Below are 128,641 nucleotides of genomic sequence, written 5' to 3' on the forward strand. Positions count from 1 at the left end.
GTCTCAGGAAGTTCAGCAGGGTGAGCTGAATAAACATCAACCATCTGTAACAAAAAGGAATACAATAGCGAAATTAGAGCAAAGAACTTCGGGCAGGATTTAAATTTCACGTAACTGTTAATGTCGTTAATTTACGAACCACAGGGCCTTTGAATTTTTAAAATACTCGTATGTTTGGGGGAAGCAGATTTTCAAGGACCTTGAAATTAGAGATATGAATTGGCGTCGCATAGAGATTGTATCTAAATTATACCGACAAAACATTGAGGGATGTTCTTCGTGTTATATAAAGAACAATGGCACAATCAGACTGGCGAAGAAAGTTTTCTTTTCGAGAAAAACGAGGTTACTTCCGGGTGCACGATTCAAATCGACGAACTCGCCGTATTTGCTGTGCCAGGGCGCAAGCCGCGGCCGACTGCTGTGCTTAAGGGAAGAGAAGTTGGGAAAAGAGGGAGTGACATGTACGATAGACGGAGGCAGAAATAATTCTTCGCGTGAATGCACAAGTTTCTTCTTGGCCTTGTCTTTCTTTGACCGATACCTTCATTTTCCGAAGTGTGTGATCCATGCAATTTCTTGTCTCTGATTAGTGTTAGTAGGGGATGATTGCACAATTGCACTTCCCTTTAAAATGATAATCATCACCACTACCACAACCGCATCAGTGAGCAAGGCGAGAGAAACAAAGAAAATTATGTTCAAAAGCAAAATGCAGCATTTCATTAGAGCATTTCAGACCAATCTCTGTGTTTTAAGCAACATCTTGTGAAATTCAAACATAAGTTGAAAATGAAAATCCACAGCCTGTTTCCAATCATTCGACCGGGTCAGGAATGCAATGAATGAAGCCCCATCTAGCGGCGAGGATAGGAATTGTGCCGGCTGCCGAAGCTTGTCGCACTCCATATTGGCAATTTTTAATGACTGACAGATGAAATGAAATGATATTGGAGAGCGTTTCTGGAATAAAAGATGACAGGGAAAACCAGAGTATCCGGAGAAAAACCTGCCCCGTCTCCGCTTTGTCCAGTACAAATCTCACCTGGAATGACTAGGGTTTGAACCACGGATCCCAGTGCTAAGAGGCCGGTGCACTGCCGCCTGAGCCACGGAGGCTCTTCAAAAATAGATTATTCGGTTGGTAATTCAGGTATGTAGGTAAGGAAAACAGAAAGGACATAGTATTTGTGAACATCTTTAAGTACTGATTGAACGTCGTATTATTCTGTTTAGTACGCTAGTATACTGGTTATAGGGTTCATACGAAATGCGTGGAAATAAACGATCCCTTCAAAGATTTCTCTGACTGACAGTTGTTATTCTGGGAATGGGGTACAGATAAGAAGATAACCTGGTAAACTTCCAATGGGTCGTCTGTAATGGAAGCTTATCATGGAGGTGTGAATATAATTAATGAACAGTGACCATCTACAGTATTCGTTCATCGCTATGTACGAAGAATGTGTACCTTATATGATGTGAGTGTCATCGATGAGAAGTACTATATGCACAGGCGTGTATAATACGATTGAGCGCCCTCTCCATAGTAACTCCAACAATAATGGCGCCTCTCAACGTTACTGATAATGGCGAACAATGGGACGGCGAATCACATTATTCTGCTACAAAATTGATTAATGAAATAGATGACTCGACATGTTTCTTTAATAATGGTGGAGCTGATTATTGTTTTAAGAGGAAGTACAACTGGACAACTACCCTCTGTTATCACTAATCAGAGGGGGAAAAATTCGATGGGGTCCGACAGTGATGTAATGGTGGTGGTGATTATTGTTTTAAGAGGAAGTACTACTGGGCAACCATCCTTATTATAACACTAATCAGAGAGAAAAAATGAAAGCGGTCCGATACTTCGAAAAATGAAGGTACAGGCAAGGCCACGAAGGGCGTGAAAATGAAAGACTCCCTAGCCCTCGCAAAGCTAATAGCGTCGGGGTTGGAAAAGAACAAGAGTTAACCAAGGGAGGTCAGATAAGATAGATGAAAGTGATGAGCCTGGGATGTGGTTGCGGCTAGCAGGAGTTTGAATAGCCAAATGATTGGTACGAGGTTGTAAGGAGGGGCTCTTGAACATACACTAGGAAGGAACCTGCCGTGCGTACTGGGCCGCTTATTAGGGGCTTGATGTGATGCCGTGATGGAGGGTTTGGGGGGGAGGGGAAGGAGGATGAAGCGTCGGGATGCTTGGTTTTCAAGGTGTTGGCTACTCGTTACACCGAGCGGACAGGATTGTTTGGAAATGGCCGAAGCACAGTGAATATTGTATGGAAGAAGATGCATAAACAACGTTACAAATTAATCAGTTGTTTTGTACCGGTATTAACTGTTCATGTCCGCCTCTGTGGTGTAGTGGTTAGCGTGATTAGCTGCCACCCCCGGAGGTCCGGGTTCGATTCCCGGCTCTGCCACGAAATTTGAAAAGTGGTATGAGGGCTGGAACGGGGTCCACTCAGCCTCGGGAGGTCAACTGAGTAGAGGTGGGTTCGATTCCCACCTCAGCCATCCTGGAAGTGGTTTTCCGTGATTTCCCAATTCTCCTCCAGGCAAATGCCGGGATGGTACATAACTTAAGGCCACGGCCGCTTCCTTCCCTCTTCCTTGTCTATCCCTTCCAATCTTCCCCATCCCCCGCAAGGCCCCTGTTCAGCATAGCAGGTGAGGCCGCCTGGGCGAGGTACTGGTCATTCTCCCTAGTTGTATCCCCGACCAAGAGTCTGAAGCTCCAGGACACTGCCCTTGAGGCGGTAGAGGTGGGATCCCTCGCTAAGTCCGAGGGAAAAACCGAACCTGGAGGGTAAACAGATGATGATGATGATGATGATTATTAACTGTTCATAAAACTGTCGAAAAGGGCAGGCAAATCAATATGACTACGGCAGGAATATCAAGACGAGTTATCTGACCTATTTATAACGAATGCTGCGGACCAGCACGGGTACAATAATAATAATAATAATAATAATAATAATAATAATAATAATAATAATAATAATAAATGCAGCAGATCTCGTGCTTTTTTCTGGAGACTTCTGGCACTATCCTTCAAAGGCGTTTTTGTGACCCTTCTTCCACACAAACATTTGTATCATCCTTTATAGTTTTTTTTAGGGATAGGTCACGTTTTCCCAAATATGAATACACTGACCAGAAAGATCTGTTAGTTGCTTCCTGTTATACATCACGGGAATTGCGGAGGAATTAAGTTTCATGGCTTCTAACACTTAAATGTTACCTACTTGCAATAGTTTAATATTAAAATGTAAAGTATGTATAATAATACAAAAATAATGTGGGGCCTAATAGAAGCTTAGGTTTCATAAACTGCATTTGGTTGTACACCATTAGACTGGGGTTTGCTTTTACTTCGCATTAATTTTGGTGAGAAAAGGCAGCGCGTTCTGAACTTTACCTAACCCAGAAGGAACACAATCGCAAGCTTCACGTGGTTAGTGATCATTTATGTCATTTTTATGCTTCTTCTGTATCAACAATAAAACAAATTACTATACATCTGTTTAACAAGAGGAATGTCAAAAGCAGAACTCGCCATCAGCTTGGGAAAATGAGCGAAACATACACTTGTATTGTTCGTACTTGATACATTTTCGGTTAGGATTTTTTCTCCCACAAAAGCATCCTGTCCTCATTCGAAGGAAATGAAAATATTTGTGTATAGCTACTTGTATATCTGTATTTTGAACGTGGTACAAACTTCTTATCATTGTGGCAAATTTCACACGCTGTATTTAAACTCGGAACACATTCAATTTCCACAGAAACGTGTTGTACGGTAAAAATTCAGTTAATAAATTCCATGACAAGTATTACGTCCCTTGAAATTACAATACACATCACTTGAAGATAGCATACCTAACCTAAACTATGAGTTTTCATTATCTTAACAACAGCAGTTTACGTAAATGCTGATGTCAGTCAAACACTACTGATCTGCATTTAGGACAGTCGCCCAGGTGGCAGATTCCCTATCTGTTGTTTTCCTAGCCTAATTCATTATTAATTATTATTTATGAGAACAAGCATGCAATATATTTACAAATAAATGTCCGTCTTTCAATAGACACAATTATACAAAGTATGCTTCCAATCCTTATCATTACATTCACAAGTAGGCTACAACTCATAACATTCGCTTAGCTCACCTTAATCGATCAGCTGATGGGCCTGGCGAGCTTCCTTCAGTACAGCGTGTATGTTACGACGGCAGTGATTTTGTTTAAGAAATGAAAAAGGAAAGGGGATTATAAACTAGCACGTACCGCAAGTATTGGCATTTTCTTTGTTGGAACGGTGAACTGTGAAGGTATCTACTTTTCATAGGACATGAATGCAATATAAAACAGAAATGAAAAACACACGTATGGTAAACAAATGGTCAAGTATATAGCAATAAAGTTAAGAAACATAATAACCTTCAACAAACAGAATGACACCTATAGAACAATGCTTTTGCTCACTTTCATGCAGCTTATATGCCGTTTATTCTTTGATAAACAGGCTTATATTTATAGACCTGTGGTAAGTGGCCATGATTATGTCTGTCAAAACATGTCCAATGAAAGAAACTCTGGAATCTGAAGCATAAAGTCTTATGGAGTATGGAAGTTAGAGACGATATGGAAGAACTAGAAATAACTGTAGACGATTTGCAAAACCAAACTGAAAATTTAAAGAAACTGAAAAAACAGAAAAATAAATAATACTAGATAAACGACATACAATGAATGAAAAGGGTATTTACAAAACTGAAATTGCATATGGCTTTTAGTCCTGGGAGTGTCCTAGGACATATTCGACTCGCCATGTGCAGGTCTTTGGATTTGACAGCCGTAGGCGACCTGCGCGTCGTGATTAGGATGAAACGATAATGAAGACGACACTTACACCCAGCCTCCGTGCCTGCGGAATTTACCAATGATGGTTAAAATTCACGACCCTGCCGGGAATCGAACCCGGGACCCCTGTGACCAAAGGCCACCACGCTAACTATTTAGCCATGGAGCCAAACAGGATATTTACAGATGAGGAACGTCAGAAAAGATCCGAAGGAATGAAAGACTACTGGGCAATTCGGAAAGAAGATGACCAGAAAATGATTGAATTAAGTGGTCCAATGAGGCCTTAAAAGCAGCATTAGCAAAAGAAGAAGACTAAAAAGAAAATAAGAAAGAAAGAAAGAAAGAAAGAAGGAAGGAAATAAACGGCTCGTGGCATCACAGGTACGTTACGGTAGGCTATTCTGACAACACAACACTTAACATTCTCGACTGCTTCAAAAATAAAGCACTAACTGGATTGCACTACATTAAATACAATTTCTCAACTTCTTATAAAAGTTACCTTTGTAGATGAGTTGAACTTCACACCTCCACAGAGGAGTCATTTTACTCGTGATCAGTTATATGACTGATACCAGGTTAATCATTGTATTAAACGGGGCAGATCGCTAATCGAATTCTGCAAAATTTAACTCAACATGTAACGTTATGTAGCTCCATATTGAGTATGATTATAATGTTTCGTGCCTGTCAGTTAACTGGCCATTACCATAGTAATTAATATACATATTGTTGGTTTGTGATTGTTCTGTACAACACATGTTGATCGTCAGTAGGCTATGCAGATTGTAACAGCATAACTTACATACGCACTGATTCACATTACAGTACGTATTGGAGTAGATTCCAAAATTTGGAAGTCGTAAGAACTATAAAAACTGTAAAGACGAGGATGGAAAAGCAAAGGTAGCAGATCAGCAAACGTATGAAGGAGTGCTGAAGTCAGAGGAAACTCCAGTAAAAGAACACCAAATAAAGTTGTAGCGAGATTCTAAGTGACCAGTACGCAAATAGACATTTATGCGATATGATATTTATGTAAATAGTATTCTTCATAATTCGTATTTTCTTTCAAGTTCAATATCCCTTAGGCGAAACCACGAGTTTCACTTACTATGAAAATGGGAAACAGGCAGTTACAATAACTCACCACTTCACAGAATACCGAGCGTGTTGGCCGTGCGGTTAAGGTAGCGCAGCTGTGAACTTGAATTCGAACGCCACTCTCGGCGTCCTTGGAGATGGTTTTACGTGGTTTCCTATTTTCACATCAGGCAAATGCTGCGGCCGTACCTTAATTAAAGCCACGGTCGCTTCCTTCCCACTCATGTAACTTCTCCTATCCCATTGTCGCCATAAGACCCATTTGTGTCGGTGCGACGTAAAACAAAGTCAACAAAAATCACTGAATATGCACTAAGTCTAATAGCATTGTCGTGAGCAGTATGAAAGACAATTTAAGCTGCAACAAGCAACATTTTGTCCATCAGCTCACTCTCATGATTTCGGCAATTAAAAAAAGCCTAAAGTGTGATCAGTGAACTAGTAGTGAAGTTGACAGTAATTACTGCATGAAGTTGTTGCTATCCTTGCCATCAAATTGTTCATTTCTACGTGTTAACCGATATTTTATTATCACGACTAAGGCCTTAATCCTTATGCAATTGCATATTTCATTAATTTGCTTGTAGACAACTGAATAGATAGGCTAAATGTCGGCGACTTCTTTCTTTCTTCCTTTCTTTCTTAATCTGTTTGGTTTTTCCCTCGGATTCAGCGAGGAATCCCATGTTTACAACCTCAGGGGCACTGTCCTGGAGCGTGAGACTTTGGGTCGTGGATACAACAGGGAGGGAGGACCAGTACCTCGCCCAGCCGGCCTTAGCTGCTATGCTGAACAGGGGCCTTGTTTGGGGATGTGAAGATTGGAAAAGATAGACAAGGAAACGGGCGTGGTCTTAGGTACCATCCCGGCATTTGCCTGGATGAGAAGTGGGAAACCACGGAAAACAATTTCTAGGATGGCTGAAGAGGTAATCAACCCATCCCCCCTCTACTTTTAATCAATTGACCTCCTGAGGCTGAGTGGAACCGTCGTACTACTTTTTAAATTTTGTGGCAGAGCCGGGAATCGAACCTTGGCCTCCGGGGGTTGCAGCTAATCACATTAACCACTACAACACTGAGGCGGTAATGTCGGCGATTTGTGGTTCTAATATTTATTTATTTATTTATTTATTTATTTATTTATTTATTTATTTATTTATTTATTTATTTCTTCTTTCGAATAACCCATTTGGAGGGTACGATGAATCAACTTTTGTTACTTTTCATTGTGTTCGATTTCCTTTGCTTCCAAATTTCCTTCGTCCTTCGAGAGTATCGTTCCAACTCTTCTTGAGTCCACTTCTTCTAGTTGTTGGTTTTTTCCGCTCCTGAAACGCTGCTTTTAGAACTGATTTTCTAAAAAGTGTTCTGTTTTTTATTGTATCTGTTTTCATTCCATCATTTTTCATGTCTTTCTCAATTTCAGTGAACCATGTGGGTTTAGATTTGTAACTATTCAGAAGGTCGCACCGACACTGATAGGTCTTATGGCGACGATGGGACGGGAAAGGGCTAGGAATGGGAAGGAAGCGGTCGTGGCCTTAATTAAGGTACAGCCCCAGCTTTTGCCTGGTGTGAAAATGGGAAACAATGGAAAACCATCTTCAGGCCTACCGACAGTGGGATTCGAACCCACTGTCTCCCGAATACCGCATACTGGCCACACTTAAGCGACTGCAGCTATCGAGCTCGGTATAGGCTATATAACATACTAAGTAAAGCTATGGGTCGATAACTTTCTGGCTTGCTGGCAAGATGTAGTGTTTACAGTGCACTATATCTTCTGGTATGGGCTAGAATAGTTACTTTCATTGACCCGTCTCAGTCTTATACTTGGCTTTGACAATATGAAAGTGGCTGAGGTATGAGTGACTCTAGTAATGCCATTCCTTATGCAGCCAGTCCCTGCTATGAATGGTTTGAAAATGTCGCTCATAGGTTCGGTTGGTGCACGCATTTCAGTGGGCTTTGCAGGCTGATGTGCAATTGCAACTTCTGGCTCAGCGATGAAAGCAACGGGAAACTACCTCACTCCTCATTTCCCTAGTACGCCTCTTCAGTGACACCTATGCCATCTATGACAGCTAATGGTGAACCTGTTGAGGATCCAACCAGCCTACGGGCTGAATACCCAACATACATACATACATACATACATACATACATACATACATACATACATACATACATACATACACAGTTTTGTTTACCTGGTTTCAGTAAGGCTATGACTTTTGCTCGTTTCATTTCATGTGGTATGTTGCCCGTTTGCAGAATGTTTGTGAAGAACTCGGCCAGCCACTTTTTTCACATACTTGCCACAGTAGAAAGGAATTCTACGTGAATGCCATCAAAGCCCGCGGCTTTCCCTGGTTTCAAATACTTCATGACAGTTCTTACTTCTTCAATGCTGATTATTGAGAATGTTGAGTTTCAGCTTTGCAAGCTGAGTTGAGTGCCATCAATTTCTTCTTAGCCGCAATAGTGTGTGCTCGGACTTGTGGAGTTCTGGAAGTGGTCACGATGTTGGATGCAATTTGGTTGAGGGTAACAGCATCATATGTGCGACCTCGTGGTGTGCCACCGCCTAGTTTTCTAAGCAAAAACCAAGCTTTCCTACTTGATGTTAAGAACTCGACAGATTCAACTGTCCCAGTCCACTTTATACGTCTAACTGTGTCGATGTTACTCAGCAACTCATCTGTTATTACATGATCGTTACTTTAAAAAACATCCCTGTATAGGTTTTCACACTCTTCTGTCCAGTCAGGAATATACATTTTACGGAATCTTCTGGGAATACACGTCTTTGTTGTACTAATTACAGCTTCGACAAACCGCTTTTAGTTTGAACTTGCTGGTGGGAACCATCCTACACATTTATCCCAATTTCTGAGAAGGTAGAATATCTTAATCGGCCTTTTGGAAATTCTATCTGAGACTAATAAATGCTCTTATTAAAGGGGTACTAGTCCCAAATTAAAAAAAAAAAAATGGGCAGTGTTGACTGTGTGGGAAGTCTCCAAGGACTTGCTTTGATATTGGAAGTTGCTGACTTCTACTATCAGACGACGCAAAGCAAAGATCAGGATTGTGATCCGTTTTCCAGCCGTCAGATCTGGAAGCGCCCCTATCCTTAGCATCAAGGATAAGATAAATATAATGTTCTTCGGACCAGTCCACCAAAGCGGAGCCATTTTCATTTTGTGTCTGTATTTCTAAGAGTTCAAGATGGCTTATCCCAGATATGCAGTAAAGTGATTGTGAGTGTTAAGCACATTAGGAGGCCAATTGATACCTGGAGGCTTATAAATATTAACTACAGTCATTTTGCCTACTCTTGTGATAAATTCATGAAAACCATTAGCATAGCTTATAGAAATAAGGTATGCGTTTCCTATATTTTGTCTGACACATGTAGCCACACCATAAACATTATCATAGGTAGCACCCAGTAAGTCATATCCGGGGAATTTTCCTCTTGAACTAAGTCGAGTTTCTTTTGCTGCGTGAATTTCCTGGATTGCAACTAAATCAATTTTTTTTTGTCAACTAATATCTTATGTAGCATTTGGCATTTTGCTCTACTAATTCCTTCAATATTCAACTGACAAACTCTTATTAAACATATTGTCCTAGCTTTCTAGAGGGATAGTTGCCAGAAGGACCACTTGTCGACTCATTCATGTTCTATGATGTGATATTTACCAGGATATTTCGAGGATTGTCTGGTTGCCAGTATTTTTTGCTCGCTTAGCACTACGTGTAAGATAATTAGAAGTTTAAACCTGCGGACGTCAGACAATGCTACCCAGCAAGCATGCAGGCTTTTTTTAATAGTAAACCATTTGAAGACGGCACAGACTCTCTAGGTTAAATTCAATCGTTTTAGTTAGTAAATAATTACTTTCATAATAGTTTGATTTAATAGATTCAATTTTCGAAAATAGGTATGTGTTGTTTAAATTTGCCAAGTTCCTTTTTATTTCTCCTGGGTATGGCCGTGCAGGCTATGTTTTATGGCTCGTTGCCATCTGAAATTAGCAGTCTTAATGGATGGCCATGACCGGGAGACATATTTATAACGTTTAATTTTCACAAAAGGAAAAGTGATTTCTCTTTGATTACGTTGTAATAAAGGTGTTTCAATCTCACGCTCCTTTTTAGCTGTTCTTCAGCCGAGATGTTCCGTTTTTAGCAGGTTCTTTCTCAGGATCATCCCTCAGCCCCATAACTTTCCTCCTAAAGATGGTCCTCTCTATTTAAAAAATGCAGCCATTTTTTGTGATCGGTATAATCTTGATTATTTGTAAATCTTGTTGTGAAAATATGTACAACTTTTTCGTCAGAATGTCAGTTTGAAGACGTAAGACCTTTGTTCTCAAAGAGAATCGATGTTTCCAATTTTTCCGTATTTAGCTGTAGTTCTTTCTTTCTTCTATACAACTGCAGGAGGGATTGAGCTGACCTCCGTGTCGTACGCTTTCAGTTACAGAGCGTTCCATGGTTTTCTATAAAGATGGCGTTGGGAAGGGCATCTAGCCGTAAAACTAGGTTAGGTGCCCTCCAGTCGCCATGGCTAAGTCCCTGTCAAGATAACAGTTGTGAGGTTAGAGTCGTTTACTTTTTCAAAATTCCAAGCACGCTGCTAAGTCCCGTTAAGATAAGTGAGGTTAGGGTTCGTTCAAAATTCCGCGTCTGTACATGGTTAAGTCCCACCAGGATAACAGCAGTGAGGTTAGATTCAAATTACACGCCACACACCTGTCAAAAGCACGTGGTTAGCACCTGTTAAGATAGTAGCAGTAAGGTTAGCCTGCTCGTGGCTAAGTCCCGTTAAGATGACAGCAGTGAGGTTAGGGTAACACACTTGTAAAAAAGCACGTAACTATGCCCCGTCAAGATAACAGCTATGAGGTTACGGTTCGTTCAAAATTCCGCGCCAAAACACGAGGTTAAGACCTGTCAAGGTGGCAGCAGTGAGGTTAGCCACGTTCACTTGTTCAAAATTCCGTGCCGACCTGTCAAGATAACAGCAGTGAGGTAAGTCATGCACACGTTTACTTGTTCAAAATTCCGCGCCGACCTGACAAGGTAACAGCAACAAGGTTAGCCATGCACACGTTTTCAAAATCTGCGCCACAACAAGTGCACGAGGTTAGGACATGTCAAGATGATGGCTGTCAGGTTAGCCACGTCCACTTGTTCAAATTCCGAGCCCACATGACTAAAAATAGGACCTGTCAAGATGGCAGCAGTGAGGTTAGCCACGTTCACTTGTTCAAAAATTCCGCGTCAAAACAACTGCACGATGTTAAGACCTGTCAAGATAGCAGCTGTCATCTTAACAGCTGTTACTTATTCAAATTCCGCGACCACGTGGTTTAGATGGCAACAGTGAGGCTAGAACCTGTCAAGATAGCAGCAGTGAGGTTAGCTATGTTCACTTCCGCGCCACGTGGTCCGAAAAAGTAAGGTTAGGACCTGTCAAGATGGCAGCTGTCATCTTGACAGGATGACAGCTGTCACTTTTTAAAATTCCGCACTCCACGTGGTTAATATGGCAGCAGTGAGGTTAGCCACGTTCACTTGTTCACAAAAATTTAAGTTAGGACCGGTCAAGATGGAAGCAGAGAGGTTAGCGACGTTCTCTTGTCCAAAAAAGTGAGGTTAGGGTCTGTCAAGGTGACAGTTGTAATTTTGACAGCTGTCAAAACACGTGCTTTTGTTTACAAACAAGGCCATGTGCTCATGACGTCACGGTCACGTGGTCATGACGTCATGGGTCAATGACCTCGGGTGCTGACTCAGCACAAAATGCTGACGAGGTGGTTTAGAATCACCCTAGCTCATACTACTTCCCTTCCTAGTATCATATCATGTAATTCATTTCATCCCGTTAACTCCTCTGATAAGGTTGACGTCAGGAAGGGCATCCGGTCATAAAAACCCGTCACGACAGATTCATCTCACCTCACCCGACCCCGTAGAGAAACGGGACAAGGGTTGGACAAACAAACATTGTGTTGGTCAGCACATAAACTTGACATCTAGCAGCGTATCTATATTACACCGTGACCCCATCCGCTGGCCAGCATTTCCAAGCCCTGTATATTACCTTCGCCCTCTGTTAACATCGCCTATAGAGAAGATCTAGCAATACAAATACGTTTCTCGTGTGACGTCATGCTGCTACGTCCTATCTGAACTGTAAACAGCTGGCAGCGTGTTTTGGATGTTATTTTTATTGGATGTGTGAAAAAGTGTAGTTTTTGACTAGTGCTTGTGACCTTATGTTCTTTACTTGCTGGTAGGCCTACCTATCCCAGCAAAAGGTGCCTCATAAGTGCAACGTGCCAAATTGTAAAGGCAATTATTTAAACGGACCAAAAGTGAGTGTGTTGTCTTTTCTGCCGATGAAGAACTGAGGTAAAAATAGATAAGAGCTATTCATCGGGAAGATCTTATTCGTACGAAACACTCTAGGGTATGTAGAGTCTTGGTTTACTAAATCCATTTGATTTGGAAATCACATTAAGAAATTGCGAACAGTATAGTTAACGAACATGTACATTCACTTTTCAATGTCATTCTCTTTTAGGTACCGTATGCGAACTTTATTTTAAAGATGATGAGATTGAAAGATTCACGAGTATATTCGATGAATAGAACGGGAGGTTACTCACTGCTCCTTTGTCAAACCCCAAATTGGTGAAAGCTTAGTTCATAATTCCTAGAGAGCACAATGATGTTTGGACGGTTAGATCGGCAGTGTAACACTGTCCGTTAAAAATGAGAAAATGTGCGGTTTTTCATTTGATTAAGTATTTGTATGGTAGCATTGCTTTTAATCATGACCTTCCTACTGACGCCATTGTAATGACCTTTGTTGACTTCAGTTGGGAAAACCACAAAGACAGTCTTTCTGAGGATGTAAAAAGACAAGTGGAGAGTGAGCGTCTGCCATTATAATTAAAAAACTGGCAGTAGACAAGTGGGCCTATCATCATAATGAAAACTCCCCAACTTGATTGTGACTGATAGTAGGCAATAGTCTTCACACAAGAAAAGACGTATGGTGACTCCCCGTCCCGTTTCTGGGGTAACGTTAAGAGATATGCGATTTAATGCAATCTTACAAACAACGTGTATACTAACTTACTTACGAGAATTCTGTATACAGTGTAGAATTCCATAGCGAAAAAGGGTACGGTACATCAGCTAGTTTTGTTAATAATTACAGAAAATAAAGGAAAGAATTAACTAATAGGACAACAGGGCCTGTACAAATTGCTTGGTTTTTAAAATAATTCCCATAATTCTTAGTTTCAGGCGGCTAAAATGGAATAAAATTGTAATGTTTTCTCCATAAAGTGAGGATGGGGGCTAATCACCGATACTGAAAAGTAGGATGTTAATCTAGAAATCTCACGGAGGTCTTTTTCTCCCTTGGTTTCCACTGGTGTTCTGTGGTTTCCATTGCTCCTGTCGTATATTTACCATCCATTACAATGAAAACCTCGGGCTGGTTAAATGGAAACCGAAACCTGCAATCACCATATTAGAATGAAATAGCCTAATGATGTACAAGGACCGAGCTCGATAGCTGCAGTCGCTGAAGTGCGGCCAGTATCCAGTATCGGGAGATAGTGGGTTCGAGCCCCACTGTCAGCAGCCCTGAAGATGGTTTTCCGTGGTTTCCCATTTTCACACCAGGCAAATGCCGGGGCTGTACCTTAATTAAGACCACAGCCGCTTCCTTCCAATTCCTAGGCCTTTCCTATCCCCTCGTTGCCATAGGACATATGGTACCGGTATCTGTGTCCGTGCGACGTACCGCAAACAAGAAACAAGATAAAACCATATTTAAAAGTTATTTACGGAAACGTCTAGTCGTCTACCACATCCAATCTTTTTGCTCATTGTTACAATTCACTGCACTAACAATGGGGCATTATTGCATTCAAATCATATTACTGCAGATATGCAGTGCTACCAATCATGTAGCAAGTTCAACACACTACAATGTATGATACAAATTGCGTGGCAAGGGAAGGATAAGATCATTAAGATGGTGTCAGACAGCTTATTTTTGTCTTGTCAGAAGTCACTCGAGTCCCCGCCAGTGCTCTATATAGCAATGCATCATACAATTGCCAATGTTGACAACACTGATCTTTAATTCTCTATAGTCGTCGTTTGTCAATATGGCAGCCTTTAATACTTTTGGGGAGGGTAGGTTGTGACAGATTTGAAATTTTGAACTTGTTTATTGTGGTTCATTGTTGACACAGTTGTTACTTGGGTATGAATAATGTCGTGTAAAGAAAAGGGCTGTTCTGGTAGGATATATTTCTTTGATATTACTGTGCTGTCATTCTTAACTTAATGTTGTAGGTCCGAAAATAGAAAATGTACCGGCATCTTCGTAACTCCGTAGACTGATAAATAATTTCAAGTAGTAATATTTTAAACTTAAACGTTGTAAGTTCTCATTTAACATGCAGCTTATTCATTTTAGTTATGAGTCTCAAACTACATTTCTGTTCTCCAAATCTAATGTTTGTACTAGGCCTAATTGCCCATTTTCCTTTCAGCATGTTTCGAAAGTGTGATGTTTTTTGGTGGGATGGATAACGCTGCTCTGGTTTCGAACTTTTGGTGCATGAAATTTTAAAAATGATAGAGAATGACTCCTTGAACACATTTTGCGAGATGTGTAAAGTCTTTTTGTGTTATCCAAGGTAGCAAGGGGAAAGGAATTAAAGTACTGACCTACAGCACATTTAGTTTTCGTTGAAAATTTATTCTACTTTGCTACAGAATGTCCAACCAGAATGAAATGTGCAACAGATATTTACAGACCTGCATCATAGGCAGGTGACGACACAGTCGAGCAGAAAGAGGCAACACGTAATGATGCACTCCCCAGCATAAATCACATTATTTGCAAAGGTAAATCGTATAAATGTTACCTTGTAAGACTTCTGATGATGATGATGATGATGATGATGATGATGATGATGATGATGATGCTTGTTGTTTTAAGGGGCCTAACATCGAAGGTCATCGGCCCCGTAAGACTTCTATGAGAGTGATCTGTTCCTTATGAAGGTCAAAGGCCCACCACCCTGCCCCCGGGAATATATTATTTACGTTTATAACCTTATATCACATCTCATAGGACGTTTTCCATATGACTAGTATAGTTACTGTAGTTGGCTGAAATTTATACAGTATATGAATTCAACACAGATAGATGTCATGAACAACTGTTACAATAAATATTCTTAAACCACTGGTGGTAAATTGAGACACACGCTCATACACCTTCTCTCAACAAGCTTGAGCTTAATGCAGTTGTGGTAAATTTTTTAACCACTTTTGCTCGGCGTATATGCTGAAAATAAAAGAAATGTTGATAATTTGTTATACACAGACACCGAAACGAAGTCTAGCCCTTATGCCTTGTATCGCTTGGTATATATGCAGAAAATAATCCTATACCGGTACTATAAAGAAAATAATGGTAAAAATTTAACCTAACTTATTGCCCTTGGTAAGTAGCAGTTCCAGCAAACTAAGTACATCTATGATAACAAACAAGCATCACTCAGCGATATCTGTATAGCGGTGCGAGTTGGGGAGGGCATCGTTAAGTTTCACCCAGAAGAATATCAAACTATTTTTTTTCTTTCTCTCTTTCTTATTTGTCTTGTTAGTCATAGCGATGCAGAAATTGTACTTTGGCCGGTCCTTTTGAGTATGAAAAGCAGGGATTTATCATAGTTGCTGAATAGTGCTGCTGTAATAATTGTATTTGGATTCACAAAGGTTTCGTAAAACTCGAGGCGGGTAGATGACACTGAGGCAGCATATTGATTATGCACTGTACTGCCATTGACCAGAAGCTAACCAATTCTGATCATGATGAAAATTAAGTATACATAGCCACTTTTGAACAGAGACTAGCCCTCATGTTCAATGAACAGATCAATAATCTTATCACTCATTAGAACTTATTGTAGATCAGTGACAGTAATTGAGATAGAGAGTCTCGTGACACATTGATGTTCGTCAAACAAAATGATTTAGTATTTCAACCATAGATTGCCCAGAAGATGTCTGGTTTCCTCTGCCATCTGGTAGATTAAAACAACATTTGAATTGATATGCTAGCAGTCTGGATGGTGTCAAATTAAAATGGCTGCACGGTGTAGTTGAGGTCATATTATTATTAATATTGTTTATTATTATTACCACCTTGAAAACAGTAAAATTTAGGTAGGGCCTAAACGCACTTAGGCCTACTTGATCTAAGTCTAACTGATAGATGCTGTAAGGGGAGATAGTGGGTTCGAACCCCACTGTCGGCAGCCCTGAAGATGATTTTCCATGGTTTCCCATTTTCGCACCAGGCTGAGGCTGAACATTAATTAAGGCCACAGACGCATTCTTCCCACTCCTAGCCCTTTCCTATCCCATCATAAGACCTATCTGTGTTGGTGTGATGCAAAGCAAATTATAAAAAAAAAAAAAAAAAAAACCCACATGACTGTGAAACATTGGATGGCACTACCTCATAATAGGTAAAAGCTTTACAGACTTATAGTACAACTCTGCATTTGATCTCAGGCGATATTCGCCATCAGAATTTTGAGGTTTTCCGAGGATCTTCCATAGGAATTTTCTCTCTATCATTTGGATCCTCTTTATCTCACTATGGTGTTAGTGATCGTATTTGGCCTGTCGGGTTTGCAGAGGTGAAAAGCTGTTTGCATGCATTTAATCTGATATGTTGATGGATTAAAGGGGATAATCTCTCCAAGATACTTAAAATGAATGCAACATTTAATTTTTCCATATTCAGTAGTAGTGGTATTATGATGGTCAGACATCAGTACTTTAGTTTTTTCGAGAGATATCTGGAGACCTACAGCCTCAGCTATTTCTTGTAATGTTTCAACCTGGAGGCAGGCAACGTTGTGGTCATGTGCCATTAGGACTACATCATTTGTAGAAGGAAGGCAGTCGATGTTCACTGCTTTGGATCCAGTGCCCAGCCTAATACCATTATTGGGTAGTCTGTTTATATTATTAATGTATTATCATCATCATCGTTCAAAAATAAAGAAAATTTGGAATTTATCTTTTCAGAGTGCAAATCATTCAGACCAAAGGTTCTTGAACGTTCTGATAGTTCGTGTCTTTTGGATGACGATGCTACGTACAGTTTTGTCTTATGTGGTGCATCAGTAAGTATTATTTATAATTTCCTGTTAACCCTGTAAAACTAAACTTTTAAAATTCATTATTCTTCAAGTTGAGTTTGTTGCAAGTGGCTGATTTATGCTTTCTCTACTTAGTGGGTCAAAAGTCACAGCTTTGTTGATAATTGTAGTAGTTTTCTGCAAGCCGTAGATTATAAATATTCATCTTTCGTTATTATAGCTTTTTATTTCCTTTAGTAAATCTGTGATGAGCGGTAATAACATTACAAGTCAGTATTTGGCAAAATCAGGATATTTGTACATATTTGATATCATAAGCTCAATATCTGTGAGTGGACAGATGGGTACAAGTCAAAGCCTGCTGTAAACACACTGCATTCCATAGGACATTCCATGGCAGTACAAAATGAAACTCTGAAATGACTGACAATCAGAACAGTACAAGTTGACTTGCACTCTTGTACCTTATACATATGAGGGGATGTGTAAGGGTGACGGCCACAATAAGTGAAGCATGAGGATCAGGAGTGTTGAAAAGTGGGGACATTGCAGAATTTTGAGGAATAGAGCCCAGTATAAAATTGTAAGTCTTAATTCAGTTCTGTTTCTTCTCTTACAAGTATAGTCAAATTAAGTTATACAGACTTAATTTTACATTTTCAATTAGAAACCACTAAAGAGAAAATTTTTATTATGACAAGTCTCAAGACAAAAGTCAGCATTTTATGTGTAGACTTACTAACATCACATAGGCTAATATATTTTATTTATAATTCCTAATACTTCCTGATTTTGCCTCGCTCTTATTAGCCTCATTTCCATAGGAACTTTCTGTGTCATTCACATACTTACATTTTTGACTGGAGTGTTAACACTGCTGTGCTAAGCAATGCTGCCTTCACTAATTTTTTGGCATATCATTTATGCTCGTGGTAAATTTCCTAATCTAGATTGATCAGTAGCAATGTATTATTATCAATTATTGAGACCATTGAATACCTTCTTAAGAAATAGGTCAAGACGATGACAATAAATTATAATTAACTAAAAACACATTTGCAGGACTGCATCAGAATGTTTGATTGTCTCGCAGAATTCAGGATCGTAAGTTATAAATCTCATGATGATCCATATTGACAAGAATCACAATAAATCACATTGTTAATTGATATAAGTTATATTAACATTAAAACATCACGGGACTGGTATCAACCTGCTAAAGGTCACCTTCAGCCATTATAGCCAGAAATTGACAAGTCATACGATAAGTAGGCCTACACACAAAACAAATGTGTATTGAATAGGTGGTTCTTTGTTTATTTTGATAAATGAAATTCATGATGTGTGGTCACCCTAGGGATGTTGATAGTTAAGTGGTATCATCGGCTCCATGGCTAAATGGTTAGCGTGCTGGCCTTTGGTCACAGGGGTCCCGGGTTCAATTCCCGGCAGGGTCGGGAATTTTAACCTTAATTGGTTAATTTCGCTGGCACGGTGGCTGGGTGTATGTCGTCTTCATCCTCATAGCGATGCACAGGTCGCCTACGGGGGTCACATCAAAAGACCTGCATCTGGCGAGCCGAACTTGTCCTTGGACACTCCCTGCACTAAAAGCCATATGCCATTTCATTTCATCGCTGGCGGACTATTAAGAAGGCTGTGGTTTACATCCTGTCTTATGCATAAGAGAGTTTTGAAATGAAAAATCACGTCCTTTTGGTCCTTATTCACTTTGCCCCATGGCTGAGGTATCATAACTATCATAATTCAACAATCCAGCTGATGAACCATACTCCGACATTCGTTTCTATCCAAACCCTTCAGTGTGATTACTTGGCGAGAACTCTGTAAGGGGCCATTTGCTACATTGATCCATTGTATTAATGCTTTTCCTCCTGGTCTGATTCCTTGGACTTTGTCCTCAACAATCAACTTTTGAAGACTGTCTTCTCGATGTTTTATATGACCAAAATAGCGAATGATCTGTTGAGAGACCTTCCACGACTGACAAACTTTTGTCGGAAGTTGATTCACCGGGCGAGTTGGCTGTGCGTGTAGAGGCGCGCGGCTATGAGCTTGCATCCGGGAGATAGTGGGTTCGAATCCCACTGTTGGCAGCCCTGAAGATGGTTTTTCATGGTTTCCTATTTTCACACCATGCAAATGCTGGGGCTGTACCTTAATTAAGGCCACAGACGCTTCCTTCCAACTCCTAGGCCTTTCCTATCCCATCGTTGCCATAAGACCTATCTGTGTCGGTGCGACATAAAGCCCCTACATATGTGTGCGATGAGCTGTCCATGATTGGTTCTGATTTCATCTAAAGCTGTTCTGTAGCTATGATCATAATATCAACTTGTCACATAAAACTACAACTTACCTGATTGACACTGTAGCATATTTTATGGTGATAGTGGTAGCATAAAAGGTTTCTACTCCACTGAAGCAATGATCAAAAGGAGTTGGACCGGACCAAATGACGACTTAAGGAGCCCAATAAACAGACTGACAATTCACGGCTTTCATCATAATTTATGCATGCGAAAAGGTTTCCATGAGCGCTCTATAGACTGTATGTGTGTCTTGTGCGGTAAATAGTGTGAAAGATATCATTTCAGCAATTGCGCAAAAAGAGTAAAGTCACTGGTAGACTAGAGCAAGGAATAAACTTTGCACATTTATGCGCTATTCTGTTTAATAATAATAATAATAAAAGGTTTCTACCAGTCACTAACTGTGGCTGCTATTATTTTTAAGTCACACTTCAAATGTTACATGCTAATTTCTTTTTTATAATTTTTAGTGATCCTTTCCTATTATTTCTTCTTACAGGGTGACTTGGCTAGGAAAAAGATATATCCTGCTTTATGGCGACTGTTTAGAGACAACTTGATACACAAGGAAACTTTCTTCTTCGGTTTTGCTAGAACACCTTCCTCTGTTCGTGAAGTTCGGGATAACTGTAAAGACTACTTTCAGGTACGGTATGGTGTTTTGTTACGGGAGTGTATAACTTTCAGTAATATTGTGTTACTCGAGTGCTTGACTTTCCTTAAAGTCAAAAGTAGATGCCTGGATGAAAGAAGGGATCTTTTAAACTGGCCATGATGGAGAATAATTGTTATGCTCACTTTCACTGCTTACATTCTCACTACAGTGGATTGAACTATGTGGATCACATAAGCAATTCTCTCATTTGCCAAAGGAGTTTTGTTTTTTATTTAAACTCGTACTTTAATTCTGTTGTATCCTCAGTATCCTACAGCATGGATCACCCTCTTAGCGAATCACAACTTGTTATTAATAAGTGTTTAATGTGTACATAGCTCAGAATTTAAAAAGAATGGTATTTCTGTATTGGTCACGTCCACAAGAAGAAGGAAATGCACTTCTTAATTTTCCGTCATTTCTGTCTGTATATAGAAAATGGCTGAAGAGAACTTAATGGAAATCGATATGTAAAATCGGGAAATGATGCACTAGAATCTGGGCTATAAATAATTTTATTCACGCTGAGTGAAATAGTGGTTTAGGGGAAGGCCTAAAATTTACATACATACATACATACATACATCATTATAGACCGTTATGCCTTTCAGCGTTCAGTTTGCAAGCCTCTGTGAATTTACTAAACATCGCCACAATCCTCTATTTGTGGCCTCATTTAGTTCTATACCTCTTATTTTTAAATCGTTAGAAATTGAGTCTAACCATCGCCGTCTTGGTCTCCCTCTACTTCTCTTATCCTCCATAACTGAGTCCATTATTCTCCTAGGTAACCTATCCTCCATTCGCCTCACATGACCCCACCACCGAAGCCAGTTTAGCCTAAAATTTAATTCTCAAATATTTATCATTAATGGTCCTATTGATAAATACTACATACCAGTAACTAAAGATATATAGAATTAAATTTACGATCATTTATGTCTTATATATTTTACTGTACCGGCTATGATAAGAGATATTCGTGAATTTCGATTTTTGTTGCTAGGTCCATATCAACGTCAAACTACGAGAAAATGGGTGAACAGAATTTAATGAAAATCGGCATGTCTGGGAACAAGGTGCTATAGGGAGCGTGCATGGTACTAATAACAGAACGCTCTGGCGGAGTTCCGAGAATTAATATGGTGAGAGTGTGTTCTGCTGGAAGACTTGCTTCATAGTTACGGCAAAAAATATCGTTGCACCTTGTCAAGATAAATATGAAGTAATGCTATGGAAGTTGTAATGCTGTACATATAAAAATACATTTAAACCTGATATTGTTGTCATAGGGTGAAATTAATAACAATATTGTAACTACTTCATATCTATGAATCTGTGAAAACTCAAATTTCACGAGTGAGATTTCCGGTTAAATTGGCTGTGCTTTTGACAAGATATTGACAGGCAGCATCCGGTAAGCAAATAAATAACACGTCATGTTGCTAAGCAAAGTTCTGATAAGATAGATTTATACGGGTGGATTATGTGCAGGGGTTACAGTTCTACGTTCTTTATTATTGGTGGCAAGTAATTTGCTAGCACACAAGCTACGTAAACAATGTCGCTGATATACGGAAACAGATCTTAGGAATATTTTTCAAGATTTTGAAAATTTTCACCCTCTGTATGCATCTTTCAATATGAATTCGCACACTTGCTACACTCTGAGTTTGTAACCCTTCATCTTCTGCAAATTTCCCATTGTGAAGAAAAGGCGGCATAACAAGTAAAGAATGAGGTGACTGTGTTTTAAAACCTGGGAATCCCTTGTCGGCTAATATAACGTCCCCTTCGCTCAAATGATTTAGGAAGTCTGAATTGTTAACAATAAAAGTATGACTAGTTCTTCCACCATAACAAGGGGAAACAAAGCAATAGTTCCATTTGGGGTCACAGCTAATAAAAATTTAAATGTATAACATGACTTGTAGGAAGAATACATATAACATCTCTCATCTATTCTTGCTGGCATTTCTGATTTCATTTCTGTGCAATCTATTATAACTCTTGCAGCAGATAATATGTTTTAAAAGCGCGAGGCAGAGTATTTTGCACGGATAGTTTGCTAGGCCAGAAAATAAAATTAGAAGTGTGTTTCTTGACTACTCCGAGAGCAGCAAAAGATATTCGCGCAGCAGTAGTCCGATATACACCAAATACGACTGCCAAGGCAGCAAAGGTTATACAGAATTTCATTTTCATTAAAAAGAGTAAACAAACATCGTTATTACTTATATTTATAGACACTTTAGAAAAAAAGAAAGAAAGTAAAAACTGAATGATTCAAATGAAACACTTGTTAAATCCTTCAACTGTGCCTCACTTTTTATGCTCTGGTATCCACAACTTTTATCCACCTTTTCCGAAATACTTGAAGGTATTGTGCTCAAGTAGCACTGTGTGCCTACATCATTCCCACTAAAAACACAAGTGAATTCGAAAATCGTTGCTTCAATCTCAAATGCTGCTTGCATCAACTTAAGTAGTTTTTCACACACTCATTTTTCACAATAAATTCATGAGTTTCCTGGTTAGAAGACGTATGTATATTTGAGCATTTCATTCGTTTACTCGGTCTTAAAACCGGGATACATCACATTCTCTTTTCGGTTTCTTCTTATAGCTCTCATGAAGCACAGATGGTATATATGATGGATAATTTTCAATATTATTTGGCTTTCCTCCAACAAAATGTTCACTGCAAATGACGGAGCATTTGGTGGGTTCCGATGGAGTTCCGTCTGCACTGAAATGCAGGAAAACATTTATTATTATTATTATTATTATTATTATTATTATTATTATTATTATTATTATTATTATTATCATCAATATTCAGCGTAGTCAAGACATGTGCACATGGAAGGACATGAATGTAAACATATGAACCTGCTGCAATGCATAATTGAAATGAAATGTACTATTTCAAAGTGTACTTAAATGAACATGCTCTTGACTTGGCATACCTGGTATGTTTGAAATGTGTGATTTTCGTCACAAATGAAATAAGGTAGCCTACTGTACTTACTTTATCCTTCCCACAGCCGAAATCCACTTCCTGCATCTGCCCGATTCCTATGGACGACCAGGAAATGTGTGAAATGTAATTCCTTTTCCATGCGTGTTTCTTTGTGTGTTGTGGCAGTTCACTGCACAACAGTTTTTATTTGATTTATGCATTTTGATACACTACTACTACTACCACAATTTCACACCCACAGTTACACAGCCTGGTCTGACCGCTCAAGATAAGATCACCAAAATGTTACCGATTTCTTCCGTTAGAGGCACTAAGAGTGGCCGTGCACGCTCCCTATAGTCTAGGAATAAATAATTTTTTATTCACGCTGGATGAAATGGTAGTTTAGGGGCAGGTGCCTAAAATTTAATTTTTAAAATATCTGTATTAATGGTCCTATCGAAAAGCATTACATATCATAACAAAAGGTCTTATCATTTATATCTTATACCTACAATTTTACTATACCAACTATGATAATAGAATAGTAAATTTAGACTTTTGTTAGTTTGTCCTTATCAATGTCAAGCATTATTAACATGGAAATATTGTTTAATCATGTTAACTGGCGATGGTTTTTGTCATGATTGTCTTAAGGTGTAAAACTGCGTAGTCATTGGTTCGTATTGACAAAGAACAATGTGAAGATGATTATAAAAAATGAGAAATCATAAAGGAACGGTCACTTGAAGAATAAAACAAGAGGGAGTTGTGCCTTTACATGAGATGCTTTAATATGCCCGAGTTTGAAGGACACTAAAAGTGAAGGCCTACAATATCAAAAGCTCATTATACTGAACAACAATAATTATATTAACCATTGTTGTGATGTGATTTGTCTCTTCTGCTGCCACTCATCTCCGATAGATGGGATTACTGCTGCATCCCGAGTAAAACAGCATGGCTGAATATTGGCGGAAAGTAGCTAGGGAGTTGGATAACTGTGCATATTCTATATGATTGTCCTATCAACGACGGGTACCGCAGGTAATAATATTAATAATAACAGACGTGCCAAATCCCCCAATTTAAGCGGAAAACTCCCCATCTTTGGTCCTTCCTCCCTCCCTCCTGATTGCAGAGACTTATCTCCTGATAATGAGAACAGATTTAGTATTCCTGTGTTTTTTGAAAATCCTATGTCTGAAGGATAAATGTTTATAAACCTATGGTTGAACTGACTATACCTGAAAGAAAGTAGTTAAAAATGCTATTGTGAGGTAATTTGGTTAAATATGATCATTAATTAATTATTTATATATTTCTCCATCATGTATTCTTAGAACAAAGACATTTTCTAGTTATCAAGTTTTAACCAAAATAGACATAGGTAAGTTCTTAACTAGTTCTAAGACGAATTTGGTGCCAGCTGCTACAGTTGTTTCTTGACCTCTTCAGTCTTCTCCTAAAACTGGATGATGTACTATATTCTTCTTCGTCTTCTAGTCATCTCCACGCAGAATGTTGGTGACCATCATGAAGCAATTTTTCCTATTTTGTGTTTCCCGTATAAGAGATACCATATTGTAGATATCGAACCATTGTCGGAGATTCTGTGTCTAGGATAAACTTCACTGTCCATTTCCACATTTCCTTTCTACAGTAGCATGCAAATTAATCTGAACAAGATACAGAAAAGTTTTCTCATAACTAAAGTCATAAAAGCTACTAGAAATCAGTTCAACAATTACAAAAAGTCATGTCTTAATATTTTACGTGACCTCCTTTGTGCTTCAAAACAGCATCAATGCATTTTGGCACAGATTCCATCAATTTCTGAAAATATTATTCATTTCTTCATCATCATGAAACCACACCTTGATAAGCAAACATAACTTATCATGCTTACTTTTGCTAATCTATTAAGTTTTGCAATTCACTGGTCACTCTTCTTTCAAATGGCCTATAAATTTTCAAAGGGGTTGATACTGTAAACCATCCACTTCATAGCTTCTATTGTGCTATATAGCTTATATATAATATATGAAATTTATTAACTTAACTAATATACCCAGGTTGTATCGCAAATCAACTAACCATTCGATGCACAAATAAGTGTTGCACAAACTTTTGAATTCTTGTAATAACATTAAATTTCACCACAAATATCATTAGCCTTAACATACAACTAGCAATTTCCAGTTCAAATACGGTGCTATAAGAAGACAGTTCACATTCTACGCTCCAAGTTATGGGAACAGGAAAAAGATGTGTAAGGTAATAGGAATCATTTGCTGGACTTCTATGCTAGTATGAGATTAGTAGTTATGAATACATTCTTCAAGTACAAGGCTGTTCATTGCTACACATGGGAAGGTAGGGGCACCAGATCCGTAACAGACTAGGTACGTATAGCATAACCGACTTTGAATTCAGGAAATGTGTTAAGAATGTGTGGGGTATTTTAGGGATTTTTTGATGGTATAGACTACTATCTGATCTCCAGTGAACTAAGTATCTCTAGGCCTAGGATAGAGAAAATGAAATCTGTCTGCAGATGAATAAGGGTAGACATTTTTCAGGACGAGGAAATTAGATGGAAATACATGGGTATGATTAGTAAGAAGTTCCAAAGAGTGGACACTAAGCAGGTTCAGGGTATAGAAAGAGAATGGGTGGCATAAGGGATGCTGTAGTAGAAAAAGCAAGGGAATGCCTAGGAACAACTGTGTGTAAAGATGGGAAAAAGCAAACATCTTGGTGGAATGATCACGAACAGCTTGTAAACATAAAAAGGAGATGTATCAGGAACGGCCCCAAACAAGGACTGATGCAGACAGGGAATTGTACGTAGATGAAATAAACAGAGCGAAACAAATAGTTGTTGAATCCAAGAAGAAGTCGTGGGAAGATTTTGGTAATAACCTGGAAAGTCTAGGTCAAGCAGAAGGGAAACCTTTCTGGACAGTAACAAAGAATCTTAGAAAGGGAGAGAAAAAGGAAATGAATAGTGTTTTGATTAAATCAGGTGAACTTATAACAGATTGTCCCCCATAAGTCCAACCCCTCGTCCACGTCGTGGGGGACGGGCAACGGTACGAAGTAGGGGATAGCCTGTAAGGGTGAAGTACAGCGGGGACCTTGTGTGCCCCAGGACCGCTACGGTAGCTATGAAGGCCTTACAGGAACCCTGAAAAGTAAAGGCTAACGGGGCTCTGGTGAAGTCCTTAACGGCAACTGAGGCGGAGAAGGAGACCTTTGGTACGTCGTATAGGTGGTCACACTTTGAATCCCAGTTAATATGCATGGGATTTAAAACAATGAAAAGTCTCATCTCTGAGGTTTGGATTTCATTTAAAACTGGAAGTCCAGTGGCTATGATCACAATATCAGCAGTAAGATAAAATTACAGGCTTTCTTACTTTTTTAAATTCTAGGACTTGTACTAACAGTCCTTTCCACTATTAGTAGAGTAAGGTGACCTAAGCATGATACAAAATCACAAAATTTGATATTATTCTGGAGCCAAAATGAATGATCTTATTAAGAGAAAGCTTTAGTTAGGTAATATAAGCTACTTACCCATTAGATCATATTTAATTATTCTAGGGCTTTTAGTGCCTGGAGTGTTCGAGGACTTGTTCAGCTCTCCTGGTGCAGGTATATTTGACTCCCATGGGCGACTTGCGGTTCTGGATGTAAGATTATTATAATGAGATAGGACCTGGTGAGACCCGGTGTTGGCACGTAGCCTACTCCTGTCGAATAACACCAAGGGGTCTGCTCAAAGCTTTACGGCCCCAACCGACGGACGAATCACCATCAACAGCATCATATGCCCTCGCTCCACATGAACACTGCGGAGAGGTTTGGAATTGAACCCAGGCTTTTGGCACGCTGTCTAGTGAGTAGATATTGTATACCACCTCTCCTACACCACTGGCCAGCATTCTGATGGTGAATTTTTTCGAAAACTGGGCTTAAACCAGCTAATCACTGTGTTCAGACCATATAGACTTGATGCCAGACCACCAGGTGCGCTGCTATTATTATTCACAGCAATCATTTAGCACAGAAAAGTAAAAATGGTGTGTGCTAAAAATAATGCTTTTCTTAAAGATGATGCATATGGGATTTCCATATAAATATTATAGGCAGAAAAATGGTGCCAAGAATGAGACAGGTTCCAAGAAATGATACACTTTTGTAACATAAATTTTTATGTGGCTTTATTTTCAGGACATTTATGTACCTTAAAATTATGGAAGAAAAATTCCTCCTTTCTCTTCTCTTTTTTAACATAAAATAATTTGGATAAACCTTATTTTGTAGTGAAAACCAGGCATATATTTGTTGGTAAGTTTTGGCTGACCCATTTTTAGAGCTCCTTACCCTATTGAATGTATTGCTCTGGTTTTTTCTTCATTTGGGGTCAGTAAGTTGATCAACAAATTCACTTCCTTCTTGTAGAATACTGTCTTTCAGGTAACGAATATTTAAGAATAAACTTAAATATTGTATTTGAGCGGTCCTCCTATTCAATACCGGGCACATTATCAGCTAGAATAATTCACACAGAAATTGAGAGATGATATGCAGGGCAGCAAGAAATTATTATATGGTATCTTAAGAAACAAAAAGAGAGATCAAGTAAACACCAGATTTGTGAAGGATGAAGGTGGCATAATATTAACAAAGCCAGAAGAAATAAGAAATAAGGTGGAGAGAGTATTTTTAGAAGTTGCTGAACAGGAGAACTAATGACAGTCATTCAGTGGACCACCAGGAAAGCATTTAGTTGATGAAGAAATGGATAAAGAAATTACACTGAATGAAATTGAAATGGCAGCAAGAAAGACGAATAATGGAAAAATTACTGGAATAGATGAAATTTCAGTGGAGATAATAAAGGCAGCTGTAGGTGTAGGCCTGCAGTGGACGTATCGAGTTGTCAGGATTGTCTGGGAGAATAAGGAGGTCCCTGAAGATTGGTAAAAAAAGGATAATCATCCCAATTTTTAAGAAGGGCGATAAGAAAGTATTGAAGAAGTATAGGGGAATTACTCTGATATCCCATGTTGCTAAGATAATGGAGAGGATACTGGAAAGTAGGATAAGGTTGAGGGTTGAAAATCAGATACAGGAAAATCAGTTTGGTTTCCGAAGTGGAAGGTCAACAATATAGCCCATTTTCGTTATGAGACAACTAATGGAGTATGGAAATGATACGGTGATGGCATTCATTGACATTGAAAAGGCATATGACAGTGTCCCCAGGACTGAAGTTTGGGACAGTCCGGGGCAAAAAGGAATTGGACAGAAATTAATAAAAATGATCATGGCAGTGTACAAAAATGTTGTAGTTGCATGCAAACACAAGTTGGCAGGACAAGTTGGTTCAAAATCACTAGTGGGCTGAGACAGGGAAGTGTTCAATCGCCAATCCTGTTTACAATAGTAACAGATAACATCATGAGAACAGCAAAAGCAGTATTTGGAGGAAGAGAAATGAACATGTTGTTATTTGCAGATGATATTGTGATTTGGAGAGAAGAGGACATGAATGTTTCAGGACAGTTGGATGTAGTGAATGGGAAGATCGAAGAAAGTGGATTGAAAATAAGTGTAGAAAAGAGTAAAACTCTTGTTATGACTAGAGGGGAGAAAGAAGGGAAAGGTCAGATTAGACTTGCAGACAAGCTCCTAGAAGTAGTGGAGACGTTCAAATACCTGGGGAGTGAATTAATGGAATGCTTGACTGGATGCTGAAATTAGTAGGAGGATTCAAGCTGGAAGTGATTTCTATCATAGTGTAGGGGACAAAGTTATGGGACAAAGATGTGCCAGTGGAAGCAAAGGAAACTATGTGCAAGGTGTATTACGTACCCATAACAACTTACGGAGCAGGAACTTGGACAGTGACAAAGAAGGATGAGAGTTGAATACAGGCAGCCAAAATGAAGTTCTTGAGGAGTGTGATACAGAAGAGTAGAAGAGACAAAATAAGGAATGAGAAAATCCGGGAAGAAATTTGAGTAGAAAAAATGAATGATAGAATAGAGAAGAGCCGATTAAGATGGTTTGGGCACGTAAAGTGAATGAGTGATGAAAGAATGCCAAAAAAGGTGATGGAAATGCAAATGCAAGGAAGGAGAGGCCATGGACGACCACGATTGAGATGGGAGGACACAATCCAGTGCAGTATTAGAGAAAGAAACCTGGAGAGGAACCATATTTGCACCTACCTGGCTACAGCTGGATAATGGGAAATGATGATGATGACTAGGATACATATTTTAAATATAAAATGCGTGTATTGTGTGATTGGAATTTATCTGTAAATTTTTAGTAGCGTTACAGAATTTGATAGAGTTCTTTATACCGAGCTCGATAGCTGCAGTCGCTTAAGTGCGGCCAGTATCCAGTATTCGGGAGATAGTAGGTTCGAACCCCACTGTCGGCAGCCCTGAAAATGGTTTTCCGTGGTTTCCCATTTTCACACCAGGCAAATGCTGGGGCTGTACCCTAATTAAGGCCACGGCCGCTTCCTTCCCACTCCTAGCCCTTTCCTGTCCCATCGTCGCCATAAGACCTATCTGTGTCGGTGCGATGTAAAACAATTAGAAAAAAAAAAAAAAAAAAGAGTTCTTTATAGATTTATTGTTGTCAAATTTGAAATGTGTTCTAAGAAATTTGTGAACATATTGTGACACTTTATAAGTTGGACTAGTCTTGTAATTCATTATAGGTCTGATGGGTATCCCTGGTTTATGTATTTTTGGCATCATTCTAGCAGTAGGAAGTCTTGGGTTCATATTGAACAGCCTTTTAGTTTCCTGTTCATTCATTCAAAATATGTTGTTTTTCAAAATTAGTTTCAATTTTTTGTGGAGTCCATTAGTGGGATCTTTGTTAACTATTGAAAACTGCTTTCTGAGAAGAATTATTCTGTTCTGGATAGGCAGACCGCTTAAATACAGTATTTAAGTTTATTCTTTGCTTTACGGAAGGGAAAGCTGGGTGGACTCAGGATATCTTATGAATAAGTTAGAAGCAACAGACTTGAAAGTAGTGAATATGATTGCTGGTACAAACAGGTGGGAACAATGGCAGGAGGGTACTCAGAATGAGGAGATAAAGGCTAAGTTAGGAATGAACTCGATGGATGAAGCTGTGTGCTTAAACTGGCTTCAGTGGTGGGATCATGTAAGGCGAATGGAGGAGGATAGGTTACCTAGGAGAATAATGGACTCAGTTATGGAGGGTAAGAGAAGTAGAGGGATACCAAGACAACGATGGTTAGACTCAGTTTCTAACGATTTAAAGATAAGAGGTATAGAACTAAATGAGGCCACAGCACTAGTTGCAAATAGAGGATTGTGTCAATGTTAAGTAAATTCACAGAGGCTTGCAGACTAAATGCTGAAAGGCATAACAGTCTGTAATGTTAATGTATGTATGTATGTAAAAATATTCAGTACTTGATTTTATAGTCAGTATGGGTTTTTATAAAAAATGAACCTGTTAAAGCTTGTTGCATGTAGTATACTATCATTACTGATGATCAGCTTTGTTTTCTCACTGTATTGTCATCCTGGAGAAATCACTTCCACGTGGACATGTAAGATGAGATCTTATTACGGGGTTGGGGCGTAAGTCACAGCAACTGTTTTCTTTTGCATGAATGCAGGATCTACCAGATACATGGAGATATACAATGGGAGTAGGGAGCATGAGGTGTTCTGGAATGTATGAATAATGCCGAGTAGGTTTACTGGCTGGAGGACATAATGCGAGGTTTATTCTCAGAGAGTACAGTAATGCCTATTGCTCACGGTAAAATGTTTAATAAAATTTGTTGTACAATTAATTTTATAAAAATTTGGTGAAAACAAGTTGTGTTGCTTACAGTAAAATTATTTTATAAAATCCATGGAAGCATCAGGATGGCCATCCATGAACTCACTTCTGAACTAAGATGTGTATGTTCTGCCATCTATCGATAAACTTTTTAATCAAGAATCAGCTGTTCAACTTACAGTGTGTTTGAGAGTATGGTTCCAACAAACAAAGCAAAATTTGCTGCTTTAGCTGCAATCATATGTTGTACAATGGTAAAAAGGAAGGAAAGAAATGCCAGGAAAAGCTAGACTCGGGATTGGATCAAAAGAAAAGAAGAAGGTAGAGGATTGTTGTCCTTAGTCGAAAATTCGTTGACGTTAGAAGACCAGCATTCATATAGGAATTCGGCGATTGTGTTTTCTGCCTGTCTTCTTGCATTTCTGTTATGGTAAAGTGGCGTTTTAACTTAGTACAAATAAGGATATTTCTAGTATTCGTCCAGTAAAACACTAACAGCTTCCTTAGTCCACCCGGATCCTGCCATTTTAGAAAGAAGTGCTTTTTTACAATCCGAGCTTCACAATCTTCTCATGACATAGTGCCAGCATCATTGTGATGTCAGCTTCGCTGATTGGTTCGTTTCATAAAATTAATTTTAAGGAATAGAACATGTCCTATTTTACGAAAAGTTTTATCAAAGGTTTCATAAAACTTGAATTCGACTGTGAGCAACAGAAATTTTATAAAATCAAGTTATTGTACAAGAAATTTGACAGAAAATGTTACCGTGAGCAACAGGCATAACCTTTAAGTAAACCCTCAAAGTAGTCCTCTAGATTGTCCACAACGCATTGCCGATGAGGTCTTCCGGGCTGTTTCATGTTGCCACTTGCTTCACGTCTGTGCTGAAATGCTGCTGCCCATCTTGTAGCAGTTTGGTATGGAAGGGCATTATTCTCCATAGGTTCCATAAGCTCTCTATGATATTCTTTGGCATTGCGAGTCTGGCGAATAGCTAGTTTGATGTATGACCGCTGTTCTTGCCTTGCCTCATCCATTCTGCACAGAGCCTAACTCACTGCTGCAGTCCCATCACCCTTGTGTGTGTTACCTATTCAGTGCACTGCCACCTTATGCTGTGTCCATGTACTATGGGTGTCATGCTTTGCAGGACATGACCATTGTATGGTAGCATATTGCAAATGTGAGAGAAAAAAATAGTTGCATGACTTACACCCCAACCCTCGTACGTTACAGAACTAAGCAATTACAACCATGAGTTTTATTCACATAGTATAAATATCTTAGAACATGATCTTAGTGTAATTGTAAAAGTCGATGTTTTACTTTCTCAGTTCTGATGCACATGTTGTAAACTATTGAAGGTACAACCAGGTGAAGAAAAACAGTTTGAGATTTTCTGGACACGTAACTACTATATCTCTGGAAACTATGACAATCTGTCAGACTTTGAGCTCTTGAATAAGAAGATTTGTGAACTTGAAACTAACTCACTTGCCAATCGTCTGTTCTATCTTGCTCTGCCTGAAGTCGTTTATAAGGATGCAGCGACAAACATTCATGAGGCCTGCATGTCTAAGAAGTAAGTTAATTCAAATATTATTTCAAATTTTAATGAATTCTAATCAATTTTTATGTCATTTGTTTTGGTAGCAGCTATAGGAGTGCTTAAATATTTTAAAATTACATTTATTATTTAATTTTACAAAAATTCATGGTTTCTTATATGTGAGGCTGTCTTATATTTAGGCCAATATGGTATGCATGGTTTAAATATTAGGTTAGTCGAAGCCAGTTTGCTAACTTGCTGTTTTGTTCGAGCTTGGCGATCTGTGCTCCACGTGACTGGTATTAACAGGCACAATAGTCACAAAGTAAGTTGACAGCGCTTTGTTTGCCTTTAACAGTGATATTAAGTGCTAGTCTTCTGATTCCATTATATCTGGTTCCTGTTCCTATTATGATAGATGAGTCTTCCTGTCTTGCATCTCTGTGATCTTCATTTTAAAGTTCAGTATAGTATTCCTTCCATCATCCCATTTTTAACTCTATTTCACAAACTGTAATAATAATAATAATAATAATAATAATAATAATAATAATAATAATAATAATAATAATAATAATAATAATAATAATAATAATGTTATTTGTTTTATGTCCCACTAACTTCTCTTTTACGGTTTACGGAGACGCCGAGGTGCCGGAATTTAGTCCCGCGGGAGTTCTTTTACTTGCCAGTAAATCTACCGACACGAGGCTGACGTATTTGAGCACCTTCAAATACCACCGGACTGAGCCAGGATCAAACCTGCCAAGTTGGGGTCAGAAGGCCAGCGCCTTAACCGTCTGAGCCACTCAGCCCGGCACAAACTATATTACCGTGTTTGTCCTCAATTGGCATGCTCTTTGGTTTGAATTTTCATGTAATAGTTTAAATTTTCTTAGAGGTCATGCATTTCATTATTGTTGTGATGTACTTCTATTTCCCCACAGATCTCCTTAATACTATTATTCTTATCTTGATGACATTTTGGTTACTTTGGTTTCTTCTGTATGCAGTCTGTTATGTTTCTTAGTTCTCTCCTTTTTTTTTCACAAATTTTACAGGGTTATCCAATGTTTGTGTGTACTGGCATTAGTACAAACATCAGTTGCCATTCCATCAGTTGCTCCTTTTATGACCTGTCTTAGTTTTTCCCATTCTTATGAGTCTCGGCATTGCTTCCACTTACTTGTGCCAGGTTCCTCACTTTCATCTATCCTATCCGACCTCCCTTGGTGGTCAACTCTTGTTCTTTTCTGAGCCCAACGCTATTAGAGCATTTGAGGGCAGGGAGTCTTTCATTTTCATGCCTTTCGTGGCCCTTGTCTTTCTTTGCCGATATCTTCATTTTTTGAAGTGTCGGATGCCTTCCTCTTTTCCTCTCTGATTAGTGTTCCTCCTAAAACAATTATTACCAAGCTCGATAGCTGCAGTCGCTTAAGTGCGGCCAGTATCCATCATTCGGGACATAGTGGGTTTCAGTCTTACTGTCGGCAGCCCTGAAGATCGTTTTCTGTGGTTTCCCCATTTTCACACCAGGCAAATGCTGGGAATGTACCTTAAACAAGGCCACGGCCACTTCCTCCCCACTCCTAGCCCCTTCCTGTCCTATCATATCCATAAGACTTATCTGTATCAGTGTGACATAAAGCAAAATTGTAAAAATAAAAAATAAAAAATAAATCACCACCATGGAAAAGTTAAATGATTGTGACATTTGCTAAACATACCTCTATGATCTTTTAAAAACTATTTAAAATAGTTTGTGTTGGGTCCACCTTGCCAATACACTTTATTATAATTCAAAATTATTTATTCATTCATAAATGTTTCAGGAACATTATGCATTCCCTTCATCAGTGAAGTCCAATAGATTTAGACAAGTCAATACAGGATCAAATCAAATACCTATTATGGTTAAGTTTATGTACCTCTATGACGCGAAGAAAAATGTTTCTCAATGTGGTGGTCTTGTGGCTATGGTAAATTCAATTTTGAAAGGATACTGAGAAACCAGGTCCTTTTTATTGATGAAGGAAGAAAATTGTGGTTAGAAACATAATGCCCGTTGCTCACGGTAATATTTCCCTCTCAAATTTATTGTGTTATTATTAACTTTATTGGTCACATTGGAGTACTTGAGTCTTCCATGTACACTTTTTCTTTGAAGGTTGTACTGTTTGATTCTTCTTATCTGCCCACTTCTTCTTCTTTCATTCTGATTGCACTGTTCTTAATTTGTCTGAAATCTCTACAGGCCTTCTGTGCATCATTTCAGTTGAAAATTTGTGATTCTTAAGAAGGGTGGTAATTTTATTCTTGTTCTCTGCATCTGTAATTTCGAGTCCAACTGTTTTGAGATCCTCTTGAATTTCTGTGATCCAATGCTCTCCTGTCTTCTTTCCCAGATTTATCATCACTAGTTATTTGTTTATTGTACAATAATTTAGTTTTTAAAAATTTCTGTTGCTCACGGTCAAATTCAAGTTTTATAAAACCTTTGATAAAACTTGTCATAAAATAGGTCATGTTCTATTCCGTAAAATTAATTTTTCAAAACGAACCAGTTAGTGAAAGCTGACATGACGACGATGCTGGTGCTATGACGTGAGAAGATTGTGAACCTCATTTGTAAACATAAACAAAGACTTCTAAAATGGCAGGATCCGGGTGGACTAAGGAAGCTGTTAGTGTTTGTATGAGGTTAAAACGCCAACGTATCACAACGGAAATGCAAGAAGGGAGGCAGAAAACTCAATCGCCAAATTTGTGTAACAAGTTTGGCCGAACACAAGCCAGGCTGATGTGAAGGCGAAGATAAACGGGCTTCAAAGTCAATTCTTGGCAGCGCATTCAGAATTTGGTTCATAAATTGCCACTCTAATGCTTCCATGGATTTTATAAAATAATTTTACCATGAACAACACAACTTGTTTTCGTCATATTTTTATAAAATTAGCTGTACAACAAATTTTACAAAACATTTTACCATTAGCAACGGGCATTAGACTATACGAAAAGAAGACTGTTTACTGATTAGGAAGAGTAAAACAAACCCCAGGCTCTCAGTTATTGGTCTAAATTGAGATTTATGTCAGGGTAGACAAAATGTTCACATTACATCAGTTTACCACAGACTGTTGGAAGCACGAAGAAGAGTGTGCGGACTTGCAAAGCAGCAGCTTCTGGTAGACTGTGCAAAAAGCAGTTGATATTGGCTAAACTACGTAAAGATTGGACTTTGGAATGGAAGAGTCGTATTTTCAGATAAAAACTATTTCAAAGTTTATGGACAGCGTGTTCCTTATGTGCATAGACAAACATCATATCACAGGAAACATCACTGGCCAATATTCCACAAGAACCTAAACATCCTCCAAAAATGATGTTCTGAGGTGGTTTATTCCTACAAGGGGCCAGGACCTTTATTAGTCCCCATTAAAGGCATGACGAACAGTGACCAGTGCATAGAAATCCTTTGAAGGAGGGTAGTGCTTGAATTACAAAAATCTCTTCAGGGGGCAAAAGTGTTTTTCAACAAGATTTGTACCATACCACAAGTCCAAAAAGGTCAGCAATTTCTTTGAAGACAAAAACATTGAGGTGCCCCCTTGGCCTGGCAACTCGCCCAAAATCAACCCCAGTAAATCAAGCAGAGAAATTGTTCCATGTAATCGATAGTTTTTATTTTGCCTTCATCAAATTTAATTTACAAGTAGTACATGTTTTGTTTAGATTGACTAAACATCATCAGTTACACTTTTTGGTTCAGGTAGAAATTCATGAAAGTACAGAGACATACAATTCCATATGAATCTTAAAACAGTCTCTAACATATTAAAAACTTTTTAGGTTAGATCTTTAAAAACTTGTGTAGGGGTGAGAGGGTGGGGTGTGGGGGAGGGAGGTTAAGAACTTACCTATGTCTATTTTGGTTAAAACTTGATGACTAGAAAATGTCTTTGTTCTTTTTTCTGTTCCCATAACTTGGAACGTAGAATGTGAACTGTCTGCTTATAGCACCGTGTTTGAACTGGAAATTGCTAGTTGTATCTTGTATGTTAAGGCTAATGATATTTGTGGTGAAATTTAATGTTATTCCAAGAATTCAAAAGTTTGTGCAACACTTATTTGTGCATCGAATGGTTAGTTGATATGCGATACGACCTGGGTATATTAAGCTATATAGCACAACAGAAGCTATGAAGTGGATGGTTTACAGTATCAACCCCTTTGAAAATTTATAGGCCATTTGAAAGAAGAGTGACCAGTGAATGGCAAAACTTAATAGATTAGCAAAAGTAAGCATGATAAGTTATGTTTGCTTATCAAGGTGTGGTTTCATGATGATGAAGAAATGAATAATATTTTCAGAAATTGATGGAATCTGTGCCAAATTGCATTGATGCTGTTTTGAAGCACAAAGGAGGTCACGTAAAACATTAAGATATGACTTTTTGTAATTGTTGAACTGATTTCTAGTAGCTTTTATGACTTTAGTTATGAGAAAACTTTTCTGTATCTTGTTCAGATTAATTTGCATGCTACTGTAGAAGGGAAATGTGGAAATGGACAGTGAAGTTTATCCTAGACACAGAATCTCCGACAATGGTTCGATATCTACAATATGGTATCTCTTATACGGGAAACACAAAATAGGAAAAATTGCTTCATGATGGTCACCAACATTCTGCGTGGAGATGACTAGAAGACGAAGAAGAATACATCCAGTTTTAGGAGAAGACTGAAGAGGTCAAGAAACAACTGTAGCAGCTGGCACCAAATTTAAATTGCATTCATCTGAAGGATAAATGTTTATAAACCTATGGTTGAACTGGCTATACCTGAAAGAAAGTAGTAAAAAATGCTATTGTGATGTAATTTGGTTAAATATGATTATTAATTAATTATTTATATATTTCTCCATCTTGTATTCTTAGGTCAGTCCAGTCTATATAGTTCCACCAATTGTCTCAATTTTTATGAACTCTTATATCAATCTGCTATTTTATTTCCATACTAGGGGCTGGACTCGGATCGTCATTGAGAAACCTTTTGGACATGACAGCCATTCTTCCAATATGTTAACACAGCATATGGCAAAACTCTTTTCTGAGGATCAGATTTATCGAATAGATCATTACCTTGGCAAGGAAATGGTTCAAAATCTTCTTACTTTAAGGTAGGTATGCATTTATTGACTTAATCTGTTATTAATAAGCTGAATAGAATGATCAAAATACCTAGACAGGTTTTGAGACAAGGAAAAGAACAATTGAGTGATGAATAAGATCATATACCAGGGGAAATAATGAAAAAAATATATACATGTACCTTGAAAATCTTTACCATTGCTTAATAGCTGCAAGACAGAAGCCTGGCCATAGGAATCTCCCTGTGATTTGAACACTTTTCTGGTGCAAAGAAATGAATGCCTGGCTTGACTTTTTTTTTAACCCTCAAGGAATTCTCGAGCTGGGGTACACTTTTATTGGTGAAAGGAAATTGATCTTTTATACAAGCTTCACTTGTATTAGCTTCAGACGATTTTGTCAAGTTTTCAACAGGTCCTTTCTGCTACCTGATAAAGTAAGTAGTACATGCTTACTTTCTTTGCTTGCAAAATTTTCACATACAGTACATCATTACCATAGCTGATAATCATTGGCCTACTCAATAATTTGGGAGGGAAACGATCATTGTGACAAAATTTGGAAGTTATAGAATTGCAATCCAAGTAGGCCCTACTCAAGTGGCCTAACTAAACAAAGAGATAAATTGGTAAAAAAGCTTTTTGCCTTTGTTGCACACACCTTGAGGTTAGTGTACAACAAGTCACTAAATACTGTATAAGCTGTGTTAAGGTTTGATTAGAATGTGTTAGATTTTGTTAATAATGATTACTAATCCATATCCTGTGTCTATACATTTCTTAGAGCATTAGTACTGTATAGAGTGCGCATAGCGCCACCTCTTCCATGTTGCGGCGTGAAGCCAACATCACGATCAGCTGGCTGGTGGGTAGTTCGAAGCAGATTCTGAGAGGATATAAGGAGATTGTCGAACAGTGACATTCGAAAAGGTGACAAAATCGGAATATGAGATGTACCCTGCTTTGCTGTTGTGGTTAAGCGTAAATGACAATAAAAACCGTGGACATAAATGCGTAATTATGGCAGAAATCCTTAAAACCAAAAGGGACCTACGATAGGATACACCATCATTATGATTGTATTTTTGTAGGTATTACATCCCCGTGAGTAACACTAATTTAATGTTAATTATTTATTATAATGTAAGAGACAAGTAACTTTTTCCAATTACCGCATCATATTGGGATTAAAAGCTGAAAGGTAACTTTTGAAAGTTGTCCATAAGGAAATGTAGCCTAATTTTAAATATTAATGCGACTGACATCTACAATAAACACTTTATAACTTTCATAAACAGCTTTAAAATAATGTATTTACCATGCTTGGTGTACTTTTAACTGAAATAGGCCTACTTCAATCCAATGACCAACACAAGACACAAAGAGTGACACATAGCCTACAGGACCATTATGGAAAGAAAAGAACACAGGTATCATACTTAAATGAACCATACACACCAACAGATGGCAACAGAAATGAACTCTCCAGGGTAAGCGATAAACAGGTACCATAACAAGAAATATTCACTTATCATAAGTTGTAAAAATTCACAATAATGTAGGGCAACTGCATATCAATTGGCACTGGTTATAGTACTTATTTATGCCTATGAAGCAGGGATCTGTTATTATATGCTGCTTGAACAATAACAAAATAATAATAATAATAATAATAATAATAATAATAATAATAATAATAATAATAATAATAATAAAGGGATACATAAAATGCTACACAGGTAAAATTTCATTCCACTGCCACCTACTAAATTAAGCTTAGTTTAAAGCCCAACATAAACTAATGCACATGCCCCATATGAAGTAGGCCTAAAAATTGGGACCGAGCTTGATAGCTGCAGTCTCTTAAGTGTGGCCAGTATCCAGTATTCGGGAGATAGTAGGTTCGAACCCCACTGTCGGCAGCCCTGAAAATGGTTTTCCATGGTTTCCCATTTTCACACCAGGCAAATGCTGGGGCTGTACCTTAGTTAAGGCCACGGCCGCTTCCTTCCCACTCCTAGCCCTTCCCTGTCCCATCTTTGCCAAAAGACCTATCTGTGTTGGTGCGACGTAAAGCAACTAGCTAAAAATTGGGGGTAATATCTGAAGAAAAGAAAACATCCCAAACTACAGAAACATGACATGCCAATATAAAAGTAATTTTAAGAATTAATTAGGCATAGAGATGTGGCGACCCCATTGCCCTGTGGGATACCACTACAATTAGCCACCGAAGTATTGGCGGGAAAACCATAGCTCATTGGGTTGGGAGGAAATGCCAACCCAGAACCCTTGAACATCTGGGGTTATCTTTCACCTTTCTAGATCACATCTAGAATTGTAAACCCTGACTTTGGTCAGAAATGTTTCAATCGGAAGATCAAGACAGTCAACCACACATGAAGAATCTAACTAATAAATCCACCGGCTTGGATAAAAAACCCAAGCAAAGACATAATTCGGATACGGTGGGATGTCATTTAGAAGATCAAGGTGAATCGGAGCACCTGGTGAGCCCAACAGACATGGCAGGCATCTAGAAGAATAAGCACTTTAGAATCATTTGAGGGATTTTCAAACCAATGAATATTGAATTTTCACGACCGCATTGTAATCGAAACAGACTTTCAACGTATTAGGTCGTGTTACGTACATGTAGTACGTGTTGAAGAGATGTTAAGTACAGAACAAAAATGGCCAGCCGGACACCAGTGGGATCCGAACCCACAGCATCTCTTCAACACGTACTACATGTACGTAACACGACCTAATACGTTGAAAGTCTGTTTCGATTACAATGCGGTCATGAAAATTCAATATTCATTGACATGCCCCACAACGGGCGACTTAAACGCACTCTACAGTGTGCTAGCAGCAGTGCCAGACCTGTAGCTCAGATCCTTCCAGACAGAACAAAGATGGCCTAGGCCACCATAGCTCAATTGGTAGAGCAACCGACGCGAAATCGGGAGGTTGTGGGTTCGGATCCCACTGGTGTCTGGCTGGCCATTTTTGTTCTGTACTTAACATCTCTTCAACACGTACTACATGTACGTAACACGACCTAATACGTTGAAAGTTTGTTTCGATTTTCAAACCAGTTCACCACATTATTTTCATCAAAAGAAGCTCCCAGACAATGGGCCATGGATAAATTAGAAGCAGCACCATCAAAAGTAAGTGACACTACAATTATATTTAGGTCATTTAAAAATTTAAGGCACTCAATCACTAGGTTGGCTCTCTCTGAGCCACTTAAACCGTTAATAAAAAAGTAACCCACTGGAATTTTCCAATGTCCATTTAGTGAGACCACCATAAATACTAAAGCCTCTTTGGCTTCGGCTAAATCCTAGTCCTGGATTTCAGTACCACAATTCACATAACCAACAAATTGTTTTCCATCAAATTCAATGTGCTTCCGGATGCACATTTCATCCATCATCAGTACACACACTAGGAGCTTTCCATTGATAGCCATCTCCTTCCCTTTCGAAATGAGAGCAGTTGCAGCCTCTGAACTGAATCCTGGCCTACCATACATTGACTGATACCACTTCCACAGTGTACTTGGATGGTGGAAACCATGAGGAAATACATCCCTCAAGTAGTTGTATGCACGACTTGAATAGAAATTCAATCTAAGTGCAAAGCAGTGTAGTTCAGGAGGATACTCTGCTCTTGTATCACCATCCTTTGTTCACATCAGATGTTGGGCAGCAGCAGGAGAAAGACATTTCTGGAACAACAGAAGTTAAAAGGTACATTATGCTTTTTCACAAGTCTATTTATGGTATTACATTATTCTTGAAATATTTGTTTAACAGAGATTGTGATACAATAAGAACAAATTACAGACTTCAAAAGGCTCCAAATTTTATGTATGTGTGTCTGCCTGCCTGTCTGTCTGTTAGGTCATCAACCCAGAGACTGGTTGGATCCTCCAATAGCACCACCAAAGGCTATGCGGTTATAGGGAAACCGAAAAAATTATTTAAGCTGTTGTTTTCTTACCTCAAGCGTGCACGCAGCATCTTCAGTTATAATTTTCTCCATGAGATGGTTTACTAAGGCTTTCCCTTTCTGCAACTGATTAATAGCTTGCCAATACTTCTGTCTTTCCAATTTTAGCTTCTTATGGGATTTACGAATAACTTTCTTGGCAACCTGCATGAAGGCCGGGCTTTCCTTGGTGACTTTACCATTTCCTCAGTGTAATCACCAACATAAGATTTTCTGAACACCTTTGTTTTAGGAAGAGACTCATTCTCCTCTTCCTGAGGAGCACTGAAAAAATATGAAAATTATAAGGGTCAACAACAAAAATGTCTTACCTATGTGTAATATAAGAGTAACCTAATATGCTGCAATAGATGTTGCAGTTGAACAGTATGTTAAATGTCTTAAACACATATGTTTCACATAAGGATGACAGGCCAAAAAAAAAAAAAAAAACTGCTCACACACAACTTGTTGATGCAACAGGATCCACTTGAAGTTTCCTCTTCACAAGGAGGGTTTCTCCTCTTCTCACCTGGTAAAAGGTGGGGTGGAGAATTAAAAATTGTTGGTACTGCATTTGGCTTCAGTTTAACTCCCACACCAAATGCTTCATTATCAAAACATTCCAGTGAAAAAATGCTTAGAGCATAATCTTGAATGCTTTCCAGGCAAGAAATTCTCTCTTAATGCAACTACCCATTGCTTTTTTCTTGTCTCATCAGCAGGAAAACTGAAATCAATTAAAGCACAATATCCAAAATTGTTGTAACTGGGAAACGAACTGTAACCAATAAAATAAATTACATGTAATTGTACGTATTCTACAGACATCTGACAACAACTGTATGAAACCCTTTACATTATCATAGTCTGTGACTGTCTAAGAAACCAGAGATATTTAGGTAAATATTTACTTACCCCTGAAAGGAAATGCCAGATCCTCTTTTGAAGGTCTCCTTGCAACCATATGCTACGCAATAGTGCACCATCGCTTCATTAACAGTAGCTAAAAGTCACTTTTAAGTATGCTGATCACTGTTCTCGCCTATAACACAATGTTCAAAACTCTCGCGCTACCCACCAGTCAGCTGATTGAGATCTTTGCTTCAAGCATGTGACGTCATCAGCCATCTATGGATATATGATCAAAGATACATTTTGTTAACATAAACTAAAAGCTTGTGAAGGTGGCAAGCTAACAAGGTACCAAGTAACTTATATCTCAGTAAATGTAAAACACCGAGCTCGATAGCTGCAGTCTCTTAAGTGCGGCCAGTATCCAGTCTTTGGGAGATAGGGGGTTCGAACCCCACTGTCGGTAGCCCTGAATATGGTTTTCCGTGGTTTCCCATTTTCACACCAGGCAAATGCTGGGGCTGTACCTTAATTAAGGCCACGGAGGCTTCCTTCCCACTCCTAGCCCTCTCCTGTCCCATCGTCGCCATAAGACCTATCTGTGTCAGTGCGACGTAAAGAAAAAAAAAAGATGTAAAACAAGTGATATTACCTAGTAAATATATTTTGTTTTTTATACCATCAGATGGTTCATCATATTTGATGAATTTTTTAACGACTTAACCTTTCACGTTCAAAATTTACATTCTACAGTATCTTTTGAAATATTTCCACACAACACTTTCTGGCAGCAACATACAGAGATGAAAATTGAGAACTAAGCTCTGGAATATTAAGTCATAGAAACAAAACTCCTGAAAATCCACTTCCACACTGCCTGATTATCAAGTTTTGGCCTGGGTCTAGAAACCCTTTTATACTGATATCTTACCCTGAGAACTGAGGAACTTTCTCTATCACTTTTGTTTAATACTTTGTCCAAGAGGAGATAATCAATTGTAATATTTTCTTTCTAGGTTTGGAAACACAGTCTTTTCCCCAAATTGGTGTAGGAAATCTATAGCTAGTGTTTTAATAATCTGTAAGGAAGATATTGGTGCTTTGGGACGGAAGAAGTACTTCGACAGTTATGGTATCATTCGTGATGTAATGCAAAATCATCTTATTCAGATACTGAGTCTGGTCGCAATGGAGAAACCTGTTACTCTTCACCCAGATGATATTCGCGATGAGAAGGTAAGAACATTTTTCACGGAGCCAGTATGTACTTTCTGATTTAGCTAGCAAGGGCTTTGAATAATACTGTATGGCAGTGGAACATTATTATAATTATGAGCATTTTTAATTAGGAATAAGCATGTGCATATCAAAAAGATAAGCTTACTGGCCTAAATGCTTACATTTGAAATGGCTATTCAGAGAGGTAATGTGCTTTTCTGTGGATTAAATTTATTATCCCCCCCCCCCCCCCCCCTCTCTTTATCTCTCTCTCATAGGATCATATCTTCCTTTATATTTTTGAGTTCTCTATCTCGTTCTCTCTTGAGCTTTCGTCTATGCAGTAATAATTGTAGGGCCAATACTACTTTTGATTTTGTTGGACCATTGTACCGGGCGAGTTGGCCATGCGGTTAGGGTTGCACAGCTGTGAGCTTGCATGCGGGAGATAGTGGGTTCGAACCCCACTGCCGGCAGCCCTGCAGATGGTTTTCTGTGGTTTCACATTTTCACACCAGGCAAATGCTGGAGCGGTACCTTAATTAAGGCCATGGCTGCTTCCTTCCCACTCCTAGTTTTTTCCTATCGTATCGTCGCCATGAGACCTATCTGTGCGACGTGAAAAAACAAAAATGGACCATTGTAGAGGCACTTTCCCACTTGGTCTTCTACTGGTTATTTGACTGAACACCACCACCTTCACCAGAGATTCTCCTCCTCTACATGCAACATGACCAGTAACTGCAGTTTTTGTTGGGGATAGAAAGTGGACAACGACTTCTCAATTTTCAGATCATTTAAAATAGAGTTGTTTGTTTTATATTCTGTCATAGAAATATGGAGCACTATTCTCCAACACCACATCTCAAAAGCATCTATTTCTTCCTATCTAATGCAATAACAGTCCACATCCCAGCACCTTTAAGGAATATGGAGAATATGAGAATGCAGACTAACCATAGAAAATGTAATTGGGATTGAGTTGTGACTCTTGGCCTTTGCAATTCTGCGCTTGATTTCCTTGTTGCAGTTTCTATAGTTGGTAATATTTGAGCTTAGGTATATCAATTTTGACACAGTTTCAAGACTCCCATGAATACATTGTTCAGAAAGTAGGTTAAGTATTACTATCCACTTTCGTACTTTTGTTTTCTGGTGGGTTGATTTCCAGACCCAATTTGTTACTTTCATCCTCAGCTCTTTTTGAGTGGAACTGTTAATTCTTCCTTGCCTGCTCTCATGGGGGTATAGTATCATTGATGAATCTCAAGTTTGATATCTTCTGACTATTTACTGTTACTCCCCTCTCCCATCTTTCAAGTGCAGCTCTCACCATTTTCCCCATGCAGCCTTGCTGAAATCTTCAGAATGTTTCTTGTTTATATTAAGCTGCCAGTTAGTTATTTTGCAAATAGTCTTGAGTTTGAGTTTTCCATGTCATACGTTTTGTATTTGCTCACTTACCGGGCCACACAGTTGTCTGATGCATCAAGCTCCTATTCTCCAGCAGGATCTCTTGCAGCACAGTGTTATCCCTGGAGCAGTTCACGCCACAACTCGACTTATACACTGCACTTGGCATAGCATTGACTGTCTCACTCCTCACTGATGCTGTTAGGAATAACTTAAGCCAGAATTACACCTACCGTGTACTGGGCTGAGGCAGTGCATGGGATAAGTACAGTAAATATTCAGCCTAGTAGTGAATGAGTGATTAGGGAAAGACATTGGACAGCTTGGCTGAATAAGTACCCCCACCACCTGCCCACTCACCTCAGTGCTTCACTCGCTCTTCACTCGATTAGTGTAATCAGCCAAGTCAGTTGTGTAGGAGTGTTACTGTGTTGTCTGGCGCTCTTTAATTTGATTTCCTCAATTGTGACACACTGAAAAAATATTGTAAATAATGATAGCTGGCTCCTGTTGCAAGAAAACATAAAGTAACCTGTAATTTCACTTTTGCTGGAATTAGAGCTTGTAAACCAGGGTCTGCTTTTTAAATATGAGGAGTTATCGATTCAAGCACAAAATCAAATTGATATAACCCCAATCTCATGAAATATATTCTTTGAGATCTTCAATTTCAAATTCTCATAATAGGGTTGCAGTTCCTCCTTTATTATCTCTTCTTAATAGCCATGGTCTAGTCCATAATAGTTTTCTATTATTGCTAATTTCATTGTCAATGTTCTCTATTATGGCGGGTATGATAAGTTGCAATAGTGTTTAAAAATTCTCTTAATTTTTCTCATTTTCCACCTTCGCAGTACCATGTTATCATACTCTTCGAAGATTTCAATGCACTGTCTATTTCCTCATTTGATCACATATACTCCTCCATAAGTTACTCGGCCAAGTAACAAAGTGAGTGACTCGGCCCAGTACTCGTTAGGTGTAATTTCGGCTGTACTACTGTCTAGGTGACTGTCTTGTGGTTCACTCACTCTCTCTGGCTTCACTCTTTTTATAGGCTCATGGAAGATTCTCGAGTATACTCTTGCACTTTTCTCATCCAGATCATTCCAGAAGCCTTACTTTCATTGGCCTGTTCACAGCATCTTCTAAGAAGGTCAGCTAGCTTCCTTATCGCCCGCCTCAACAGTTCATCGAAGCTATAGTTTTGCTTTTCACTGGCCTCCTTTCACATTGTCATTGCTCTGCTGGCATCAACACCTTCCGTCAGCCCCTGCACACTTGGCCTTCATTGTCTCACAATATTGTAATCTCTGAACCACAGTGATGTAACTTCTAATTTCAAAATCCCCAGAACATTTGTTGGGTTCGAACTGCAGTCGGCAGCTATCGTCATGCCCCAGTAGCCCACCTGTGGCCATAATCATTAAAGCGTCAAGTCTGTATGATGTGACACTGTGGTTAGCCGGTTTGAGCCCTATTGGTCAAAATAGTTTTCACCATCAGAATGTTACATCAAATATATTTCATATTTACTTCCGTATTGAAATCAATTATTCAATTAATCGAGAGATGTAATTGTGCACCTTTTTAGCACAATACAATCAGTGAATATTAGTTCACTAAAACATTAAACACATACATGTTTTGTCCCATAATTTGGGATATCTTCAGGGTAGGGAAGGTGGTGGTATACAATTTCTAACCACTAGATTGCGTGCCAAATGCCTGGATTCAGTTCCAAACCTCTCTGCAGCGCTCATATGGAGTGAGGGCATATGACACTGTTGATGGTGATTTGTTCGTTGGGCAAGGCCATAAAGCTTTGAGCAGACCCCTTGGTGTTATTCGATAGGAGTAGGCTATGTGCCGACACCGGGTTTCACCCTCTCTCTATCTCATCATCGTCATCATCATCATCATCATCATCATTTCACACCCAGACGTGCAGGTTGCCATTGGGCAAGACCTGTACCACGTGAGCCGAACATGTCCTCGAACACTCCTGGCACTAAGAGCCATACGATAAGTAAAAAAAGATCACACCCCAGTAACTTAACATCTGTATTTGAGGCATATCTGTGCCTTTTCAGCCTCTTCCTTAATACATCATGCATCACACTACGGAAGGTGTAGACTTTGAGAATGTTTCCGCAGGGTTTCTCAGTTGAACATCATTCAATTTTTGAGTCACGTTAGCTGAACATAGTCTAACACAGTCCTGCATTGAGATTACTCATAGAAATAATGCACCATTGTCATTTGTTTGAAAAAAAATTCTCGTCAGTTTTTACTGTTGAATGTTGGCACATGTTGATAATATATTTTATCTTTCAGGTGAAAGTTTTGCGCTTCATACCAGAAGTGACTATTGAGGATGTTGTGTTAGGACAGTATGTGGGTGACCCTGATGGAGAAGGGGAAATGAAACAAAGTTACTTAGAGGATATTTCTAGTGACAGTTCGGACACCCCAACATTTGCTTTGGCTGTCTTGAAGATCCGCAATGAACGTTGGGATGGTGTTCCTTTCATCCTGAGATGTGGAAAAGGTTTGTTCATTTTGTTTTGTTTCAGTATAAAACCTTCCTCTACCACTGACCTTTTAATATGTTTATTCTATGTGTTATATTCCTGTCTTTGTTTAAAATTTTAAGTTGAAATTATTTTGGTATATCCAGTAAAATTAAAGGTACAATGAAACCTCATTAGTGTGTTTTTTATGAACACATTTACCCGCTTAGCACATCGTAAATTCGAAGGCCTGATTCTCATCTTATTAAATTTATACAAAAATACCTTGCTTATCGCATTAGGAATTTTTGTTATTACTGCTTAGTACGATCACCTTCTTCCTAGCCCTGAAAATATGTCATTTGCAATCCTTTGTGAAACAAACGTGATTTTGAATTTGGTTAAGAGCCGTTGCCACAGTTGCATGATTACAAGAACAGGCCTTGAATTCCTGAACTTCACAGGATAAGTTGCACATTCGGGGAAATAGTCGTTAGCCTCAGAAATGTTCAAATTCGATTGCCAGTTAGCAGCAAGATTGCTGAATAACACACTGAGCCTCTTTGTGCTTGTATTTCGCATTCTATTTTAGAAGTTAGAAATTTTTTTTGTGTCGAGTGGTTAAGTGAAGTGTAATATATAAGTAGTAATAATAACAACGTAAACGTTTCCACCTTTTCAATACTACAATATATTCACAAAATTACAAATTACACGGTACTAGTTTCGACCCATCTAGGGGTCATCATCAGCCGTATTGGAGCAAAGATCATTTGTGGCGAAATCCTAAGACAATGTTATTTTAAAGAAGTGTAGCGAATTTTTTGACTTGTGATATGGTAGCCTATATCTGGATTAGGAAAATAATTGCGTGAAATTGACTAGCGCGGTGAATATTTGTCTTGTGATAGCCTAGTTATGGATGTGGAGAAGGTTGTGAAATTCCTTACTAATGAAGACTAAATTAAAATCTGTTAGCAAGTGAACTGGTGTCCGCATCTTAAAGTGCGCGCAGAGGTTGCGAATGTTGAAACTCCCACCTTTGAGTTTGACTTGATCACTCGAGTTGGTCAACGTTTTTGTCGGATCGAGAGAGTTGGCCGTGCGTCAGAGGCGCATGGCTGTGAGCTTGCATCTGGGAGATAGTGGGTTCAAGTCCCACTGTCGGCAACCCTGAAGATGGTTTTCCATGGTTTCCCATTTTCACACCAGGCAAATGCTGGGGCTGCACCTTAATTAAGGCCACGGCTGCTTCCTTCCCGCTCCTGGGCCTTTCCTATCCCATCGTCGCTACAAGACCTATCTGTGTCAGTGCGACGTAAAATCACTAGCAAGTTGTATCGGATTCAATATGGCAGCCAAAGTCATTCCTCGCAGGTGTACATAGTCGAGTGTAATTTCCAATTCATTGTCTAAGAGTGTGACCAGAAAATGTTTAATAACCCACTGATCTGAAATAAAAGGCTTCTATTAACATTTGTTTTAGAAAGAGAGTGGTCTGCAATACAGTAAAATGTCAATAATTCAAAGTGATCGAGATCCACACCAAAAAAAAAAAAAAATATCGGACTTCAAATTACGTAACTTCAAATTAAATGAACAAAAAAAAAAAAAAAAAAATTGAAAATATGTAAGTTAGTATTGTATTCATGACTCGAACCCAGATACGTCTGATCGTTGAGACGAATAGAGCAGAAATTGTAAGAAAGTTAATAATTCCCCTTTTTTTTTTTTTTTTTTTCAGTCTAGAATACAAGAAATAAAGGAAGGTGCAAAAATTGGGTTTACGGTACAGAGACTTACAGCACATAATAATAAAGAAGTCCCGGTCTCATCAGTCTTAAAATTTACGTACCTTAATTGGCTGGTCCGCTCTTCCTGAGTGTTTAGACACACCTATCCATTATTTTGATTACTTTTTTGTAAATACAATATGATAAACTGAAGCAACAAAACGATTGTTGATCACTTGTTATTGGTAGAAAGGATGTGCGATTATAGCGAATTGCAATAGACAGTAGGAAACAATTCACAGGCAGTGTCTACAATCATGAAAAGAATACATACAGTAATAAAAAGGGGATGCAACAAGAACTTTGAAATTGACAAGTATGCATGGTTGACAGACCAGAAATTGGGTTAAGTGCGCCACCAAATCGTTTCTGGTCTGTGGTGCTTTATATTTGATATTTATGCAGAAAAATAAATCCTGCATTTATCTATAGTATGAAGTACTCGCATAAGTATTGTAGTTTGAAAGGATCTGTTACGTGAGAAATATTTTTTACGGAAGTTCAAAATCGACTATTGTGTGAAGTATTAGTGCCGAACTTTGTTTTAACTCAATTTTTAACTGGTCATGGAAAATTTAAATCGTATTTAGAATGTTTTAAACTTAATGTTACAGATGGCTACTTATGCTTTTGTGGATCAGTTCAGACAGTGCATCATTTGATATTTTAGTGTCCAGTGTTTGAAATGGAAAGAGATTTTTTGCCATGTCACCTGAACGGTTGTAACCTGGAATTTTCTAAACCACTGTATCATGTACTCAAGAGACAATGTTATGTGCAGTTTCTGCAGTTTCTCACATTCATTAACACATTTTTTTTTTTGTAAACTAAATTTGTAAGAACATCTCTTTGTTGTTAATAAGTATTGTAAGCTGATTATAATCCAGGATGCAATCATATTTACATCCTGATACAATGCACACACAATATTCTATTTGACTTCATTTGAAAACCATCAGTACCTTGTCGATGTTCAAAGCACACGAAAATAAATGGAAATGTGAAAAAACTATGTATGACAGGGTGGCCAGTATAAAGTTATTCTAACTTGGTAGCCAACATAGGAATTACATTCCAGCAATAACACATTTCCTCATCTTCCCCATTGGGCAAATACTGAGAAACAATGTCATTCTTTTCTGAAATACAAGTCAGTGGTGCACTGCTTAAGGGATACGAAACAGTTGCTCATTGTCATTAGTTGTTGTCAACAATGACTATGTGTTAGCTGCTCTACAGCAACCAGATTACAGTACTGATCTCGAATTACATAGTTTAGGGACCTGAGGAACACTTCAAATGACATATTAACTGTATTTCAAATTAACCGATTGAAATAACACATGAAGGCCTATATTGAATTTGGGGAATGGCATTTACTTCGAAATACACGTATTTTGAATTAACCATCTTTGAATTAAAGAGTTTTCACTGTAATACTTTGATATTTTTAATGGCTCACATGCATGTTTTCATATTTGTTGTCTGGTGTTTTTCACACCTTTCACTGCACTTGCTATTTTATAAGTCCCAGCAGAAACAGTTTTCATATTTGTCCTCTCTGTTTACCATACCTTTTAATACTTTTCCTCTTCATTTATAGAAATGGTAGATATAGTTTTCATTGTAGGCCTACTCATCGACACTTGACATAAAATGCCCTCATATCAGAAAATATCTTATCTAGTGTTTCCGTATCCCTGTTGGATAGTTTTTATTCGTATATTCAGTAGTACATTTTCTCGCATAACACGTTCTTTTTTCTTGTCTCCTGCAGAAACTTTTTAACGAGGTTTTACTGTATATAATTTAGGGTACCTAATGTTGATGATATATTCATGATCATAGGTGAACAGACCTCAAACATTTCTACCATACTTGACTACCTCAACACATTAGACCCTTTTGTAAAATTTACAGTAGAAACATAACCAAATCTCACTCTTAATTTTCTCAATTTAACAATCAAAAGTTGCAATGGCAACCTCATTTATGATATTTTTCACAAGAACACACAAACAAGCAATGTCATCAAGCAAGACTCTGTACATCCGGAAGTAAAAAAAAAAAAAAAAAAGGCTTTCGACAGTTTGGCCTATAGAGCACCACTATTATGACGAAATTATAAAAAAAATAATTCAATAACATCAGAGATGCCAACTGTTATGGATTATCCGTAATTATTACGGATTTCCCCTCACGATTACGACATTACGGTCAAGGGGTAAATTATTACGGAAAAGCGACGTTATAACAAAAATATAATTTCCAGAGAAAAAAGAAAAGGAAACAAGGAGAAACGAATCTTTTCGAGCATTAGTACTCGACTCTCTTCGTTTCAATGCTTGTGAGTTGGCAATGGTATTTATTTGATCGTCACTTCCTTTTCCTACCTGTGGGCTTTGTCAATTCATTGTGAATGAAGGAACTCTACTTTGCTGTTCTTCACTAAAAAATGTAATCTTGTATTATTGCAGTATTAACTGTACCTGACAGTAAGTCTCCCATAGAATGAGTCTTAAGTGTTGATAGGGAAAAACAGGTCTTCAGGCCTACAGTAATCACATCTACACTGGAATCGCTTATTGTTCATTAGGTTAAAATGTCCTCACACTGGGAAGGATACTACAAGAAAAATCTATTAAATTTCTTGGACCTCACATTAACAAAACCAATAATAGGATAGATTTTGATATTTTTAGGAAACCCACACAGTCACACAGTCCATCACCACCATCAATAAAAACTCCAACCACCCAGGAATTCACAAACAACCAGCTTACAACAGCTATGTTAATAGATTATTAAAACTTCCCCTGAGTAATGAAAACAAACTGAAAGAAATTAGAAAAACAAAACAAATTGCTAAAGCAAATGGCTACAACCCATAAATGATAGACAATATTAAAAAAAAAAAACACAAGAAAAGAAAGAAAATCTATGAAGGTAATCAATTTGTAACATTTACATATTTTGGAAATCAAGTTTTTAAAATCGCAAATATATTTAAGAAATTTCAACTTAAAACAGCATTTAGAACCAGAAATAAAATATCAGAACATATATATAATGCACATAGTGTCAATAGAAAGATATATATACCAATTCGGGAGTATACAGGCTCACTTGTGATGACTGTAAAATGTTTTATATAGGAAGAACTGGACGAACCTTAAATCAGAGATATCAAGAACATTTCAAGGCAATAAAGTACAACAGATATTCAGCTTTTACAGAACACATTTACAACAATAACCACAGCTTTTTAGGGATCGAAAAAGACATGAAATTAATTTTTAAGGGTAATTATGGATTTGAATTAAATACATGTGAAAACATTGAGATATTTTTGGCGCAGACAAGGGATCCAGATAAAATTTTAAATGAAACAGTCGCAAACAACATTTTGTTTACAATCTTGAGGTGACTTGCAGCGCGGTTCCGTACTTAAAGCTGAATGTTTGTCAGTACTCGACCAACAGCCAGAGCACGAGGAAAACCCCTTCCTATGGTATGTCCATACCTTTTACAACAACATTGTATATATGTATTATTTTCATACTTTTACACTTGTTTTTTTCTTTTTCTTATTTTACAGTTGATGTCAACAGGACTACATTTTAAACTCATTTTAACCAATTTTGACGACACACTCATGTGCATTAAATTTAAATTTTAACACTGATGATGGACCTTAGTGTCCGAAAACCGGTTATGTTTTAAAAAAGTGTGTGCTGATACGACTGTATATAAATAATAATAATAATAATAATAATAATAATAATAATAATAATAATAATGAAATAACTACATCAGCACTTTTAATAAGAAATGGCTTTGATATTTTATAATGATTATAATTCATGGTGTAGGGGTAGCGTGCCTGCCTCTTACCCGGAGGCCCCGGGTTCGATTCCCGGCCAGGCCAGGGGTATTTACCTCGACCTGAGGGCTGGTTCGAGGTCCACTCAGCCTATGTGATTAGAATTGAGGAGCTATCTGACGGTGAGATAGCAGCCCCGGTCTAGAAAGCCAAGAATAACGGCCGAGAGGATTCGTCGTGCTAACCACATGACACCTCGTAATCTGCAGGCCTTCGGGCTGAGCAGCGGTCGCTTGGTAGGCCAAGGCCCTTCAAGGGCTATAGTGCCATGGGGTTTGGTTGGTTTGGTTCCTTGAAGTCAAAATTGTCTTAATGGAACTACATACACAATTCATTAAGTTGAAGGATTGTCTTGAAATGTTACACAGTGCTTATGAACAAATGTTGAGGAGTGTATATTTGATGTCAGTTGTCAAGAGTTAAAACACATAAACTATTATTTAACACATTAAGAACACTGCTATAAAATTTACAAAAGATAAATGTTCTTTATGAGGTTATCCACCCCCTCATCCTAAGGATATATTTTGGGAGGATTGTTCAATAATGTATTATCCCCCCCCCCCTGTCCTCTCACACATCTGCTTCACAGCCAATCCAGATCAAGTTACCATCCCCTTCTCAAGCCTGTCTGCTAGCGTCATCCAGCAACAAGCTCCACACAAACACAGACGATCAGTGCACTTCTAACTTTCCTAGTGGCGTGATCACGAGGGCGAGGAGCAAGGGAGTAAGTGCTGTCAATTATCCATTAAGTTAGAGGCATATCACATTCCAGTCTTACAACTTCTCTTTTCTTTCTTCTTTCACATATTCAGTGACCCATACAACCACGGCCGTACCATCATATGACTGCTAATATCTACACATTGGCTGATCCATCTCAACAGTCGACAAATGAGTAAGCAGACGTGCCAAGTCTCCCGATTTAAGTGGGAGACTTCCGTTTTTCATCGTTCCTCCCGATCCCCGGGACCGATCTCCCGATTTTCAGAGCAGTATCAGTAATTTTCGTATTATTTTAAACTCCCGCAGATTTATAATACCATTATATTGGTATTATAAATTTACTCATTCGGGACAAATATTTCAGGTTTCCTATGGGAATCAACATCTATATCATCCCACAGATTTCCTCGTTCTATCGATATATGGCTGAGTATGGCAGGTCGATAGTAGTTCTAATAATGATACCAGATGGCAGTATGGGGCACGGTGGCCAGTCTTGTGCTCCTCTTTGTTCTATAATACAGACATTCTCTTTGCAAGCGAGTCGAGTAACCTAATCTCAGAAGTAGCATGCCATAGTTGTCTACCCGGGCCAGGACCTGCAGAAGTGCTTATGTTGTGTCTTAATATTTGTTTTGGCCAAAACGTCGAAAAAGAATTAATATGATGCAGTGTTTAAAAGTGCTTATAGGGAAAAGTTTCCATATTTGAGTGAATCCAGGAAGGGACCAACGTTCACATTCTGTACTATATGTAGGTGTGAATTTTCAGTTGCGCATGGCGGGAAGTGCAATATACTCAAGCATTTGTAAACGAAAAAACTTAAGGAGAGTGTCCAGTGTGTAGAAAGAAAGCAGAAACTGAACTTTTCATGTCAAAACCAAGATGTAAATCCTGTGACGAATGCCGAGGCGTTATTTATGTCATTTATTGTAGAACATAACCTGCCTGTAAATTGTGGCAATCACGCAGGACCTTTGTTTCGCACAATGTTTCCTGATTTGGAAATCTCTAAACGATATGGGTGTGCTAGAACGAAAACAGCGACTATTATTACAGAAACGTGCATGGAAGAAAGGGCGAAAATTGTATCATATTTGCAGGTGAATGCATTTTCTGTTGCTACTGATGGTAGCAATAAAAGCGACTTGAAAATATATCCCATTGTTGTAAAATTTTTTAGGCCTGAACTCAATGTAATACAGAGTTGTCTACTCTCTGTGCCTAATTTAGAAGGGGATGCTACTGGAGCTAACATTGCCAATCTTTTGCTCTCAACTTTTCGGGAATTCTGTATTCCATTAACACTAGGATTACCAAACATTCTTTCTACTTACTTTTACCGAAGCGGTCATTTTGACCGACAGTGGCATGTATTCGTTTCTTGAGGATATTGGTGCCAGAAAAAGGTTCGAATTGAGTATAAAAACATCATAGACCATAATTTAATTATCATCATGCATGACTCTTAAACACTATTATGAATAAATAAATAAACAAGTAAGTACACTAATAAGGCAGGATGTTCTTCTTACACATTTTAGCTTACATTATATGCATATCTGCATGAATGTCACTTTCTGCTTTTCAGCTTATTTGTCGCACTGTACACACACACACACTTTGCTTGGTCACCTTTGAAGTGAACTTAACCACAGACCAGTTTTCTACAGACTGCACACCTTTCAATTGTCTTGTTCCCTTTGCACACTTCTTCTCTGATTGATGAAAAATTCAGCAAGTCACAATACTATGTGTCCACTTAGGGTCTGTTCGATGGGTCGCGTTTCATCTTTTCCGAGATAGGGAAAACCATTTACAACATACTTGCATTCCACATCGACAGCCAACCAAAATTTCATACCAAGCTTTTCTGGTTTGTTGGCCATGTACTGAATAAATGGGCATCTAGCTTTCGATGGAAAGAGCTGTTCATCCACGATAATGTTCTCACTTGGTCTGAAGCAAATAGTGAAATTAGATATAAATTTGTCCCACACAACAGATACAATCAATCAATTTTCAGGTGATCCCTGCTGGTAGATTTTTCATTGAATCGAAGAAACCTCATGATATCCAAGAGACAGTTTAGTGCCACAGTTTGGGAGAAAATTCCTGGACCTCACTTCTGTGACCACAGATCGAGAACGTTCGTGTCAGCTCCATAAGTTCCGCTTTCATATAAAATACCAATGAAAGCGTCCAATTCTTCCAAAGAAAGTGTCCATTCGCGGGCTCCAACCTCAGCATATCAATCGATGTGGTGCAGCTTGGATTCGTGAATAAAAAGACGACAGGCTGCAGCGGCACAATTTCCCTCAGTGTGGCATTTTGCATGTCCTGTGGGACCTCGGACTTTGTTCAGTATATTTTACTGTCCTCGACGGCCTGGCAGGCTTTAAAGATCAACAAGAGTCCGCACTGTTCCATCCAAAGCGAATTCTTCCTCACCGCCCATCATGTGCTGACCACGCCATATGTTGACTTACCACAGGGTGCTCTGCCTTCTGTAGTTGATATCATGCTCCTTGCTAGTAATTTCATTATCTTCCGTAGTGTTTCCTTCACCTGCTAAATATAATATCAAAATTACTTTCACTGCGCACTGAATTACGTTAACACAAAATTACTAACTTTGTCATCAGCTGCTTTGCTAGTGTGCGTGCATCGCCATTTGGCGGGTAGTTCCCTAACCTTTGAGGTCAAGGCTGCTGTGTGATTTCATGTTCACATGGAAATTCTGCAGGCTCGACGGAACTAGAATCACTATCCGAACTATTTCCGTTTGTCAAGTTATACACGTCTTCGCAATTATCGAGGTCTAAATCAGTCCCAGCTTCATCGCTTGATTGTCATGGGAAAATTATATGCTTATGCTTCAGAATTTCGGCATCTATTTGGAGATTACCCGAGAACATGTTTCTTTGGAGTAATTATAAACAGTTGGGAAATCTAGTTTGAATGTTTGTGACAAGTGAACACGACAATTGACTGCTCGTTATAATTGCACACCTTTCATTACTGAACAAATGATACTGACTATATTTTCCTGTCAGTGTTCTTGTATCATTGTTTGAAAAGAGCCAACAGCTGTCCCATTGCAGTACAATAATAAATTCTATTCGATACTACGGTAATGAAGTACACTGTAACAGCTTGTTAGAATGATATCCCGTTCTAAATGAATGCCATGAAAGTCTGATGGGGTAGCTACTGCAATACCGGTCAAAATGACCGTCCGGTAAAAGTAGGTATATGACCTCATAGCACTAACTAGAAAGGAGTCATGGGTTTTTGAAGCTATATGCCGAAAAGTACACTTAATATCAATAAAATCCAGCAAAGGTTTTGTATGTTCTAACCGTATAATGAGATTGACAGAGGAAACAAAACTGAAAATGGTCATTTTGACTGCTGCGGTAAGCCTAGTGTTAAAAAACTGCTTAGCTCTTGGTGCTGATAATGCTCCAGTAATGGTAGGATTAAAGAATGGTATGGTAGGATGTTTGAAGCGGGAAAATAGTAACATAATCATCGTAGGCTGCTCTTGTCACCTAATTAATTTTGCTGCAGAGAAAGGTGCAGCGTGCTTGCCCGTAAATGTAGATGAAAGTATAATTGATATATTTTATTATCTGGAAAGGAGTGCAAAGAGGAAAGAAAAGTTCAGAGAATTTCAGACTTTACACAACACAGAAATCAGGGAAATTCTGAAGCATGTGCCTACTCAATGGTTATCCCTAAGAAGGTGTTTAGATAGGATTTTGCTGCAGTGGGACCCTATGGTTACTTTATTCAGGAGCGAAAGTGTGAGTAATGATTCTCAGATGGGAACTCTGAAGGCTTACAAAATTCCTAAGCACAGTTTAAGTGCAGATGTGTCTTGTTTGTCTGAAAAGGTGAAGGATTGTCATAACATTTCACCACACTCCTCAGTTAAAAGGAAAACCCAGTCATCATTTTCAAAAAAAAAAAAAAAAAAAAAACTACTGATGACACAAAGACTCGTGCATTGTCATGTGAAGAACAACTGTTCATGTTCCTTTCATTAAATTTACATAAATCTTTTTGCCTTTTTCTCTCAATTTTTATGGATATCTTTGAGAATTCAAACATAGCTCTTCAGTCAAGTATGCCACACTGTGGCTACTCCAACCACTACTCTTATACCTTCATCTCCTTCACACAATATAAATAACATTTGTTTGAGCACCAGTTGCTTTTTTAAGAAAAACAACAAAATTCGGTAGAGCATACCTCTTATATCAATTATCTCAAGGCGTGAGGTGATAAATTCACATATCTGGCAATATACAGGGATATGGATCAGGACAATATTAAATTACTGTTGCATTTTCACAATTGAGGATTGTACATGGAACTAGAATCACTTATTATAATTAAAATAAAACTGAGTTTATGACTATAATTTACGTCACAATGAACAATCATTGACGTCTTATAATTTAACAAAAGAAATATATATAGTGAGATTTGCGGTACTAAGAAAAGGAAAATTTAATCTAAACAAAAAAAAAGCTATTGGCATGAACTTGAAGTGAGATGTGATATCGCCGCTGATTACATTCTTCTTCATGTTATGAATGCATAACATGTCTGATGCTTTAATTACCTGCTGTCAGCATACACCGCTGTTGAACTTGAAATTCCAGGGAAAACCGATGAGCTGAAGTCGGGAGCCGTCTGCTGTTATCTTCTTATATAACAAGGAGTTGGCCTACATACCATGTACGCGTGTAGGGAGCTCCAATGTAATTATGTCCACTCAATATATTATAAGAAATTGGAAAAAATTATTGAAACATCTTGTGAAGTCCATCCTCACAAGAAAATGATGTTTCTTTATCAGCATAGTACCCGTCTCTGCTCGGATACAACCACCACTTGTAGACCTCCTCGATTATTACAAGACCTCTTGGAAACACAACTCTTAGCTCTGACCATCACACTAAGACCACTTCTTCCATTTGATACATCTGACTGTTACATATGATCTCAACGATATGAACTGAACGATATGAACTGAATACCTCTCCCCACCGTAGCATCAACTTATATAACCTCGCGATGACGACTCATCTCCCTACTCACTCTTCATCCCTTCCACTTCAACATACAGTAGCTGGCGAATACTGACACTTGGTCGCAATCACGTGCCCACGCACTGATGTCATCAGTCAAGCGTTGTCTAAGCGTACCCAAGCGGATCGAGGATGACAATGCTGAATGCGTCACCGGGAAATCTACTTGCACAGTTAAACATAGCCTCGATTGCAAAATACTATGCCAGCTCATCTAGCCAAAGTTACAAGCCACAGCATGACAATATGAAACCAACAAATCTCACTTACTACAATACAGAATAATTACAAACATATTCACTTAACCTATGATGAAATACAATAATATCCGTGATACCTAATTATTACAGTCTAAATGATGAGAAACAGAATATATAAAATCTAATGAATCAGGTTAATAATAATAATAATAATAATAATAATAATAATAATAATAATAATAAATACTGAATGGAATCTGTAACCCTGTTGTACGGTTACAACACATCCACTTATTGAGGTCAGTTTTGGAGGAACTTTTGAAGAATGTGATGGTTTGTGAAACCAGACGTTATTAAAAGCTCCTCCTCTCTCCTTGATGTAGATTATCATACTCCAGCAAATTAAAAGGGTGATTGTGATCTGATGATAGAGAACTCTGTGTTTGTTTTAGTGAACACTTTGAAGTCTGAGGAAAATTGCATATTTTTAAAGTCTATTAGAAAGTGTTTCTCTTCATCATGTGACTACATGATAGACAAATTTCTGTTCAAAGACGAAGTTTTAATTAATGCAGAAGTTGCAAATATTTCTGCTATAAGTAAGGCATAATTTTCTAGCCTTCGATTTTTCATTAACAAGTTTCCGAACATTCTGACTAGTGAAATGGAACATTTAGATAAAGAAACTGATATTCTGCACTCCCAGTTCTGTAACTTTCAGCTCAAAGAAACAGACCTGGCAAAAGGAAGAATTGATGTTCAGTGTGCATTGGTAGGTCAGATGAAATCAGCTAATGGTGTACTTAAACATGACAGACTCCCTAAGGTGATGCTTGCTATTTTATCAATTCCACATAGCAATGCAGAATGTGAAAGGATTTTTAGCAGAGTCACAAAGACAAAAACACAGTTCAGATCCTTGCTGTCTGAACAAACTTTGGAGAAACTTTTAACCTTGAAATCAGTTCAGCAAGGCAAGTGCTTTGAACAAAAATTTAGTTCCGAGTTTCTGAAGAGGGCTAAGTCAGCTATGGGTGTGTTGAACAACAATTAGTCGTAATGTATATATACACAAATGTAGGCCTAATAGAATTGTTAATGTATTGAATTATAATGAATTTTTACATGTTCTGCTATCAGTGATGTGTTGCAATATGTTGTGATTCGCTGCCAAATTTCTCCTGATTTTTTACTTTTGGAAGTTGGCATGTCTGAGTAAGTAAGGATGTTCCCCAACTCCCCGATACTCCGTCACGTTGTCCTAAACAAGCGTCAGTTGGGCAATTTCAACTCCTATAACCTTTCAAAACAGGACATCAGCTCCAAATGTCTACTCGATTGCTCTCAACAATGGCCCTTTTATAAATTTTATAACAGTGTTTTTAATGTGTTAAATTAGTTTGTGTTTTAACTCTCTTGACAGTTCGACAGCAAATTAAGTGTGTCGAATTAAAAACGTTTATGTATTCACTGTACATCCTCACAGCATAACAAACATCATGATGTTACCCATACAGAGATGCCAACTATTATGATTCAATCGTAATAATCATACGAATCATACACCACGAATTACGATTTTTTGTTGATTTTAAAATTTAAGTATATGAAGTGTTCAGAAGGATACACAAGAATACCATTATAGCTTGAATTCTCAGAATATTATTTTTCAGATTTCTCAGTAATAATTTATACCCCTTTCCTGTCCCTCGTTTAAGAATATTTCAAGTTTTCACGTGCTGAATGCAGTGTGTTCTTTCAGTACTGGAAAAATAGGCACCAGTGAATTTTTATATCTTGCGGAGTTGTTGTCTTTGGCACATGATCAGACTTCCATGCAAGTATGCAAATTCCTTTGTCTTTGTTTTGGTGGCAAAGTGGTGACAAACTCCATTTCATTGTGAATACTGTGTGCGTGACTGTTGAAGTATTTATTGCGATTTTGGTTTCCAAATTTACAAATAATGCTCTTCTAGGATATATGCCAATTGTGTGTTATGAAATGCGAAAGGTCTGAAATAATGAAGCGTTTCTTGTGCAGGAAAGTAAGTGTGATGACGTTACCATGACTAGTGATGCTAGTAATAAACCAAAAAATGTTCAAAAATTTAGGGAGGAATACTCAAAAGAATGGGCCTGTTTAGTGAGTTCCTCAAAATCTCATTCACACGTGTTTTGTAGTGTGTGTAGCCAAAATTTTTCAGATGCCTGAGGAAGAACAAGACTGAAATCTGTGCTAGTATGAACACCAAACTGTTAAGTGCTCTGTTAGTGCAGAGGATGCACATGATATCAAAAGAAAAAGCATGTCATCAGTGTATGTTTAGCAGACAAGAACTACAAGCTGCTAAGGGAGCAACTACAGTACTCAATAAAAGAAATGATCCTTCAACCTCCACTCAGATATGTACTGCAGATCACCTGTTACTTTAGCAGGTAAGAATTATACACTCTTTACATGCCAGTCTTTGAATATGTTACAACTGGTTAAATTGTATGTTCATTGATTTTTCAATGATATGTAAGTTAGTAAGATCTCGGAAAGAAAAAATTCTACGGCTGCCTCCACATCCCGTGCGATATCAGCTGCATTACGAATTCCATTTCTTGAAAGTTGGCATCTCTGCCCATACACACTCCTCAAGATTTGTTCATAAGCATTGTGTAATATTTCAAGACAATTCTTTGATTTAATGAATTGTGCATGTAGTTTTATTAAGACAATTTCAACTTCAAGGAAGCTACTTTTATACTTAATAAGTTTTATTTGACACACAACATTTGTTGGTTACTTCAAGTGTATTCTTAGGCTTACCTGTTTGTAATGTGTGTTTAATCTAATTTTTTCTTAATTTATGTATTGTATAAGTTGAGGATGGCTCCAAGTGAATCGAAGCTGGTACTCATTTATTAAATTTGTATAGATAACCATTCGGAGTGTTGATTGGTGGAACATCCATTGAACAATAACAACACGGAAATGAAAATAATTCATTATGATTCAGAGTTGCTAGTCTTAAGGATCTTGTAGAATGGAGTGCAGGTTATTCACGCTTAACCACACTATGAGCTCTTGTCACCAACGCTTCTCCTCAACCCACTAACCGACCTCTAGATGTATTCTTATTTACAAGAATGAAAACGGAGGCACTGTAAATCTGATTTGCTACCATTTTCTATGTTGCTATTATTATGAGAATTACATAATGAATATTATCCAAATACAGTACCCGTATTTTATTATTTTGCTTTCCCCCTATTTTTTATGTTACCTGCATTTATAGTTTCCCGCATCCATCATCATTTTCCCCCTCCCCCTTGAAAAACAATATCGAGGTTTTTCTGTATGCACTAAATACTCTGTTTCAGGTTTAAATGAACAAAAGACTGAGGTCCGTATCCAATTTCAGGATGTTCCAGGAGATATATTTGGTGGAAGGACAAAGCGAAATGAACTAGTGATCAGAGTTCAGCCAGGGGAGGCTATATACATCAAACTGATGAACAAGAAGCCTGGACAGTCATTTGAGGTGGATGAGACTGAATTGGATCTTACCTACAAAAGTAGGTACAAGGTACGTATTGCAGATGGTATGCTACCAGCTACGTAAGGGACAACATGTTCTTAAGGAACCAGTGGAGGAACTCCTAAATAACAGAAACAACAAATCACAGTGGCAAACAAAATATTTTTGTATTGGACCTCAGTTGCAGTAAAGAGGAGTTTTCCCAGCTAGAATTAAGAGACCCCTTCTTATTGTCAACATCAGAAAGCACCACTAGACAATTCAAGGACAATTTTAGCTACAAACCACTAAATCAAGGACAAAAAGATGCAGCCAAAAAGTGTTAATAGGACGGATAGCGTTTAACTAGTAGTCCTAGTGGTAGTAGAAGACATTAACATAGACACACAAATTCTTTTTTTTAAACTTTTATAATGTGTTCTACATTGTTTTATACAACTTGTCCATTGGGATTTTTTTAGATATAACTTATCTTTATAACTGAAGATGTCCCATATAGAGAGACGAAACATGTGCTAATTTAGAGTAGTTCTAGTTTGTGTTTATTCTTGATATAGACGAAACAATAAATTCATCGAAAAGGTGGTAAATCTTTTAATGACAATTGATTTAATGCCTGTATGGACTCTTGGCAATGAAGTTTATAATTTGGACAACACCGGGCGAGTTGACCGAGCGATTAGAGGCGCAGGCTGTGAGCTTACATCCGGGAGATAGTGGGTCGAATCCCACGGTTGGCAGCCATGAAGATGGTTTTCTGTGGTTTCCCATTTTCACACCAGGCAAACGCTGGGGCTGTACCTTAATTAAGGCCACGGCTGCTTCCTTCAAGCTCCTAGGCCTTCCCTATCCCATCATCGCCATAAGACCTATCTGTGTTGGTGCGACGTGAAGCCACTAGCAAAAAAATTTGGACAACAGTCTCACAACAGAGGATATGGAATGGCTTGCCGGATAAAGATTGAAGTGCCGGAGAAGTAGAACAGGGTAATCCGAGATATGCAGACTGTAAGGTGCGGAACTGGAGAAACAAAACGCTTCAGAGTTAAAGTTGGACTTTATCACGGTTCAACACCCATATGCACTCAATATCTGAAGGGATCCGATCAAAAGTTCCGTGGATCATGTATGCCGACAACATTGTGTTGTGTGCTGAATTATTCGGAAAACTGTATATTTCGTTGGAGAAATAGTGTTCTGCATTGGAGAGCAGAGGCATAAGACTGAGTAGGGCAAAAACTGAATACCATATTTACGCGAATAAACCCCGCTGCCGAATAATCCCCGCACCCTCATTTTAGGAAAGATAATTTTGGAAAAATGAAATGAACTAAAATTACTTCCAGGGAAAGATTAACGTAGGCATAAACAAACATTTCATATCACTCCTCGAGTTCAACGTGGTCTTAACGCAAATATGAACATGACTGATATAGCTACTTTGCCTGAAAATATTTGCGATATATCTGACAAAATATTTTGAATTAACCGTCAACTCGTAATTGAGAAATGCCAACCCTTGACGTATTACAAAATACAGTAGAAGTCTGTTATAGCGAGAATTCATAATAGCAAAAAATTTACTCACTATAGCGGATTGTCATTATATCTTGATTTTTTTGGAAAAGTCAGAAAACCCCCATACACTTAAAAATTGGTATTGCACCCGCCCCTACCCTAAAAGGGCTCTAGCATGAGATCTACAGGGTTGCACACGGGTCTAAGAAATTATAAATAAATAGGCGCTGAACTAAAGTAATCCTTATAGGCATACTGGGTAGGAAATACGGGTCATACCTTACTAAAATGAGAACACATTCGGATTAAATTTTAGCTAACAAGGCCGGTTTATTTAACCTTGATGGTGATGAGAATGATGCATTAAGATACACTGATGAACTACATTAATATTTACAAGTGTTGTTGTGGATTATTCTGTGGACGTTTGTCCATTATGCGTGATAGAAATGAGTGAGTTTATCGCGAAGCGATGTATCATGACATGACGTGAACGGAAAATTTTACCATAACACAGGCTATATCATATCACTAACACATAAAACTAACATGCACTTAACAACATGTCTGAGCGATCTCTACTCTAATGAAAACCTAGATTTCCCAATGGAATGACGTAAAAGACAAACACACAAATATAAAACAACACCTGGGTTCGAACCAACCCTCGCTAGTATAGATATTGCCGGGCCGCCGGACAGAACCATCGCCGACCTTATTTACAATCAAAGCATGATACATAGAACACGTAAAAATCATACATGATATGCAGCAAATACATGAGGCACTCCTATGTTCTTTTTGGCATTGTAGGCTTCCAATGCCTACGCTGAGCATTGAACTGACAACCCCTTGCGATGAAGACATGGTCCTGTAATCCCTATCTATATTATATTCAAACAATTAACAATGATTCATTGCCAAACATTAGCATTATCGACCGGGTACTTGTTAATAAATACACTACTCTGGCGTGTTGAATAAATCACATATTTAGCCGTTCAGACAGGCCAACTTCCCTTTAACTTAATGTCCCTCTTTCCTCAGTTACGGGACACCCGCACAAAAAAAACACAACTGGGAGCAAGGTCGAACGGCCACGTCCGCCACCCCAGGGGTCGATAGTCCTACATAACAAGCGTAACATTCCCTTTCAAAAGGAAACAAAAACACTTCACACTGAAGTACATCCACAAAATAATCTAAGGGCTCATTCCTCATAAATCGTGCAAATCACCTTGAATTCAACACATATCTTCTCAGCAGTGTCACGTCACTTTTACAACGCGACACCGGTATTACAATGCTAATATTTGCGTGACCACTATTATTATTATTATTATTATTATTATTATTATTATTATTATTATTATTATTATTATTATTTCCATCTTTTGACTGTCATTCTGCATGACTTACCTGGTGCTTTGATCATACCTGGTCATCGTGCGAATCTACTTTGCACTCACAATTTAATTGCGCCCTCAACGGCAATTAACACCTAATTAATAACTTCTAATTAATTGATGGTTAGCACTTGGTTACTTTATCGTCACATGGCAATACAATAATTAATTCAATATTCACACGATATTTATCTCACACTCGAATTGTAATTAAATCCTGATGAATTTAATCAAATAATCAATTTAAATTATAACGCTCCCTATCTAAATATTTCAGGGGAGGCCTTGGGGCATCAGTTCTGCCGGCGATTCTTGTAGCTCCTTGCCTTCATGCAATATAGTACTTACCATTTTGTCCTGTCGTGCACTTATCAAATTAGATTAATTACACTCTAACTGCAATTCCCTAAACTCATTACTACCGGTCTTCTGATGCAAATAATCAAACAAAAATCTCCCAAGATAACTGAATAAATCTCTACCAAATGCAAAACTAAAGTATTATATTCCCTAAATTATTTACAATCAATCACTCAGACCTGTCACCGACTTCATAAACTAAGAATTAACAACTACGTGCCCATTTCGGCGCTTTATATTCCACTGGACTACATCTTTAACCTTTTATAGCATCAGCTTATGATAAACATTTCCCATCCTCTCTAGACATGCCAGATATTAAGATTAATACTCATCTCTATCACGATGACGACATCTTTGTCAGGTCAGGAGATCCATCCTGGGTTTACTGCCGCTCCATGGATACCACAGTAATCAGTTGCAGCTCCATCACCGCTTCAGGCTTGAAGTCCATTGTTCCTTGCTGATGAAACCACTGGTAGTATTCCTGTGCACAGACACGTCACTATTAAAATTTACACTTCAATTAATCAGCATTCAACATGAACGTTCGGGCACTACTTTGCATACTATCCCGTCACTCGAGGTTCAGTACTGAATTCCGTCTATCACAGCTACTTTAGCCTTTATTGCTCGTTGGCACTGCCGTGCTACAGTAATAATAATAATAATAATAATAATACTGTTATTACGTTCTGCACTGTAAGTTCGCGATACGACACTGCTCGTTAAATATTCACGTAGATGTCACGGAGACTAACTCTGTTCATTTTTTTAAGACGAATTATTTGACTTCACTTGAAAATTTAAGTTTAAGTCACTAGAACAAAGAACTAGTGCGAGCGTAGCGAATGTAGCTCTGCCCTCACCAAGCTGAAAATCCCGAGTGAGTGACTGCACCCTCGGCAGTGGTTTATACAAAGGGATCATTTCTTCCACCCCTAATCTGCATATGGCCCATCCACGGCACATTGAGGTTTAATAATACGACAATCAGGTGACCAATAACCGCCTAATGTGATCGAGACATAACCGCCCAATTATCCTTCATTAGATTTCCTTTAATTAATTAAAGTCTGTCCAGCCTCCCCCTCTCTGCTCTGGTGAACTCCCGTCTGAAGGGTGAATGGTGACGATAACCAGATGGCCTTTGGTAACTTTCCACTCATAACTGAGGCCGTATTCTTTCTTGTATGAAAAGTTAGCATGTAATATGGCATTAGAGACTCTAAATAAATGGCTCAATTCTAGTTGTCTCTTTTAAAGTGAAGAACGACTCCAGAAATCAGATTTGAATAAATTTTATCTCGTAGAGAATTAAGTTGGCTACTTCTGAAATAAAGATGGCTCTGGTATTCCGCTTCGAAAAAATCTGTTCCCCCTCATTCTCTCAGTCGTGAGGAAGGGATGTCTTCTCTCGAGTGATGTCATGGGCAATCCCCATTCATAACCCCTCTTGCCTCTGGCTAGGCTTGGCTCCTGCTGCGTCCCCCCGTTACACAAAGGAAGTATTGCACAATGAGTTGCAAATAAAGAAATCCTGTAATATAAATTCTGAAGACTCAATTAATATATCTTACTGATGCGGATATTGATTAATTTCGATGTCCCTTTTCTCAGATAGCATTGCATCTGTAATTTGGAAGGTCAGTATTAGCCAAAAGTCCTTAGATTATGCCCCTGTCGGGTTCAGTATGAAACGGCAATCTGTTTGTCCAAAACTTGTGTTTCCGCGGATGATATCCACACTATGGATTACTTGTTTGTTAGTTTTCGAAATCCAATACTGCGTGAAAGTGTATGTTTAATTTTGTTCTGAAAAAAATTATAGTTCCGTATTTCTCCGAATCCACGATTAACCCCACGTTTTCCTTAATCAGGCTCAAAAAGTGCTTTGTAAAATCACATGAATGCCTTTGTTGTACAGTACACATTTTTAGAAGCGAACATTGGCTTTTGTTATGGTGTAATTTTTTTATTTTATTTGCGGCTGCAAAATTATTCTTTATTTCCACGGGTTTAATGACCATTAACTTACAATTGGCATCATAATACCGAAGAGAAACCGTTGAAAATTTGCCGGTAATATCTATTCCATGCGTCTCTACGACGATCCATCAGGAAAATATTCTTGCTGTCTATAAAAGTGTTACTGTTACTCAGTGTCAGATATAACCGGCTACCACTACACTCACGTCTCGCTTGCTGGGTTCGACCAACTTCAGCGGCTAGCAATGTATATACGATTATCGTGGATAATGAAGGTCAACGAACAAATGTATTACACCACGGTATGGCCATTCCGCCCTTGCGTTTTTTGTGCACATACCTCACAATTTCATCTTTGACTTATTTAAAGCATCCTTGTTGCGGACCACTGAATGCATTTTTTGTACAGTACCAGTACGCATTTTTTAGCTATCTTTGTCTACACGCTAACGACAAATATTTGCTTTAGTTAGGCCTATGCCGTTTTTTCTTGCAGATGTACAATTATTCTACATTTCCGAGTGTTTAATAACCATTAACTTAAAATTGGCATCATAATATCGACGAGAACCCATTGAAAATTTACCGGCAATACCTGTTCCACGTATCTTTACAATATGACTATCCATCACGAAAATATTCCTAATGTCTATAAAACTTAATTTTACTAAGCATCAGGTACAGTAGATGTATTTAACTCTGCCACTGACTAGCCGTGGCCTTCCTATGAATTCGAAGGCTTGCATGTTTTGTTGCCATTCTGCAGATTTGAGAAACGTTTTTGTAGAAGCTAATAGAATGTCATTTTCTCTTCAGTATTTCCCCGAGATCCAGTCACGTTAGCACACAGGCACTGTACAACCGGTTGTCACGGCTAATGATGTATAATAAAGAGGCGGTTGTTTATTGTCAACGAGTTTTGTGTGTGTGTGCGCGTGTGGGGGTGAAAAGAAGCAGCGTGGTTACCATGGTAGTTACCAGTGGTATCCATTAACTTACTGTTAGGCTGCGAATGCAAGACAACCGTTAATTTTTTGCATGAGGTTCTGAGAAAAAAAATACCCGTCGTCTTGGATTCAGAGGAATATGGTATCACTCCAGTGGCTTCTGTGGAAAACATATCGGTTTTCTTCTTCAAATGGCGTCACCTAACCTAACCGTATTGTATCACGAAAACGTATTTGAAATGCGCTGAAAATTTACATGTGAATAGCCTTTCCAAAATTTAACTAGACGCAAGAAAATACGAACTACAGTATCTTCTGAAATCAGTGATGTACTCTGCCATATCTTGAGGTGTATCACATTCTTACTTAATTTCAATGTAGCCAGGCTGAGTGGCTCAGACGGTTGAGGCGCTGGTCTTCTGACCCCAACTTGGCAGGTCCAATCTTGGCTCAGTCCGGTGGTATTTGAAGGTGCTCAGATACGTCAGCTTCGCGTCGATATGTTTACTGGCACATAAAAGAAGTCCTGCGGGACTAAATTCCGGCACCTTAGCATCTCGGAAAACCATAGTTAGTGGGACTTAAAGCAAATAACATTAGTCTATTATTATTATTATTATGATTAATTTCAGTATAACCCCTAGCATTAAAATTAAGAGATCGCTTATTTCAGCCTTTATTTTTAACGAGTTAACAACTGTTATTGGACATGTTATTTACGCATTTATTACAAGAATATGTTCTCTTTCATTTCGAATTTTCTTTACGGAACAGCAGTCGACGGGTATTACTAATCGACTCCGACATCGCCAATATAATAGTCCGTTATTGGACATTATAAATTTTCCAGCTAACTCATTCTTGGTTGCCTGAGTTTTGCCCTCGTGTGCTAAGTTGGGCTCATCAGTTGGTACTTAGCACACCTACCAAGACGCAAGGCTAGTGCATATCGTGGAGGCCAATGCATAGGCTACTTGAAGCCACCAGCAATGCCAATGCACCATGAGAGACTATGTCTCACTTCCAAAAATTGATTCCTGCCTGGCCATCAGATGATATAGATGTAGATGTTGATTCCCGTAGGGAACATGAAATATTTGTCCTGAATGAGTAAATTTATAATACCAATATAATGGTCCGTTATTGGACATTATAAATTTTCCAGCTAACTCATTATTGGAAGCAAGACATAGTCTCTCATAGTGCATTGGCACTGCTGGTGGCTTCAAGTAGCCTATGCATTGGCCTCCACGGTATGCACTAGCCTTGCGTCTTGGTAGGTGTGCTAAGTAACAACTGATGAGCCCAACTTGGCACACGAGGGCAAAATGCAGGCAACCAAGAATGAGTTAGCTGGAAAATTTATAATGTCCAATAACAGACCATTATATTGGTATTATAAATTTACTCATTCAGGACAAATATTTCATGTTCCCTATGGGAATCAACATCTATATCATCCGACATCGCCTTCGAATGTCGACGAGAGAACTCACTAGTGGACATAGCGAGGAAACGATACCTACATAATCGCTGGGGTGCATAAATATTCGTAACGGAAAAAATCACTCGTAATAACGGATGCATCGGTGATAGGGCTCTCACTGTAACCGAAGGATAATACACAGTTTAATATAGGAATCTAGAAGGGACAGAGAAAATTGTCGTTATAACGGCGTTCTCGTTATGTGCTGTACTCGCTAAAGCGGTTTTCTACTGTATTCTAAGATCCATTACTGCATGCAATTAACATTGTTTCACAGTCCAAATGCCATGAAAATCACTGCTATAAAATATATTTATCATGGAAATTAGCAAGTAGGCCATTTTACCTGACAGGTATTTCATCAATCTGAACTTACAATAGGCTCGATTTGCTGTAGATCGGAAGATTCTTTGTCTCTTTCATCACTAGAATCCTCTCCTAAATTACTTACAAATACACCACACTCCATGTCTAAAACAATTATCACGCGCGATCTCTTTTTACTCGGAGAGTAACACGGCCAGTGGTAGATAATTCTTTTTATGCAATGTAAACACTTGAAACAGACACACCTGCAAACTCGTTTGTTAGTTTTGGACACAGTAGAACCTCATTAATTCGAAGTTGTAGGGACGCAAAAATGCGACTTCGAATTACAGGATTTTGAATTATCGCCAACTCGTAATTCAGAAATGCCAACACTTGCCGTGTCACAAAATATTCTAAGATCCGTCACTGCATACAGTTAACATTGTTTCGCAGTCCAAATGCCATGAAAAAACAAAACTGTTTCCAAAATGTATCCAGCGAGGCACATTTACAGTATTCAAATAATGCACTTGGATAACTCACTGGCAAACATAACCTCACGTAACGATAGAAAAAAATGATTCGAAGACAAGGAGAAATCTATGGTGGCTCCCCTGTACAAGTGCTTTGTTCATTGGATTACGGTACTGCATACATTTTAGATGTCTTGTACTTGCACGGAAAATATCCGTTGTCCTTAAAACACCGTTGTGTATCGAACATGAGGGGAGGAAGTTGGAACTCACTTCCATCTGCATTGCAACACAGGACAGTAACTCTATTTTTGTACGATTTCCCGCCATGGCAGTCCTCTCGTCACAAAGTATTCAAAGACCCATTAATGCGTGTAATCACCTTGATTCACAGTTTAACTTTTTCAAAGGCCATGGAAAAAGACTATTTCTGAAATGTATCCAACAAGGTCCATTTGCATTATTCAAATAAAGCATTTAATAATTCACTGGCAAACATAACCTCATGCGATGAAAGAAAAAAAGGAAAACAAGATTCAAAGATGGGGACAAATTATGCTAGCTCCCCTGTGCAGGTGCCTTATTTTTGGAATTACTGTACTGTTTGAATTTTTAGATGCCTTGTACTTGCACGGACATCATGGCTTATTGACCCATGACGAGCGAAGGAAGTCTTTCGCTTCCGTCTGCTTTGTAACACAGCACATAGACCCCCATCTCCTTTAAAACCGTAAGTCCATTTGATCTCTGCAACAACAACAACAACAAAAAAAAAGAAAAAAAGAAAAGCAAACATAACCTCATGCATTGACAATATCGTTCGGTGCGTACGAATTGATTATAATTATTAGCCATGCTTTTTCGCCAGCTGTTACCATCGCCAGTATTCATGGATTCTGTCCGCACACTGCCTGCTACGTGATATTGTGGCGTTCCTTAAAACGCTGAATACTAACAAATTACGATTTCACTCTAACTTAGCAATTATGAAACACACTGTAGACACACACTGAAACAAGTGAACGAGTGAAAGTGTTTAAAGTTACCCCTGCACTTTCCAGAAGACGCGTTCTATCATGACACCAAAAAAATTCAAATTACTCTGTAAAAACTAATTTTTAAGGCAGTTTTGAATTAAAAGTCTGAATTGTTTTCCATTTAAATATGACATGGTGGCAGTTTCCTTCCATTTGCAGTTACACAAAGCATAACTGTCCACTCAAATATTTTTTAATATTCGGGAATTATTTGCATAAATATGGTACGTGCTGTGTGGAGGAATTAGACTGGTACATTTCCAAGGGAGACCTGTGCCACTGACAGAAACATTCAGATGTTTGGGTTCAGTGGTGCAGAATGTTTGTGAAATAGGAGTTGAGATCACCAAAAGAGACTGTTATAAACAGAAAAAAGGCTAAGGAGTCATGGGTGAAAAGAGGATACCACCAAATTTCAGAGGTTATATTTATAAGAGTATGATTCATCCTGCCTTGACATATGCTTTTGAAACAGTGCCAGTGACGAAAGCCTGTGAGAGAAAAAGCTGCAGGTGGCAGAAATGAAAATGCTGTGATGGGCATGTGGATTGTCAAGGAATGATAGAATCTACTGTATATATAAAGACATAAACGACATATATAAAGACATAAAGACATACATTGCTCAGAATTTGAATAAAATGGGATTGCTGTATCGGTCATGTCCACAGTAACAAGGAAATACACTTTTTACTTTTCTGTAATTTTTGTCTGTCTTGTATGTATATAAGTACATGCATCACGAGAAATTGGCTGAAGAAAATGTAATAAAAATTGGTATGCAGAGTGGGGGGATGAGCCACTACAACCTAGGCTGTAAATCATTTTATTCATGCTGAGTGAATGGTAGTTTAGAGGAAGACCTAAAATTTAGTTCTCAATATTTATATTATTAGTAGTCCTAGCAATAAATACTACATAACTAAAGTTATATATAATTCAATTTCCGATTATTTATGTCTTATACATTTTTACCGTACTGGCTATGAGAACACAGAATGATATTCATGAATTTGTATTTTTGTTGCTAAGTCCATATCAACACCGAGCCACAAGAAAATGGGTTAGCAGAATGTAATGAAAATCTGTATATAGAGTCGGGGAATAAAAACTACAGTCTAAGCTATAAACAGTTTCATTCACCCTGGATGAGATTGTAGTTTAGGGGAAGGCGCCTAAAATTGAATTTTGAAATACCTATGACTTTTTTTAATGCTACTTATTCGTGGCGTTGACCTCTAAAGATCTTTTGCCACTACTTTTCTTTTTTTCTAATATGTCTTATGGCGACGATAGGACAGGAACGGGGTAGGACTGGGAAGGAAGCGGTCGTGGCCTTAATTAAGGTACAGCCTGGTGTGAAGATGGGAAATCACGGAAAACCATCTTCAGGGCTGTCGACAGTGGAGTTCAAACGTACCATCTCCCGAACGCTGGATACTGGCTGCAGTTAAACGATTGCAGCTATCGAGCTATGTCTTTTGCCACTACTTGCACCGTATGTTACGAACCTGCGTATAATTGTAATTGCGGAAGTGTAAAGGGTTGAATGTGAGGAAAGGAACTTCAAGGATGACACAAATACCCAATCCCCAGGCCAGGGATATTAATCATCTACAATTAAAAACCCCTGACCCGGCCAGGAATCGAACCAGGGGCCGCCGGGTGACAGGCGGACGCGTTGCCTCTTACACCACGGGGCCGGACAAATACCTATGTTATTGGTCCTATCGAAAAGTACTACGTAACAAAAGTTGTGGAGAATACAATTTACGATCATTTATGTTTTATTAAGTTTTACCATACCATGATAAGAGTCAAAGTTCTATAGAACACTTTCCCGCCTTGTCAATACTTTACATATTTTATTATACTTAATTACCGTACATGTTTCGAGAGCTAACTACTCTCTTCTTCAGCGGTGCTGAAACATCAATAATCTTTAGATTTGGTACATTGGTACAAATACACTTATCAAGGGAACAATTATATATAAATTTTGAAATTGTTAAAATATTTCTGTGTTTCAACTTTTGCTTACTTACTATGTCATTTATTGCAGACTTTAAAATAGAAATTTTCAAATCATAAATAAATGGATTTTCCGCTAAAATTGGCGGAATTAGAAGACTGTCGGCAGAGAAGTATACCATTTAGCGGACAGCGGATTTTTTGGCGGAATTCTAGATTTATTATAGCGTAATTTAGCGGTTTATTCATTTTACTCTTTTTAAAAAATTTGTACTCCAGTCTGTCTCTGAGCTATTCCGTATTTCTTGTCAGGAGCTAGCAGTCACGTGAGGAAAACATGATATTGGGATTTGATGTTATGAGATCGTGGTATCATAAATTTGTAATGCATGGGGAAAGGTTACTTATCTCTTTGATGACGAATGATGACAGATAATGAAACTGAGAGATATTTATGCTATGAAGCAAGACCGTTTAATGAATTGGCCTGTTCTGTGTGTGGCCCTTGAGGTAGGAGATTCACCTAGTTTGCACCCGGCAGTAAAACGTCTACAAGTTTTAGCTCGCCGGCTCGCAGGCAGGGGGTTAATCCCAGTGGAACTCAGATTAAGTGAGTGCAGACATTTATTATTATTATTATTATTATTATTATTATTATTATTATTATTATTATTATTATTATTATTCGGGTTTCTTGGCAGAATTTTAGCGGACTTTTAGTAGTATTTAGCGGATCTTGAAAATGTAAGTTGGCAACACTGCTATTAAATTAGTCACTAGATGCTAAAATTATAAATCTGCTCTTGGAACTTACATCCTTATTTACATCAAAAAAAGAAATACATGTTTCTTTGTATCTAAATTTACATTATCTTTGTCATTTAATAAAACACGTGAAATAGAATAATTTTTGATTCATAAATAAATAACACCTATTAACTTAGTCACTATGTTGAACTTTAAATATTTTCTGCTCTCTTCTTGAAAATTTCTCCATATCTTAAGTCTGCTATGTTTCTCAGACCTCTCCTATAAACTCAGTCCTTTCAATTCCAGTCATATATTTTTTTTAAAAATGCCAAAATGACCAAAATATTTTGTTATCTCTGGACTGTCGCCTTAACTTACACCATATCTTTTGAACATTTTTACCAAAATTGGAGTGTGTCTAGAACATCCATAGATATGGTTCATTGCTAAGAAAAATTTCAGCATTTTAGGATTATTTAGAGACATACAAAACTTACTGTTGATCACCATTGATTTGAATTTAGAACTCTCTCCCAGGTGGAAGATTCCCTAACAGTTATTTACCTTGTCTGTTCTTAAATTATTTCGAAGAAATTGGAAATTTATATAATATCTCCTTTGATAAATTATTCCAATCCTTAATTCCTCTTCCTAAAATTGAATATTTTCCCCAATTTGTCCATTTGAGTTCCAACTTTATCTTCATTCTCTTCTACTCTTAAAATTCACTCTGGCTTAATCATCTATTAAAGTCATTCCAAGCTATCCCACCACTGACAGCTCAAAACATTCCACTTAGCCGAGCAGTCCATCTCCTTAATTCCAAGTCTTCCCAGCCCAAAGTTTACTAGTACTAGTAATTAAAATATTTTCATAATTTGTCTTCAGATTACTTTGTGATAAGTACATACTATTCTGGATTGATGTGTAAAACTTTTTACTATAGTTGTCCACCAGACTCCTGAAGTTTGAACTTAAGAAAGCTTTTTGCTTTTTTTACAGGAGGTGAAATTACCTGATGCCTATAAACGTTTGTTGCTGGATTTGTTTATTGGATATCAGACCCATTTTGTGCGCTCCGATGAACTGCAGGAAGCTTGGAGGATTCTCACACCTTTGCTCCATTATATTGATAAAAATAACGTAAAGCCCATTCTGTACAAGTAAGTCCATAGTTTGAATTTAGTGTTTAAATTATTCTATGTCGGTTTCCCTGGCTGAATAGTCAGCACAGTGACCATCAGTTCAAGGGGCCCGGGGTTTGATTTCCAGCAGGATTGGAGATTTTAATCTTAAGACATTGCTAACTGGGTGCTCCTCACACTGCACATCCCCTGTGCCTGGCCATTTCCTGAGCAACTTAATGCTAAAGTGAATGCATAGAGTCAAATTAGCCTGGCGTCACTAACCTACTGATTGTGACGAAATATCCTGGAGACCTTCTGAAGGAGTCCTAATAATGTTTTCTGGTGTGGTAGGTTGTATAGCATTGTGGTCTTTTCCTGGAATATTAGGTCAAGTTATCATTGTAAGTTGCCCTTGTGAATTATCAGGTTGCCTCTCCCTCACATTGGTGTTATGAAGAATTGGACTGTGTTTAACTAGTGCAGCCACACTTCTGCTAATCTGGAGCCCCTCTTTTTTTTTTAATTGTTCAAACACTTGATATGTTTTATCATCTTAATGGTTTCTTTGTAGAGACGAGAATGTTACTGGTAAAGTAAACTCGTGTCCTCATCCTCAGGTGATGCAGCTCTTTTCAGGCACACCCCTATTGGAGGTGAGCTGCATGTACCATTTCAACCACATACCAGCCCTCCTGCCAGTCTTAAATTTCTGGCAGTACCGGGAATCGAACCCGGGCCTCCGAGGATGGCAGCTAATAGTGCTAACCGTTACGCAACGAAGGCGGACAATGTTACTGGTGGGTGGATGGTAGAACCATAATTTGTGATCAAGAAAGATAAGGCAAGCTTTTTTTTTTTTTTTTAACGTTTGATGAGGAAAGAGTCTGGCTCCTTGGCTGAATGATCAGTATCAACACCTGTGGTTGACACAGTCCTGGGTTTGATTCTCAGCCAGGTTGAGTTAGAAATTTTAACTGCATCTGGTGAATTCCTCTGACTCTGCAGCTGGTTCTTTGTGTTTGTCTCAACCTACTTCTTTTCGTATACATACAACACACTACACAGTACTGCCATAAGTTCTGTCAGCAAAATCTAAATGCACTGTGTTATGGTAATTGTAAATGAAGAAGCATGGCAATGCTGTACATCGCTCACAAGTCACCTTCACGACTCCGCCAGTAACCGGCTTGCAGTGTGCCAACAGCAGGCAGCAGTGAAAGATGGAGTGGGGAGTGTATGAGAATCGTATCGCTGTATTGGCATTATTTTTTTTGCAGAAAGTGAGCTAAGAACATTTTTTCTACGCTGAAACCTCTTGGTATCAATGAACGATTTGTGTTTTGGACAATAGCATGGTTTAAACAAGTGGGCACAACTGTTGATACCAATATAATGGTCCGTTATTGGACATTATAAATTTTCCAGCTAACTCATTCTTGGTTGCCTGCGTTTCGCCCTCGTGTGCTAAGTTAGGCTCGTCAGTTGGGACTTAGCACACCACCCAAGTCGCAAGGCTAGTGCATACCGTGGAGGCCACTGCATAGGCTATTTGAATCCACCAGCAGTGCCAATGCACTATGAGAGCTATGTCTCATTTCCAAAAATAGATGCCTGCCTGGCCATCAAATAATGTAGATGTTGATTCCCATAGGGAACCTAAAATATTTGTCCTAAGGACAGGCCAGGCAGGCAGGCATCTATTTTTGGAAATGGGACATTGCTCTCATAGTGCATTGGCACTGCTGGTGGCTTCAAATAGCCTATGCAGTGGTCTCCACGGTATGTACAACACATACAACCACATTTAAAGTCGAAGTATCAATAAATCAACAATAAAAGGCCAAAGAGCTACTGGTTTAGCTGACCAGGAATGGAGTAACCTCATCAGCAGCAGCAACCTCCGCGATATGCACTAGCCTTGCGTCTTGGGTGGTGTGCTAAGTCACAACTGACGAGCCTAACTTAGCACACGAGGGTGAAAAGCAGGCAACCAAGAATGAGTTAGCTGGAAAATTTATAATATCCAATAACGGACCATTATATTGGTATTATAAATTTACTCATTCAGGCAAATATTTTAGGTTCCCTATGGGAATCAACATCTACATTATACAACTGTTGATTGCGTCAGATCAGGCCATCCTAGGTGTGTATACTGAAAAGAAGTTGTGAATACTGTTCGTGCAAGGATTCAGCGCAATATTTTGTGTAAACACACAATTTTATTTTGTGAAATTAATATATCTCTACGAACTACATCACATATTTTGAAGGATGATATATGTGTTGCTGCATATAAAAGATGCACAAGGCATTTGCTGACTGAAAACTTAAAGGAGATATGCCAGGTTCAATCCCAGGTTTGTTAACTACTTATGGGGAGAGCCAGTATCGGTTCTTCATTGCTGCTAACTGGCCTAGTGGAAGTCTGGACCTCAGTCCATTGAATTATTCTCTGTGGCAGAAGTTCGAGGCGATAGCATGTAAAAAACGCCACTGCAGTATTGAGATGTTAAAAAAAATCAATCACGTCAGCTGTCAAAAACATTCCACTAGGCACGATTCATGCAGCTATTGATGAGTGGCCTCAGCACCTTCGCCACTGTGTTGCTGTGCATGGTGGTCATTTCGAATAAGAGTATGTTCGTTCTGCAGAATTTTCTGTGGTTTTTCAGAATATATGTATATTAATTGGTTTGCATAGTTTTATTTAGTAATTACCATATTTATTTGTGTATTAGATCCCCTCGCACATTAGAACCCTGTTGGTTTTCCGAGGTGTAGAAAATAAAAAAAAAATTAAAAAAATCTCTCATACAAGAGCCCCCCAACATAATTAGTCAGAGAAGAACGATGATTCACTTCGAAGCGGGTAAAAGGCTTTCTGCAGCTCTGATGACATCACACACATTTGTGAATAGTGTCATCCGTACGATCCACGCAGTGAAAACACACGTCAAAGTCGTGCGGTATATCTGTGTTCTTAGTTAAGAAGTGTCCGCCTCCATAGCATGGGCCTACTGCAGCTCTGATAACATCGCACAAATACGTAAATAATTTCATCTCTGACCCACGCATTGCAAGCACGCATCAGTCATGTATATATGTGTCTTGTAGTTAAGAATGTCTGCCAGCATAAGGGTTAGCACAATTAGCTGCCATTCTCAAGAGCCTGAGTTTGATTCCCGGTACCGTATTGCTAGAGATTTACGAATGGCAGGAAGGTTGATATGTGGTAAAAATGGTACATGTGACTCCCTTCTATTGGGGGCCTTTCTTAAAAGAGCTGCACCAGCTCGGGATAAGGAAACAAGTTTATTTTAGTTAAGAAATATTCACGGTTGTTGCTATTAATAGGTAGCAGGCGAGATCATTAACAAAGTGATTGTTTAATATCTCGTAACTCGGGCCAATATAGGTTTTTTTTGGGAGAAGTAGGTTTAAAAAGTGTTACAAACAATCCAATCATAACAATTGTTTTATTCGCCAACATACCTCACGAATAATAATAATTATTTTATGTTGCCACTGTTGGGAGACGCCAAATAAAACATACTATGCGTTAACTAAAAAAATGGAGACAACGATGGTACAGTATTAAACATTATGATAATAAAACACACCTGTAGATATCCATAAATGCGGCAAATTTTCCTTTTATTTAGTTTTAATCTTCCCGTCTTGGAACTTTGGCACTATGCAGGCACTTGATAGCATACGTAACCTAAACAGTGCTGTCTCTCTTATCTCACTTACAGCTGTTTAGGTAAATTCTGATGTGATAAATGTGGAGAACAAGCATGAAATGTACTTAAAAAAAAGGGTTTGGCTTTCCAACAGCAGCAGTTATCCAAAGAACACTTCCAGTCATTATGTATTACATTCGGAAGTACAACTCGTAACATACGTTAGTTGTCAGCTGGTTGTTTGGCAACGCTTTCTACCAAAGCGTACCTTTATTCAGAAGGAGTGGCTTCTGCTACATATACATCAACTGGGAATATCAGAGACCATCTTCAGAAACCATTTGAGAATAGATTCTCACTGTTTGGACTCTGTGGATTGAAACAAAACTATTTTTAAAAGTTTAAATATATATATATATATATATATATAAAAGATGGGACTTCGAATGCTCTCGAAGCATGGTTGACGAAATGGCATTGAAGATGACGTCATTTGGAATGACTAAATTCTGGTAGTAGGGAAGTTGGCAGTGCAATACGATAATTCAAATGAAAGCATTGATTAGGTTTACTGAGGTTTACTGTGTGGTAGGCCTACTGCTCAACTGACAGAGACAAATGATTGGCCATTAAGTTCTTTTGTATCAATACTGCATAACATGATAATATGAAACCCTTATCCCTTTTCTCTCCAGGGTCGAGTATGAAGTGAGACAAATTTTCTTGGCGACTTTTGAAGTAGCCACAAAGACGCACACAAAATGCTGTCAGTTGGTACAATTATTTACAAATTAAATACAAATAACCTAAATCGCTACCATCACAACAAAACACTTCATTCCGAAACATCAATAAACCACCATTCTAACAACTGCCTATCACGGAGCACATGGAGATTACAACCTTGAAACAGTTGACTGCTGACTGCCCAGCATGTCTGCCCAAACACCACACGAGGTCACAAGTACAACACCTGTTAAACCATAACTCCAACTAAACAGTAACTCATCCCTACCATCAAGAACACCTCCTTATATATGTGCCTGGCCAGGCTTCTAGAAAGATATGTTACAAAATACCTCCTTGTAATTTCTAGAGAGCTTAACCCTTTCCGGCCCAAAGCGCCCGAAAGCGCCCGACTGTTCATTTAGCCTTCCGGTCCTTAGCGCCCGAAAGCGCCCGGCTGCATTATCTGTATTCGTCTGCGATCTGTGCGATAGTTTTTTATTTTTCTCATCAGAGAAGTGTTTATAAGGCATTTATGAACACGCAGTGCAATTTATAAGTCTTAGGGAATAAAGGACGAGAGATAATCTGTCTTGACGTTGCCTAGGCAACGGTCTTGAACTTCCGCGAGCGCGGGTCAGCTGTTTCGTCCGTAAACATGGCGGGATTGAATATCGCGTATATTGAAACTGAGCTGAATATGGGCGAAAAAAGTGACACAGAATCCTTGAGTAGGGGTGCAGGTGAATGTTTAATGAGTGAATAATGTATCAACGAAGATAATTTTAGTGATAACAGTGATATGAATGAAAACAAATATCGATAAATCGGACCTGATGGCGATGCAACGGCAATTCAGGTAACACAAATATTACGTTTCGTTACTCCGAATGATTAAATGGATGATGATGAACCTGCGCATAATTCGGAAAGAGTATTAGGGGAAAGAGATTGTTTTTGCGTATGTTAGGAGGAGAAAAACTATTCAGTGACATAGCCTATTGCACATATAACAATGCAGCCTTCAAACAGTCGCATTCAGGTAAGATAAAACCAGAATGGGAAGACCCTTGCCCAGATGAAATAAAATCTTATATACATGGGCATCATTCCACTTCCAAAATCACGTGATTATTGGTTTTGAGGGATTCAGACAACATGGGAATGTGACAAATGCAGACTGTCTCTGTGTCGCGTATCACGAGGAGGGGGGGGGGGCACATTATGACTCAATAAACAAAGAAATGGATGTGATGGTATATTTTCTAATGTTATTGAAAATTTGAATTCATTGTGACCAATAGTTTTTACTGTATTTAACTTTTTCTGAAACAATACGGTCTGTTTCAGTTTTTGCTAAATAATAGGTTGAAACCTGAGAATAAGCGGAGTGAAAATGCGGGCGGGAAAGGGTTAATACATAATATAATGAACAGAATATTCTACCATCATCTAGAGTCAAAGATTTGTCATTCTGGATGTTGCAGTGTGTTTCACAATACTGTAGTGGATTACACATCATATATACAGGTAAGAATAAATTATATACAGATTCTTACATTAACTGAACTCATATAAATGTCTATAAACAGTACATGTTTCATAACATAACCTCACAAACAATGCAATCCAGTGGCGGTTCGTGACATTTTACTCTGGCAGGGCTGTGCCGTCATCTCCTCCCCCCCCCCCCCACCACCACCACCTCCAACGCCCCAGCTTTCACTGTCCAGCACCACGATAATTGTAGATGAAATATAATAATAATAATAATAATACTAATCCGATGACACTGGCTAAATACATATATCTTCTTCCTAGGCAGAACGATCACGTAGCGAAAATCAGATAATATTGCGAAGCGGAAGAAGGTAAAAACTTAAAGCATCGCAAATCTGGAAGCATTACAATCTACATATCCTTAAAACATCAACAATAAACATATACTTATGTTCACAAAACCACTAAATTCATGACTCGATATACTTTTCAGGTTGAGGTTAAAAAAAACATAGGCTAATATATTACAACACATGAAGTGAAGTGAAGTGAAGTGAAGTGAAGTGAAGTGAAGTGAAGTGAAGTCATCAGAGCGAACACCACTAACAAGAAAACTCAACAACTGTATCCGAAAAACAATTCTAGTAGATTACGAAATGTCAGTCAATTGTTATTATAAGTATACAGTTCGTACTTTGGTGATGATGATAATGACGGGATGAAGATACACGTGAAAATAATACAAGAAAGTAGGTAACGATACCTTAGCTGACTTGCTTGTATACAGAATCCATTCTCCTCTCCTTCTGCTCTGCGAAGTGGTTGATGACATGTTCGTTGAAGTTAGGAACTGCCAACAGCTGTTTCTCGATGGAGCACATAGCAAGCCCGTTAAGTCGGTCTTCCTCCATGGTATTCCTAGTGAACGACTTAATCCTTTTCAGCGTAGAGAAGCACCTTGCATTTTCTGACGTTGTCATGGGAATTGTACAAATAATTCATAATAGCTTAATTGACTCGGGAAGAAGCACTTCCAGGTTATTATCACAAATGCATGTCAGAAGAGTTAGGGCACCTGAAGCGTTAGCAAAATCACTTCTGCCGTATAAAACTGAGAATTCATGCCGTAATTCAATTTGGTTAATAGGAAATAATCTAGCAGCAATTTCAAATTCAGTTTGCGGGAACAGTATCCTATACCTCGGAAATAAACTAGGCTGGAAGAGTTTGGCAACGGACAGATGGTCACTGAACAAAAAATGGTCCTCTATCCCGGATAAAATAACATCGCACACCTCTCTCGCTGCAATCTTTCTCTTATCTTCAAACCGTGCGCGTTTCTGACTTGAGCCTGCTGGATTTCCATCGGGGGTGTCTGTGCCATTAAGGCAGTAATGGTCGTAATCGAGAGAGTTTCTGACTCGTTGCACCGATAACTTGAAATCAGATATACTTTTTTGAGCTTTTATACTATCAATTTCGTGGTGCTGAAGCTCGTTGAATAGAAAGTCACAGTGAGGCATAACTTTAGAGAATAGCTCTAGCCAGAATAGAAAATCGGGATCCTTCAGTAGATTCCTTAGGCCTACGGCTTTTCTCACTGTCGAATAGTCATTATTGTCATCGGCGATCTTCTTGAGACACTCCGATATTTCATTTCTGTACATAAAAACCATACTTACACATCGTGCCTTGAAGTTCCACCTTGTGGCGGCAGTTTTTGGGATGCGCCTTTTTACCACTTCGTCCAAAACAGCAGTTCGTTTCGCAGATTTTGAAAGAAATGATGAAAACCCTTCTAAATTACTAAAAAAGATCCTGACCTGCTTATTCTGAGTTGCACATCGCTCAACAATTAAATTTAATTGATGCGCGTAGCAGTGCACAAAATGAGCGTTTTTGTAAACGACTCTGACCCTTGCTTGAACGCCAGTCTGCCTTCCACTCATTACTGAATGGCCGTCGTACGTCTGCGCAATGACTTTGTCCGGAGTTTGGTCCAGCTTAAGTTTTTCCAACTCCTGGAATACTGCAGAGGTAATGCCTTCTGCTGAGTGATTATCAGGCGACACAAAACTTATGAATCTTTCATTTATTTTGCTACCCAGCTTGTACCGTACAACAAAAACGAGTTGAGATAAGGTGGAACAATCGGTGGTTCCATCAACTTGAATTGCCACAAAATTTGTTTGAGAGATTTCTTCCGAAATCATTTGATGGCACATGGCATAGATTGAATTCAGAAGCTCGTTCTGTATGGTATTAGATAACCCAACAAATACTCTGTTATTTGCTCTTTTGATATGTTCTTTCAGTGTGCTGTCTAGCTCTGACATTAAATTGACTAAACCTCGAAAAATGCATGGGTTATCAGACGTGTATGTCTCATCGTGGCCCCTGAGCGCTAGTTCAAACTTCCCACAGAACTTAATAGCATCAATTAATTTACTAAGAATGTATCGATTCTTTGAAACCTGTTCATTTGATTGTTTAATTTTAAGTCTGTATGCACTGTCTAATTGGCATCAAATATCTACTCTACCAAGCATAGCAAATTCAATACCAGCGTTTATATGTTTCTTGCTCATTTTATGCTTTTTCACTTTTTCACCTAGGTGTTTTATGTCTGATACCCTGACTGATGTCCATGGAGCGTCAACGACATTCATTGCTAAACAAGAGTAACAGAAGAACGCATTCCTTATCTCACATCCGCACAGCCAGTCAGCCTGCTCATAAAGTGACGGACTGAATTTCCTAGTATATGCATTTTTGTTCTTGTAACACTTCTGTTCTTGTGCAATGTTTAAATTCGGTCGAAGAGGCCCTAATTTCTTTAATTCTATCCTATGTTCAAAACTTAAATTCCCGTCACTACTTAAAATACTAATTACAGAATTCATCTTCCTTGTCTTCCTAAATTAAGACTGTAACATTTAGTTTTCAAATGGGCAGGTAAGTACTAAACACACGAATGAAGATATTAAAACAACACTTAAAACTGAAGGTAGAATTTACAATGTTATTTAAACTATTATGGTATCGTAGTTTTTTCTACTGAACACTTGCACAGCAACACTACACTACAATGGCATTTAAACACACACATATTAGCCGGCTAACAGACTGCAATCACAGCTACTCCTGTTTCACTGATCACAAACGACAATGACATTCACGAGAACAAATAAACAATGCACGCCAGAATTCCTTTCGGCTTCCTCAAATCTGAAAGCAATGTGACCAACGTAAAATAGTGCCGTCAACTTATGATTAGATTTTAAATCTTTATTTTAGCTTATTTTTAGAACTGAATTGTTTAAATAGTCAGTCTAATGGAATCCATTGTTTTGTAAACAGTTTTAGAATTAACCTCTAACAACAGGTAACGTAAGACGTGTGGAAAAAGGCCTAGGTACATTGTAAAGTGGTTGACGACGTTGCTACGGGCTCTGCCGGACAGACCAAGTATTAAATGCTCTAAGCACTCTTCCTTCCCCTGACAAGCCCATATCATCTTCCAAGGCTCCTCCCGCACCCCTCACCCTTGTTAAACTCTAGGAGCTTACTGAGGGCTCTCCTGCCAGCACCCGACCGCCTAATGTCTAAAGAGAAAACATTGTGCTGGACTAAAGATAAAACATTGTGCTTGCTGAATGGATGCGACGGTCAGACAGCCTTTGCCATGTCTTTGGAAATAAAAAAAAGAAACGTTTACAGCCAAAACAATAAAGATACGGTAACATTATGAATAACACACTATCATAAGTTAGACTTTGCTACATTGTCCATCTCTTTATATAATCAGCTATGGAGTGAAATTATGTTACGTGTTTTAGTAAAGGCGGCGGGGCGGCGCCCAAAAGCCCTTCATGCACGAACTGCCACTGATGCAATCATCAGACTACGTTAATAATAATACTAGTACTAAATGGTTGTAAACACTTTATAGCCATACATTACAAATCATAATAATAATAATAATAATAATTTGAGCTCGATACTTGCATTATTTACCCATGGATTAAGTGATATTGTTTTCAAGTTATCAGTCTATTACACTTGCATCAAAATCCCCATTATAACGTGAAACAATTTCCACAGTCTGTCACACTCGTCGACTTTGCCTTGGTCGTAGATTGTATCTTCTCTCTTCGTCGACGGTGCTCGATGTGCTCTCCTCCTCTTGACCGGATCATGCCATGTCAGGGGTCAGGGTTGCCTCGCCGCCAGCCCCTTCCTCGATGATAGTTGCTGCATTCTCTTCATGACCAGACTGAGCTGTGTCATCAGTAGCCTCTCCTCCAGGTGGAACCGTGGTTGTACCAGGCTTACTCTGTATGCGCAGTGGTTGGGTGACTCGCCGCAACTCTGATGCGTGGACCTTGACAGGAGGGTTGGTCTTTAGTAAGTAGACCCCATGGCCCAGCTGCTTATCGACCTCAATGGGACCAACCCACTTAGGTGCGAGACCTGCGTGAAACCCTCTCATCTTATTACTGACTGGGGGGCTTACGTCGCAGTACTTGTTGGCCTGGTAGGAAGTTCTGGGTCTCTTCGACATCTTGAGCCTTGGCCTGGGTACGGGATCTCTTCTCGGCCAAAGCTTGTTTCTCCTTGATGTCCTGTTGCTGCTGCCACTTCACCAGGAAAACAGCTGCATCATCTTGACCAAAAGTGGGTGGTGGACGAATCTCCCAATCCCCGGTGCCGTATAGCTGTCGAACAAGGAACAGCTCTGCTAGGGAATAGCCAGTGACACGGTTGATGCGTCGTCGCAGGGCAAAGAGTGACTGCGGTATCTGACGGTCCCACATTCGATGTTCTTTGGCTATCAGGTGGACACATTGCATCCTTTTTAGCTCCTGGTTCCGTCGTTCTGTTGGATTGGCCTTTGAGTTGTAGATGGGGGTGGTCTAGTGCTCCACATCCCATTGTCATCATTTGCTGCCACTTCCTTGATGTGAACTGACTCCTGTTGTCTGACAGATACACCATGGATAACCATAGTGGCTGAATACCTCATCTTGTAGAAGGCTGGTGATGCGTCCCGTCATGTTGTGTTGTAGGTATTGTAGGTATTGTAGGGTAAAGACCCATCAAGTCCAGAGCTATGAGCTCCCAAGGGCGTTGCGGCCGTCTTCATCGCTGACTGGAATCTGCCTTCCTGTTGCTCGTCTTGGTGCTGGCACAGAGGTAACACCCCTTCACATAGTCCAGGATGTCTTTCCGCATGTTGACCCAGAAGAATCTTCGTCGGATAGACTGGTATGTCTCTTCGCCTCCTGGATATCCAGCTTCAGTGCTGTCGTGGAATTTCTCAAGATGTCTGTCATGTGCTGTCTGAAGATCACCACTACTGCAGGCGCGTTGGAGAGGTGAGATCTGTATATCAAGGGTCCTCTGTCAACTTGGAAGTTCTTTTAGCACATCTTGAATTCCCTCGGGACAACTCGACTGGTGGTCTTCTGTCTCCTAATCCACTGCATCATGGTCCTACAGGGCTTGTCTTGTTCCTGTCGCTGTTTGATTACTCCCAGATCAAGCTCCTTCTTGACGGTCATAAGGACAGGTTCCTTAGGCTCACTTGGTGTGGGAACTCCCTCTCGACAGTGGTGCTTGTTGTTTCAAGTTCCATTGCCGGGTGCCTGGATAATCTGTCTGCTCCTATGTTTGTTGGTCCTGGGACATGACACACATCAAAGTCAAATTCTGCGATAAACAGAGCCCATCGCATCAATTTAGATTTTGAGCTAGAGACAGAGCTCAACCATTTGAAAGCAGCGTTATCGGTGTAGAGCTGGAACTTCCTGCCCTCTAAGTAGCCTCTGAATTTGCTCATGGTCCACACCATATCTAAGGCTTCCTTCTCGGCAGTGCAGTAGTGTTGTTCAGTAGGAGATAGCTTTCTGCTGGCATACTGGATGATGTCCCTTCTGCTGTCACTCCTCTCCTGGAATAACACTGCTCCTAAGCCAGAGTCGCTGGCTTTCGTCTGCAGGCACATCTTCCGTTGTGGGTCGGAAAGGGGTAGACCGGGAGTGTTGCATATTGCAGCCTTAATGTCTTGGAGATGCCTCTTCCTTGCTTGCCCTTCGGAACGGGTGGTTGTTATGGTGTAGATCAGTGAGTGGTATTGCCTTCTCTTCAAAGTGTAGCACAAAGCTACTATACCATCCTTATAAGCCAAGGAACTGGTGTACTTGTTGCTTGGTCCGCGGGCGTTCAGCTTCTTCGATAGCTCGATTCTCCTCTGGTTGCCTTTCTAAGCCTTCAGATTTTAGGACATGGCCAAGATATTCTACGCGGGACTGGGCGAAGTGGCACTTCTCCAGTTGGCAAGTCAGTCCATGAATCTTCAGTCATTCCAGCACTTTCCTCAGATGTACAGGGTGTTCCTGAAAATTCTTGCTGTGAATTAAAATGTTGTCGAGATACTCTTGGCAAAAATCTCCAACATATCCTTATAATACCTTATCCCATCAGTCACATGAAGGTGGCAGGAGCATTCTTCAATCCAAAAGGCATTACCGTAAACTGGTACAATCCTCTCGGTATCATGAAGGCGGTCAGTGGTCTAGAACTTTCCTCGACTTCCACTTGCCAGTATCCGGAGTTGAGATCCAGCGTGCTGAAAACCCTAGACCCACTTACTTGTTTCAGCAAGTCTTTCAGGTTAGGCATGGGGTAGGCGTCACTAACGGTCTTCTCGTTCAACCTGCGGAAGTCCACACACAGTCGATACTACCCGTTCTTCCTGTTCTTCTTCTTCTTCTTCTTCTTCGATAGGATGATAGCTGAAGCCCAACAGGATGTAGAGGGTTCGATGAGACCTTGCTCTTCCATCTCTTGAATCTTCTGGATGACGAAGTTGCGCTTATCCGGGTTGATTTGATATGGACTTTGCTTGATGGGTGAGGAGGTGCTGCATTCAATTGTGTGCGTTACCATGGTAGTCCGTCCTATTTTATTGGTGATAATTTCTGGAAAGTCCTTTAAGGTATGCCTCAGCTCCTCTTCTACACTCAATCGAAGATGCGTTAACTGGATATCTCCCAGGTCTACGTCGACTTCCGTATCCTTGTGAGTCCGGAGATTGTCATTGTGCCGGGCGACCCACAGATGTCTGTCTTTTACCAAAAAGACTTCATGAGCTGCATAGTCTAGGATCACCTTGTATTCCACCAGAAAGTCATGACCTAATATGATATCAGGTATCAGGTTCTGAATCACTGCAACGTCAATTATAAGGGGCATGCTCATGCATTTAGCAGTTAGGTTAGTCTGTCTTTGGACGGAATAGGTTACCCCGTTCACTGCGGACACTTGAAGACCTGGTACTTCTGTAGGATGAAGGTGCTAGCTCTCATGCCAGTGGGTTTTGCCTTAGTCAGTAGCTTCTTTTTCACCGAGCTCTTCACCCCTTCGGAATTAAACCTAGCAAGAAACTCCCTCTTGAAGTCCTTCCAGTTTAAATTTAAACCCTTCAAGTTATTCCACCAAGTAGCAGCTTGCCCCTTCAATCGTGGTGTGATGATTTGCACGAAGATATCCTCTGGTAGATTAGTCCTTCCTAATAGACTGACCGATCCCTTGATGAAGCTAGATGGGTTCACTTCCAGTTGCCTGTGGAATTCCGGAAGGCTCTCTATAATCACCTTTGGGTCTCGGTGTCCTGTATTCCCGGTTAGGTTTGGGGGGTTAGAGGTGTGGTGATATGTCCTATTTGAGTTAATCTATCTTCTATAAATGTCTATGTACAGTACATGTTTCATGACATAACCTCACAAACAATGCGATCATCCAACTACGTAAATAATGATAATACTAATACTAAATGGTTGTAAACACTTCATAGCCATACATTACAAGTCAAAATAATAATAATAATAATAATAATAATAATAATAATAATAATAATCGTCGTCATCATCATCATTCAAGCTCGATACTTGCATTATTTACCCATGAGTTAAAGGATATTGTTTTCAAGTTATATCAGTCTATTACACTTGCATCAGTTTTTACGACCGTATGCCCTTTCTGACGTCAACCTAATCAAAGGAATTAATGAGATGGAACAAATGATGTGATATGAGTAAAACTGAGCGCATTGTCCGGCTCCATGGCTAAATGAATAGCGTGCTGGCCTTTGGTCAAAGGGGTCCTGGGTTCGATTCCCGGCAGGGTTGGGAATATTAACTTTCATTTGGTTAATTTCTCTGGCACGGGGGCTGGGCGTATGTGTTGTCTTCATCATTTCATCCTCATCACAACGTGGAGGTCGCTTACGGGCGTCAAATCAAAAGACCTTGACCAGGCGAGCCAAACATGTCCTCGGACACTCCTGGCACTAAAAGCCATATGCCATTTCAAATTTTACTGAGTATATTTACTTTATATGTAGGCCTAAAAGTCGTGTTCACCATTTATTGTCTTTTTACATTTAGAAATACTGTCTTCCAACGAAAGTAGCCAATATAACTCAAAATACATTCATAAGTTTGTTGAAGAATAGTGTAGAATGTTTACATTTATAATTTATAGCTCTTTATAGCCTAGAAGCCATGTGTTCACTGCACAAAATTTGATGTTATCTCATATTACACCCCACTCTTACTTTTTTGGGCTGTAAAAGTGGAAAAAATAAGGGGGAATTCTAATACATGAGTAAATACGGTATGTGCATTGAAAGTACTGACAGAACTTGTGGCAGTACTATGTACACTACTAATCATGACAGAAACACAAATAGTGAATGCATTCCTCCAAACTGGATTGGCTTTCAGGGTGTGAGTAAAGCTGTAGAAGAAGAAGAATGAAGAAAGGGAGGGTGAGCTTTTCCAGTGCAGATTTTTCAGGTCAAATGAGGCGATGGTGTACTTATGATTTTTGAACTTTGTGTTCGTGCAGAATTTGATGCTCCTAGATGACCATAATGTGTCAATTGGCATTAGTCTTCAAGTCTATACCAGTGTAAATTTCAATCTGCTTTTCTAAATGTTCCTACTCCATCCTTCCTGTGGGCTCTTTCCCTCTCCTGTCTCATCATGAAATGTTATTTATTACTCACCTTTCCTTTTCTGAGTCTTACTGATTGCTAATGTTTCATCATCATATATTATTACTACCTTATTTCTCTGCATCCAAGACGACCCTCAATTCTTCATTCCAAAAAAAAAAGAAAAAAATCGGGCTTAAAAAGTGCTTTGTGAAATCATATGAATGCTTTTCTTGTGCAGAACGCATTTTAGACTGTCCTTGCCTTCACACCAATGCCGAACATGGCTTTAGTTATGCGGTATTTTCTAGCGGTTGCACAATTATTCTTTCTTTCTGAGAGTTTATTTGCCATTAAATTAAAATTGGCATCATAATATCAAAGAGAACCCATTTAAAATTAGCTGATGTACCCGTTCCACATCATTACAATGTGACGAACCATCAGGAAAATATTCTTGCTGTCTATAAAACCCGTTAACTTTTACCGAACATCAGGTACAATCAGCTGCCACTCACTGCACATCTCGCTTGCCGGCTTTGGTTGACTTCCAGCGTCTAGTGATATATAATGAAGACGTGGTCGTTGAAGATCAACAAGTTTATTGTGCAGTGGTATGGCCATTCCACCCATGTGTGTTTCACGCACATACCTCACAATTTTATCTTCAACTTTTTTATGGCGACACTCCTGAGATATTACAAACTATCCACTTCATTGCTGTATCTATAATGTAATCTAATCAATATAAGAAAATATTTCCACCTAATGGATACCTTTCTTTTATTTAGCCTTTGGCTACTTACAAAATGATTAAGAATAACAGGACATGTTTCGATCGCTTTGCGATCATTATCAGCTACATATACAAAAGCTTAGATAAAACAGCATTAAGCAATCGCATAGGTAAATCTTTGTTGACTTAAAAAACCTTCGAACAGAAAGCCTTAGCCACATCTACCCTGAAACCGAAACGTTTTCTCCGTTATGTCGATGACACATTTGTAATCTGGCCTCACGGGAGCAATAACCTGCAGCTATTTCTTGACCATCTCAACTCTATTCAGTTCACCATCGAAATCGAAGTAGATGGAAAACTACCCTTCCTGGATGTCCTAGTAAAACGCAGCATCATTGGGACTCTGAGTTACGCAGTACACAGGAAACCCACACACACACAGACAGGCACCGGCATGCCTCGCCTCATCATCACCCCTCACAAAAGCAGGCTGTCCTAACATCACTGGTTAACAGGGTCATAGCAATATCAGATGCAGAGCACCTCGAGGAAGAGAAAGAACACCTCACGAGAACCCTCAGGAAAAATGGCTACTCGCTCAGTAATATCCGACGAGTTTTAGAAAATCAGAAGAGAACAAAAAAGAAGGCCACCATAGGAGTAAACAACAGGAAAGAAGAACTGACCTGCCCGAAAACAGCGATACTGCCATACATTAAAAACACTACAGACAGGATCGGCAAGATACTGGACAAATACAACATAAAAACCATCTATAAACCACACTGGAAGCTAGCCTGTTATCTACCACCAGTAAAAGACACAATAAGAATTACAGGCTCCTGGAGTAATCACACTGAATGTAGCTGCGGAGTGTGTTATGTTGGTGAAACAAAACGTCTGATCTCCACCCGCCTAAAAGAACATATCCTTCACACCAAAAACCATAACACAGATATTTCACCGGTAGCCAAGCATTCCTACGAAACAAGGCACGGAATATCATTTGACAAAACCAAGATCCTAGAGCTATCCCTTGGAATCTGGAAAGGAAAATCCGCGAGACTATCGAAATCAACAAACATCCGAACAATATGAATTTAGAAGAAGGATATAATTCTTGGATGCCTATCATTCATAGTTTAAGACATACAGACCACAACATAAACACGCAGGCCAAAACCCCAATTACATAAGAGCGCGGGCAAGTCCCCACTACCTCGCTGTGACACATACCGTCCAGAATTCTCACGAGACAGCCAAGGGCTTACGTCAGCCAGAAAGACTTTTTTTGCTAGTGGCTTTACGTCACGACACAGATAGGTCTTATGGTGACGATGGGATAGGAAAGGCCTAGGAGTGGAACGGAATCGGCCGTGGCCTTAATTAAGGTACAGCCCCAGCATTTGCCTGGTGTGAAAATGGGAAACCACGGAAAACCATTTTCAGGGCTGCCAACAGTTCAGCCAGAAAGACTAGGATATAAAAGACCAAGGTCAGGGCCACTATTGTAGTTGAGACTGCTGCCTGAGAGACTGACCACCTCGGATCGAGTAGGGATATTTCAGTCGCCTTGACAAAGAACACTGCAATGTATTCGAAACGTCGGCGAACAACACGGTTCAACCCGGAAAATAAACTAAATCATTCTTCACATCGTGGAAGCTTCACCTCTAAGAAAAAAATCCTTGTCCTGTTCTGTTTTCATGTTAGTCCATGTCTCCTCTTTCCAGTCTGGCTTCATGGCTAAATGGTTAGAATGGGTCCTGGGTTCGATTCCCAGCAGGGTCAGGAATTTCAACCTTCATTGGTTAATTTTGCTGGCACGGGGACTGGATGTGTTGTCTTCATCATTATATCATTTTCATCATGACACACAGGTCGCCTATGGTCGTCAAATCAAAAGACCTGCACCTGGCGAGCCAAGCACGTCTGGGACACTTGCGGCGCTAATAGCCATATGATACACGATTTCATTTCCTCTCCACACACTGACTTGTTATTATATTTATCATATTATGTGTTAACCTTCCAAGTTCTCGTCTTTCCATCAAAACCTTCCTAAATTGATTACCAGTTTTCTTTCCATGAAAATGGCTGTTGGTGCAAGTGGCCTCTGAAGTAAGGTTGCAAAATTCTTGGATTAGGGAAGAGGTCTATATCATCACATGATTAGTTACTGTTGGACCTACAGTATATTAAATATAGGATGTGGAGTAGACTGTTTCAAATGTACTCTCGAATGACATTTTCTAAACATTTTCTTTGCACTAAAATATGTAACTTAACTAATTGCGTGGATTACAATTGTAGTCAATTATTAATGGATATTTCATTAACTAAAAGGTATGTTTTGAATATTGATTTTTTACTTTATAAGAGCAACAGATTGTCACATGTACTAATCATAGGCAAATACATGAAATATGAAATATTTTTGATGCAGCATGAAAAACTTATTTGAACTTTTTAAATAAATTTGGTAACATTTCCCATATTGAGTGGAAACATTAAATATTTGCCAACAGATGAGCATTTGTCTACAATTGAGTACTGTAGTGTATTCATAATAAATTTAGTTTACTGAACAAATGGCTGTGTGGTTTGGGTGATGTATCAGCTTGCATTCGGGAGATAGTGTGGTTAGCCATTTTTACACCAGGCAGATGCTGGGTCTATATCTTAATTAAGGCCACAGTTGCTTCATTCCCCCTCCTAGCCCTTTCCTATCCCATCGTCATAAGACCTTTCTGTGTCGGTGCAATGTAAAGCAAATTAAAGAAAAAATCCCCACTCAGTTTGCTATTCCTGTATAACCAAACCAACGCAGTTCAAACACATGGCTGCCACTTTACAAGTAGATCCGTAAATACTTGCATGAACTGCAGTTGTAATCCAAGTTAAATATTTGGTATGCCACTGACTTGCTAGTGGTTGGTGATGCAATATTTCACGTTGATTGTAGTGGGAAGATTTTCTAGAAAAGGTACTGCATAACCTGTACCTAAGGCTAATGTATTATTTTTCCAGAAGTCTGGATTACAATAGTACTCCATGCAACCACGAAAGTGTTGATTCATTTGATTTACAATAAAATCTTTCAGTGTGGTTTATTTTGTACTATTTCTACATTTCTTCTTAGCAGCACCCACTTCAAAAGATTCTAAACGGTCTTCAGATGCAAGACTGAATTCTCGCCATAATGTTTATCTAAAACATGATGCAGTGGCTATATCTTGTGTTATTCACTTTGTGTCATGGCAGATTTAGCAAGTGTGGCAAGTTTCCTTGCAGAAATTCTATTCTGGCTTTTGAGAATCGCACTGTGTCTGACTCAGAGATCAGAGTATTTGGAGCAGTTATAACGGGCCCTTTCATTCACGTCTATTTGTGAAATGTGTCTGGCCACTGATCACAGTGTGAGATGACCGCTTATAGGAGGGGATATTAACACAGGCTTTATGGGAATATTAATCATTTCCAGAGAAAAATGGCCATTTAAAAATATGACTACTAAACAAAGGTGGTTGTATAGGCAGGTTTCGCTGTACTACGAGGATCAGGGCAAAAGTCATGGCAACTATTTTTTTTCTTGTAGATATGTGAACAGATCACAAACGTATATGTGTCGTGTGGAAGTTCTGTAGGCATAGCGTGTATGCAGAACAACAGATGGCTCTGTGATAGCTGGTAGTAGCGCAGCGAGGGCTGTGAAATCGGTCAGTTGGTGAGTGTCGTGCGAGATGGAAGTAACCCATGTTGAGCAGCGCGCTTACGTCAGAATAGCCGTTTTCCGAGGGAGAAATGTGATGGAATGTCGCAGTGAATTAGTGGAAGCCCTTGGGAATAATGCCCTACCATACCATACAGTAGCACGGTGGGTAGGAAAGTTTCAGCAAGGACGTGTGTCAACCAGTGATGAGCAATGTTCAGGACAACCTGTCAGTGTGCGGACCGACGTGGCACGTGCCGTCATCGAGCAGCTCCTCAATGAAGACAGACGATGGATGCTACTGGAGTTGGAGAGGGCAAGTGGCATTGAGAAACGCACTGTCCACAGGATATTGCATAATGAGCTGCAACTGCACAATATCGCATCGCGGTGGGTACCGCATGCACTGACGGAAGTTCAAAGGTGGGTGCGCTATGCAATATGCTCTTGACCACCTTGTATGCTGGCAACAGGACGGCGATCACTTCTTGTCACGAATAATCGCTATCGATGAATTTTGGGCCAGGGCATACGAACCAGAACTGAAACGTCAGTCTGCGGAGTGGCGACATACTGGATCACCAAGGAGGCAGAAGGTCCGTCAGAATCCTTCCCCACTCAAATTGATGGTGATCGTCGCGTATGACGTCAGGGGTGTGATTGTTTGCCACTTTGTTCCACATGGCAGAACAGTGACCGCACAGTACTACAGGGACTTCCTGGTACGACAGGTACGACGTGGCGTTCGGGAGAAACGTCCGGACCTTGTGGACAGTGCAATAATCCTACACGAGAATGCAAAACCATATAAAGCAGAGTGTGCAGGGCAGCTACTGCGATGTTGGCGATGGGAAGAATTGGAGTACCCACCGTACTCTCCCGACATTTCGCCCTGTGACTTCGATCTCATTCGAAATATTACGGAACTACTACGTGGTAGGCGGTTTGCAACACGAAAGGACATTGCTAATGCTGTGCGCCAACAGGTGACCCGATTCACACGGTGCAGCAAATGCTGAGGCAGTTGGTATTCAGTGCCTCCCACATCATTGGCAGTGTGTGGTGCCAGTAGCAGGGGACTACTTTGAGGGTCTTTAGGCCCAGGTTTGTCATGTCAACTTTGTGTTTAATGATGTTGTCATTCTTTTGTACCAGGAAGGCCATATTGTCCTGTATACTACCGTAATAAATTAGTGTGTTACGATATTTCAATGCTATTCATTGTCCATACATGTAGTTAACACCTTGTCCTTTCGTCTGTATATGTCACATTTTCCAACCGGACTGGTATCTTCAAGAAAAAAAATAGTTGCCATGACTTTTGCCCCAACCCTCGTATTATCCGACTGCTTGGCTGAACAGTCAGCGTAGTCGTCTTCGGTTCAGAGGACCCAGGTTCGATTCCCAGCTGGGTCGGAGATTTTAACCTTAAATGGTTCTTTCCTCTAGTTCGGGGACTAGGTGTTCGTACCGTCCTCTAAACATTCCTGCACCGGGCGAGTTGGCCGTGCGCGTAGAGGCGCGCGGCTGTGAGCTTGCATCCGGGAGATAGTAGGTTCGAATCCCACTATCGGCAGCCCTGAAAATGGTTTTCCGTGGTTTCCCATTTTCACACCAGGCAAATGCTGGGGCTGTACCTTAATTAAGGCCACGGCCGCTTCCTTCCAACTCCTAGGCCTTTCCTATCCCATCGTCGCCATAAGACCTATCTGTGTCGGCGCGACGTAAAGCCCCTAGCAAAAAAAAAACATTCCTGCAACTCACCTCCCACACATAACTATCCTCCACTACAAAAACCTGCAGTTCCCACACACGGCAGATGCCGCCCACCCTCGTTGGAGGGTCTGCCTTACAAAGGCTGCACCAGGCTAGAAATAGCCACATGAAATTAAAGAAAAGAAACTGTATAATTTGAAGTTTTGTAAGGATGTGGTCCTGGAGGTCCTTTGTTACCAATAATAATTAATAAGTACCTTAATTTCTTTCCAGGCGTGGTACTCGTGGTCCTCGTGAAGCTGATGAAATGTGTGCCAAAAATAATTATGTGTACTATGGATCCTACAAATGGGTGGCAAATGGATGAGTGCCAAGTGTAATGAGTAGACTGTGGTATATACTTGATTTTTGTGAAGTAACTTACTCTATTAGTGATATAGCTCTGTGATGTTTTGAATATTAGTTATAACTGAAGATTTATTTTACTTTGTTATGGAGTTTTTATGTACTTACAAGATGACTGACACTGTGTTGTTGTTAAAAGGAACTGTTATTGCTTAAGCTGGGAATGTATGAAAATGCTGAACATGAAATTCACCTGTCATAACTTTAGGGAAGAAGATGAGGCAAGCTTGCAGTGTTCTTGCGTTCTCCGAGGTGAGCTGCTTGTACCTTATCGAGCACATGCTAATCCCCTGTCAAATCTCTGACAGGACAAAAAATTGAATACCATTCTCTGTGAACAGCAACTAATACACTATGGCAGGGCTGGACAAATCAGAATAATAGGAGCCTGAAAAAATGTTTAGGAGCCAGATCATTCTGGAAGTTGACAGGCTTAAATTTTAAAAGTCTGTTTTGGTTGTTTTGAGCCACTGGCATTGCTATCACGATTATAGTTTCTTCTTTAATCACATTTACTAAAATAAACACTTCACTTAATGGGCAAAAATCTGGTCTTGGCACAAAGAAACATTCTAAATCTTGAACAGTATGTACCTTTATATAGTGTAGTACATAGGGAACAATGGAGGAAATCTGGTGCCAAGATCAGCCATTTACCTTCTTGATGTACCTAATGGTTACGAGCAGTTAAGAGATAACGGTATGTGGATTCATACCATCATTCAGTTGTAGACGAAGCTTATAACTACTTATAAACCTTTTAATCTCAGTCCTTTAGATACCGTACACTAGAGAGATGGCAGTAGCAAAGCCACCTCCTTACAGGCTGTGAAGGCCTTTGGAGAAGTGGAAGGTAAAGGCAACCACTACCTGTAACCTCAACACTTACTCGGATAGAGTGGTTAGTTCTAAGCCCAGCTGCCTTTGCTCCCAGGAATTAACCTGGTACTCATTTTCAGTATTGATGGAATGAACCACAGGGCCATGTACTGCTCCAGAAGTGAAAAGCTCATTTCTTAAATTTTTCAACTTCTGACGGGGTATTAAACCCAGATCCTTCTGGGTGAACCAAAAATGTCCTTACTGCCTGAGATGTTTAAAACACCACCAAATTATTTTTTTGTGTTTTCTTATTTCTAAGGTGGGAAGAAATCCTGAAAATATTTTGTTGTCTTTAGACTGGAATTTAGCCATCACTATTCAAAAATACTACGCACCTTTACGTATTTTTTTCTTGCTATGTCGACCAGGCATAAGGGATTTTTCCAGTCCTGCGTTATGGTATTGGGCAGCTTGCAGTGCCTATTGATATCATGATCACTGCCCCAAAACCTGCAATGTTAAATAGAATTCACACAATGGTAGTGTGAATTTATATATTTTAAATCCCTCTTACATTGGCCGGAATTCAGACTGCAGATGGCTTGGTGGGAAGTCATTCATACTACCACTCACTTGTCATGCTCCGAGAGAGAAGACAAAGAATATGTCCTAAAGATATCAGATACTGAATATCCACATTATTTTCCTGTCTTAAAACATTGATAGTGTGAAATTGCTAAATCATTGCATTTTGCTACTTAAATATTAGTAGTTATTTATTTATTTATTTATTTATTTATTTATTTATTTATTTATTTATTTATTTATTTATTTATTTATTTATTTATTTATTTATTTATTTATTTCCTTCATTGGTCCACTTTAGTCAATTTAAAAAAAAGGATTTTTCAGTTTTCTGTTAGCCCAGTACTTCTTGATTTTATATGTTTTGATTTTAAAATCTTCTATTGTAATTTGTAGTTCCCTCATAACTTCCTTGATTTCTGTAATTCATCTAATGTTACTCTTACTGTGCCATAAATTTTTCTATTATTCTCATGATATTCCTCTTTTCTGGTGTCCTGAGGAGATGTCTAAAGAATGAAATTTCTTTCTTCCTGATTGTGCTCATTACCAGTTCCATTTCCTTGTAGACCATTTTGTTACAAGGTAGTCTCCAGCGTCCATTTTCTATGTAGTTTTTGTTTGTGTATATTATGTTTATTCTTTCAATCTTGAATATTCTGTCTATTTGTGGAGTGTTAGTTGTTTTGAAAATGGTTTTACTTGGATATATTATTTCTGATTGTGGTGCTTCTGTGGCTCAGATGGCAGCGTGCTAGTCTTTCATCACCGCTGAGTTCCATTGTTCAAATCCTGGTCACTCCATGCGAGATTCGTGCTAAACAAAGTGGAGGCAGGACAGGTTTATCTCCGGCTATTCCCCATCATCTTTCATTCCAACAACACGCTCCAATACCATTTCATTTGTCAGCCATTAATCATTGCCCCAGAGGAGTCCAACAGGCTTCTGTAGCTGGCACAATTCCTATCCTTGCTGCTAGATGGGATTTCATTCATTCGTTCCATTCCTGACTGAGTCGAATGCCTGGAAATGGGCTGTGGATTCTCATTTCATGTTATTTCTGATTGTGTAACGGTTTTAGTGTTTTAATTTTGTGGCTGTTGTGAGACCTTTCTATCGTATTGTATGTGTTCTTGGTGGTATATTGTGCTCTGGTGAATTTATTTATTCTGTTATGCAATGTCTGCTTTTTTGTTGAGGATGCATGTTATTATTTCTGCTAAATATTTAAATTTGTCAATGATTTTGATTTCCTGTTCATCTGTTGTGATTATTATTGATGACTTTTTTTTTTCAATAACCTGGGTTCGGCACTTTATGGATTTAGCTCAATTTTGTAGCTGAATGTCTTTCCTTGTGCCAGCCCTATGCAGAGTGGGTATTCAATATTATATGTTCCTGTGGTAGTTTGTATGTAAATGAAGATGTTTATTAAGAAAAGAAAGATCCAGTCCCTGAGTAGAAGAATTTACCGGATGAAGTTGAAATTCCTGACCTAGCCAGCAATCGAATCCTGCTATCAGGCGTACAGAATACGTGACCGAAGAAAGTCAGCCTCTTGATGATTTGAGGCCGAGTGGGATCACAGAACAAGATGTCTTAGTTAGACACATTTTTAAACAAAATATCCAGGTAGACATGATTGGCCATGTCAAGAAAAGGTGAAACTGAATGAAACTCTTTGTTTCGCAGAGAACTTTGCTCCAAAATCTCAACTATTCACAAAGTCTTCTACAATAATGAGGTTTTGAATTTAAGAATGCCATACGGTTGGAGGACTGTAGTGGTATGCTCGTTCGTCACCAGGTGGCACAGCGGTCCAAGAGGGACCTGATAACAACATAAAGCTCTAATTAAGATGTTCTATCACACTGTGTTTGCTTGAGAAATATCAGAGAGGCATAGGATGAATCAGGGACAAATGTGGTAGAAGAAAATTGCAGGATTGGAGGGTCACGGAAGACAAGGTCAAACCAGCAGAACGACTTCCCTACTCAGAGGACAGAAGAAAAGCTCATATTAAGAGAATGAAAGACATGTTGGCAAGGATATGTAAAGATGGTTGGAAACCTACATAAATGTGGTCCAATGAGGGCGTAACGATGTTAAAGAACACGTGGCAATCCTGAGTTCTCTGAAGTTCGCGGTTGGAATCAAGTGGTGCTGAGTGATAAAACGAATAGTCATGTCAAGTAAAAAATTGTAGTAGATCGTGTTTTGAAGGTATGTATTTTTAGATTTTTGGGGTTTGTAGTTTTGGAGCGATACTAAGTTAGAGCCTTGTGTTACATGTTACATTTAAAGATAAAAATTTCATTGTTCCGTATTGAAATTATTGATGTTAAAAATTAAATATTTGAAAAGGAGGTTACATAGCGAGTTAGTGTTGCATCTAAAAATTGCTGGGCTGCATAATTAAATACCCACTGAGGAAACTGGGAGTGAATGTATTAATTGGACATAGCCTTAATTTGTTAATTACTCATACTATCGGTCCAGTTTGTTAGTTAAGAAGGAAGCCATACTTTTCAGTATCGACTCAGTTAATGTCTATCGAACACTAGTTATAAATGTAGAGATACCATTGGTCCAGGACTAGCCATAATTTATTGATTACTCGTACTGTTAGTTCAGGGCTCATGTTTTTGTTGTTGTCGTTGTTGCTGTTTTGAAATACAGAATTTTCAATAGGTAATTGTAATGATATGTGCAGTATATAAACACTTGTGTTATTTTCTCTCTCTGAAATCTGCATTACTAAGTTGTTGAAGGCCTCTTTCATAGCTTTTCCAGACAGTTCGAGCCACATGAATTGGTCAGTGTGCTTGGGGAAAAATTTAGAATATCACTGTCATCCTCCTTGCTTAGCATTTAAAGCCTTGTCCAGCAGCCTTCCAATTGGTTGATGCAAGCACCAGTAAAAGGATCGATAAAATTTCTGCTGTAGTTTACGGTTTTGTGTGTGAAAGGCAAAACTCCCTGCAAAGTAGACAGTTTTGATTAACATCGCCAACTTTCAGAATTTTGTAATATTATGTAACTAGTCATTTGAAGCTAAAACAAAAATAACTGGACAAAACTTTTCAGACTTCACAGAGATAATACTAGACACTCTTTTATATCAACCGTGTACTTTAACAGGTAACAAAAGACAATGCTAGTGAAGAAAGCTGTGTGTGCAGCAAAATAGTTCTGTGTGTGTGCTTTTTGATAATATCTGCAAGGATTCTATGAATTTACTTTTATTTTACCTTCAAACCATTGTGTTCTTCTATTTATTTAGCTATCAAATGCATGTCGCTTGTATTGAGCGACATCATTACTGGTTTCTCACCAAGACGGTCGTGGCAAATTCTGACCAGTGCATTAGGAAGTTTTGAAATGAAAAGTCGCATCCCAGTGGTTAGGATTCCATATAAACCTGGAGTGGCTATGATCATGATATCAACAGTCGCGTACAACTACAAGCTTTAAGCGTTCTCTGCAGTTATGAAATGCAAGACGATGTCAAATGAAAACATTTTTAAAAAAATTTGTTTTATTGAGCAAAAGTGGCATTTTACCGTATCATTTTTCTATGTAGTCTCCATTACATTCAGTGCAGATCATCTAGAGCTTACACTGTGCGTGGATTCTTTGTTTTTTGTGCAGACATTTTGAAGCATTGCCTTTCTCCTTTGTCATCATGTGAACTGAACATCCTTTACTCCCAGTACCTCCTTGTGTGGCTCAAACATGTGGTAATCACTAGTGGCAAAGTTTGGTGAATATGGAGGATGTGGAAGACATTCAAAATGCAAACCTTCGATTGTCACAGCTGTTGCACAGGCAGTGTAGAGCCGAGCATTGTCATGTTGTTGCTGTTACAAACATGCAACACCATACTGAATCACCATTTGTTGAAGAATTTCAATAGGTTTCACACCTTAACTATTCAGAAGTTGAAAAAATATCAGTTTTTCTTTTGTGCATGTATGAATTGGATTGGCCATTGTTACACTGGTACTTGTTTGCTTGTTTGTATACTGTTGCCACCTATAGGATATTCATTAAAGCCTGTGTAACATTACTACCAATGGACAGACATTTCAAAATTTTTATTACATTTTTAAGGTTTTCATTTGACTCGCCCTTGTATGTATAAAATCTTCTCTGCCTATAAGTCAACTCTGAGATCATTGATTATAGGGTACATGTAATTCAAAATGCAAACTTTTCCTGCTTTCCCAGCTCTTATTTTTACTAGTCTGCATATGATCTTTTTTTTTTGTGTTTGGTATGTACCTGAGATTATACATTTCAACTGAAATATTGTAGTATTGAATGGGAACAACACTGCCTGGAATCACCAAAGAATTTATTAAAACATAGAATAGTTAAGAAAAGGAATGTAATTCTCTCTTCCTCTTCTCCCTCCTCCTCCCTTAATTTTATATTGTTTTGTTCAATCTTGTGATTATCTTTTTCAGCAACCATCATCATTTTTTTACCATTTCCAGTACAATGCTGTTGCAAATGTTTCTTACTTTAGGTAGAAGTTAACTGAAGCACACGCAGAGCTGTACGGAGTATTCAAGTTGAATCAGTGCTCTGCTGCAATGCCATATAACTTTAAGAACTGAGTTACTCTACTAATTGCATCCCCATCACTAATATAGAAATAGGTTCCAAACTGAATACCAAGAGCCACAAAATTGTCATTAATTAAGGAAGTATATAATTGTTTTGTTATAGCAATTGTTAAAAAAAGAAAAAGGTAAAAATGAATGTACCAGGTTTTGGGGAGTGTAAAGCCAAAAAGAAAACGGTGGGAATATAGTTCTTTTTTTAAATTTCAACAATGCTCACAAGAACAGCAAGCTGCTGAGGGCATGAAGAGTAACAAGAATGATTCAAAAAGCACTGGCACTTTTTTTTATAGAACATGAGGACCATTCATGAGGTTAGGTGCAGGTGGGAAGAAAATCTGTAATGGAGGGGTAGAAAAGAGAGACAGCTGGGCAGTCAGGGAAAGGATCTCAAGCTTGTTTGATTCCTCTGTTTATTTTGTTTGTTTATTCATTTTATTATTTATTTTATTTTGTTTATTTATTTAGGATCATTTTAACCTCCTATGGGTTACAATTACACAACTTCCTTGACTGTTGATGATCTTTCTTTTTACACCAATACTCCTTCATTCTCTGGCTCGTTTTTGCTCATTCCTCATCTGAGACCACCCTTCTTGTTCTCCTGGGTTTCTCTACGAACAGATCTGTCACCTCTGCAATTTTCCTTCTGAACACTGTTCTGTTTGTAATATTTCCCTCAATGCCACATTTTTTATCCTGATGAACTTCTTTCAGTCCTGGAACTTGGGTCTTTCTTCTTTCCTGGAAGATGAGGATCTTATTTGCTAGGCATTCCAGTCCCATTCTTCTTAGGTGTCTATAGAAAGTCAGTCGCCTTTTTATCGACTTATTTTGTTGCATTTTAAAATTTTACAATAATTTTTTTTCCCCATGCGATTAAGCTGGAAATCTTATTTATAGTAGTAACTCGCTTATCCATTACAATTTTAACGGTCAGTTTCTATTAACCATCAAATTGTTAAAACCATGCCACTCCCTTTCCTACATCCTACACCCAGTGATGTGGCAGATGCAGCACAGTCTCGAATTTGTGTTGTCATTAGCATGTAGTGCAACTTTTTAAAGTTAAGAACTTCATTTTGGTCCGTATTGAATCTAGATTTACGCTATAAATTGAGGATAATTATGTACACCTTTTCAATACAAATACAATGTGACATCATTAACACATCACGAATTTATCACCTTTCAAATCATTGGGACCGGTTTTGGCATTATTTGTATGCCATCATCAGCCACAGGAAACTTTGTGACAAGGCTTAAGTACAATATTAACATAACATACAACATAAATATATATAAAAATTGACCATATTCTTACATAACTATTAAAATTTTTTTGGTGCAGTCCTTAAAACTTAAGATTAAAATTGGTAGCATATTATATGCAAGCTCAGTCAATTAGAAATAGCATATTTTATAACCATCCTCAAACTGTTAGTTAATAGCAATTACTTCACATTCGACAAAGTGATATACAAACAAGATGGGCTGGCCATGGGGTCACCAGCATCTGGCATTTTGGCTGATATATATCTGGATTTCCTTGAACATACTAGAATAGAAGATGATAAGAAATTTAATAATATTCTCTTGTGGGCCAGATTCATTGATGATACGTTTATAGTTATGGGCCAGCACATTTCAGACGCACCCACCACCCTGGTACACCTTAATAATATCGATCCAGATATTAAGTTTACAATAGAATCCGAGAATAACAGAGCCCTTAACTTCCTAGATTTAACCATCATTTGGCTCCCGCATTCCTTTAAATACAGGATCAATAGAAAACAAACACATACCGCCACAACCATTCATAATGACTCCATACACCCACCCAGCCAAAAGCGAGCAACCTATAATAGTATGATACACCGGGCTTTTAGTATTCCCATGTCAAAATCAGACTTAAATAGAGAACTAAAAACAATATGTAGCATTGCAGCCCATAACAGCTATAATCGTAGTTTCATAGAACGAATAATTTATAAGTTCAAGCACAGACCGAAATCAAACCTACTAAAATAAAAAGAAATAACTAGACCAAAAATATAGAATTACAAAAATATTCAAGAAAAATATCAACATTTCTTTTAAAACCAACAACAGAAATCTTGACATATTTCAAAATGCTAAATTAGTCAACGCACCAAACCCATATGATAAAGCGGGCGTATACAGATTTCACTGTAACAGCTGCAATAGTACATACATAGGACAAACAGGGAGATCCTTTAAAAAGTTAGGTATAATGAGCACGTCAACGCCATTAAATATAGGAGATTTTCAACTATAGGACAACACATGACTATAAACATAGTTTTCACGACATCAATCATGACATTGACGTCGTAGAAATATTGGAAAAAGGGCCCTTACTTGATATAACCGAACAATGTTTCATATCATTGGACCAGTATTTTAACCCTAATTATAATCTGAATGAGGTATCCGAAAAACCCACGATATTGTTTGACACGCTCATTTCAGTGATCAACAATCTAAAAAGACCAATAAATCAACCAGTACACAAAATGGTGCGCAATATGCTCATCTACCATCCCCTCCGTAATCCACGCCCTCCCGACCAATAACCTCGCATTACCGCGACCCCCATTCCCCTACATCGTATGCTCCGCCCCTCTTCTAGTACTCGTAATCTGTTATCTGCCTTTCCAGTAAACAGTTCCTCTCTGGCTTTATTCTCGACAACGTAGTGCTTGGGGTGAGTTTCTATTTAAATAGAAATAGTGCCTTCTCAAACTTTGTTATTCTTATTCTTATGCTAATACGCAGTATATATATATATATCTTTCTCCTAGGTCCGTCTTGGATCGAGATATTTCTAGAACCTCAGAGACCTTGAATGTAATGCTCCAAGAAAATCCGGTTCACCAGTCCACTTCTGTTAAGTCGATCTATATTTTAAGAACACTAGCAAAGACGGAACATTATGTATATGAATATTGCACAACAACATTATATAATGAAATAAGAATTTCATTCTATTCAAACCCCAAAACAGAGTGAACCTGTAATCAATTCTAATAAGGAACTGTTTTGCCACTAAAAATCTTTATTCACGGGACCTCTATAATGGACAAATAATGTTTTAAAGTCTAAAATAATATCAGCCGAACTTATCATTTTACTCGATTTGTTGTTAAATAACCAAACTGCATTAACGCAAGACATTGAGTTACCAAAGACTCATACTGTAACATATCTTTACACCTAGTACAAATAGGTTACTGTTTCCAATTTGTTAATAGGTGAACTCATTTTAATACATGTCATTTTTAGGTATTTTTGACCAAAATGCACAATTGCCTTTAAACGCCTAGTAGTTGTAAAATGTTCAAAGATTGAAATTTTTTTTAACTGAATGCTAAATCAGCGTTTTGTAATATTTAAAGAACCTGACAAAGCTTTAACTTTAGTCAAAAATTGTATAGAAGTAATAAGTCATAATATGTTGCATATAATATGCTACCAATTTTAATCTTAAGTTTTAAGGACTGCACCAAAAAATTTCTAATAGTTATGTAAGAATATGGTAAATGTTTATATATATTTGTTGTATGTTATGTTAATATTGTACTTAAGCCTTGTCACAAAGTTTCCTATAGCTGATGATGGCATACAAATAATGCCTAAACCGGTCCCAATGTTTTGAAAGGTAATAAATTTGTGATGTGTTAATGACGTCACATTGTATTTGTATTGAAAAGGTGGACATAATTATCCTCAATTTATAGCGTAAATGTAGTACAACCTCAAGTGTACATCATTTTTTTGATCATGTACAATGTGCACTGCCATTCCAAAATAACAACAATAATGAAAATGATATAAAAATATAAAAATAAACATAATGAACAAATAATAATTGTTCAGTAATAATACTAGTAATGACAATAATGAAATTGGGAGCTCTTATGCAATTTTTTAAATACTGTATACGCCTATTTGTGCCACGATATTAGATCGGAAGGCGATGTTAATGAAGATACTTAGAGTGAAGATGATATTGAAGGTAGATAATTAAAATTTTATGCACAAATTGAAATATTATTGACATTCGGATATGAATTTGAAATTAGTTTTACAGCCTACCACATGTTCCCGTGCATTTCATATTTGCGTGAGTACATATGAATATCTCCATATTAGTAAAGTTTTCTGTTTTTTTTCTAGGTATGAAGGATTACAATTACATAAAATATTTAAAATATAACTTTCATTAAAGCACTTGTTTGCCGCAAGAAGCCATGTGTTAGAGCTCATTGAGTGATATCTACTTATGCAGACTTGTCGAAAATGTTGTAAATTCTCTTGAGTTAGATTTATAATACTGCCATCTGTTGAAGTACTCTCATAACTATCACATGAAGAAACATGATATAGCCATCAGAATGCCTGTATAGCTCATTCTCAACTTTTAGGGAATTTTCAAACCTTACTATGGGCTATGCTCGCACAGGGGCGTTAACATCATTATGCTCGCAGTTAGACTGAAATGAGTTTAGACAGTTGGACATAATGAAAGAAACTGATTGTGGATAATGCTGTGATTGTATTCTATTTTCCAGCCATTCTCATATCTGTCGCGGCCTCAGTTGCAATCGCTGATGGATAATTGAATTTCTTCTGTACTGAAATCCATAGTATATAGAAACCAGACAAGAAGTTATATCACTACAGGAAATAGCGCAGAAAATTGGTCTTGGAATATCTTTTGAAAAGACAGTAATCATGTTTACTGACCCACCACTCATAAACAAAAGTGCTATAGGAAACCAAGAAATTGAAATTGTAGATAAATTTAAATAATTGGGAGAAATCATAACATATAACCTCAATGAAAAACCAGCATGGCATAACAGAATAAATAAACTGACCAGAGCACAATATGTCACCAAGAATACCTACAACAAAAAGGGCCTGTCAATAGCAACAAAATTAAAACATTACAAAACAGTCACTCGACCAGAAATAACATACGCAAGTGAAACCATCTTCAAAACAACTAACAGTGCACAAATAGACAAAATACTCAAGATAAAGAGAAGAATCATTAGAACGTGCATCAACAAATCATATCAAAAAAATGGACACTGGAGAGTAGCTTCTAATGAAACAGTCTACAAGGAAATAGAACCAGTAATGAGCACAATTAGGAAGAAACACATTTCATTTTGTGGACATCTAATCAAGACACCAAAGAACAGTAGAATAATAGTAGAATAATAGAAAAATTATGGAATAGTAAGTGCAACATTAAGTGGATTACAGAAATCAAGGAAGATATGGATGAACTACAAATTACAGTGGAAGACCTAAGAAACAAAACCGACAAAATCAAGAAACTCACAGAGAAACAAACCAGACTGCAAATCAGAATCAACAAACAGGCAATAGGAAGGGTGATTTACGATGAAGAAAGAAGGATAAGATCAGGGAGAATGAAGAAGTACTGGCCTGACAGGAAAATGAAAAATTCTGTGTATAAAGTTGGCTAGAGTGGTCCAATGAAGGCCATAAAATGTAAATAATAAATAATATAGAATTTTGAAATGAAAATCTAAATCTGAATACTGATGGTAAATATAAGGAATAGTGTTCTTTTAGCTGATGCTTGTAATGAGGAATGGTAGAGAGGTAGATAAGAACTATATTTCCCTGGTGCTTGAGGTTATGTGACATAGTAGTGGAGCATCGATTCAACTCGAATGCTCCGTACGCCTCTGTGTGTGCTTCAGTTAACTTTTAGCTAGGCTAGGCAACATTCACAATAGCACTGTGCTGTTGTTCCGACTGCAGACTGTTGTGCTTGCCTGTTTTTTTATAGATGTACTGTATCATTATTTCAAGTTGTTGCGCTGTATTTTCTATCAATATTTCCAATTAAAAAAAAAAAAAAAACAATAATGCCACAAAATCCTCCCATGTATGGCAGTAATTTACTTGCAGACCAGGTGGAAAATCTGCTACGTGTAAAATTTGCAATCAAGCCCCTTGTGCAGATGGAGGAATGTCAAATTTATGGAATCACATAAGGCCATGCTACAGGATACAGTTACAGGTGGTAAAACTAATTCCATTTCTTTATTAGTAAACACTATGTTTTATCTGTTCATATGGCACAACATAAAGAATACAAATTTTTATATGAAGGCCAAAGGCAGGCCTTTATACAAGTAGAGGCACATGCTTCTCCTAGCGCACTGTCACTGCATTGTCTTACATAAGAAGCTTGCAGTGGTACACTAGCTGCCAACTGATGAGCCCACTGCTACACTGGGACGAAACGCTGGTAATTTCAAGACTGAAAAAGCCTAAAGAGTTTAAATGTTTTTAATACAAATTTTGTTTCTGATTTTACTCATGCTATTGATTTTCAGGAGTTAATATCTCAACTGTGCAACATCTAATTTTATTCAATTTTGCATAAATAAAGTATTGATTAGGTGGTTATTTATACTTACTTCTTGATTAAACATCGATACGGTCATGAAATGGACAACTTGTAATATGATATCCTAGATGTCGCTTAGTAAGCCATGGCCCTTTGGGGCTGTTACACTACAAGGTTTGGTTTTATAAATAAATAATTGTTTGGCAATAAGCATGTGGCAAAACAGACAAAACCTTTATGAAATCTCTCCCAAGAACAATAATTTTCCCTCCAGAAGGAATGTCGTTACCTATGGTATGTTTTAGAAAACGATTCACACATTTTAATGAATGACTATTTGTCATTGGGGCTTTATCCCATATTGAACTGTGCTAGTCTAATATTGCCAGTTGCTTTGGAATTTAATTTTAAACCAGGCATCTAATTCTCATTTAAATTTATAGGAATGTTGAAAGTAATGTGCACTGTTCATGTATGATATTCCCTAGGTTATGTGCCGTAGTGACAAGCTTGTTTGAAGACAATTCTAGAACAGGTACTTATAAAGGTCTTCCTGATCTTATTATAGACAGGTGTCTTGTACTTTTTTTTTTGCTTTACGTTGCACCGACACAGCTATGTCTTACGGTGACGATGGGATAGGAAAGGCCTAGGAATTGGAAGGAAGCGGCCGTGGCCTTAATTAAGATACAGCCCCGGCATTTGCCTAGTGTGAAAATGGGAAACCACGGAAAACCATCTTCAGGGCTGCCGACAGTGGGGCTCGAACCCACTATCTCCCGATTACTGGATACTGGCCGCACTTAAGCGACTGCAGCTATCGAGCTCGGTTGTAGTAATTATTATTACTAGCTGAAACCCGTCGAGACATGATGACCAATGAGGTAAATATTTATTGAATGATTTTCTTATATACAATATTCCTTGTATGCTTTTTTTTTTTTTTTTTTTTTAAACATCATTTGGACGCATACAAGTCTTACCATAACGATGTGATAGGAAATGGTTAGAAGTGGGAAGGAAGTGACGGTGGCCGTAAGCTACATCCCTAGCATTTTCCTGGTGTGAAAATGGGAACCCACGGAAAAGAATCTTCTGGACTGCTGACAGTGGGGTTCGAACCTAGTAACTTGATAGCTTGTAGCTACATGACCCAAAACAAGCAGCCCCTTACTCGGTGCATTCCTTGTACCTCAAACCTTGTGCTTTCAGCATTATTGCAACTTTAAAATATCTCTCTCTTGACATTGCGACATTTCACTGGCCATGGCTGAGTACTGGCTGCGGTAAACAGGGACCTCCATGTTCCTTGAGATTTATTGATTGCGATACAAATTGCCAAGCAAATTGGAAATTGATGCCTCTTGAAAGAAAATGGAAGTTTTTTATCGGATATTGTTAAGTCAATTTGAGGGATCAGAGCACTCTGTCCAGCTTAATCTTCACTTATTGTCATCAAATCTAAACAATATTTTGTACTTACTTTTTAGAATTAGGCCCTAATCTGGTTCTGTTTAGGAGCCATCGGGAAACGTTCCGATTTTTTAGGAGCAGAACTATGGCTCCAATTTTTAGAATAAGAATATGTGGATGCAAACCATGCTCTCAAAGTTCAGGCGGGCTTGGGCTCGCCAATACGCGAGCGCATTAGCCAGTCAGAGTGATACATACATACATACATACATACATACATACATACATACATACATACATACATACATACATACATACATTATCATTATAGACTCTTATGCCTTTCTGCATTCAGTTCAGCCCCTGTGCCCTGTGAATGTACTAAACGTTGCCACAAACCTCTATTTGCAACTAGTGCTGTGGCCTCATTTATTTCTATACCTCTTATCTTTAAATTCTTAGAAACTGAGTTTAACCATCGTCGTCTTGGTCTCCCTCTACTCCTCTTACCCTCCATAACAGAGTCCATTATTCTCCTAGTAGGTAACCTATCCTCCATTCGTCTCACGTGACCCCACCACCGAAGCCGGTTTATGCATACAGCTTCATCCATCAAGTTAATTCCTAACTTAGCCTTTACCTCCTCGTTCTGAGTACCCTCCTGCCCTTGTTCCCACCTGTTTGTACCAGCAATCATTCTCGCTACTTTCATGTCTGTTACTTTCGGCACAATCTGCCATTAAGACTAAGTCGCCATTATAAGCCAGACTGCCTACTACATTTCCACCTAACTGAATCCCTCCCTGCCACTTTATATCTTTCAGTAAATGATCCACGTAAACTACGAACAGCAAAGGTGAAAGAGAACAGCCTAGTCTAACCCCTGTAAGTACCCTGAACCAAGAACTCATTCTACCATCAATTCTCACTGCAGCCCAATTGTCAACGTAAATGCCTTTGATTGATTTTAATAATCTACCCTTGATTCCATAGTCCCCCAGAATGGCGAACTTCTCTACCCTTGGTACCCCGTCATATGCTTTCTCTTGATCTATGAAACACAAACACAACTGTCTATTCCTCTCACCATTTTTCAATTACCTGGCGCATACTGAAAATCTTATCCTGACAGCCTGTCTGTGGTCTGAAACCACACTGGTTTTCATCTAACTTCCTCTCAACCACTGATCGCACCCTCCCTTCCAAGATGCCGGTGAATACTTTGCCTGGTATACTAATCAATGAGGTACCTCAATAGTTGTTGCAATCCTTCCTGTTCCCTTGCTTGTAGATAGGTGCAGTTACTGCTTTTGTCCAATCGAAGGTACCTTACCAACACTCCATGTTAATCTTATTACTCTATGAAGACATTTCATCCCTGTCTTTCCATTATACTTCACCATTTCATGTCTAATTTCATCTATTCTTGCTGCTTTATGACAATGGAGTTCATTTACCATCCTTTCCACTTCCTTAAGCGTAATTTCACCAACATAATGTAATGGTTACAGCGTCCGCCATGCCAAGTCACTACGCGCCGAGCTTGTCACCCATCGCCCCCACCCCCTTTGACTCGAGCCTGCCAATCGTGAGCAACATTTACGTGCTGGGCGGGTCCTTCTCTCTTCTGTCCGTGGTCGCGCCACGTGGGATGACAGAAATGACTACACGATTAATCTGGAGTGTTCCATCTCGCGATGTTCCTGGACCCGTCCAGCATCCGGACAATTCTAGAAGAACCAGCGCAGGTATATAAGAGAGGAACGACCGGCCTGGAGTCAGTGAGAATTGGAAAGCGAGAGTTAGTTAGTGAGTGAGTGGGAGCGAGATTGAGTTCGCTGGAGCGCAGTTAGTGATAGCCTGGGAGAGTGCAGCCTGATCGAGTATCTGTCTGTCGGAGCAGAGGACTCGTTCCTGTTTTCCTGATGTCGTGTGTGTGTCCCTTGAGGCTGGCTGCTGGAGGAGAACCTGGAGTGTTCTGGAGCGGCGAAGAAGGGAACACTAGGAGACGACGTGTGAAGACTGCGGAGTTCAACGGGTTGAGTGAACAGCGGATACTATCCCGACCTGCGAGGCTGACATGTAGGCTGTGGACCGTGACAGCGCTAACGAGTGTGTCTGAGTGGCTGAGAGAGTGTACTGCAAATAATCGATGACTCTGTGTGTATGTGTGTGTGTCATTGTAGATGGAACATAAGAGAAACTAAGAGAGAGAGCGCGAAACGTCTGTAAGTGTATGACCGTGTACGTGTGTAAGTTGTAAGCTCGGCTATCGTCTGTGTGTGTGTAAGTCTGTAATTTTAGTGCTTAGCTAATAAATCTTAGAACTAGGACGCTACCAGGTTCTGTATTCATTTATTTATTTATCTACCCCGCCAACACGTTACAATAATTTTCTTCCACCCCATGAGCTTGGTTGTTCACGACACCACCAGGAAGATTTCCTTTTACATTGAGAAGATTTTCAAAATATTCTCCCCACCTGTCCAGTGATTCCCTGGGATCTACTATGAGTTCAACTGAATTACCCAAAACACTGTTCATTTCTTTTTTCCTCCCTTCCTAAGATTATTACTGTCCAAAAAGGTTTCGTTGCTGCTTGACCTAGCCTTTCCAGGTTATTACCAAAATCTTCCCAAGACCTCTTTTTGGATTCAACAACACTTTGTTTTGCTCTGTTTCTTTCATCTACGTACAATTCCCTGTCTGCATCAGCCCTTGTTTGTAGCCATTTCTGATAAGCCTTCTTTTTATGTTTACAAGCTGCTTTCACTTCATCATTGCACTAAGATGTTCGCTTTTTCTCAGGCATTCCTTTGCTGTTTCTACTACAGCATCCCTGTATTTATCCATTCTCTTTTTATATCCTGAACCTGCTTACTGTCTACTGTTCGAAACTTCTCACTAATCATATCCATGTACTTCTGTCTAATTTCCTCGTCCTGGAGATTTTCTACCCTTATTCGTTTGCAGACAGATTTCACTTTCTCTACCCTAGGCCTAGAGATACTTAGTTCACTACAGATCAAACAGTGGTCTGTATCATCGAAAAATCCCCGGAAAACTTGTGCATTCCTACCAGATTTCCTGAATTTGAAGTCGATTAAGATATAGTCTATTATGAATCTGGTACCCCTAGCCTCCCATGTGTAGCAGTGAATAGCCTTATGCTTGAAGAATGTATTCGTAACTGCTAAACCCATACTAGCACAGAAGTCCAGCAAACGCTTCCCATTCCTATTAGCTTCCATATCTTCCCCACATTTATCAATCACCTGTTCATATACTTCTGTTCTATTTCCAACTCTCGCATTGAAATCGCCCATTAGCACTATCCTATTCTTGCTGTTGACCCTGACAAGATGTCATTCAATGCTTCATAAAACTTAGCAACTGCACCCTCACATGGTGAATACACTGGGATAATTCTCGTCCTATTTCCTACAACTGCCAAATTTACCCACATCATTCGCTCATTTATGTGCCTGACAGAAACTATGTTGCGTGCAATAGTATTCCTGATAAACAGTCCTGCCCCATACTGTGCCCTTCCGTTTTTAACACCCGTCAAGTGCACTTTATAATCTCCTATCTCTTGCTCTTTATCTCCTCTTACCCGAATATCACTTACTCCTAGTACATCCAGATGCATCCTCTTTGCTGACTCAGACAGTTCTACTTTCTTTCTTTCTTCCATAATTCCCATTAATGTTGATATCTCCCCATCAAAGTCCATTCCATTCGCCAAGTTGTTTCTAAGGAGTCCTACGCCTGTCAAAATGAGAGTGGGACTCCGTTACTCCCATAGGTTCAAGGCTTGCTTAAAATTTTCTGACCGAGCTCTATAGCTGCAGTCGCTTAAGTGTGGCCAGTATCCAGTATTGGGGAGATAGTAGGTTCGAACGCCACTGTCGGCAGCCCTGAAAATGGGTTTTCCGTGGTTTCCCATTTTCACACCAGGCAAATGCTGGGGCTGTACCTTAATTAAGGCCACGGCCGCTTCCTTTCCACTCCTAGCCCTTCCCTGTCCCATCGTTGCCATAAGACCTATCTGTGTCGGTGCGACGTAAAGCAACTAGCAGGGGAAAAAAAAAATACTGAGCTTGGTAAATTAATGAAGCAGGATGCTACCCTACTTCCACATAGTCCAATTGAGGATCTCTCCTCTAACAGGTTAGGGAGCACTGGTGGATTGTATAGTCCTAGCCACCTCAGCACAAGGAGAGCCAAGACTCAGAATATGACCGAGATGCCCACTCATATTCTATTGCAACTTACTAGGCTCCTCAGCCGTTGCCCATGGTTCACGAACTAGGATGTGACTACAGTAACCCACACCATGAACCACAGAATGTTACATATTCTTTAATCATTTAAAAATATATGGCAAGAAATATTTATGCTTTTAAAAACACTCTGCTAATCTACAGGCCAAGAGCTTTCGTCAGAATGCTTTACGATGTTCAGTTGTTCAGCTGTTCTCTCAAAATTGATGTAACAAAAATCAGCCTAGTATTTTAAATATATAGGTTTTCCTTGAGTCGAAATCATACAAATTTACAGTTAACATACATGCCATTTTGAAGCATACAAAACATGACATGTGAGATCATATTACACACACCCAGTATTTCATAATATCCAATGCACTCCGAGTGGCTTGTAGGTATCATCCTCAGTGCAAGATGTTGGGCACAGGGGACACTGAAGCGTGTGGCTGATGGTTTGTTCTTGTCCACATTCACATCTATCATTTGTGCTGAATCCCCATTTCTTCAAGTTATCTTTGGATCTTCCCAGCCCTGATCGTAGCCCGGTCAGAGACTTCCACACTAGCCAGCTTTCGTTATGTCCAGGTGGTAACTGCTCAGCAGCTGGCATCCATCCATGAAGGTGAGGGGTCCTCTTCTTCCACAGCTTTAGCCTTGCCTTCTCTGGTGAGACAGTAAGCATCTCAGAGGTCCTCAGTAAGCTCTTCCTGTTGGCAGCTACTTCACTACATACGGAGGGTAGTGCTATTCCAGCCAGGTAATAGAGCTTATCTGTCGGAATAGGCTTTAAGCAACCTGTACAACCTACAGGTTTCATTGAGAGCGATATCTGCATGAGATGAACTGTGCCAGACTGGGGAAGCATATTCAGCAGCAGATAAATACAGTGCCCTTGCTTAAGTTCGGATTGTTTGAGGATGAGAACACCTTTGTGACTCTGCCAATATTCATATAAGGTTGTTTTGTGTTATTACTCTTACTCTTACAGTGGGTTTTGAATGTAAGAGCTCTATCCAGGGTCTCTCCCATGTATTTTAGATTGTGACAATGTTGCAGTTGGATACCTGACCATTCTAGATATAACTCACAAATAAGTTTCCTTGTTCCTTAAATGGACAGCACATACTTGTGTCTTAGAAGTATTGCGCCTTGACAGAGGGCAGTTGTCAGATTTCTCTTCACGGATTCAAAGCTTGAGAACCTTGTGCACTCATATAGCTAGATCATCTGCATGTAAGTAGCTTCTTGTGTTTGGGGTCAACGGCTGGTTATTGGTATAGATGTTGAAGAGAATTGGAGCCAAGTCGCTCCCCTGAGGTGGGCCATATTTTTGTACTCTCTGACGAATGCGCTGACCTTGAAAGTCAACCAAAAACCTTTGGTTTTGAAGGAGAGTGCTGATAAGTCTAGTTAGATGGAAGTTCTTGTTTAGATTGGTCAACTTGACATGGAATAACAGATGTCATACGCTGCTGTTACATCCATAAAGACCACCCCTGTTACCTAGTGAGTTTCATACCCATCCTGTATGAACTGAGCGAGATTCAGGAGTTGGCCTGTGCAGCTTTTCTTAGGCTGAAATCCTGCTTGTTTGGTTATGAGTAGAGGATAAATTATAGGCATTATTCTATTCAGAATCATACTCTCGAAGAGTTTATATAGGTGGCTAGGAAGACTAATGGGTCTGTAGTTCTTGGGATGATTTGCTTCCTTGCCAGGATTCAGGAGAGTTATCACTCTGCTCTTTTGCCAGATCTTCGGTATTTGGTGCTGCAGGTATTGAAAAGCTGCAAGATCCATTCTCTTGTTGATGGACCAAAATTCTTAATGCGCTCCATTCAGATGTCATCTAAACTGGCTGCTTTCCCAGTTTTGCTTTCTTTGACAGCCTTGTTTAGTTCTGTTAACTTAAATGGGATGGTAAGTTCACTCCTCGTCCTGGAACTTGTGATGAATTTTAGGTACTTTGACTTCTTTGTGACTAACTTTCCCATTCATGAGTAGCTCGTGAACTATCTGGTCTGCAATGATTCAATGCAGAATTATATAGAATCCTAGCCAGTACGTGTGTATAAGTTTTGGTGATGTTATTGTAGCTGAGCTGTTTTGATACTGGGACAGTAGTACGGATTGGTTGTAAGTTGTTGTAGTGGAGTTGAGTTGAATTGTACCGAGATGGAAGTGAGTTGATGTTGTTACTGTAGTTCAGCTGTTTTGATAATCGCAAGGTCGCGGATCAGCAGTAAGTTGTTATGGAAGTTATGTTGTTGATACTGTGCCGGCAGATGAATCATGGTTTAGTACAGTGACGAGTGGAGACGGTCAGTTGCCGATGCAGCGAGCCATTATAGATCAGTCGTTGCATATTGATACTGCTTCATAGATTGATTGTAAATTATTATGTATTATATTGTGAGCATAATTGTAAAAGCATTGAATGTAAATGCACTATGTGATCAAAAGTATCCGGACACCTGGCTGAACATGACATACAAGTTTGTGGTGCCCTCCCTCTGTAATGCTGGAATTCAATATGGTGTTGGCCCACCCTTAGCCTTGATGACAGCTTCCACTCTTGCAGGCATACGTTCAGTCAGGTGCTGGAAGATTGCTTGCTGAATGGCAGCCCATTCCTCACGGAGTGCTGCACTGAGGAGAGGTAGCGATGTCGGTCGGTGAGGCCTGGCACAAAGTCGGCGTTCCAAAACATCCCATAGGTGTTCTACAGGATTCAGGTCAGGACTCTGTGCAGGCCAGTCCAGTACAGGGATGTTATTGTCGTGTAACCACTCTGCCACACGCTATGCATTATGAACAGGTGCTCGATTGTGTGGAAAGATGCAATCACCATCCCCGACTCTTCAACAGTGGGAAGCAAGAAGGTACTTAAAACATCAATATAGGCCTGTGCTGTGATAGTGCCACGCAAAACAACAAGGGGGTGCATGCCCCCTCCATGAAAAGCATGACCATACCATAACACCACCGCCTCCAAATTTTACTGTTGGCACTACACACGCTGGCAGATGACGTTCACTGGGCAATCACCATACCCACACCCTGCCATCGGATCGTCACATTGTGTACCGTGATTTGTCACTTCACACGTTTTTTGACTGTTCAATCATCCAATGTTTACGTTCCTTACACCAAGCAAGGTGTGGTTTGGCATTGACCTGCGTGTTGTGTGGCTTATGGGCAGCCGCTCGACCATGAAATCAAAGGTTTCTCACCTCCCCCCACCCCCCGCGAACTGTCATAGTACTTGGAGTGGATCCTGATGCAGTTTGAAATTCCTGTGTGGTGGTCTGGATAGATGCCTGTCTATTACACTTAACGATCCTCTTCAACTGTCGGCGGTCTCTGTCAGTCAACAGACGAGGTCAGCCTGTACGCTTTCGTGCTGTACGAGTCCCTTGCCATTTCCACTTCACTATCACATCAGAAAAAGTGGACCTAGGGATGTTTAGGAGTGTGGAAATCTCGCGTACAGACTTCTGACACAAGTGACACCCAATCACTTGAACACGTTTGAAGTCTGTGAGTTCTGCGGAGCGCCGCATTCTGCTCTCTCATGATGTCTAATGACTACTGAGGTCACTGATATGAAGTACCTGGCAGTAGGTGGCAGCACAATGCACCTAAGATGAAAAACGTATATTTTTGGGGGTGTCCGGATACTTTTGATCAGATAGTGTATATAGATAAGTGTAGTCGGTGATAGCGGTGTCTATTATTTTTATGTACATCCCTGCAATTTAATTGCAAATTGGTGACCATGACAGGATCATTGTGTAAGATCATAAATTGTCCAACTCTTATTGAGGTTAGGTTATTTCTGAGAGAGAAGAACAATTGTGAGTATTGTATGCGACAACTGTTATGGTGGTGAAATTGTGAAGGGAGGATCTTCAACATCTGAAGAGGCAGTGAGGATTAAATCTATGTTTGGTAACATAATGGCTGTGGTCCAGGGTTTAAATTCACCAACTCCAGTCTTGTTCTTCACAACTCCAGGAACAGAAATCACAAAATTCACAACTTTTGCATGAGATCTCACAAGTGAATATTAACCTAATGTCAGGTTGAGTGGCTCAGACGGTTGAGATGTTGGCCTTCTGATCCCAACTTGGCAGGTTCGATCCTGGCTTTGTCCGGTGGTATTTGAAGGTGCTCAAATTCGTCAGCCTCATGTCGGTAGATTTATTGGCATGTAAAAGAACTCCTGCGGGACTAAATTCGGGCACCTCGGCTGCTCCGAAAACTGTAAAAGTAGTTAGTGAGACGTAAAGCAAATAACATTATTATTGTTACTAACTTGACGAACATTTATCCGATATTGTATTAGATTGACTTGGGATGCTTTGGACAGACTGAGGCAAATATTTCCACTGTAAAGCAGAATGTAGTTCTCCTTGATAACAGAAGAGTCTAACCTTCACAGTGTAGAAGACAGCTCAAATCATGTTAGTGAGACAGTTCCATCTTAAGTCTACCAGCGAGTACTGGGCAATTAGACCCACAGGTCGTGAAGAAAAGTCTCCCTGAGGAGGACTTCACAGAGGTGCATCAGTGATTCAATCGTCTCCCATTTCTAGTCAAGACGACAGGGCAGTCGCCTGCAATGAATGGCAGCAGGACATCCGGAGAATACATGTCTTGGCCAAAAAAACAAATGCTTACCTTGTTTTCTTGACACAGCAAAAGCTTTAATGTCTGCAATTACAGGCCATGAAAGCATCAACCTAAACAAAAGAATGTAATCATTGCAAGTAATTCAATTACGATACTTCCCAGCTCTGGAAATGGACGTAGAAGAATAGGGATTAATGAGGACAGAGCCCATCCTTTTGAAGACAGCAGTGCATTAACCCGCGATGGTCGCCAGCCCAATTGTAACAAGAGTGGTCGCACATAAGACTTTCACATTAAACCTCATTTAAAATAAATATATCTTCCACAGTTTTGTGGGGCGCAAGAGTGAAATGAATTACTGAAATGAGACGTAAATACTGCGTTATACATTTTAGGTTTAAAAAATTAAATGATTAGCCGTATATTACAGAGGCAAATTACTACTTAATGGAAATTAGTCATTAGTTCAGTCACATGTCAGTACGTAATATTCACAAGAGTGCCGGGCTGTATGGCTCAGACGGTTAAGGCGCTGACTCTCTGAGCCCAAGTCGGCAGGTTTGATCCTGGCTCAGTCCGGTGGTATTTGAAAGTGCTCAGATACATCAGCCGTAGATTTACTGGCATGTAAAAGAACTCCTGTGGGACAAAATTCTGGCACTTTGGCATCTGTGAAAACCATAAAAAGTAGTTATTGGAACGTAAAACCAATAATATTGTTATTAATATAGAACTTTCTGACAGTCACAATACAAATGCAAGAATAAAGTACAATAAATCTTTTCTCTAACATTTGAGTTAGCTGGAGTTTGTAATAGCGCTTATTACCCAGCATTTTTTCTTGACTCATAATTCTTGAAGACTCATTTATCAGTAACTGCAAATGGAGAACATTTCGCACACGACTGAAGTCAAATACTAACAGCTACAGCAGGATAAAGTTTACCTATCGACTTCAAAATAACACCAACACCACTGGTTGCGCGATGAAAGAACCTCTCTCACAGGGCGCACAAACTCATATGAATCTTTGTTCCGACTAGAGGACGCAATGCTTACCCTTCAAATGTGAATCGCCTTACTCATGACAGTTATCAGCTCAGCTAGAAGAGGGAACAGTCACCTCCCTTGCATCACTGAGAAGTAAACTCACAATACAAAATAATGTGAGAGAAGATCTCAAATAGTGACCACTCGCGGGTTAAGGTGTAGAAATTGTACTTGTCATTTTGTGTTATCATATTCGTCCTCGTTTCCTCTATCTGCTGCTTTCTCTTCTCACAATGAACTGTCATTGCATTTATCCTATTATGTGTACATTTTCTTGTTTGCTTCTTTCAACATATAATTTAATTTTTCCCCTCTTGCTCCTTTGCATTACAAATATACTAATTAAATATTACTTACTAGATCTAGAGACCAACTTAATTACTGTACTATGCTATTGAGGTTATAACTGTCAAAATTTGGTGATTCAAATACTTTAATATAGCTCTTTTATGTAGTGTCATAAAGTAGATGAATGAATGAATGACTAGATGGAAATGGTTCTCTTAACCGCGAGTGGTCGCTATATGAGATTTTCTCTCACATTATTTTTTATTGTGATATTACTTCACAGTGATGAAAGGGAGGTGACTGTTCCCTCTTCTATCTGAGTACTGTCTTGAGTAGAGCGATTCACATTTGAAGGGTAAGCACCCCCTCCCTTAGTCAGAACAAAGGTTCCTATGTGTCCGTGCGTGCTGTGTGAGGGTTTCTCTCATCGCGCGACCAATGACGTTGGTGTTATGTTGAAGTGGAGCGGGAAACTTACTCCTGTTGTACGCGGTAGTATTTGTATTATGAGCACTTCTTGTTTTTGAAAATGTTAATGTGTTCAGAAACCTTGCTTTGTACGTAAATATTACTAGATATAATGCATGTGTGAGATTTTATTTTTTACAACTTCAGGACGTAAGTTATTTTTATGTGCATTGCATATGTTATTTTAAGTAGTAATTTGTGTCTTTAATAAACAGCTAACCATTTCATTTTTATCGAAAATATGTTCGTCTCCATGGCTAAATGGTTAGCGTGTTGGCCTTTGTTCACAGGTGTCTCGGGTTCGATTCCCGGCAGGGTCGGGAATTTTAACCTCAGTTATTTAATTTCGCTGGTGCGGGGGCTGGGTGTATATGCCGTCTTCATCATCATTTCATCCTCATCACGACGCACAGGTCGCCTAGAAAAACCTGCATCTGGCGAGCCGAACTTGTCCTCGGACACTCCCGGCACTAAAAGCCATACGCCATTTCATTTCATTTATCTAAAATATATAAGGTAGAACTTGCATTTCATTTCAGAAATAAATTTCAGCCTTATGCCCCACAAAACTGTGAAAAATGTCATATTTATTTTAATGTGAGAGAAAGTCCACGCGCGACCACTCACGTTACATTTCGGCTAGTGACCACTCGCGGGTTAAACATAAAAAAAATAATATTGAAATTTCAGTATTTATTGATGAATCACATATTAAGAGACAGCATGCAGAATTTTCTATTTTTCCTTAGAAATGGTGATAAAATTGTATTTTTGAAAATTCTTACCGGGTGGTTCTGGGTTTGATTACTGGTTTGTCCAAAGATTTTAATCTGGGTTGGAACATGCGTTGTAATACATTTGAGGAAAAGCTGTTAGAATTATCATTATACTGTATTTGACTTATGTTATCTGACTCCGTGGTTAAATGGTTAGCATGCTGGACTTCGGTTCAGGGGGTCCTGGGTTCGATTCCCGGCCGGATCAAGGATATTAACTGTCGTTAGATAATTCCTCTGGCTCATGCGCTGTGTTTATGCTCTCTTCAACATTAGAGTTCAATTCCTCAGAGATGCACAGGTTGAATATATGGTGTCAACTCAAAAGAACTGCAACGGGCCTCTCCAAAGGACACACGCCATGATATTTCCTGTATAAATACATGTTCTCTTTTAAAATTTTCTTGGGTTGAAGTCATCTGTATAAAGACCACACATTCAGGGTGTTTCAGAAAAACACCGCATAATTGCAGGGGTGGATTTGTAACATATAGAGAATTAAAAAAATATATGTACACATGTCCAGAAATGCACATTTTCCAAGTTATCAGACTCTTTTCTGAGCTAACTTGCATGTTTTTTATGGATGTATATCAGACACCATCTTACAGGTGGTGTTCAAAATGCCTGCCTTCTGCCATAATGTAGGTTTCTGCTCATTTTCACATGGCGTTAAGCATGTGCTGGAGTATAGCCAGTGTTGTACATATGGTTTGAAAGGCCATTAAAATTCTGCCTTGAAGCATTGCTTCATGTCCCATAGGCATTGCATTCACCAAGAACTTAACGTAACTCCACACAGAGATGTCCAACAGATTAAGATCAGGTGATCGGGGAGACCAAGCACCTATTTATTTATTTATTTATTTATTTATTTATTTATTTATTTATTTATTTATTTATATACATGGTGGGTCTCAGGCTATGAAGCCTGCTATTATGCCAAACCATATAATTATGCACCTGCATAAACATAATGTATTGAACATTGTAACTACTTCAAATTAAAAATAAGTTTAATATAATTTAAAATGAAATTGAAATGTAATTTAACTGAAATATAAAGTATCATTAAAAAAATTTTAATATTTTAAAATGAATTTATGGTATTTACTATTATTAAAGCTATATCTTGAAAATTGTCAACTATAATGTTACTAACCTTACATTTACATTTTATTCATTTGACTTAAACTAACATTTGAGTGTGCTTCTTAGAGTAAATTATTCTAAATGTAGGTAAAATTTCTTCTGAATAGCTTTAGGTTGCTTATGTCTCTAATTTCAGCCGGGAGAAAATTCCAGGAACGTATGGTCCCCAGTACAAATGATTTGTTATACATACTACTGTGGTGAGTGGGGATGGACAGCAGGGATCACATTGATGACCTTGAGGGTGTTCTACCTGAGGGAGAGAGGTAGTTGAAATTTATTCTCAGGTAATCTGGTTTACCTGTTCGCAGTATTTTGTGCAGAAGAGAAACAGCATGGTACTTACGTCTATCACATCTTAACCAGGACAGCTGATGGAGGAATGGGCTGATGTGGGAATGGAGCAGAACATTCAGAATGAATCAAATGCAGGCATTATGCACCCGTTGAAGTTTAGAACCAAGTGAACAACTTATTTTATTATAGACTACATCACCATAATCAAATATTGGTAGTATTAGTCCTTGAATGAGCAGTTTCTTGGTTTTGACAGGCAGAAAGTCCCTCAGTTTGTAGAGTGAGTGTAATGAACTGATTACATGTTGACAAATTTTTGTTGCGTGCTCTGACCAACTTAAATATTTATTAAAAATTATTCCAAAGTTCTGAACGGAGTCTTTCAGTGTTATAGGTGTTTCATTGATCTTGATAACTGGTATATTGATCTTTTCTAACTTGGCATACGCTTTTTTAGATCCTATTATGATGGCTTGTGATTTTATGGGTTTACCTTCAGGCAGTGGCTGCTAGTCCATTCGTTAATGTTAAATAGGTCTTCGTTTAATTTCATGGTTGCTTCTTGTATGTAATTCGGCTTGGTATGAATATGCAATTGGATGTCGCCTGCGTATAAGTGATATTTACAGTTTGTCAGTTCTGATAGATCATTCATGTATAGGGAGGACAGAAGGGGTGATAACACCCCACCCTGTGCTCCTCCCATCTCAGTATTTTTCCATCTAGACATATTGTCTTCCACTGACACACATTGTTTACGACCACTGAGATAGGAACATACCCAGCATAATACATTATTAGAAAATTTCATCATTTCTAATTTGGCTAGTAAAATGTCTTTGTACCGAGCTCAATAGCTGCATTACATAAAATCAGCTTCATGGTCCGTATCGCACTTCAATAGATTCACAATGAAGTATTTATTTATTTTCCACCTAGTCGATACAATGATTGCCTAAGGCAATTTTTATTGGTCAAAAGTGGTACATGTTTCGTATATTATCAACATCTTCAGCCACATAACACAGTTTAGATGAAAAATATAAAATTGACAAAGTAATGCTTTAGAGGAAGTGTCCTTGAAATTAACATAAGATTGACAAGATTAAAACAAACAAATAACTCAAGAGAAAATATATAAATTATTTCTACAATAGAAAGCAGTCGTCAAGGAAACACATGTACAATATTCCATAGAGAAATTGTCCTAATAAATATTCTTTTCTTAATAATCCATGAAAAAAGATCAATTTATAAATTAAAAATTATACATTTTATAAGTAATTATCGAAATGAAGAAATCCTGATATCACAGTGCGGCTCTTATTATTAATGTAGATGAAAATATAACTAATTCCTAGTTGTCAAATCTTATTAAGCCTGCTTTCCTTTGGAACAGTAACTCCTGTCATTCTTTCACAGTTTTGCGCCGGGTGTAATATTGATGATGCGTTCTTCCTTGTTCTTGCACCTGAGGAGGAGGAGGAGGAGCGGGGGATATAGGTGTGTCAAGAACTTCCTTGCTGTCACCTATAGCTTCAACTGAGGAGGAACAAGTTGTAGGGCTATCTGTAGGTGGAGAAATTCCAATTCTTTTTTCTTGATCCTTCTCAAGCATTTTCAAATATACTAGAATTTGATAATATAATGGATTCTTATATTCTACAGCCTCATTAAGGTTATCATTTTTCTTTACAAGTTGGTCTAGATGAATGTACAGGTCTTCATATGTGTTCATTAAGCTGCCCTTTTTTAACTTTTTTATGATGGTCAGGTCTTGTTCTATGTTTGTAAATTTATGACCTGTGGCAGTCATGTGTGAACCCATTGCTGAGAATCTTCTATGTTTTTCAGCATTCACATGTTCCAAATATCTAACTTTAAAATTGCGGCCAGATTGTCCTATGTATGTGTTCTTACATTCAAAGCATGTGAGTTTATATATACCGGAATCAAAAAATTTATCTTTTTCCGAGAGATTTATTGTATCATGGTTGAAAATACTATGTTTCATGTTGTTATTGGTGGAAAATGCAATTTTGAAATTTTTTCTTTTAAATAAATTTGTTATTACATGAATGTTTGGATTATTATATGTGAACTTGATATATTTTTCAGTTTTACTAGGTTCGACTGCTAATTTAGATTGTTGCTTCTCCGAAAATTTATTAATTATTTTATCAATCATGTTATTGTTGAAACCATTCAAGAGGGCTTGTTGTCGGATAAACAACAGTTCTTTATTCCTTTCAGATTTGGATAAAGGAATACTAAACGCTCTGTTAATGTAACTATAATATGCTGATCTTTTCTGTGCCTCAGGGTGTAACGAGTTGTTCTTGATAGTGGTCAGTGTGAAAGTGGATTTTCTGTGTATTTTGAAAGAAAATCCTTTTTCTTCTCTTGTTGTGACTATGTCCAGAAAATTCAGTGATTTTTCAACTTCTTCTTCTAAAGTGAATTTTATATTGGAATCCAAATTATTCAATATATTTAAAACTTTATTGCTATCGGTGAGTCTGTTATCTATTATAGCGTAAACATCGTCCACATAACGTGTCCAAAAATCCAAACCCTCTATTTGATTAATAATTTTCGTGTGTTCCAAATAGTCTAAGTATATAAAGCCAATATTCCTGATGCTGGGGCTCCCATTGAAAGTCCTTTTTGTTGGTAAATTTTATTATTAAACGTAAAATAATTTTGATTTAACACGAATTTTAAAACATTAATAAAATCTTCAATTTCTGGTATGCTTACTAATTTGTTCTTCGTTAAATTCTTCTTAATGATTCTGATAGTGTCTTCTATTGGAATGTTTGTATACATGTTGGTTATGTCAAACGAACATGTCATGTGAGATGATCCAAGTTTAAAATCTTTAACTAGATTGCAAAAATCCACTGAGTTTTTGATAGGTGTTTTACAATGAAATACGTATTTACTTGATAAGAAATTATGTATAAATCTAGAAGTTTTATAAATGGGGCTATTTTTGAAATTTATGATAGGTCTAATCGGTTCTCCCTGTTTATGTAATTTCGGTAGTGCTCTTGCAGTCGGGAGTCTAGGGTTCATATTTATTAATGTTTGCACATCATGTTCATTAAACAAGAAAGACATGCTTTTTAATAGTTTTTTAAGATCCCTCTGAATACGTGATGTCGGGTCTTTATCAACTGTACTAAACGAATTGTTATTAAAAAATGTTTCTGTTTTTTCAATATAAACATTTCTATCTAGGGCTACAACTGTTCCTCCTTTATCTGCTTTTGTGATAATTAAGTTGTTTAGTTTGATTTTTTGTTTCAAGTTATTAACCGCCTTGTTGGTGCCTCGAAGTGATTGTAAACCTTTTACTAAAATAGGAATTTTCTTCTTAGCTTCATACCTTATGTCATTCTGTAAGTCTACAGGTAGATTCTGTATTGCTGTTTCTGTTTCAGCTAATGTGGTGATTAAATCATAACTTTTGTTTGAACTAGGCCAATTGAAATTAGGGCCTTGACTTAAAATAGAGGTTTCTTCTTCATTAAATTCTATCTCAGACAAGTTTTTAATTGGAGGTGGATAAACACTATCATCAAACGTAACATTAGGAACTAACCTTCTTTCTTCTCTATTAGATGCTAAATTTTTCAACTTAAATAATTTATTATCCAAAATTTCTTGTTTCATTTTAAGTGTGTTCTCCATTTTTTCATTCATATGTTTCTGGAAAGAATCCCATTCCAGAGGAAGCAAGTTCAGTGGTGCTGAGAGGTGCGCGAAGTACATTTTCTCATTAAGAAGTTTCTTTCTTTTATACATAAATTGAATTTCTCTTTTTAACCATATTTTATTGACCTGCATTTGAGTAAACTTATGATGATTAGAATAAATAGTTTTTCTTTGGGCACTTTTTAGAAAACTGGGAGTCAAATTATTTTTAAGGCATTCCTTCAAAAACACTATATCTTTTGTCACTTTAGCTATTTTCATCTTTAAGTTGAGGTAGGTGTTAGCTTCT

General features: G+C 38.7%; 1 protein-coding gene and 1 non-coding gene across 3 annotated transcripts; both read left to right on the forward strand.

Annotated features, from left to right (window-relative positions):
* The first annotated feature begins 14,202 nt into the window (after positions 1 to 14,202).
* On the forward strand, positions 14,203 to 99,440 carry LOC136879291 (glucose-6-phosphate 1-dehydrogenase). Of its 2 annotated transcripts, XM_068228871.1 has the most exons (10): positions 14,203 to 14,329; positions 17,145 to 17,242; positions 20,051 to 20,197; positions 32,396 to 32,613; positions 37,601 to 37,759; positions 43,603 to 43,822; positions 47,555 to 47,768; positions 62,807 to 63,012; positions 76,213 to 76,373; positions 97,691 to 99,440. In XM_068228871.1, the coding sequence occupies exons 1-10, from the start codon at positions 14,302 to 14,304 to the stop codon at positions 97,782 to 97,784; spliced, it is 1,545 nt and encodes a 514-aa protein (XP_068084972.1). In that variant the 5' UTR covers positions 14,203 to 14,301; the 3' UTR covers positions 97,785 to 99,440. The 2 variants fall into 2 exon arrangements, with proteins under 2 accessions (XP_068084972.1, XP_068084973.1); XM_068228872.1 differs by lacking the exon at positions 20,051 to 20,197.
* TRNAS-CGA (transfer RNA serine (anticodon CGA)) lies at positions 40,657 to 40,733 on the forward strand. The gene has a single exon. It is a non-coding gene; the product is annotated as a tRNA-Ser (tRNA).
* Positions 99,441 to 128,641: the final 29,201 nt, after the last annotated feature.

The sequence above is a fragment of the Anabrus simplex genome, chromosome 8 (assembly GCF_040414725.1).
Source record: "Anabrus simplex isolate iqAnaSimp1 chromosome 8, ASM4041472v1, whole genome shotgun sequence".
Taxonomy (NCBI): Eukaryota; Metazoa; Arthropoda; class Insecta; order Orthoptera; family Tettigoniidae; genus Anabrus; species Anabrus simplex.

Bases quoted from the DNA above. Each gene is read 5' to 3' on its own strand.
- LOC136879291 (XM_068228871.1), top strand. From the start codon at position 14,302: ATGTCGTGTAAAGAAAAGGGCTGTTCTG. The intron at 47,769-62,806 runs GTTTGTTCATTT...ACTCTGTTTCAG, and splicing joins CATCCTGAGATGTGGAAAAG to GTTTAAATGAACAAAAGACT. The intron at 76,374-97,690 runs GTAAGTCCATAG...ATTTCTTTCCAG, and splicing joins GTAAAGCCCATTCTGTACAA to GCGTGGTACTCGTGGTCCTC.